Source organism: Triturus cristatus, chromosome 7 (assembly GCF_964204655.1).
Source record: "Triturus cristatus chromosome 7, aTriCri1.1, whole genome shotgun sequence".
Classification (NCBI taxonomy): domain Eukaryota; kingdom Metazoa; phylum Chordata; class Amphibia; order Caudata; family Salamandridae; genus Triturus; species Triturus cristatus.
Genome location: NC_140590.1, coordinates 1,250,223,627 through 1,250,367,655, shown reverse-complemented (window position 1 = coordinate 1,250,367,655; position 144,029 = coordinate 1,250,223,627). Strand labels below are relative to the sequence as shown.

The following is a 144,029-nucleotide window of genomic DNA, read 5'->3' as shown; positions in this document are numbered from 1 at the left end:
GAAAAAAGGGGGGTCCCAAAACGCGTTTTCCCCATGCATTTTCCCATAGGACCTTTAGTCGAAGGTACAGCCCGAACGGCTGAACAGAATTGCTTGAAAATTGGCAAAGAGGTAGTCCTCAGGTCAGGCATGTGCCTTTTGGTTAAATGGTGTAAATCCGATCAGTAGTTCCTGAGAAAATCAATAGTAAAATCACATATATATCTGGGCGGAGCCTAACCACAAATCTCATTGTGAGATCTGATTGGCTGTCAGCACTTCATCCAAGAAGTGTTGGCAGCCATCTTGGGACCAATATACATGATAGCACCTCATTAAAAAGCATTGCAGTTAATACAAGGTTTTAAGACTTTAGTTACAATATAAATCATTTGTTGATGGTACCATCCTCATTTTAGTAATTGTGGTGTGTTCTAAGGTGATTTTACCATGTGAAAAAGCCTTCTGCTGTGATATCATGAATCATGTTTGAGAGAAAACTATTTTCTCATGCTTTTCCCACAGAGGTTTGGAAGGTGATCTATAAGCTAACTGAGAGCATATTTTCTGTAAATTCACATTATCTTTCTTAGTAATGTGAGAATGAAGTCTGATATTCTCAGTAAAACATGTACATCCAACAAGGGCAGAGACTGTCAGTTGATTCCTTTGTGTTCTACTGCAGCTTCCAAGAGTGTTCTAAAGAACAACTAGAGCGCTTACAGTCCTACTTATGACAAACGTATGGCACACCTGAAGCCATCTTGGTTGGAATAAAGTGGTAATTCTTAAAACATTGAATTTAAAAAGGAACAAAATGAGGGGGTTCATTTTGCCATAGAAAGTATGATTAGTGCTGTAGAAAGAAAAATTAGGGCACATTTTGAGTGACTTCTCAAATCCTCTTCTATTTCATTAAAAAATTCTGACATGCAGACTGAAACATGCACTTTCAATACCAGCAGCAGACTTCCCTGGTGAGCAGTAGCTTTACTACAGTGATCTAATAAGCAACTAGAGTGCGAACATTCTGAATTTATGGCAAATTTGTGACACATCTGAATGCCTTCTTGATGGAATCAAAGTAAAAAATTGAAAGTATTTCCTACTGAGGAGACTGTAGTAAATGAGGAAATTAGGAAACATCATAACAAATAAGTCTCCCAAAATGGCCACCAGAGACAAAAGAGCCCAAATGTAGCCCAAATATCACCCAGATGTAGCCCAAGTATAGCCCAATGACAGAATGTCCCAGAGTGTTCTAACGAACAACCAGAGCGCTAACAGTCTTACTTATGACAAAAGTATGGCACACCTGAATCCATCTTGAATGGAATAAAGTGGTAACACTTAAAACATTTATTTACAAAGGAACACAATGAGGGGATTCATTTTGCCATAGAAATTATGATTAGTGCTGCAGAAAGAAAAATTAGGGCACATTTTGGCTTCTCAAATCCTCTTCTATGTCATAAAAAAATTCTGACATGCGGACTGAAACATGCACTTTGAATACCAGCAGCAGACTTCCCTGGTGAGCAGTAGCTTTACTACAGTGATCTAATGAGCAACTAGAGTGCTAACATTCAGAATTTATGGCAAATGTGTGACACATCTGAATGCCTTCTTGATGGAACCAAGTAAAAAACTGAAAGTATTTCCTACTGAGGAGACTGCAGTAAATGAGGAAATTAGGAAACTTCATAACAAATAAATCTCCCAAGATGGCCACCAGAGACAAAAGAGCCCAAATGTAGCCCAAATATCACCCAGATGCAGCCCAAGTATAGCCCAATGACAGAATGTCCCAGAGTGTTCTAACGAACAACTAGAGCGCTAACAGTCTTACTTATGACAAAAGTATGGCACACCTGAAGCCATCTTGATAATAAAGTGGTAACACTTAAAACATTTAATTTACAAAGGAACAAAATGAGGGGGTTCATTTTGCCATAGAAATTATGATTAGTTCTGCAGAAAGAAAAATTAGGGCACATTTTGACTTCTCAAATCCTCTTCTATTTCATAAACAAATTCTGACATGCAGACTGAAACATGCACTTTGAATACAAGCAGCAGACTTCCCTGGTGAGCAGTAGTTTTACTACAGTGATCTAATGAGCAACTAGAGTGCTAACATTCAGAATGTATGGCAAATGTGTGACACATCTGAATGCCTTCTTGATGGAACCAAAATAAAAAACTGAAAGTATTCCCACTGAGGAGACTGCAGTAAATGAGGATATTAGGAAACTTCATAACAAATAAATCTCCCAAGATGGCCACCAGAGACAAAAGAGCCCAAATGTAGCCCAAATATCACCCAGATGTAGCCCAAGTATAGCCTAATGACAGAATGTCCCAGAGTGTTCTTAAGAACAACTAGAGCGCTTACTGTCTTACTTATGACAAAAGTATGGCACACCTGAAGCCATCTTGATTGGAATAAACTGGTAACACTTAAAACATTTAATTTAAAAAGGAACACAATGAGGGGGTTCATTTTGCCATAGAAATTATGATTAGTGCTGAAGAAAGAAAAATTAGGGCACATTTTGAGTGACTTCTCAAATCCACTTCTATTTCATTAAAAAATTCTGATATGCAGACTGAAACATGCACTTTTAATACCAGCAGCAGACTTCAGAGGTGAGCAGTAGTTTTACTACAGTGATCTAATGAGCAACTAGAGTGCTAACATTCAGAATTTATGGCAAATGTGTGACATATCTGAATACCTTCTTGATGGAATCAAAGTAAAAAACTGAAAGCATTTCCTACTGATGAGACTGCAGTAAATGAGGAAATTAGGAAACTTCATAACAAATAAATCTCCCAAGATGGCCACCAGACACACAAGAGCCTAAATGCAGCACAAATATCACCCAGATGTAGCCCACATGTAGCCCAATGACAGAAGTGTGCAAAACACTTATTTTTTGTTTATTTGCAGTTTTATATAGTGCGACTTGTCAGGTATTGGAATGCTTTACATGAGCATTGGTTACATCACACAAGATCAAATTCATTTTGCTTGTAGATATGGGGAGATTAAGTGATTTTACCACAATCACAGAATGTTGAGCTGAAGCAGAAACTCCAACCTGGTTCACCAGTTGCAAAGTCTGCAGCTCTGGAAGTAACACCACATCCTCTCGCCAAGGTGCAACATTTAATCAAGTGGTCAACTGGATAAAAAAACATAAAGATTACAAATAATTTAAAAGTTCTTTGTCGCTATTTGAAAACTCAGAAAATATGTCCTCATTTGAGTTTTTTAGAGCACTAACCATAATTGTGATGCAAATAAGACCCTCTCATATATGTAATTTCTTAAGGAAATACTCTAGGTATTACAGTTTTGATTACATCAAGATGACGTCAGGCGTTCAACACTTTTGTAATAAATATACAATGTTAGCAATCTAGTTGTTCATTGGGATACTGTTGAGAGGCAGAGGCCAGGGGCACAGACTCTGAAAATTGAAGGCAGGTAGGAGAGTGCAGAGGCAACAATTTGACTACACTGGGCAGGCAGGAAGGGCAGTGGCAGCACAACAAACTATGGAGGGCAGTGGAAAGGGGGGCAGGGGCAACAAACCAACAATACAGGACTGGCAAGAGAGGCTGTGGCAATATAATAGACCATTGTGGGCAGAAGGAAGAGGCAGTGGTAGTACAACCATACATGCCAACAGACCCGTTTCAGCCAGGAAACGTCCAATGTTTTTAAGCTCAAATGGGCTTTATTTGATCTGTCTCCTGTCTACAATCTCCTCTTTTTCAATGTAACTCAAAGGGGAAAATCAATACCCCAGATTCTTTTCAAAATCTCCCTCTTACCAAGTTCAAAATGTTTGCAAGTATGGTACATTGAATCATGGTAGGCAGGAGAAATTGGGGTAGGGACATGGACTCGGATAACAGAGGACAGGAGGGACATGGAGAGGTGCACCAAACTGACCCTACAGGGCAGGCATCAGGGTTTGCAGCAGCACAATACACCACACAGCGCATGCGGGACGGGAGTGCAGCACAACAATCCATAGAAAGCAATAGGGAGGGGACAGGACCATGCACATGGACAACAGAGAACAGATGGGAAAGAGGCAATGGTAGCTAGCTGACCATAATGGACAGACAGGAGAGAAAGCTGCAGCATAACAGACCATAAAGGGCAGGAGGGACGGATCAGGGGCATTACAATGTAACAGACAAGCCAGGAGGGAGGGAATAGGGGGTCTTCACATGGAAACAGAGGGCTGGGGGCAAGGTGGCAGCAAGATGACCATGGAGGTCAGGCAGGATGGGCACTAGAAACAAGACTCACCATGGAGAGCAACAATGAGACTATGGTGGCATACACACAGACCATGGAGGGAAGGTGGGAGGGGGTCAGGGGCAGCTAGCTGACCACACAGGGAAGGTGGGAGGGGCCATGGCAGCACAGAAGACCATGCATGGCAAGCGGGAGGGTTAGTGGCAGCACAATGGCTATGATGGGCAAGAAGGAGGGTGCAGGGGCATGCACAAAGGACCATGGAGGATAAAAGGGTTGGTCAGGACCTGGGCACAGACAAGAGAGTTCAGGGGAAGGGGCCTCACAACAGACCGCGCGGGGCAGGCAGGAGGAGCAGTTGCAGCACAACAGATCAGGGAGGGCAGAAGGGTGTGGCAGTAAAATGGACCATGGAGGACAGGAGGAAGGGGATAGGGGCATGGCATGTGGACAGGCAGGGTGGAGGTGGCAGGGACAGGTTACAGTCATCTGACAATGCTAGGCAGGTGGGAGGGGAGTGGCAGCTCAACAGAACACTCAGAGTAGATAGGAGTGGCAGGTCCATAGAACATAGTGGGCAAAAAGGATGGAGCAGGGGCATGCACAAAGACATCGGAGGACAGGGGGAAGGAGAATAGGGGCAGCAAGCTAAGCACAGAGGCTAAGCAGGAGGTCAATGATGGGCCATAGAATTGGGCAATGGAGGGCAGGAGGAGTGGACTGGTACATCATGCTAAATGGAGGGCAGTGGCAGCATATCAGACCATGCATGGCAGGAGGGAGGAGGCTAGTCCATGGATTCAGACAACAGAGGAAAAGGAGGAGGTGGATGCGGCAGCAAGCTAACTGTTCAGAGAAGGTGGGTATTAGGAACTTTATTGTTTTTAAAATGTGTGTCTGTGAGAACTACTTAAAATATGAACAAGTATGCAGCATAATCTCACTTTTATTCAGGAAGAAGAGGACGTTTGTGACTGTGACTCCGGGCTCACTTGGCAGAAACACCCCCTGACCCTCCACCCCCATCGCAAAATGTAATACGGTAGGTGGATGCAGTGTTATATAGAACATAGTCCTGAGAGCATGATTGAAAATGAAAACTAGATGTAGTATATGGAATAAACTATGTACCAAAAAGTGTGATATAAGATGAACCGGGGCGTGAGATATAATATGCAATACATTGTGCGCAATGACAGATTCATTGGAGAGCGCGAGATAGCACAGGCACTAACGCGTGCTATGCGATTTGCTCCTTGGAGTGTAATATGCACAGGGCAGTGTTGTGTAACATAACTAGTCTCTAAAGTTGTAATATAAAATATGTGCTGGGGAGTGTAACGTTGCATATGCACTGTGACAAAGATATGGATCCCAGATTGTAATATGTATGGCATAGCGCTGTGCTTTATAACATAAACATCGGGGAAGGCACGTTAGATGGGGCAATATAACCCGTGCGAAGGCAAGTGTGGCATGACATATTCACGGGATGGTGTTACAGTGCACATGGGCTAGAGAGTGTCATAGCATACGCACTAGCTGGTGGAATACAACACAGAGGTGTGAGGCAATCGGCGGGCACTGGTGGGTGTAACACAGCATTGGGCTCAGCCAGGAGCACGCTGTGACTCTCAAGTGAGGTTCGTCTCCTTTCCAGAGAGTAAAATAAAAAGTATTACACATCCGGCGGAGGATGTGTTTTTTATTAACCGTGAAGGAGGTTTCTTGCATAGTTTGGTCGAATTTTTGTCGAATCCCCTTTGAATGGCTTGGTGTGCGTGTATATTAAATGTGCCCGTCACTAGCTACCCATGTTTGTATAAATAAACGACAAGGGTGTCTACTTGGAGAGTACCCACCGGTGGGGGTGCCGGGATTAGGCACAGTAGGGTGTCAGACACGTCAGAGCTTCACTAGCGGTGTAAATACATTCCATGTGGATTCATTCTATGCATAGTCGCCTTTTAATGAATATCACGCAAATCGTCATGGTGATAGGTACATACGGTTTGTCCAGCATGTCCTAGGTATTTCTATAAATATATATATTTTTAAAATAATAAAAAACAAAGGCCGGCCCCGCGGGATGGGGTCCCCGGAGCCATAAGTGGCCTGAGGAGGGGGGCAATGCAGCCCCCTCTTAAAGAATTTAAATTAAAAAAAGGCCATGACCCGGGGGTTGGGGTCCCCGGGGCCGATTAAGGCCTTACGAGGGCCGAATTAATTTTTTTCAACAAAACAAATTAGGGTGCAGGCCCTGGGGGATGGGGTCCCCAGGGCCAGTAAATTAGAAAAAGAAGGTGGGCCACACAGCCCTCCTTCTTAAAAAAATAAAATAAATAAAAGACCGGCATCGCGCTGGAGGCCACGCCCCCTCCTTGCAGCACTCTGCAAACGCGCCCCCTGGCCAGTTGTAAGTTGGGGAATTAATTCCCCTTCAATACTGAGGGTCCCTGAGGGCCAACTAGCCCAACAGGTATCTCCAGTGTGCGCCAGGGAGCTGCGTTGCAGACAGGTTTTCTGAGGGCACGCCCCTTTTTACACCTCTATGCAACGCAGCTCTGTGGCGCTTACTGGAGGTACCTAGTGGGCTAGTTTGACCCTAGGGACCCTTAGAACGGCCACAGGGCGTGTTTACACAGTGGTGAAGGGAGGGGACGGGGCCTGAGTTAACGTGTGCAAACAAGCCCTGTGGCGAGTTTTAAGTTGGGGAAATAATTCCCCTTCAATCCTGAGGGCCCTTGGGGGCTAACTAGCCCTCCAGGTGCTTCCAGTAAGCGCCACTGAGCTGCGTTGCAGAGAGGTGGTCCAGGCCGTGCCACTTTTTACACCTCTCTGCAACGCAGCTCTGTGGCGCATACTGGAGGTACCTAGTGGGCTAGTTGGACCCTAGGGACCCTCAGGATTCAAATGAACTTAATCTCCCAACTAAAACCGGCTACAGGGCGTGTTTACACAGTGGTGAATGGAGGGGACGGGGGCTGAGTTAACATGTGCAAACAAGCCCTGTGGCGCGTTTTAAGTTGGGGAAATAATTCCCCTCCAATCCTGAGGGACCCTGGGGGCCAACTAGCCCACCAGGTGCTTCCAGTAAGCACCACTCCGCTGCGTTGCAGAGAGGTGGGCCACGCCGTGCCCCTTTTTACATCTCTCTGCAACGCAGCTCTGTGGCGCTTACTGGAGGTACCTAGTGGTCTTGTTGGACCCTAGGGACCCTCAGGATTCAAGGGGACTTAATCTCCCAACTTAAAACGGCCACAGGGTGTGTTTACACAGTGGGGAAGTGAGGGGACGGGGCCTGAGGTGACGTGTGCAAACACGCCCTGTGGCGTGTTTTAAGAGGTGGTTTTAATCCCCTGCCCTATTATATACTAGGGGTTACAGAGGAGGTCATGCAGATCACAGGGGGACCCCAACGCATAGTGTTCCCTAGTGTATATAGGTGTTTTCACTGTATTCTGAGTGTCTTTTAACATAGCACTGGCTCTAGGACTGGTTAGTCAGACTCAGTTACCACCAGTATCCGTCTGAAAAAGTTGAGGGTACAGGATGATTTTGCAACAAGGCTTCTTTCTGATCTTCTGTTTGTTCTTTCTGCACGTTATCCTTCTTCCTGCACTTTTCTTCGTCTTTGAGGACTTCTGTTGCTTCTTTCTGCATTTCTTTTTTTTCTTTCTGTGCGTTTTTTCTTCTTTCTTCACATGTCCTATCTCTGTAGGCATAGTTAGAAATTAGCATTTAAAAAACCTTTGAAATTCACTGAAAAAACCATAGGTTTCAGGCACGTTATAGTTAGGAATTAGCATTTAAAAAACCTTAGAAATTCACTGAAAAAACCATAGGTTTCAGGGGCGTTATAGTTAGCTGGACTTTTCACTCGTACAAAACCATTGAAATTCCCCCGTTATAGTTAGTTCAGATAACTATAACTCGCGCGCCCGCAATGCACTGCTGATGACGTCACATATTACATCACTCATGACATGGTCAGTGACATCACTCATGACATCACTGATGACATCTCAAATGACATCACTAATGACATCACTGATGACATCATCCTTGTGATAGAGTGGCAGACCTCCTCTACCCCTAATATAACCTTTGATACACACATTCAAAAATAGAAACTACAATGTTCAAAACAATGGACATACCAATACCAGTTACAACAACCTATTCAGTAATTCTAAGATCCACATACACATCCACTCATTCACCAACAGTCCTATACAGTCACTCATACATGTACTCACTCATCATATGTACTCACACACCTATACATCCTGTTACACAACGCCACTCATCCATAGAGTTACTCACACACATAGTCACTCATGCTAATAAAGAATCAAACATCCATTTACTTGCATATACAGTTATACACACACCACAACACTTACTTCTACAGAAACTTACACATACTTAGTCTTTTAAACAATCACTTATAGAAACACATACTTATTCATACAGGAACTCTTTCAATCTCTCACTCTCACATATACTTACTTATATACACCAATAGTCACATATACTAGTTTAAAACATATGTAGTTACTCATAAAGACAATATTGAGACAGTCTATCACTCACTAACACACCCATGCACACACTCATCCACCCATACAGTCCTGCACACATGCTGTCTTCAACACATACAAACAGTGAGTCACTCATTCATGCACCTATGCACTACGTAATACCCCCCACCGAACCATACAGACACTCAGACACTCATACTGATACTCAAAAAACCAACTAATAACCTATATAGACACTCATGTAGCTACTCACCACCCCATGCAGCCACTTATACACAAAGTGAGAGACTGATACAGATGTTTACACATTTAAACATTACTCACTAAGCCATGTATTCACTAAGATACACTTAGGTGGCATTTACGGTCCGGTAAAAAAATTCCCCGTATGACTCGTATCCGGTCTTTTTACCGTACGAATCGTACAAGTGCCGTACAAACTGCCAATTACGATTCGCATGGGAAAAAGTCCATACGAATCGCATTGGGAATTATTCCCCACACGTCCTCGGGTCGGAAAATGTGTCCGACACGTCCACGGACGATTTACAGTACAAATGTGAAAAGTGAAGTCCGACCGCGGAATTACGATCCATCCCGTGCGTCCGATGTTACAACCGTATGGAAAATACACCGTCCGCACCGAACACCCATAGCAACCATGGAGACATGTGCCCGCATACGTGCCAACCCCCCCAGCCCCCGTACGTATGCGCCGAACCCCCCCAGCCCCCGTACGTATGCGCTGACCCCCCCAGCCCCCGTACGTACGCGCTGACCCCCCCAGCCCCCGTACGTACGCGCCGACCCCCCCCAGCCCCCGTACGTTTGAGTCGTACCCCCCATGTATGTACACCCGTGTACGTGTCGTACCCCCCGTGTATGTACACCCGTGTACATGTCGGCGCGTACGTACGGGGGCTGGGGGGGTACGGCGCATACCGGGCCACCTACTCTGGTCGTTTCGCACCGTACTTCACTTTTCCGGCACTTTTTGGGTGCCATAAAAATATTGCCGTCCGGACTGCTGTCGGTTCGAATCGTACTTCCTGGGTCATGAAACGCTGCCTGAAAGCGTCCCGACGTCACGTCGCAGCATTCCCAGATCACATTCGTACGTATATTTTCGTCTGTCGGTGTTTTTTACGATTCGTACGGAAATGGTGTTTCCGTGCGAATCGTAATTCCATGTTTGTAACGTTTTACAACCGGGTACGAGTCAGACGGAGAAAACGCTCCGACCGACGGTTCGTACCCGGTTTTTACCGGATCGTAATCGGCACCACTATCAGTCAGTTATACAATCAATTTTTCAAAAACAAATCATCCATTTAGACACTTATATGTCCATTTAGTCTTCCATCGACCTTGAGATGTACATATATAAAACAAAGGTAATTTTCAGAAAAACACACATTCACTGGAAGATGTCATCAGTGATGTCATCAGTGATGTCATTAGTGATGTCACTGACCATGTCATGAGTGATGTAATATGTGACGTCATCAGCAGTGCATTGCGGGCGCGCGAGTTATAGTTAGCTGAACTAACTATAACGGGGGAATTTCAATGGTTTTGTACGAGTGATAAGTCCAGCTAACTATAACGCCCCTGAAACCTATGGTTTTTTCAGTGAATTTCTAAGGTTTTTTAAATGCTAATTCCTAACTATAATGTGCCTGAAACCTATGGTTTTTTCAGTGAATATATATATATATATATATTATCTACTGGCGGTCGCCAGTAGATAGTTATAGTTAGGACCGTGTTTCCATAGGAAATCTCAAAATTCTATTTTGAATAACTTTGGCGCCGGTTGACGAATCCTCGCGAAAGTTTTAAAACTAATGGGGCGCTCCGCTCAGCTTCTACCCTGAAAGTCTCGGGGTGATTCGTCAAGCTGGGGCCGAGAAAACAGGGGGGTCCCAAAATGCGTTTTCCCCATTCATTTTCCCATAGGACCTTTAGTCGAAGGTACAGCCCGAACGGCCGAACAGAATTACTTGAAATTTGGCAGAGAGGTAGTCCTCAGGTCAAGGAAGTGCCTTTTGCATATATGGAGTCAATCTGTTCAGTAGTTCCTAATAAAATTGCAGTTAAAAGCACATACATATCTATAAGCGCACACCGTGCGCGCACCCTAACGTGCGCGAGCGTAATTCTGATTGGTGGTTACATGTCAGTCAACGTTCGAATCGGTCGAAATCAGGAAGTGTCGGCCGCCATTTTGTTTGTTTTGGGTGCGAGAGTGAAAAAGAGAGGTGGCGAACGTGAAAAGGGGGCAGGGTAGAGAGTTCCTGACCCCCTATCCTTTGTCATGGGGTCCCTAAAGGACCCTGAAGGGTGAAAAAAACAATTTTTTTTTTTTCAAAAAATCACAGGGTGCGCGCACGGTGCGCACACGGTAAAAAACCCTTAAAACCCTTAAAAATAAAAAAAAAACATATAAGAACGTGAAAAGGGGGCAGGGTAGAGAGTTTCTGACCCCATAGCCTTTGTCAGGGGGTCCCTGAAGGACCCCGAAGGGTGAAAAAACATTTCAATTTTTTCAAAAAAAACTCACATAACTTAGCATTTAAAAAAAACGTACAAATTCACTTAAAAAACCATAGGTTTCACACACGTTATAGTTAGGAATTAGCATTTAAAAAACCTTGCAAATTCACTTAAAAAACCATAGGTTTCACACATGTTATAGTTAGGTGGACATTTCACTCGAAAAAAACCAATGAAATTCCCCCGTTATAGTTATTTCAGATAATTATAACTCGCGCGACCGCAACTCTATCACAAGGATGATGTCATCAGTGATGTCATGAGTGATGCCACTGATTATGTCATGAGTGATGTCATATGTGAAGTCATGAGCAGTGGATTGCGGTCGCGCGAGTTATAGTTATCTGAAAAAACTATAACGGGGGAATTTCATTGGTTTTTTTCGAGTGAAATGTCCACCTAACTACAACATGTGTGAAACCTATGGTTTTTTAAGTGAAGATATATATATATATATATATATATATATACATATATATATTTATATATATATATATATATATCGCACTGACACTTTTGCTCCCAGTACACTCTAATTCAAGCTTATTTGTTTGGCTCTTTGTTATCAAAGGCAAGTAATAGCATCCCTGATGCATATTATGAGGGAATCCTGCTTAGGTGAAAAAACAACCTAGGTTCACATGTTCACACTGTTGGAACAGTTTGTACAATGTGTGGTTTATACAGATCCCACACATTGTCCAAACAAATTTACTGAAGTGCTGTCACCACCCAGCTTCATACTAGAGAAATTGAGGTACCCAAAGGATAAGCAACATGGTAGTATGAGCAAAGGCAATGGACATACGTTTGCATTTGAACGTAGGCTTTCCTCACTCTTATCTTGTGTGACTGAGCTGCCAAGTCCCTTGTTCTGAGGGGTCTGATTGAAACATAAGACCTACAGGCCTGATTTAAAGTTTGGCTAAGGGTACGCCATCACAAACGTGGCACAGTACCCTGCCTGCCAAACTGATGATCTTCCTACTCTATTTTGAATCAAGTGGACCATCATATTTCCAACAGTGCAATAGCTCACAGAAATGGGGGCATCTGTGTAGTGTATGAGATGAGTCGCTCTATTTAGAGCAGATGGTCTGATGTACTTTTTTCCATTTGGGTACTGCCAACGACATTTTGGAGGTCCTGAACAACAGCAAAAATACAAATGACCCCTATTTCCAGGTAGAAAACTAACAGAGTTTCAGGGTCATTTTTGTTTTGTTTTTGAAAAACAAACTTTTGCTTTGGAAGTTTGTTTTTGAAAAACAAAAATATTTGCAGAGCTGCCCCCTGAAATATGGTGGCTGCTGAGCTGCTTCTCTAAAGGCACAGGGGTTGCAGGCCCAGTGGAGATCTCTAAATATGGGGCAGTAGTCAGGCCATAAATTAGGGGGTCACTCCTGGCTGTCCTGATACCGCCTGGATTTAATAAGCCCTGCAGTTGCCCACTTTATTTAAATTTCTACTGTGCCAACGCTGCTGAGGATTTAGTCGACTGTTGTCCTCGACTGTGGTGAAGACTGTGAGGATAAGCTGCACACTGGATACAAACCACTAGTGAAACAGTTCATTCTCACTCTTAGTTACCACTGGAGGTTGCATAGACCCTAGATTGCATCATTTGGCTTCCAAATGAGGGGCCCTGTAGAAATCATCTACCAGGTCATATCAAAATCATTTTTCAATCTGACTGGCTTCCTTCCCCAACCTTAGCCAGGGAGACTAAAGCATTGCTAATCATCGGGCCAGCAGTGATGGCGTGGGTCTTGCTCCAAACTCCAGACACCCATGCCCTTCACTGCATGCAGCCAATATGCGCTCACACTCTTTGAGCCCAATGAGATGTGGGTGGAACTACGCCCAAGTACAGACATAAAGATACTAAGTGTAAATGCGGTTTGTGAATTCCTGAAGTTGTAAACTTAGATGTTTGGTCTAAGTTTTGACCAAATGTCTAAATTTACCTTTGTGAATCGGGTCCAAGGACTAACTCAATCCAGTCTCCTTTTACATATATCTTGTTTGCTAGCATCAGGATGAGATTTATTGCCCTACTAATAACTTTTTACCTTTAAACGTTTGCCTTTGGAATCTCCATGCTTATGATCCTCATAGGCGAGTCTTTTCTTCTACTACTGTGTTTTCCACCACAAGTAGGAAGACCTACAACATCTCTGCTCCAATGGGTTTACCATCCAAATGCACTTCTCTTAATGGAAGATTGGAGACAAGCTTCACAAATTATCCTTCTTACTTTTTGGTTGGATGAATGCAGCTGTTCTTCATGATGTGTCTTCTCGCCCTCAGTAATGCCTGGGGAAGGTCTGCTGCTCATACTCTCGCTCTTTCTATTTCCACAGTACCACTTCCCCACCAAGGATCTACTGTCAGTTCTCAAACATGGTGTCCTATCATATCTGCACCACTCCCCCAAATTGGTCTTCTGTACCATAGCATGGAACAAAGGCTTATTGGCATCTAAAGAGGACCTGGGCCACCACTTCAAAGTGCCACATCTCAAATCTTCTGGGGTTAAATGAATTACAGTGGTTTGACAGAGAGCAAGTCACAGACTAATGCTCGCACTTGAGAGTGTATAATTACTGTGAGTCATATGGGCCTAAAACACTCTGTCTTCCTTCCTTTTGTTTGTGCCTCAGTTTTGAACTCTTTAGCCCTGACAGGTCCGAGGGTGCCTCGAAGTAGAGCCTTTCTTGGCTCTTCAGAGGGACATGTCCATGCTAGAGTTCGGTTAGCTCTGTTCCTATGAACACTGTTTCTTTTGTAAAAGCTGGTATGGTCGTCACATATTCTTTAGCTCAGTGCTCTTCTATCCACTGGCCATGTCTGCAATCAAAACCCCCTTAATAAATATAAATAAAACCGATCTATCTTCATTTCCATTTGTGGGAGAAATGTTGATCCATAAGAACAGAAAATAAGAACATACAGAAGCCAAGACTACATAGAATTAAAACCTATCTCCCAAAAGCAATGTTTAGACCCGGAAACCAAGCCTTAGCCCACGTGTGGGGGCAGCAATCAATGGCGTACCTTAAGATGATCTCAGGAATATTTTAAAAAAATAGATAAATTTTTTTTATAAATAAAACAAGACCAAAACAACAGATTTTAGTAAAAGAAATAGCACTAAAAAGCACAAAGCGCCAACTGCGGATATCTGATCATGCTGGACAGAGAAAAAGTAACAAGTTGAGGCTGACCACGATGGGTCAGTTCGAACATGTGGTGAGCATGTGGTGCGATGCCCTGCGTCGTCATTGATGAGCCATCAACGAGGGCTTGTGATGTAAAGTTCGGTGTTCAATATGCATTGTGCAGTTGGGCGATGCGTCCGTTCCGAGGAGCTATGAGGCTGCAATGTAGAATCTGACATCATGGTTGAGGCTGCCGTTAATTAGGGGTGCGAGGGTTTGCACCGATCATGCATAGCACAGCAGTGGTTCTGATGAGACAGCGGGCTGCTACACAATGCTAGTCATTGCAATGTTACCAATCCATGCAGTAGCGGCCATGCATCCATTCTTCTCAGGGTTGCACCACCCAGCAGATGAGATACACCAGTTCCACTGGATCCACAGAGGCTGGTAGCGCACCTTAGGTCCACTTTCAAGGGCCTAGGACTGGGGTTGTACCACTTGGCAGGGTAAGCTCACAGATGACAGAGTCCAGGTGCTGGGTTCAAGGTGTTGGAGTCTTTTGTTCCAGTTACTCAAGTCAGAGGGCCAGCCAACTAGCCCTTAAGGTCACTTTGGGGTCCTGGGTTCAACAGATGCAAACCCAGTCCTTCTCACCCAGTCAAGAGGGCAGCAGGTCAGCACAACAGGGCAGTAGTCCTCCAGAGCAGCAGTCCAGTTGAGTGGCAGTCCTTTCAGCAGCACAAAGGTCCTTCTTCCTGGCAGAGTATCCACAGTTCCAGAAGTGTACTGAAGAGTTGGTGTCTGAGATCCAGTATTTATATCTACTTTAAAACCCCCCTCGCGACAACGTTCCCTTCACAGAACACATCATGGACATTATCTCGGCCAATGCTGATTTCCAGGGCACTCACATCTTCCTGGGAGATTTCAACCTCCACTGGAACAATGTAATTAATGTGATGATCAATAGCCTTAAATCCTTCCTACTTGACCTCAACCTAATCCAAATCTGTGACAGCCCCACTCATATCAAAGGAGCTACCTTAGATCTTGTCATTGGTAAGCCCAACTCCATCTCCTGGATTCGATCCTCCCTTGCGATTGGACAGACCACTATTGCATCACCTTCCTCATCCTGGAATCGGTAATAGCAAGTAGAACCCAGCCTAAGAACTCAGAACAGTTGAAAAGATGTCTACGGAACATCAACTCGCAAGACCTGACTGCTCTCTGTGATAATATCCTGCCCCCCCTTGAACATGTTGGATGCCCAAGATCTTACGGCCCACTATAACCACTCAATGACTAATGCACTTGACTCAGTTGCACCACTACAGCTTAAAAGAATGTCCTCTAAACTCTCCAAACCATGGTTCAATGAAATTCTTAATTCTGAATAAAGAAATTTAAGACTTGCAGCAAGGCTGTGCCGATCCCATCCCTTCCTCGAACATCTCTGCCACTTGAGATCCCTGAGAAGCATATACAATCAACCCATCAGATGCTCGAAGGCCACCTTTTTCAAAACTCAACTAGACCAAGCAAAAACATGTCCAAACAAATAGTTCGAACTCAAGTCCCAAGCTAACAGTAATCTTAACCTCTCGTTACTGGGTCAAGGGACATTGCCAAACTGTGAAGAATTCACTAATTTCTTCACGGATAAGACTATTAAGATTGAAACTGAATTACGCTTTGCCCGTGATCACCTGTTGATCAGTCCACTGATCACCCTACATCCCCTAGGTTTGGGTATCACTGACCCTACGCAGGCCTACCTCCCCAAAAACAATGCATCCTGGAGTCTGTTCCAAACCTTGGATGAATGCACTATATGCAAAATGCTGTCAACTTTGAAACCTTCCAATCACTACAACAACCCTCTGCCATCGAACCTTTTCCCTGAAGTGAGATCCTCCTTACTAACACTTTGGACTACGATTGTCAATGCATCACTTTGGCATGGTGCTATTCCAGATTGCCTAAAATCGGGTCAAGTTACCCCGATAAAAAAGAAGACCAACCCCTGATCCACGGACCTTCATTACTTTTGCCCAATCTCTAACATCCCCACCTTGGCAAAACTCCTGGAGAAATGTGTGCTCGCCCAACTCTGTAACCACATCGACCATTTCCAACTCCAGGACATATGCCAATCTGGTTTCCGCCCGGGCCATAGTACAGAGTCTGCGCTAATGCACATTGTCGATGATGCGCAAAGAATGTTGGACCATAATGAGTCGTGCCTATTGATCCTTCTTGACCTTTCGTCAGCATTGCTTTTTTCTTTCAGAACAGATCCCAAAGCTTCAAGGTGAAACAATCCTTGTCCCATCCTGCACCGGTCACACTGGGGTTTCCCCAAAGTTCAGCACTTTCTCCCACGCTCTTTAACCTGTTCATGCAGCCTCTGACAGAAATTCTGAAATCATCCAGCATTCACTATTACAGGTATGCGGAGGATACCCAACTATACCTGAAGATCGCCTGCCTCCCCTGAGGACATTCAGTCCCTCAACTCAGTCCTGCTGGAACACAAAGCTGGCTGACACGTAACCACCTGAAGCTAAATGCCCTAAAAACAGAATTCTTCCTCATCTCACCCCACAATCTCCGGTCATGGAAAAATGATTGAATCAGCTTACTGCTCTTAACTGTGTATTATATTAGACAAAAGTCTAAATATGCAGAAGCACATCTGTTCCCTCACCAAAGGAGCAAACTTCCAACTCAGCATCCTAAGGAAACTCAAACCCTTTCTCCCTGCTCATGACCTAAAGGTTGCAGTACAAGCATTAGTGATCTCAAAGCTAGACTATGGTAGCGCAATGCTTTGTGGCTTGCCCAGAGTGGAGACGGCTCCTCTTAGGGTTGCCCTCAATTCTGCTGCTAGGCTCATAACTGGCACTAAAAAATACAACCATATTTCCCTGGACTTGCGGGCCCTGAATTGGCTTCCATATGAAGCTCGGATACAGTTAAAAATTGCGTGCATGGCACACAAAGCCACCCACTTCAAGATCCCGCTGTACCTCGCTCAGAAACTGGAGCTCTCAGTGGTTCGAGAGCCTCCAGAAGCGCCAGCCTCCTATTGCTCGAACCACAAATATTCAAGAAAAAAAAGACCTATAATCGAGCCTTCTCAGGTATGGCTCAGAGGATCTGGAACTCCCTTCCCCCCGAAGTCAGGGTGAACCCTTCCACTGTCCTCTTCAAAAAAGAAGTCAAGGGGCTCCTGATGAACAAATTTCTGCCTCAGTCTGGCTTCTCCATTTGATTCTGGGACCATAGCCGTTGACTTGTGGCCCATCTGCCTGGCTCATGATAATGTCAGACACTATAAAACTGGGATGTTTCACTTTGTTGACTCTGTTTTGTTTTCTTGTACCCTTCTCGCTGCATAATCTGTAAAGTGCTCTGATACCCTTGGTGGTCATGTTCGCACTATATAAAACTTTCTAAATAAATAAAATATCTAGGGCCCTTCCTCTGGAATGTGGGAGATGCTTCTAGAGGTTTCTCTTGGAAGTCCCCATGTTTTCAGCGTTCCCTGCTCTTGCTGCAGAGGGTCAGATGCCCTTTGTGTGGAGGCAGGACACAGCCTATTTAAAAGTGTATGTAGGGCTGCGCATGGCTTCGCCCTCTCATCCTGGCAGTGATGGTCCATCCAGCCACATATAAGCTCTCTATTGTGTGTGGCTGTCTAGGAGGAATACACAAAGTCTAACTGTCAGCTATGCCCAGTCATGTGACCCAGAGACAGGCTACAGGCACTAAATGGCTAAGGCAGGAAAGTGCCAACTTTTTAAAAGTGGCATTTTCAAAATTGAAATTTATAATCCGACTTTACCATAAGAGAGGATTTTTCACAACAATTCCAAAGACACCAAACATGAACTGGTTACCTGCTCTCATTTGGAAATGACTGCTAATTGAATATAATAAGGAAATGCCAATATTATCCTATGGGAGAGGGAGGTCGTTTTTCATAACCAGGACATACAAAACTTAAAATTATATGTCTTACTTTTTAAATACCCTGACCTCTGAGCTATCCAGGGCCTATTGAGGGGTGACTTATATGTATTAAAAAGAATGGTTCAGGCCTCGCAAAAGGCTTATTTTGCCAGGTCAAGCTGGCAGGTTAAACCCACACATACAGGCTGCAATGGCAGGCCTTGGATAGGTGTTTAAGGGTTCACTGATAGAATATCGATGCTAAAAACATCATCGGTAAAAATATCGAAACAATATAGATTATAAAAATATCTACTCCCTATACTAAAACAGGTAAGTACAAAAATATTGAATCAAAAATATCAAAGTTAAAAATATAGATGTAAAAAATATCGATTTAAAAATATAAATAAAATAAAATAAGATATATTAAATATATAAAATGTTAATATTATCTATATAAAAATATAAAAATTAAACTTAATTAAAAAGTATAAACACGCAAACATAATTAATTTATACATACACATATATTTACTTAAAAATAATTAATTAACTATTACCTTTATTTAGTTTTTAAACTTTTAAATGATATAAAAATAAAATATATACATATATCAATCATTTAAAATTTAAAAACACATTCTATCATTAATTAAAACATTGAACTATTAAAACAAAATTAAAACGTAGTTTGCAATACAAAAAATACAACAGTAGGGAAAATGTTGGCTAGCAAAGGGGTAAAAAGTACTATTCCCACTCCTGTGATTGCAACAGTAGGGAAAGTGCTGGATAGCGAAGGGGTAAAAATTACTATTCACACTACAAAGAGTGCAACAGCAGGGAAAGAGTTGGATATGGAGTGGTAAAAATTACTATTCCCACTTCAGTGAGTGCAACAGTAGGGAAAGTATTGGATAGCGGAGGGGTAAAAATTACTTTTCCCACTCCAGTGATTGCAACAGTAGGAAAAGGGCTGCATAATGAAGGGGTAAAAACTACTATTCCCACTTCAAAGAGTGCAACAGTAGGGAAAGTTTTGCATAGCGGAGGTGTAAAAATTACTATTCCCACTCCAGTGAGTGCAACAGTAAGGATAGTGCTGGATAGCAGAGAGGTAAAAATTACTATTCCCACTCCAGTGAGTGCAACAGTAGGGAACGTATTGGATAGGGGAGGGGTCAAAATTACCATTCCCACTCCGGCGAGTGCAACAGTAGGGAAAGTATTGGATAGCGGAGGGGTCAAAATTACTATTCCCACTGCAGTGAGTACAACAGTAGGGAAAGTATTGGATAGCAGAGGGGTCAAAATTACTATTCCCACTCCAGTGAGTGCAACAGTATGGAAAGTGCTGGATAGCAGAGGGGTAAAAATGACTATTTCCACTCCACTGAGTGCAACTGTAGGGAAAGTGTTGGATAGCGGAGGGGTAAAATGTACTATTCCCACTCCATTGAGTGCAAAAGTAGGGTATATGTTGGATAGTAGAAGTATTAAATTTACTATTGCAACTACAGTGAGTGCAACAGTAGGGAAAATGTTGGGTAGCGGAGGGGTAAAAATTACCATACCCTCTCCAGTGAGTGCAACAGTAGGGAAAGTGTTAGATAGTATAGGGGTAAAAAGTACTATTCCCACTCCTGTTATTGCAACTATAGGGAAAGTGCTGGAAAGCGAAGGGGTAAAAATTACTATTCACACCACAAAGAGTGCAACAGTAGGTAAAGAGTTGGATAGCAGAGTGGTAAAAAATTACTATTTCCACTCCAGTGAGTGCAACAGTAGGGAAAGTGCTGGATAACGAGGGGGTAAAAATTACGATTCCCACTCCAGTGAGTGCAACAGTAGGAAAAGTATTGGATAGCAGAGAGGTAAAAATGACTATTCCTACTCCAGTGAGTACAACAGTAGGGAAAGTATTGGATAGGGAGGTGTGAAAATTACTATTCCCACTCCAGTGAGTGCAACAGTAGGGAAAGTGCTGCCTAACCCCTCCTCGGCACCCGTCATCGCCATATCCATATCTGACAGCTACAAGATCACCCGTAGAGACCGCACCAATGGAACCTGAGGAGGAATCGCCATCGTCCACAGAAACACCCTCAAAATCTCGACCAGCACCGATGACACGCTTATCACCACCAAACACCTGCACTTCCAGATCCACACCGACACCAACACCATCCTCAGAGGAACCCTCATCTACAGACCACCCAGCCCCAGGCCACAGTTCAGCAACTCCATCGCCGACTTCGACTACATACTCCTCGGAGACCTGAACTTCCACCTCGAGAACACCAATGACAGCAACTCCACCACCCTGCTCGACAACCTCACCAACCTCGGACTCAAACAGCTCGTCAAGACTCCCACCCACTCCGCTGGACACACGCTTGACCCCATCTTCTCAGCCAGCAACCACACCACCGAACTCCTCTGTGCCGACCACCGCTGTGTCCACTTCACCTTCGAGAAGCCTACCATGCACCACCACACACAACGGGCCCCCCACCGCAGCTGGAGCAAAGTCACCGAAGACCAGCTAGTCACCACCCTCATCCGAAACCCACCAACGGACACTACCGACACGACTCGGCCGCCCTCAACCTCAGGCGATGGATCGACGACTGCACCAACACTCTTCCCCGATCAAAAAACCATCAAACAGACGCACCGACAGAAAAGCCATCTGGTTCACCGCCGACCTCCAGGCACCCAAGCAGGCCTGCCGTAGGCTCGAGAAGAAGTGGCACCACGAACGGACAGCGGACTGCAACACAGCCTACAAGAGTGCCATCCACAGACACCACCAACTCATCCGAACCGCCAAAAGGACCTCCTTCAAAGAGCACATTGACAACAACGCACACAACAGCAAAGAACTTTTCAACATTGTAAAGGAACTCTCCAACCTCAGCTCCAACTCCAACGACATCCCGCCATCACAAGACCTCTGTGAATCGCAGACATCCATGACAGCTTCAGCAACCAGGCCCCCCCGGCAGACACGGACACCTCAGACTCACCACCCCCCAGCCACATGGACCCCCTGCTTTCCTGGACCCACGTCAACGACGAAGACACTATCAAAATTATGAACACCATCCACTCCGGTTCTCCATCCGACCCCTGCCCGGACCACATTTTCAACAAAGCAAGCCCCACTATCGCGCCCCATCTCTGCAAGATCATCAACAGCTCCTTTGAGACCGCCACCTTCCCGGAGAGCTGGAAGCACACCGAGATCAACGCCCTACTCAAGAAACCCAAAGCTGACCCCAAGGACCTCAAGAACTTCCAGCCCATATCCCTCCTCCAGTTCCCGGCGAAAGTCATCGAGAAGATCGTCAACAGGCAATTGACCTCCTTTCTCAAAAGGAACAACATCCTGGACCCATCCCAATCCGGATTCCGCAGCAACCACAGCACCGAAACCGCCGCCACTGACGACATCAGGGCCATGATGGACAACGGAGAAACCGCAGCCCTCATCCTCATGGACCTCTCGGCCGCCTTTGACACCGTCTGCCACCACACCCTACGCACACGCCTCCACAACGCAGGGATCCGCAACAAAGCACTGGACAGGACCACTACCTTCCTCACCGGCAGAACCCAGAGTGTCCGCCTCCCCTCATTCTGCTCTAAAGACACCAAGATCATCTGCAGCGTACCCCAAGGATCGTCCCTTAGCCCGACACTCTTCAACATCTACATGGCACCGCTCGCCAACATCGCCAGATCGCTCAACATCATCTCCTACGCCGACGACACCCAGCTTATCCTCTCCCTCACCAAGGCCCCCACCACCGCCAAATCCAACCTCCACGAAGGAATGAAGGCCATCACCGAATGGATTACAAACAGCCACCTGAAACTGAACTCGGAAAGATGGAGGTCCTCATCATCGGATCCACCCCTCCGCATGGGATGACTCATGGTGGCCAGCTGCACTGGGAGCTGCTTCGACACCCACTGACCACGCATGCAACCTAGGAGTCATCCTGGACTCCATATTGTCAATGACCCAGCAAGTGAATGCCGTCTCCTCCTCCTGCTTCAACACTCTCCGCATGCTCCGCAAGATCTACAGATGGAACCCCACCAATACCAGAAGGACAGTCACCCAGGCCCTCATCAGCAGCAGACTGGACTACTGCAACGCTCTCTACGCAGAAACCTCAGCCAAACTCCAGAAACGACTACAACGCATAAAGAACGCCTGTGCACGCCTTATCCTCAACATCCCCCGCCACAGCCACATCACAGCCCACCTGAAAGACCTGCACTGGCACCCCATTAACAAGAGGATCACCTTCAAGCTCCTTACCCATGCTCACAGAGCTCTCCACAACACCGGACCAGCAAACCTCAATGAATGTCTAACCTTCTACACCCGAGCCGCCAGCTTCGCTTCTCCGACCTCACCCTCGCCACCGTCCCCTGCATCCGCCGAGCGACCGCCGGCAGCAGATCTTTCTCTCACCTCACCGTGAAGCCCTGGAACACCCTCCCCATCCATGTACAACAGACCCAGGACCTGCTGGCATTCAGGAGACTCCTCAAGACCTGGCTGTTCGAGCAATAGCAGCAGCCCAACCCCCTGTGCCTTGAGACCCTCACGGGTAAGTAGTGCACTCTATAAATGTACTGATTGATTGATTGATAACAGAGGGGTAAAAATTACTATTCCCACACCAGTGAGTGCAACAGTAGGGAGAGTATTGGATAGCGGAGAGGTAAAAATTATGATTCCCACTCCAATGAGTGCAACAGTGGAGAAGATTTTGGATCACGGAGGGGTAAAAATTACTATTCCCACTTCAGTGAGTGCAACAGTAGGGAAAGTATTGGATAGCGGAGGTGTAAAAATTACTATTCCCACTCCAGTGAGTGCAACAGTAGGGAATGTGCTGGATAACAGAGGGGTAAAAATTACTATTCCCACTCCAGTGAGTGCAACAGTAGGGAAAGTATTGGATAGCGGAGGGGTAAATATCACTATTCCCCACTCCAGTGAGTGCAACAGTAGGGAAAGTATTGGATAGCGGAGGGGTAAGAATTACTATTCCCACTCCAATGAGTGCAACAGTGAAGAAGATTTTGGATCACGGAGGGGAAAAAATTACTATTCCCACTTCAGTGAGTGCAACAGTAGGGAAAGCATTTGAAAGCAGAAAAACAGAAATGACTAATAACATTTAAATAATTAAAAAACATTAAATAATCCTAAAAATAAATAAACAATATTTTAAAAATATATAATTAAATATATTAAACATATAAAGAGAACACATATTATAATGTTAATTACATATAACAAAAAGGTACACATATATAAACTAAATTAATAAATTCATATATAAACAATATTTATTTAAAAGGAGCAGATATTAACAAACACCAATTATTTAAAACTCAAATGTATTTATTTTATTTCCTACCCTATAAAACCACACCAATGAAAAAAGGCATCACAATTTTTATTTAAATGTATTTCCATAATTAACATAATTAATAATGAATTTAAAATATATTATTAATTAAAAAGATAATAAACATTAATTGAGTTCACATTCTTTAACACTATAATATCCACAACACACACCTAAAATGAATTACACAATTACCGTAATTAATTACTAATCATTTAATTTAAATTAATTAACAACTAATTAATAATTCAGCAATAAAAAATAAATTACTTCCCAGCCTTCATACCATTTACACCTATAAACACCACAACACACACCTAAAATTAATTACACAATTACCATAGGTAATTACCAATTATTTAATTTAAATTAATTAACAACTAATCATTAAACAATTATTATTAAATTCATTTACACATGTAACACTATAATATCACAACTAAACAAATCTTAATAAATACAAATTATTCTATGCATTTTATATAATTAAATTACTTCCCACACTATTCCCCCATAAACCCACAACCCACTTCGGAACTAAAAACGCTAAATTTAATTAAAATAAAATTGATAACTACTATAAATAATCAATTTTATATAATTAAATTACTTCCCACCGTATTTCCCTATTAACCCACAACCCACTTCGGAACTAAAAACGCAAAATTAAATGTAAAAAAAAATAATAACTACTAACATTTTAACACATATAATAAAAATACAAACAATTCTCATACAAAAAAACAAACATCACACACTTATAAAATATATACTAAAATACATTACATCAATAAAAAATCGATATTTTTAACTATATTCTTACAAACGATATTAAACACTTCAATATTTTTTAAAGCAATATTACTTACCTAAAATTAATATTCTTGACCACAAGGATATTTCTATCGATATTCCTGACCCACGATATTTTTACCATGATATTTTTGCAATTCGACAATTCTTCTTCGATATTCTCTCTCTGCTCCGTGTTTAAGGCTACCCAATGTGTGGCTCAACCACTGCTGCAGGATCACTAGTAGTATTTAATTTACAGGCCCTGGATATATATAGTACCATTTTACTAGTGACTTACAAGTAAATTATATATGCCAATAGGGTGTAAGCCAATTTGACCATGTTTAGAGGAGAGAGCACAGGCACTTTAGGACTGGTTAGCAGTGGTAAAGTGCAAAGAGTGCTAAGGCCAACAAATTGAAATGCAGCAAAGATTGGAGTTGTGTAGGCAAAAACATTTGGGGATGACCCTGCAGAAAGGGCCAAGTCTTAAAGTTACCCTACCTCTTTCAATTAGTGTCCCAGCCTTAACATATGACTGAGAATACACATGGAAAGACCAGGTGGGAAAATTAGGTAAGGAGAGATACTACATAAATTCTGAGAAACAATAGGTCATATGACCTTGCAAAACCAAGTATTTTCAACTGCAGGTAATGCATAGAGTTTTTAACGAGGATTTAAGGCACATTATGGTAATAAAATGTATAGAACGAGTCCCTGCACCCCTAAGTAAGGTACAGTTTGTCTAGCACACTTCAACAGATTGGAATATTTCATTAGTGTCCCTCTTTGGTGTTGATTCACCAAAATGCCAGGGTTAGCGGAAGTGACATCACAAACCCTTTGACCTTAATGACATCACAGGAAGTGACATCATATGTCCCTTTACTCTGATATTTCCAGAAAAGCATGTCATATGACCCAAACGTCACACTCTCTTACAATCATTGTCATTCATTCTCACTCATTCACTTGCATTAAGTCTTAAACTCACTCATATTTACTAACACTCAGGCCCAGGTATACCAAAGCTTTGCATCATGTTTTCGTCACTTTTGTGCCACAGACCCAGCGCCAAGTGTTAGGGTGGGATTTACTTTACAAAGCAAATCCTGCTTTGCACTGGATAGTATCCTAAAGTAACACAAAATTGTGTTATTTGCGGCTTTGCGATATTTTGCATCAAGGAAGTGTTCCATGGGTGGTGCCGGGGCGTTCCCATGCAACCACTCATAGGTTTTGACAGAAACTCCAATCTACAAACATTGGTTGACAGGAATTTGCAACAAAATCTTACAACTCCTTGAGACAGGAGTTACAGAGAGAAATGTTGTAATTTCTCATAGTTTTTCCATCTGTTTATGTGCCCTGCATTGTACAGCACACATACAAAGTGGTAAAAGCCTTAAAGCATACTTTTCGTACTAGATGGGACCCATCCAGTATAAAACCTAAGTTTTAGAGAACATGCACACCCTTGTACCATGGTGCAAGTGTGTGTACGATTAGTGCATGGCTGTCAAAAGTGCACCCACTCACAGAGAGAGAAAAATGCACCATATCATATTAGATATGGTGCACTTTTTCTCCCTCCCTCTGACACAAGGCAGCAAAGCAACTTTGGTGCAGCGTTGTCTTGCATCAAACAACAGTAAATATGGACCTCAATCTCACACAATTTCACACACTACCTGTCACTGACTCTCATTCACTTTCACTCACACACATAATTACACACAGACGCACACACACACATGCTCTCACACATAAACACACTCACCCACAAGCACACACACAATGTACATGTAAGGCCATTTTACTTGCAAAAGCTGCCACAAAAGGTCCCGTTCCAGCTAAGTGGGCTCAATTTTTTTATTAAACTAATAGTGAAAAATATATTATTCACTATTAGTGTAATGAAAACTTGGCAGAAAATATCGAATGCGGAGCTGCGGCTGTGTTCTTGGCTCTGATTTTGCCACCTATGAGGGCAGGGGTCGCAAAGGCAGTGCCAGAGGTTGCAAAGGGCAAGCCAAGGGTAGCAGCTGGGACCACTGATGACCCCTAAATGACGTCCATGCACTGAATTCATCTCTTTCCTTACACTGGAGTGACAGACCTCAACACATGTATCCCCCAAAACAAGCATTGTTTACCTCCAGACAGCTATATCTCCCCATGTGATTTCTAATGATTCCCATGTCTCTCAATGTTTCTCTGAAAAGTCTTAATGGCTTCCAAAATATCATCAGGTGCTTTGTACGGTTGCCATGAAAGCACCATTTTCAAGTAGCTGTGCGATGTAAACTCTATACAGAACTCCAATGGACATCTCCAATGTCTTATTGGTTGACCAGCGACCCAGTTCTCTTGAGATCAGCTCGACTGATGCATGCAATTTTCAATGTATGCCGGTTGTGGCAGGTGGTAAACACCAGCACTAATTTTTGTGGCCTGGGACTTTTCATCACCACTTTTACTCAGAGCAAGAGAAAGAAAGGCATAAAAGGGAGAAAGAAGAGGAAAGAGAAAGATAGGAAAAAATAGAATGAAAAAACCAGCAGGGATGCGATAAAAAGATAATACAGGGGTGGTGGAAGAAAGATTCGGGAGGCGGAATCGAAGTTAGGCAGGTTTGGTAATCAGACATTCTGCTGTGCGGGCGGCAGACTCCTAAGAAAAACATATGGACCCGCATTTCGGGCCTCATGTAGGAAGCCCAATACCGGTCGGTAACGGCCGATTTTCGGTAAATATACCGTTACCGACCGGTATTTGGGCTTTTGTGATGTAGGGGGCTCATTTCATGATTCGGTATTTACCGAATCGGTAAAATGACCGAATCGGTAAAATTACCGAATCGGTAATTTTACCGATTCGGTAAATACCGAATCATGAAATGAGATGTAGGGGGAGTGTGTCGTGGGTGTGGGGATTCGTTATTTACCACCAACTAAAGGTTGGTGGTAAATGACGAATAGGTGAAAAAAAGCATTTTTGTGCACGTTTAAGTGTGCAATGTGGCAGACATACATGCCCTCAGGGCATGTATGTGTGCCACATGTGCACACATGCAGGAATCAGGGGTGCAACAGGGTGTCAATGTGACACCCTGCCACCCTTGAATGTGCTCCCCCCATTACCGAATCGGTATTTACCGATTCAGTAATGAGGCATACCATCCCATTGAGAAATCAATGGGAAGGTATGCCTCATTACCGAATCGGTAAATACCGATTCGGTAATTACCAAATTTTTCCAAATCGGCAATATATACCGACTTTTTACCTACATTGCATTTACCACTTCATAAATACCGATTCGGTATTTATGAAGTGGTAAATGTAATTTACCTACACGAGGCCCTTCATGTTTAAAAAGAAATAAAACCATGAAGAAAAGTCAGCCGAGAAGAAGCTCGAAGCAACTGTTCATTTTTATTGAGAACTTGAAGATGCAGCATGCGAATAAACAGTAATTGATAACACATATCAACACCAGAAAAAAAGCAAAGCCATTTATAAAAAAAATGATATGATTAGAGGGTGCATAAGAAGCGTTTACAATGTTTGCCCTCTGCTAAGGTTACAACGTTCCCTGGTTTTCATTTATCAGTTCTACGATTTTTCCTCAGCACAACAAGATATTTTCACATTAACTGAAACCATCTCAGCCAAGCAAGGCCCTTGGAGTGCAAGTCATACTAGTTGCATATTTGTGGCATAAGTACATGTTGGAAAATGTATGCAAGATTTTTCTCTGCACATTTACATTTAACTGAGCCTTTCTATACAGTGTGACATTTCGGCGGCAAAGAACATGTAGCCTCTAATTATGAGTACATATTACCCCAAATAAAATCTAATACCCCAGGGATCGCTATTTGTTGGGTGTATTAATGATTACACATTGGTTCCTCCTCCAGGGAAATAAAACACTACACAATGTATTGCAGACTAAATCAACACCTGTAATGAGTTCTGCCATACAAAATGGGCCATATCAAGCAGGTTTGTGTGCATTCCTTACCAAAATTTGCATGTCCCAGGTTTGGAAGGCCCCTTTTCACCCACTAAATTTCTGCACATTTATCTGACTAAATTTAACAAAAAGTAACACCATACACCCCTAGATATGATCCAATGGGCCACATAGAATTTCTAGAAAATTGAAATTGCTATTCTACCGAGAACAATGCCTCACCGCGCATTAACCAAAGCTATATTGCAGTAATACGGTAATTATTTTGTTTTTAACACTAAAATGTCTACCACTGGGAACAGAATTCCACGTGGGATAAAAATTTCAGGCGGCCCTTTGGATTCTGAAGACAGACGCCTCCCGATACAAACTCTATCTCTACAGGGCCGGACTGGCCGTAGAGGGCACCGGGCATTTCCCTGAAGGTTTAGTGATCACACCTAACAAAGGTTCAACTTTTCACGCTTGTTACAGTTTTAGCTGCTTTTAAGGCCCACCCAGTTGTGGCCGTATTTTAGGTGGTAACTATTTATCATTATCCCTGGACAATGCTTTATATAGTAGCTGGCACTAGTGATGTTATTCCTTGCTCGAAAGTGTTCACTACAGGAATTCCGGCTGAGCTGAAACTGCATAATAAAGCATTGTGGACCCTGTGGTATTTTAATTAACTATCAGCGGTCGAAGTTCATTAAAAAAAGTATGAGAACTGTGATGCTGCATGCAATCGGGGTGAGCCAGTGAGCGCGGGGGCGGGGTCAAATGTGTAGCTAAAAAAAAACCTAAGGCCCAGATTCTGAACACTGTCACGCAACGCAGAGCAGCCTCCTGGTTCTGCTGCTTGCCAAAGAAGGCCTTGGTCTTCTCTTTCTTTACTATAAGGCAAGGTCTGTTTAGCCTCAGAGCGTCCCCTAGGGGGGAGACAACTCGCTGCACTTGGAACCACCTAAGCCTGGATAACACTCGATCTTGTATTCATAGCGAATGTGCCCACCTTTTCTGATGTAGCATATTCGTGAGACAAATCCATAGGTCGCACTGTCTAGTTTTATTTTACATGATCCAGTGTTGCGGGACCAGAACCAGTCCTGGTCATACACGGTCAGCTCCATATCCAGTGAACTAAAGAGGCTAACCGTACCAAAGTGCATTCTGAAATGCCATCGGGGGTTGTTATTGTTGTCAATTGTTGGGGTACGTTGGTAGCTAGATTTACCCGTTACCGATACGACAACATAGGCATCAGAATGACCAGTCCAAAGCCAAGTACTGTCTCCACGGAGACCATTCCCCTCTCTAACATACACGGTTAGCTCTGCCACGCCTTTTTTCGATGGACAGCACTCGCTGTTCATGAAGCTGCTGCTTGGACAGCTGCAGGTGCACTGGCTGCCGCGTCGTGTGGCACGACTTCCTCGAAGACACCTGGGGCATTTATTCTTAGTTTGTTTTTCTAGAATGTACTCTGAGATGGCTGCTTTGAGGTTTTCCCTGACTGGACCTGGGGAGCACATCACCAGGTGTAGGGGCGACAGGGTGTATTCTACAACATCTGGGTTCCCTTTCAGACTTGTGATCCAGCTCTGAATACTTCGCTTCCGGCTGCCGCCATTTTTATTTGGAAACAAGAGGTCCGCGTCCTTATCCCTACTACCACCAATCACTTCAGAAAACCTCTCCTGGAACATCTCTGAAAATGTGTTCCTGTGAAACCGACGCCTGGCCATAGACTCGCAGCGTGACACACTGCTGCTTGCTCCAAATGAAATCTTGCTCACACTGGCCTCAGCGTTCAGGCAGTCTTTGACGTCACTTTTCGTGACTCCACTTAAAGTCACCTCACACGTCTTGATTGCAGTCACATCCTTGATTCTTCCACCCAAGGTCACCTGCGTGATGTAATGAGTCCCGTAGACGTATATAAGCTGACGGAAGGCAGCCTTTGTATAAGAGTTGTACCTGCTCGGCAGAGATTTCAGCGTGTTTTTAAATTCATCTGTGACCTCAGGGCAACGTTTTATCCGGTAGCTAGAACAAACAGAGAAATGTTTTAATATAAGCAGCGATTTTGATGTGTTGCACAATTCAAAGTCCTTCCTGATCAGAGCATATGAACCAACCCATTGAATATAAAGCCTTTCAGAACTACTTTCACCACCAGCTGGGGGCGAGTAATAAACTATATATGGTCCTGAACTGATCTTACTCCAAGACTTGGGAAAATGTTTTTGTTTTTATGGAAGGCAACCATGAAACACAGTTTTTTCCTGAATTAATAGTATCTCCAGCATTTCACAATGCCACGTGCATTTCACAATGCCACGAACCCTGTGAGTGGAATATTAGCAACTGGGCTAGTGGGGCAACCAATGCTTATGTTGTGTCAGTGGCTGCTCGTGGTGCACACCAGAGCTCAGTTAAGGGCTGAGGCTTATTTTATACCATCATGCTTCGATCCAGAGTAAGAGAAAGAAAGGCAGACAAAAGGAGAGAAAGCAATGTATGGTGTGGGATTGGAAAAACTCCCTCCCTCCTGGAAAAGGCCAACTTCTAAACATTGTAATGTACATCTCAACTGCAATCGTCCTCATGTGAAATTAATCCAATTACTCTGGGCTTGGCTTTTTGCTCTGTCCTACAGATGCACAGGCCGCCCATCTTCCCTTCCTTCCATCACCCGTACTCTCAACTCACCTGTAATATGTGCAAAACACTTCTTGGCTTATAAAGCTGTACCTCGCCAAAGACGACTTCTGCTCTGCAAATTTAGACAAGCTAGAATGGGAGCCTGCTACTTCAGTTGATAGACTGCCAATCGAGAGTCCAAATGTCCAGTCATTGGTAATGGCTTCCTTTTGTGATTGTTTTAGGGAAGAGCTAGACTCATGAAGTTTGGATGTCGCTTTCATGCTGCGCCTGCTGATGATGCGCCAGTCAACAACTTGCTTGGGTATCTTCTGGTATATGTTGCCTTGCATTTTGTTCCTGCACATTTGACAACCTTCGCTTCTGTCTCCCGTGTCCTCCATTTTAATAACATAGGATCGCTTCCTTTTCATTTCGGTGACGTCAACCCCTTCTCCACCTAGGTTGTGCCCAGGAACAAAGGGAGCTGCTTTACATTCCCCAGTATTTCCACGACGGCAGCCGGCCTCCACTCCAGAAAACTTAGGAGATGTCAGGCAGAGCGTCCAGCAACACAGCAGCAATCCAAAATGGCTTCTCATGGTGAGAAGAGTGCAAGCGGTGCCCCTCTGGGAGGAGCTTCGAGCTTCAGCAGAGTGCTCCGTATGTCTCCTGTTGGTGCACATAGAAATGTACCATTAGAAGTCACGGCTACATTAGAAAAGACATCTATACTTATAAGCATCAAGACACATGTACAAGATTCACTAAAATTCTAAAAAGAATGAGGCAGTCAGTAGGTCTGGCTTGCAATTTGAGTACTGTCTAAAACATTAAACATAATGATGTAGCAGAAAACAAAGCAAAAATTAAATGTATTGTAATGGCAGCACTCTTTGGGAAGTGGAATATTACACCAAACAGCGTGAGATATAGAACGTAGAAAAAACAGGATATTACTTTTGAGTGCCGGGATACTTGTATACCATATTGCTTCACATAGTGACTGTTCGCAGGATCTGTGTATTTGTGGACCTAAGGTAGTAAGGTGCATTTGTTTTCCTGAGGGGCCCCACAAACAAATTGCTCTTTTGTCTTTGATGAACTAGGTAGACTAAGAAAAATATCTCGATTGCCCATTCTGATCATATATTGTTTTCTGAGGTGCGATCCGCTATACATTACTACCACTCTTGTCTTTCTTGCCAATTTATGTGGAGGTCGGCACTCAGTTCTTCAGATTAAGGGAACTAAATAGGAGGGTTTGAATATATTTCCCCAAATACTAGACATTACCGTTAGAGGTAATGGATACTTTTGTTGATGAAAGAAATGCTCTGCTCCAAGAACTTTCCAAGAACTTTTCACTGGCCCTACAGAGAGGGTTCCTAAGAACAGTCAAACTGTGGAACAAGAAGGTCTTAAACAAAAATTCATCCAGCAGGTCCCGCGTGGCCTGCAGATTATAATTTTTCCCACATTTGAAGATCTGGACCCGGATTTACTTAAAGAATGGGAGGAGTAAATCTTCTCATCCTCCTATAACATGATGGATATACTAATAAGACACGCAGACAGAAAGAGGGAAATTCTATTACGAGAAATAGAAAAATTGGAGTTAGAAATCAAGTCTAAACTTAGAGGAAGCGACAGCAAAGAATTATAAGATTTTGAAAGATGTATTGAGTGCACATCAACTCTACATCAAGGAGAAGAAAATGAGGAAACTAAAAAGAGACGAAAACGACTACACAAGTGGTAAAGTTTTCACTTTTGCTAAAAAGTTTGATGATGCTCAATTAAAACAGACAGTGCCCACTAAGACAATCAGTACACCGACAGTTATGCCGACGACCAGTGAGTCGGATGTTTCCAGCATACACAGTGAAATCGCTATTGAGGATGACATAGAATCACCAGTTGCAGGTCAGTCCTCTATAGCCAACTCCTCCTCTTTTTTAGAGGAAATGGCACACTTTCGAAAGGGCAATCGGACCAACTATGGCCACTCAAAATACAAGAAAACCAGGAGGGGGCGGTCAAAACACAAATGTAAGGGCAGGGGCCACCACTCGATCAGTATCACGGAATGTGAGGAACTGAGTCCGTCTCATGAGCCAGGCAAAAAATCTCACACTACTGCTGTTATGTTAAATGTTTCTATTGTGAATGTGTCTGATCTTGTTCTTTCTAAGAATTACATTAATGTACTTAGTAAGGGGTTACGTTTTTGCCCCACAAAATTACCGGACTTCATGAATATACATGTTGATTTATTCAGAATTGTACGTCAACTGAAACTGAAAAAATTCTTTGATAATCAATCTGTACCTTTGTATTCAAGAAATCCTGTTTCTATGCCCTGTAACAAGACAATAAAGAAAATACAGGATATACATCTGCTGTTATCCCTAGATGATTGCTCCAGTACACCTCCTTCCATGACAGATATTCTCACAGATCTAGATATTATGCCAGATCCCAACTTAGACAGTGGCCTTAAACGCAAATCTGTGTTCACTCCAACATTACAATCTGACAATCTAGTGGACACATTTTATAGAGCGGTAACATCGGATCTATATGAATTAGAGGATAGGTACAATACAAATCATGGCTATATACATTTTAACCTAACTAAGGAGGAAAATAAGGCATTGAAAAATCTGGCAGCGCAACCAGATGTGATATTCAAAGAAGCAGAGAAGGGGGGAAATATAGTCATCATGCGAGATATTAACTATATCAAAGAAATAGAGAGACAACTAAATGGAGATCAATCGTACATTATACTAAAGAGCAACCCCCTAAAGGAAATCACATCATTGATACATACCAGACTCATAGGGTGGAGAGATCATGGTCAAATCTCAGAAACGGAGTTTAGGTACCTTTACAATCCTTCACCTAGGTCACCCTGACTATATGTTACCAAAAGTACATAAACCAAGTATTTTTCCACAGGGCCGGCCAATAGTGTCTGGTATTGGCTCACCCACGGAGCACATCTCAGAGTACATAGACATGTTTTTACAACCTCTAGTACACAATCTTCCCTCTTACATAAGGGATACGGGGGGATCTTCTGAGTAAATTAGAGGATGTAGAATGGACCAGCGATCTCTCATTTGTTACAATGGATGTCTGCTCATTGTACACCTGCATACCTTTGGAAAAGGGCCTGCAAGCTGTAGCAGAATGTTTTTCTCATAGAGAAGCCACATTTTATGAACATACCCAGATGTTATTAGATCTTACACGTTTGATTTTAGAAAACAATGTTTTCTTACACCAGGATACCTGGTATAGACAAGCCATAGGGGTGGCCATCGGATCATAATTTTCTCCGTCCTATGCCAACCTATATATGTTTTTTTTTTTAACAGCAACATCTGTGGAAAATGTCAAACACTAAACTTACGGAACATATAGTGTATTGGGGTCACTACATCGATGACATTTTCATCATTTGGTCGGGTAGCGACCGATGTCTCCAAGAATTGTTGGAACATCTAAACAACAACACGTACAATCTAAGATTCACTCATAAGATCAGCAAATTGGAAATAGAATTTCTGGATGTAGTCTTATACATAACAGAAAATAAGATTGTTTCGAGACTATTCAGGAAACCCACTGCTTGCAACTCTGTATTGCATGCAAGCATTGCTCATCCGAAGTCCCAAATAAATTCAATCCCGTTGGGGGAGATGACGAGACTCAAAAGGAACTGTAATGAGGATTCAGTCTTCCTTATGGAACTGCAGAGATTGGAGTCAAGATTTCAAAACAGAGGCTACTCACAAGTAACATTAGATCGTGCCAAAATGGCTTACTAAAATCAGGAAACAAATGCGGACAAAAGAATAAGGATCGCAAGATTGCTGTGGTGACAGATTTTAACACACATAGTCACCAAATCTATAATATCCTTCAGAAACATAGGCACATCCTAAACTTAGACAAGTCAGTAGAGAAATATATTGCCAATAAACCCACTGTGTCTCATAGAAGGGGCACGACCTTGAAAGAACTCCTATGTCCCAGCTACCTGCCCCCCAGGAAACAAGGGGCCACTTGGCTACCGCCCAAACCAGTGGGCTTTTTCAAATGTACTAATTGTAACATCTGCCAGTTCGCAGCAAATAAGACCTTTGATTTTCAATATAACATGGCCGTCAGGCACCGTATCAAACAATTTATAAATTGTAACACCAACTATGTGGTGTATTGTATCATTTGTCGCTGTGGACTTATTTATGTGGGGAGCACCATACGATCCTTAAGAGAGAGAATACAGGAACATATTAGGGCAGTACGCAATAACAACTGCAGCTCCCCATTTGCGGTGCACTTGAACCAAAGTCATACCTTGGATGATATCAGAAGAATTAGTTTTCATGGTATCGCACACACATTGAGTGGCCCGAGGGGGGGGACAGAACACTGATGTTGAGAAGAACAGAGACACAATGGATCATCAAACTGCGGTCTGTGGAGAAGGGGCTTAATTTTGATAAAGAACTGCATGTATTTCTAGTGGAATGAGAATCATAAATCTCTGTATAATTTCAGAACATAAGGAGTTTCATGAAGTCTGAATACCGTTTTATTGGGGGTCTGATTTAACACTGCTGTAAAAACCAATAAGAAGTTACATTTTCAATTTATGCTGTTACTGATATTTGACCAATGAAATGTATTCATATATAAAGTCATCTAAAAATAACTGTTGAAGATGGGTATATGATGTTTTGACTTAAAATTGTCACATGTTTTTTTTTCTTTCTTTATCTTTCAGTCATATTTTACATCTTTTTGACTAACAATTGGTGGGGTGACTTGCTTCCTGATGCAATTTGTTCTTTAGAAATATTTTTTTGCAGCACTGTGGTGTGTCTTCTGGGCTTTTGCATTACATTTTTATTTCGCTCCTGATGAAAGAAGGGCGTAATAGGTGCATTCTTTTGGGCAAATAGGTGGAGACTGTCTTGCAAGTATAGTGATCATATGTTCACAAATTCTTTTTTTACATATCAACGAGTGAAATTACTAAGCAGATTTGCTCTGTATATACTTTTTTAATTAGACCATAAGTTGAGTTAAACATAAACTCCATTTAAATATGGCCGCCGTAGATAGCCCATCACACACATACAACATTGAATGGGAGAATTGAAATGGTGAAGGGGACTAACAGTCTCCGTTTGAATTCACTTTCGGGTATTCGTGAGTTAGCGTTTTGCTTAAATAGAGGATGGCAACCCACATGTCGTTTCTCATCGGACGCGAACTGCAGAGCCTACGCCGCTGGATTCCTGCATGGAGTAAGGGGTGAGTTACATGAACATCCTAGCGGCGCACCTTTATTATGTTCGAATTGGGTAACATTGCCGCATTTCGAACTTACTAATTGTCGGATCGCGTAAATGTCAATTTTCAATACGCGGTGTATGAGTTGGATTGTATTAATGTGTGTTTTCTCATACTGCCTACAGCCCGACGGGGGCTTTGAATAAGTATCGGCTCTTCATTAAATAGTTTATAATGATTAAAACGTCCAAGGCATGCATTAAGATACTTGCTGGTAGTGGCCTATACATTTTTATACCTTTTTTCTCGTAATGCTTACCAGCCAATAGGAAGCTATTTTAGCTTATTAGCATTTTGCTAACTGACGGGGGCCTTGAAACTAAGTGGTTTTTCCCTAAATTTGACATAGGGGAGAAATGGATATTATTTAACACAGGCACACATTGGATGACCTGTTGTGAGCGGTTTTCATTTCATTTCACTTGCTTTTCTGTATTGCTTGGGAGGTTAGCCGCTTCTTACAACAAATCACTGTCCTTTACAATTTTTATCTACAGGGGCCTACTATAGCCTGTCGGGATTTCAAATATGGCAGTTTCATTAAAGATTGTTTAAAGTAAGTAGAATTTAAAACTGGGGAGGATGGTAGACGCGGCCGTACTCGATATGCTTTTCTATATGATTGTTTGAATAGTATCTTTTAAAATTTCGCAGGGCCACGTATACCTTTGCAAGTTGAATTATGGAATGAAGAGATTATAATAAGGGGCAGACACATTATGAATCCTGCTCTTTGGGCTCTGCTACAGTACGCTACATATTAAAAAACAGACATAAAAACAGGTATATTAATTCCGTGGGGAAAGAATGTCACGATTTTGCATAGCTATGGGATGGGCAGGGAGATCTAAATTGCACTCTCCCTCTTTCTCGTCCAACAGTGATCCATGTTACATGCTTTTGGAAGTACCTGTGTGGGTAGATTTCTAATATCCTAACTCGTGTAATAGGCGGACATCGCTATTAAATTAGGAAGTGCGTATACATAGTACGCTGATGGAAAACAAATAATTCTAAGAATATGGATCTACATGATTCCTAAAGATATACTGTGAGTACTGTGATTATCTTTTTACAGAATATCGGTCGCTTTTGCACCATGCTGAGTAAATCACCTTGGAACAATAAGAACGTTATAGTTACAGGAGAATAAAAATACTTTTTGAAAGGTTAATGATTTGGGATTTTTTTACGCACTAGGGATTAGTCATCATCTGATGGTCACCTTAAATTTATTGCACGGTGAGATAGTGGGTCTTTGTTTCTTCTCTTTAATAATTCTCTTATCTTGATATGGTCAGCACATTTTGGTGTTTCAGGATAAATAAACTCTCCTCCTTTCTTTCTGACTTTGGAAAACTTTTTTCTTTTTTATTCTTCTTGTTCTTGTTTCACATACTTTTATTTTAAAGGACTCTTAAATAAGCCCTTTGGTTGCAGTTATCTCTTGTAAATGGGGCTATCTCAATATAATAATGTGAACATTATACATGAGATCATGTTATTGTTTTCACAGCCTTGAGGAAGTCACTTGGTGTGACAAAACACGTGTCAGCTGTTGTGCATTCGGATCAAGACTGTAAAGCTGCAAATACCCTTTACAAATCGTCTCCTAAATGTTATGTTTGTCTAGGGACAATGGGTCTTTATGGTCTTGTTGGAAAACAGTGATGTTTTACACAATGTCTTCTTAAATTAAAAAGAAATATTTTTTGTATAAATCCATCTCTGTTTATTTGCCAGTGACATATTAACACAAATTGAATGCAGTTTGCTAATAACGGTTGCACATAGAAAAAACAGGATATACTTTTGAGTGCCAGGATACTTGTATACCAACAGCGTGAGATATGATGGAGGTGCTAGTGCTTAAATTGGGAAACAGCAAGTGAAGTCGCCAAAGTTTTGCTCAGAAGCCCGCGGCTGGCACTACAGAATGTTGGGGATGTCAAAAATGAAGGCAACATAGTCCAGATTCACCCCCATGCCTCTTTCATCCACCACTGGGCACTCCCTCCCATACATCTCAATTTTGCGGGCTCTTTTGCATCCCTTATTTCCAGTGGCGGCTCACATAGGGCGTGCTACGAGGCAGAGAGGGGTAGGGCCAGGGTGGGGGTGTAGTAAACTCAGACATACGACGGAATGGAGGAAAGTAACGTATGTCCAAGCTTACTAACCCGCCTCACCTCACCGCCACACAGCATGCCCAATGCGAGCCGCCACTGCTTCTTTCTGCTTTTAGCACTGTTTTTCTGTTTTTCACTTCCTTGTTCTTTCCCCTCTTGTGTTTTTTTCTCTTTCGCTCTCGGTTAAAAATAAGAGCTGGTTGCAAAAAATTAATGCCAGTGAGCTAGGGCAGCACGGCCGATGCTGCCGGTGACCTGGGGAGTGGGGGCATATTTAGAAATAACACAGGTTTAAAACACACCTACTGCAGAGTTCCTTGTGTGCCCAACAGTTTTCAGGTATCAATAAAAATGTCAAGATAAATCTGGTGATTAATGTTCTTGCTGGAGAGAGATTGGAGTTTTGACTAGTGACAGTTTCCTTTCATGATACAGTAGTGCAGAAGGTTAATATGTCTGCGGCAAAAGAACGTGTACCAGGCAAATCACCAAACTGTCTTTTATGTGGATCACTCAGGAGGTTACTGTTTTTGTCTCAGACATCATTTTGTTACTTCTATTTTATAAGTTACAACCCGAATATAGCACAGTGAGCTTTGGACTTTCATCAAAGAGCTGCATGCAAACTGCATGGTATAGATTAGAATGTTATCTTTGTTCTGCAGTATTTCATTAACCTAATGCTGCTAAAATGGGTTCATTTAGGTAGAAATACATTCTTATTGGTAAAGCCAATCACTACAGTATAATTTAAATTCTGAGTTTGTGCTTCTCCATGACCAAACACTTAAAATATACTGCATAGTAGCATCAGTGACTTGTGACTCCTACGCCTTATAATCCTATTTGTCTTATGTAACATTTTCATAGACCGATTTACACATGTATGATTCATTGTGCTGTAAAATGGGTGTGTGATGTAAAGTGCTCTGTAAAGCAAAGTAACTGCATGTTAGAGAGGGGCTATATAGAGATGAGGGGCAGTGGTGGAGTGTGGTATTGAGGGAATTTGTGGAGAAAGAGGTTTCTTGTGGGGGTTCCAACAAAGATTGTCACACTTGGCAGCGCTAGCGATAAAGCTGACCCTGCCGGTGAGCACCACGTGGTGCTGCTGCCTCAGATTAAGCACCGAGAGGAGCCAAAGGCCACACTATGGTATTCAGACAAAATACTGAGTAAAAAATATTGAGATGCTCAAATATTGAATTTTTAATATTGTGTTCCACAAATATCGTGATGCAGGACTATCACTGACAAGAATATCGATCTTCTAAGGTAAGTAATATCGATGTAAAAAATATCTATGTTGTCAATATTGTTTACAAAAGTATCTATGTTTTTTTAAGCAGATTTTATTGATCCATTTTCAAAAACATCAGAGCAGTTCAACAATGTTCAACATACCATACATTCTGTACTCGTTTGAAGGCCTATTTAGCAATTACTCATCCAAGTACTTCATAGTCATAGCTCATTTTGGATCCATACACCTTGTTTCCCTGCCTTCCCCCCCGCCTTCCCCCCTGCAAGTCGCTAATGTGATCATTGTATCTTGGGTGTAGAGATGCAGCTATGTCCAGTTTGGGCGCATTCCCAGTACGTCGTCCCGCTAATATAATGTGTATGGATGTGGGATATACTTGACATGATAATCATCTGGGAAAAATTGGTTCTGGCTGTGCTCCTATGTCAGGGACCGGGTTCTACAGATTTGCACCCTCTTTGTCCTCCATGACCCCCTTGACAAAAGTATCTATGTTGTTAATATCAATGTTAAAAATATCTGTGTTGTTAATATCATTTACAAAAATATTGTTGTTAATGTCATTTTTTTATTATTTTCATGTATTGAGTATATGTTTTAATTGTATGTGTTATAAATTGTCTTTATAATTACTGTTAATGTTTTTTTTGTAATATAGTTTTACATTTTTTAGTTGCTTTTTAATTTAATTTAATTATTTATTGTAATTTTTAGTGTCGTAGCGGTTTGTGGGTTTTGTAGGGGATAGGGCGGGAAGTAATTTAATTACAATTCATTTATAATAAAGGTTTAATTATCATTAATTATTTAATAGATAATTAAATATGTAAATTGTGCAATTAATACTTTTTTTATTAAGTTTCTTGTGTGGGTTGTGGAGTTTGTGGGGGTATAGGGTGGGAACTAAATTAATTATACATAATGAATAAATATGTTTTTAAATATTATTAACTATTTAATTGATAATTAGGTAAATTGTGTAATTAATTCATTTTGTAAGTTATGTTTTAGGTGCAAGTTGTGGATTTTGCAGGGATACAGGCTGAGGAATAAATTAATTTTATTTAATAAATGATTAATGTTTAATTATTTTTAATTGACAATTAATTTTGTAAAATGTGTAATTAATTAATGTTTTAAGTTATATTTTAGGTACGGGCTGCAGGGTTTGTAGGGGTATAGGGTGGGAAGTAAATTCATTTAAATTAATTAATAATTAATTATTTAATTGATAATTCATTATGTAAATAAAGTAATTATTATTTTTTTAAGTTATGTTTGAGGTGTGAGTTGTAGGGTTTATAGGGGTACAGGGTGGGAAGTAAATTAATTAATAGTTAATTAAAGTTGTTAATTATTTAACTGATAATTAAATATGTGAACTATGTCATTAAGGTCTTTTTAAATTATATGGCAGGTGTGGCCTGTCATTTTTTTAGGGTGACAGGGTGGGAAGTTAATTAAGAAATAATGTATGGCTAATGAATTATTACTTTATGATTAATTATTTAATTGATATTTATGTTAATTGTGAACTTATCATATTTGTTAAGTTATATGTTAGGTGTGTGATGTTTAGTGTGTAGAGAAGTTATTTAAGTAACCATAAATACAAGAATATAAAATGTGTTTTATTTTTTATGATTTAAAATGTTAATTGGGTAATACTTTTTTAATACTATTAAATGTAATTTGTTGTTTGTTATGTTTGTGGGAATAGTGTGTTTTTTTAGTTATATTAATAATATTTGTGTTAACTGATAGTAATATGTAAGTTATTTGTTTTCATTTTTGATAACATTAAAACGTTTAATTTTCACATTTAAGAATTTTATGTCTTAGGGTATTTAATAGAGCTGTTAAAAAATGTTATTTGTTTGAAATGAAGTACTCTCTCTGTACTGTACCAGTGAATGGAATGTGAATGTTATCCCTTCTAAGTCTAACGCTTTCCTACTGTTGCACCAACTGAAGTGGGAATAGTACATTTTACTTCTCCAGAGTACAATTCTTTCTCTATTGTTGCACATAATGGAGTGGAAATAGTACATTATACCATTCCTGAGTCCAATACTTTCCCTACTGTTGCATTGACTGCAGGTGGAATATTGAATTGTTCCCTTACTGAGACCAGCACTTTCCCTACTGCTGCACAGACTAGAGTGGGAATAGTGTATGTCAACCCTCCTGAGTCTAACACGTTCCCTACTGTTGCACTGACTGGTGTGGGAATAGTTTATTTAACCTTCCCTGAGTCCAACACTTTCACTACTGAGGTAGCTACTGGAGTGGGATTTGTAAATTGAATCCCTCCTGAGTCCAACACTTTCTCTACTGTTTCACCCATTGGAGTGGAATAGTAAATTTAACCCTTCTGGAGTCCAACACTTTCCCTACTGTTGCACACACTGGAGTGGGAATAACACATTTTAACCCCCCTGAGTCCAACACTGTCCCTTCTGTTTTACCTACTGCAGTGGGGATAGTATATTTTAACCCTCCAGAATCCAACACTTTCCCTACTGTTTCACCTGCTGTAGTGGAATAGTAAAGTTAACCCCTCCTTAGTCCAACCCTTTCCCTACTGTTGCACACATTGGAGTGGGAATAGTAAATTATACCAGTGGCGGCTCGCAGAGGGAGTGTTGTGGGGCGGGGCGGGCGGGGTAGGGGCAAAGTGGGGGGGCAGTGGACTCCGACATAGGGCGGAACGGAGTTAAGTAAATAAATAAATAAAACAATTGACCTTGTGCGCGCTGCATCACCGAGTTGGCGATGCAGCACGCGCAAGGTCTTTCTTAACAATGTGCATAAGGGCATCGGGTCACACAACACTAAGGTGCCGATTAGGATCCTGGAAAAAATTTCCCCGTACTACTCGTATCCGGTCTTTTTACCGTATGAATCGTACAAGTGCCGTACAAACTGCCAAGTACGATTCGCATGGGAAAAAGTCCATACGAATCGCATTGGGAATAATTCCCCACACGTCCTCGGGTCGGAAAATGTGTCCGACACGTCCCCGGACGATTTACCATACAAATGTGAAAAGTGAAGTCCGACCACGCAAGTACGATCCATCCCGTGCGTCCGATGTCACAACCGTATGGAAAATGCACCGTACGGACAGAACTCCCATAGCAACCATGGAGACATGTGCCCGCATACGCGCCGAACACCCCCCAGCCCCCGTGTACGTACGAGTTGAACCCCCGTGTATGTACACCCGTGTACGTACGAGTCGAACCCCCGTGTATGTACACCCGTGTACGTACGAGTCGTACCCCCACCCGTGTATGTACACCCATGTACGTACGAGTCGTACCCCCCGTGTATGTACACCCGTGTACGTACGAGTCAAACCCCCCGTGTATGTACACCCGTGTACGTACGAGTCATACCCCCACCCGTGTATGTACGGTGCGTACCCCCAGCGCACATACACGGGTGGGGGTTCGACTCGTATGTACACGGGTGTACATACACGGGTGGGGGTTCGACTCGTACATACACGGGTGTACATGCACGGGGGGTTCGGTGCATACTCACGGGGGCTGGGGGCGGGGTACGGCGCGTACCGGGCCCCCTAATCTGGTCATTTCGCGGCGTACTTCACTTTTCCGGCACTTTTTGGGTGCCGTAAAAATATTGCGTCCGAACTGCTGTCGGTTCGATTCGTACTTCCTGGGTCGTGAAACGCTGCCTGAAAGCGTCCCGATGTCACGTCGGAGCATTCCCGGATCACATTCGTATGTATATTTTCGTCGGTCGGTGTTTTGTACGACTCGTACGGAAATGGTGTTTCCGTGCGAATCGTACTTCCATGTTTGTAATGTTTTTGTCCCGGGTACCTGTCGGACGGAGAAAACGCTCCGACCGACGGTTCGTACCCGGTTTTTCCAGGATCCTAATCGGCACCTAAATGAGAGTATGCATTCCGACCTACGGTCGGAATGCATACTCTCATTGTAAAGAATAGAAGTGTGACCGAACAGTGTTCGGTCGCATCCTAATTGACCGCCAACATGAGGTCGTTCGGTCCCAGTACCGAAACAACATCAGGTGGACTAAAGTCTGCCCGACATCATAATTAGGCCCGCTGTTGTTATATTTGTATATTTAAAAATAATTAGAAAATTAAAATATAGATTATAGTTTTTAGTTTTTTGAAGTAGTTTTATATTATATATGTGTATATAAATATACAAACATTCATATATATATGTGTGTGTTTGTTTAAAATTGTTTGCATTTATATATATGTTTAAATATTACTTAAACATATTTAAATTACATTATATTAATGCTATCTGTTAAAATATTTAATATATAGACCTTCATTACGATGTCGGGCAGACTTTTGTCCTCCCGACACCATTTCAGTGAGGGAACCGCCTGACGATTGGCTGGCGGTTCGGCATACCGAATTAGGATGCAACCACACATGGTGCAGTCTCAAACTTCCATTTTACAAATGGGAGCTTATGCGGCAGTCAGAAACCACCCACAGCACAAGCTCCCATTGTAAAATGGAAGTTTTTGCACATCTCTTTAAAAACATTTTTTAGACATGATATTTCAGTATCGCTGCGGGATGGAGACCGCCCAACATGTAGCCGGTGGTCCCACTCGCCATAGGATTGACATAGTAAACTCGCCATAGGATTGCCGTGTAGGTGAACAGAAAGAAACATGCCTCTTTCTATTGCAGCTTGTGCTGCGGCCTAGAAAAGGGCAGCAGCACAAGTCGCAGTAGAAAAAGGGATGTTTTTAAACACCATGCATGTATGCTTGGGGGGCACCACATGTGCCCACCTGGCCAGATAGCGAAGGCCGATGAGGGCCGGGGGTCCTGCTAGGGGCCCCCAAAGTACCTTTCTGACAGCCTTTCCCTGGAGGTGAGACCACCATGAAAAGGCTGTGGGAAATGGGCATCGTAAACTCTTTGACGATGCGTGTGCAGGCACCACCTTCATTGTAGGGATTACTGCCTGACTGCGGCCCTGACAGGCTCCTTGAACCTATCGGAGGTGGCGGTCTTTTCCCCTGTCTGATTCCCTCCAACAGCCAGTATCTTAATCCGGCAGTCGGAACATTGCCATGGATGTCAGCGGACCGCCACCGACGATCTGTCAGTGGCGGTCCACTCAACATCATAATGAGGGCCTATATATGTATTTTAAAGACAGTAGGCTTTGCAGACAGTTGTGCATTGAAGGTAGACCTCGAAACAAATTGTTTTTGAATTATATATGTTTGTATTTTGAAGTCTAGTCTTCACACAGTGTAATGAACAAAACTGAAAACTAGAGAGACTGGCCAGGGTCTGACTGGTTTATAGGACAGTCTGGCATTACTAGAACAGCTGGTCTGATAAGTCAGTGTGTGGGCCTGTTTTCTGTTTATGGACATGTTTTATGATCTGGTGAGCTGTTTTTTGTAATTGATTTCCCTGGTTTTACCACAAACATTGTCTGTAGCAAGCACACATGCATGCAGTCTCCCATACCTTTCAATACACCTAAATACTGTATATCCATACAAGTTCAAAACTGCTGGAATATGCAAATATGGGCCACTTTTCTAGGTATCTGATTTGTTATTGGGGACCACATTCTATTGGTGCTCAGGAGCTATTTTCTGCCCTAGTCCCACCCCTAGACTGGCAAAATGAAGAGAAAATACTGTGCTAAGAGTTCCAGTAAGATCAAGCCACCATTACCATGTAGTAAGTGTGTTTCCCTGCACATTAACTGCAACTACCAGTCACGCAGAAGCCTTCCCATCAACATGCTGTGTTAGTATGATTATTATACATTTGTCCCCGCTAGAAATTTCAGTGACCAAGTACAAATGGCTTCTCAGTGAATCTAGCTTGTAGCATATTGCTTTACTGATAGGTGTTAGATGCAGAGGAGAAGGTTCCAATTGATTTCAGTTGGACCTTTGAACTGGTTATTAGTTTTATTCAACCATTAGAACTATTCTTGCTTGATCCATTTGGTGCTGTAACCAAAAATCCACATTACTCAACTAGAATGAATAATAAACATTTGAAAATGGAAATTCCCAGCAGGATTGTGCAGCTTTATGGGACAGCACAGCAGTTTCTGCAACAAAAATCAGTTACAGTTGTCGTGAACAGTAAAGCATGATGTCGCTCATTAGCAGCAGAGGACATAAGCAAGCAGTTAGATGCGCCTCGCCATGGGGGGTTTGGATAAATCTCTGCTATTCAACTAGGAGAAGATTGACTGGTTTGCGGCACTCCATCTGCCAAGCTTGACAATAGAAGTGCAGCAGACTGTGTGAAAACAAACATTGGGTATTCAAATGTGGGCATTTTCATTCTACCCCCAATCTTTTGTGTCCAGTTTGTTTCCAAGAGGCAAGGTTGAGGACAGGTTGGCATGCACGCGCCCGCAACCTACACTTTCACAGCACCCAGCACCTCTGCAGGAGTGCACAGCAGATTACAGCACGGAGAGAAAGCCTTCCCCAGCTGCTGATTTAAAAAGAATGCAGCAGTGTGGAAGGAAGTTTTCTCTTCAAGTGCGCGGCAAAAGAGGGAATCCAGTTGAAACGAGATCCGGCTGGGATCCCATCAGCATCCTGATGGGACCCCTCAGGGTGGTAATGTGACGAGGCAGCTCTTTAAGTAAATATGCTAATGCATCTAACACCTTTACAAGCCCTTTTGCTTGAAAGGACTTGACGAGGTGTTCAGTTCAGTGCACTAACATGTCAACAGGCTGCAGGGGAGACACAGTTTCACTGGTCTATGCGGTTATCAGGCTAGTCTTACAGGTGGATGTTTTGGGCTGTTTGTGACCTGTTTTATGGGTTGGTGGCCTGGTTTTTACTGTTGATTTGCCTGATATTATCACAAGCACTGCCTGCAGTAAACACAAATGCATGGACTATCCCTTAACTTGTATAACACAAACAGTATGTCTTTACACATTCAAAACTGCCCTTAACTTGCAAATGTGGTACACTTTTTTAGCTGTCTCATTCACTGATGGAGACCACTTGCTGCCCCTTCCAAACATAAAGGCACATGCATGGCTACAGTAACAAGCATTGGCAAAGCCAATAGGTTTCATCAATGCAAGATCTATTGGTTTTGCCACTGTTTTATTAGATATGCTGCACAGCGGCACAGGCTTAAAGTAAAGAAAAACAAAAGTGCAATTGTTTTCCTCTTTAAGCCATATTGCATACCAATCCGTGCTGATATGCAGTATAGTTAAAAAAAGCATTGACAAATCCAAATAGCTCTTGGGTATGCAAGTGCTATTTGGCTTTGTTCAATGCTTTTGTGGCTGGCAGGTGGTTGGGGGAGGGCATAACAGAGGGAAACATAAAAATAGGGGTTTTTGGGGGGGAGGTCTCCCCTAAATAAGAAAAATAAATACATTTAATGTAAAATTATATATCAATTAATAAATGTATATATACATTATATATATGTATGTGTATATACATATATATATTCACTTAAAAAACCATAGGTTTCACACATGTTATAGTTAGCTGGACATTTCACTCGTAAAAAAACAATGAAATTCCCACGTTATAGTTAGTTCAGGTAACTATAACTCACGCAACCGCAATCCACTGCTGATGACGTCAGATATTACATCACTGTATTTAGACACTTATTTACACATTTATTCTTCCATTAACCTTTAGCTATACATATGTTACAAATATTTATTTTACAGAAAGACACATATGTCATCAGTGATGTAATATCTGATGTCATCAGCAGTGGATTGCGGTCGCGTGAGTTATAGTTACCCGAACTAACTATAACGGGGGAATTTCATTGTTTTTTTACGAGTGAAATGTCCAGCTAACTATAACATGTGTGAAACCTATGGTTTTTTAAGTGAATTTGCAAGGTTTTTTAAATGCTAATTCCTAACTATAACGTGTGTGAAACCTATGGTTTTTTCAGTGAATTTCAAAGGTTTATTAAATGCTAATTCCTAACTATAATGTGTGTGATACCCATGGTTTTTTAGTGAATTTCAATCAAAGGTTTTTTAAATGCTAATTTATGTATGTATTTTGTTATTTAATTTTTTTTTTATGGGATTTTCACCGTGCGCGCACCGTGCGCGCACCTCGCGATTTTTTGGTAAAAAAAATAAATAAATCTCACCCTTTGGGGTCCTTCAGGGACCTCCTGACAAAGGCTAGGGAGTCAGAAACTCTGTACCCTGCCCCCTTTTCTCGTTCTTATATGTTTTTTTTTTCTAAGGGTTTCTCACCGTGCGCGCACCCCGCGATTTTTTGAAAAAAATAAAAATGTTTTTTTCACCCTTGGGGGTCCTTCTTTGACCCCCTGACAAAGGCTAGGGGGTCAGGAACTCTCTTCCCTGCCCCCTTTTCACGTTTTCCACCTTTTTTCCACCTTTCCTTTTCAGTGCGACAGACAAAATGGCGGCCGACACTTCCTGATTTCGACCGATTCGAATGTTACTGACATCTAACAACCAATCAGAATTTCGCTCGCGCACGACACCGTGCGCGCACTGTGTGCGCACGGTGCGCGCTTATAGATATGTATGTACTTTTAAATGCAATTTTCTCAGGAAATACTGAACAGATTGACATCAGACCTGCAAAAGGCACTTCCCTGACCTGAGGACTACCTGTCTGCCAAATTTCAAGTAATTCTGTTCAGCCGTTAGGGCTGTACCTTCGACTAAAGGTCCCTATGGAAAAATGCATGGGGAAAACGCGTTTTGGGGCCCCCCTTTTTTCTCGGCTCCCGCTTGACGAATCACCCCGAGACTTTCAGGGTAGGAGCTGAACGGAGCGCCCCATTAGTTTGGAAAATTTGGCGAGGATTCGTCAACCGGCGCCAAAGTTATTCAAAATAGAATTTTGAGATTTCCTATGGAAACACGATCCTAACTATAACTATCTACTGGCGACCGCCAGTAGATAATATATATATATATATATATATATATATATATATATATATATATATATATTCCGTCACAAGTTTGCCTGGAATGAGATAGCCCACACAAGGATTCAAGTTCAGCAGCTTTAATTTGGTTGAGGATGCAGCGTGATAAAACAGCAAGGTGATTCTCAGTGATATCGTCCAGCCCTACGCGTTTCATGCTCTCGCACTTCCTCAGGGGCACTGGCTTCGCTGAGAGTGCCGGTTTCACGGTGATTTTATCAGGCATCCGTTTAAGAACTTCCTGCACCCCGCCCAGGTGGGCGTGGCCATCACAGTGGCCTCCTGGTACTTGTGGTGCCTTCAATTTTGCTGCAGTGAGTCACCATGTCGCACTCTTGTGTAAAACAATTATTCCCAAGTGGGTTGAGATGCTCACCCCGCTGTTGTCACACCTTCGTTTTTATCCTCAATCGGCATCCTTGTCCATAGGTCGCCCTGACACTTAAGCAAGGCGGCAGACTGCAGAAACAGCTGGGCTCCTCTCGCGGTTCAGGCGGTACCGCTACAATTCCGTCACAAGTTTGCCTGGAATGAGATAGCCCACACAAGGATTCAAGTTCAGCAGCTTTAATTTGGTTGAGGATGCAGCGTGATAAAACAGCAAGGTGATTCTCAGTGATATCGTCCAGCCCTACGCGTTTCATGCTCTCGCACTTCCTCAGGGGCACTGGCTTCGCTGAGAGTGCCGGTTTCACGGTGATTTTATCAGGCATCCGTTTAAGAACTTCCTGCACCCCGCCCAGGTGGGCGTGGCCATCACAGTGGCCTCCTGGTACTTGTGGTGCCTTCAATTTTGCTGCAGTGAGTCACCATGTCGCACTCTTGTGTAAAACAATTATTCCCAAGTGGGTTGAGATGCTCACCCCGCTGTTGTCACACCTTCGTTTTTATCCTCAATCGGCATCCTTGTCCATAGGTCGCCCTGACACTTAAGCAAGGCGGCAGACTGCAGAAACAGCTGGGCTCCTCTCGCGGTTCAGGCGGTACCGCTACAATTCCGTCACAAGTTTGCCTGGAATGAGATAGCCCACACAAGGATTCAAGTTCAGCAGCTTTAATTTGGTTGAGGATGCAGCATGATAAAACAGCAAGGTGATTCTCAGTGATATCGTCCAGCCCTACGCGTTTCATGCTCTCGCACTTCCTCAGGGGCACTGGCTTCGCTGAGAGTGCCGGTTTCACGGTGATTTTATCAGGCATCCGTTTAAGAACTTCCTGCACCCCGCCCAGGTGGGCGTGGCCATCACAGTGGCCTCCTGGTACTTGTGGTGCCTTCAATTTTGCTGCAGTGAGTCACCATGTCGCACTCTTGTGTAAAACAATTATTCCCAAGTGGGTTGAGATGCTCACCCCGCTGTTGTCACACCTTCGTTTTTATCCTCAATCGGCATCCTTGTCCATAGGTCGCCCTGACACTTAAGCAAGGCGGCAGACTGCAGAAACAGCTGGGCTCCTCTCGCGGTTCAGGCGGTACCGCTACAATTCCGTCACAAGTTTGCCTGGAATGAGATAGCCCACACAAGGATTCAAGTTCAGCAGCTTTAATTTGGTTGAGGATGCAGCGTGATAAAACAGCAAGGTGATTCTCAGTGATATCGTCCAGCCCTACGCGTTTCATGCTCTCGCACTTCCTCAGGGGCACTGGCTTCGCTGAGAGTGCCGGTTTCACGGTGATTTTATCAGGCATCCGTTTAAGAACTTCCTGCACCCCGCCCAGGTGGGCGTGGCCATCACAGTGGCCTCCTGGTACTTGTGGTGCCTTCAATTTTGCTGCAGTGAGTCACCATGTCGCACTCTTGTGTAAAACAATTATTCCCAAGTGGGTTGAGATGCTCACCCCGCTGTTGTCACACCTTCGTTTTTATCCTCAATCGGCATCCTTGTCCATAGGTCGCCCTGACACTTAAGCAAGGCGGCAGACTGCAGAAACAGCTGGGCTCCTCTCGCGGTTCAGGCGGTACCGCTACAATTCCGTCACAAGTTTGCCTGGAATGAGATAGCCCACACAAGGATTCAAGTTCAGCAGCTTTAATTTGGTTGAGGATGCAGCGTGATAAAACAGCAAGGTGATTCTCAGTGATATCGTCCAGCCCTACGCGTTTCATGCTCTCGCACTTCCTCAGGGGCACTGGCTTCGCTGAGAGTGCCGGTTTCACGGTGATTTTATCAGGCATCCATTTAAGAACTTCCTGCACCCCGCCCAGGTGGGCGTGGCCATCACAGTGGCCTCCTGGTACTTGTGGTGCCTTCAATTTTGCTGCAGTGAGTCACCATGTCGCACTCTTGGGTAAAACAATTATTCCCAAGTGGGTTGAGATGCTCACCCCGCTGTTGTCACACCTTCGTTTTTATCCTCAATCGGCATCCTTGTCCATAGGTCGCCCTGACACTTAAGCAAGGCGGCAGACTGCAGAAACAGCTGGGCTCCTCTCGCGGTTCAGGCGGTACCGCTACAATTCCGTCACAAGTTTGCCTGGAATGAGATAGCCCACACAAGGATTCAAGTTCAGCAGCTTTAATTTGGTTGAGGATGCAGCGTGATAAAACAGCAAGGGGATTCTCAGTGATATCGTCCAGCCCTACGCGTTTCATGCTCTCGCACTTCCTCAGGGGCACTGGCTTCGCTGAGAGTGCCGGTTTCACGGTGATTTTATCAGGCATCCGTTTAAGAACTTCCTGCACCCCGCCCAGGTGGGCGTGGCCATCACAGTGGCCTCCTGGTACTTGTGGTGCCTTCAATTTTGCTGCAGTGAGTCACCATGTCGCACTCTTGTGTAAAACAATTATTCCCAAGTGGGTTGAGATGCTCACCCCGCTGTTGTCACACCTTCGTTTTTATCCTCAATCGGCATCCTTGTCCATAGGTCGCCCTGACACTTAAGCAAGGCGGCAGACTGCAGAAACAGCTGGGCTCCTCTCGCGGTTCAGGCGGTACCGCTACAATTCCGTCACAAGTTTGCCTGGAATGAGATAGCCCACACAAGGAAGTGCTACCAGGCACGAAACGCGTCGGGCTGGACTCTTTGAAAACCTTGGCGAAGTACCAGGTCGTTTCTAATGCTGTCCTTTATTAAAGATGTTCGCTGAATCAACATACTTGTTTGGGCTCCCTCAGTGCAGGCAACTCGTTGTTTGGATGTTATGCGGCACCGCCTGAGCCGCGAGGAGAGCCCTGCTTCACTTTGGTGTTGACCTGCTGCGGCGCCACCTGACGCGGCAGCCTAAGGAGCAAGTATCAGCTAATGGAGGTGTAAGCAGGCATTGGTTACGGCTGAAGCACTGTCTGCAATCCACTTGGATAATACTGCATTTAATTACAAGGAAGACACGACAACTCACTAGAGGAAAATCAGCAGCACTACGACAACCATCATGCCACGCGGGTGGCCACACCCACTGGGGCGGTGTGTCAGGATATTTATAGATGTGCTGTTTGAAACTGCCGTTGTTCTTACCTGCAAGCCCAGAGCCCATGAGGAAGTGCTACCAGGCACGAAACGCGTCGGGCTGGACTCTTTGAAAACTTTGGCGAAGTACCAGGTCGTTTCTAATGCTGTCCTTTATTAAAGATGTTCGCTGAATCAACTTACTTGTTTGGGCTCCCTCAGTGCAGGCAACTCGTTGTTTGGATGTTATGCGGCACCGCCTGAGCCGCGAGGAGAGCCCTGCTTCACTTTGGTGTTGACCTGCTGCGGCGCCACCTGACGCGGCAGCCTAAGGAGCAAGTATCAGCTAATGGAGGTGTAAGCAGGCATTGGTTACGGCTGAAGCACTGTCTGCAATCCACTTGGATAATACTGCATTTAATTACAAGGAAGACACGACAACTCACTAGAGGAAAATCAGCAGCACTACGACAACCATCAGGCCACGCGGGTGGCCACACCCACTGGGGCGGTGTGTCAGGATATTTATAGATGTGCTGTTTGAAACTGCCGTTGTTCTTACCTGCAAGCCCAGAGCCCATGAGGAAGTGCTACCAGGCACGAAACGCGTCGGGCTGGACTCTTTGAAAACTTTGGCGAAGTACCAGGTCGTTTCTAATGCTGTCCTTTATTAAAGATGTTCGCTGAATCAACATACTTGTTTGGGCTCCCTCAGTGCAGGCAACTCGTTGTTTGGATGTTATGTGGCACCGCCTGAGCCGCGAGGAGAGCCCTGCTTCACTTTGGTGTTGACCTGCTGCGGCGCCACCTGACGCGGCAGCCTAAGGAGCAAGTATCAGCTAATGGAGGTGTAAGCAGGCATTGGTTACGGCTGAAGCACTGTCTGCAATCCACTTGGATAATACTGCATTTAATTACAAGGAAGACACGACAACTCACAAGAGGAAAATCAGCAGCACTACGACAACCATCAGGCCACGCGGGTGGCCACACCCACTGGGGCGGTGTGTCAGGATATTTATAGATGTGCTGTTTGAAACTGCCGTTGTTCTTACCTGCAAGCCCAGAGCCCATGAGGAAGTGCTACCAGGCACGAAACGCGTCGGGCTGGACTCTTTGAAAACTTTGGCAAAGTACCAGGTCGTTTCTAATGCTATCCTTTATTAAAGATGTTCGCTGAATCAACATACTTGTTTGGGCTCCCTCAGTGCAGGCAACTCGTTGTTTGGATGTTATGCGGCACCGCCTGAGCCGCGAGGAGAGCCCTGCTTCACTTTGGTGTTGACCTGCTGCGGCGCCACCTGACGCGGCAGCCTAAGGAGCAAGTATCAGCTAATGGAGGTGTAAGCAGGCATTGGTTACGGCTGAAGCACTGTCTGCAATCCACTTGGATAATACTGCATTTAATTACAAGGAAGACACGACAACTCACTAGAGGAAAATCAGCAGCACTACGACAACCATCAGGCCACGCGGGTGGCCACACCCACTGGGGCGGTGTGTCAGGATATTTATAGATGTGCTGTTTGAAACTGCCGTTGTTCTTACCTGCAAGCCCAGAGCCCATGAGGAAGTGCTAACAGGCACGAAACGCGTCGGGCTGGACTCTTTGAAAACTTTGGCGAAGTACCAGGTCGTTTCTAATGCTGTCCTTTATTAAAGATGTTCGCTGAATCAACATACTTGTTTGGGCTCCCTCAGTGCAGGCAACTCGTTGTTTGGATGTTATGCGGCACCGCCTGAGCCGCGAGGAGAGCCCTGCTTCACTTTGGTGTTGACCTGCTGCGGCGCCACCTGACGCGGCGCCACCTGACGCGGCAGCCTAAGGAGCAAGTATCAGCTAATGGAGGTGTAAGCAGGCATTGGTTACGGCTGAAGCACTGTCTGCAATCCACTTGGATAATACTGCATTTAATTACAAGGAAGACACGACAACTCACTAGAGGAAAATCAGCAGCACTACGACAACCATCAGGCCACGCGGGTGGCCACACCCACTGGGGCGGTGTGTCAGGATATTTATAGATGTGCTGTTTGAAACTGCCGTTGTTCTTACCTGCAAGCCCAGAGCCCATGAGGAAGTGCTACCAGGCACGAAACGCGTCGGGCTGGACTCTTTGAAAACTTTGGCGAAGTACCAGGTCGTTTCTAATGCTGTCCTTTATTAAAGATGTTCGCTGAATCAACATACTTGTTTGGGCTCCCTCAGTGCAGGCAACTCGTTGTTTGGATGTTATGCGGCACCGCCTAAGCCGCGAGGAGAGCCCTGCTTCACTTTGGTGTTGACCTGCTGCGGCGCCACCTGACGCGGCAGCCTAAGGAGCAAGTATCAGCTAATGGAGGTGTAAGCAGGCATTGGTTACGGCTGAAGCACTGTCTGCAATCCACTTGGATAATACTGCATTTAATTACAAGGAAGACACGACAACTCACTAGAGGAAAATCAGCAGCACTACGACAACCATCAGGCCACGCGGGTGGCCACACCCACTGGGGCGGTGTGTCAGGATATTTATAGATGTGCTGTTTGAAACTGCCGTTGTTCTTACCTGCAAGCCCAGAGCCCATGAGGAAGTGCTACCAGGCACGAAACGCGTCGGGCTGGACTCTTTGAAAACTTTGGCGAAGTACCAGGTCGTGTCTAATGCTGTCCTTTATTAAAGATGTTCGCTGAATCAACATACTTGTTTGGGCTCCCTCAGTGCAGGCAACTCGTTGTTTGGATATATATATATATATATATATATCCCAAAAATTGCCCAGCAATTGAGGCCGCACAATACTGCGAAGAAGGAGACATCCTTATATTTGGGAAACAGGCAGCTTCCGATTCCGTAATACATCCTGTGGCCTGACGCGTTTCAATGGACTTTCACCATCTCTTCAGAGGCCTCGTGAACAGGAAACAGTTACGTGCATGACTCGCCGCCCCTCGCATTCTTAAGTACACAGTACCTTAATTGGCCTCCGGTGTGCCGATATTGTTGCATTCTGGGCAGCGTAGTCTATTTAAGCACCATTTATCCCCTCCAGTGGGTTACATGCCCACGATCGCTTGCAGGATAAATGTTTTTAAAGCCCTCCATTAGGCTTCCCGAATCGGACTATGCCTGTTTAAAATTACAAATCGCAGTACTGTTTACAGGGGGAAGACGTCCCCTGTCCGCATCCACAAACTTCTTAGGATGGTGCGATCCCTCTGCAGCCTGGAACCGCGCATAAATGCATCCCAAAAATTGCCCAGCAATTGAGGCCGCACAATACTGCGAAGAAGGAAACATCCTTATATATGGGAAACAGGCAGCTTCCGATTCCGTAATACATCCTGTGGCCTGAGGCGTTTCGATGAACTTTCACTATCTCTTCAGAGGCCTCGTGAGCAGGAAAAAGTTACGTGCATGACTCACCGCCCCTCGCATTCTTAAGTACACAGTACCTAATTGGCCTCCGGTGTGCCGATATTGTTGCATTCTGGGCAGCGTAGTCTATTTAAGCACCATTTATCCCCCTCCAGTGGGTTACATGCCACTTCTCTAGGTCGGGCGGGTCAGGACATTTCCATGCCGCCGCTATGTCACGCTTGGCTACAATCACGGCTGTGTTAAAAAAATATCTTTTCATTTCTGGACCCATCCAGCCCATCCCTGATCCCCAATAGTGAATGACGTGGGTCATGGGGAACCCCCCATCACAGGACCTTCGTGAGCTCCTCCTCAATGGCCCGCCAAAATCGCTCCAGGCAGGGGCATGACCAGACCACATGGAAAAAATTGGCCGGGGCATGGCGGCACCTCACGCAGGATGCGTCCGGGCGAAAGCCCGCTCGGTGGAGGCACAAAGGAGAGAGGTAAACCACGTGCAGATAGCATAGTTGGATCAGCCTAAGTTTGGCGGACGCAGTGACCATCTTGGGTGCCACGAGAGCATTGCACCAATCCACCTCATTTAGGGGGCGCACCCATTCTACCCATTGGTCTCTCAACTTGTCCAGTGAGGTGGCAGTGTTGTTGACTAAAGTGCGATATATGCGGGAGATGCCCCCTTTGCCTAGGTCACCCAACATGGTCTGCGCCTCGGGAGGGCTGTATTCCGGGAGCCTAGTGTCATCAGTGACGTGCGTGTGGAGGGCGTGCCGCAATTGTAAATATTTATAGAATGGGTGTAGGGAGTAGCGGGCCCGAAGTTCCTGAAATGAGAGCATATGGCCGTTAGCCCACACATCCCCCAGTTGTAAGATGTAAGGTCCCATGATTTAAACCCCTGCAGCCCACTAACCTCTTGGAGCCAAGCCCCCTGCCAGAGGGTCAGCTTACGCATCCAGCAAGTGTGGCATAGTGAGGCCCGCCAGGCCAATAACACGGAACACATCACATCAGGTAAGTGAGATGGAATGGGCCCCTGTACACCATCGATTGGACTTTGGGTAGACCCAGCTCACTCAGCTCGAGCCGATAGGCAGCGTCAGACCAGCCCCCATTGAACCAGTCATGGACCACCAGGAGACGCGCAGCCAAGAAATAAAGATACAAATGCGGCATCCCCATACCCCATCAGAGAAGGGGATCCGGCAGGCTGACAGGGCCAGGCGCACCCTCCCCCCACTCCAACAAAATTTGGTAGCAAGACTGTCTAGTTCCCGGAACCAGGTCCTGTGAAAGCAGAAGGGGGCATTCTGGAGGACGTAAAGAAATCTGGGGAGGATCATCATTTTGAACAGGGCAACCCTCTCAGGGGATTCAGAGGCAGTGTCCTCCATTTTTGAAGCTCCTCTTTGGCCCTCTTTACCAATGGGGCGACAGTGAGAGACCAGCCCAATTCGAGAAGAAGGGTGACCCATATCCCTAAGTATTTTAATGATTGGCGCCGAAGCGGTATGGTGGATTGCCAATCATAGCAGTCCCTAGTTAGGTGCAGTGGGACCAGCACTGATTTCCCTGGATTCAGCCAAAGACTGGAGGCTTGCCCAAAGTACTGCAAGATCTGGAGGCAGTGCGGTCCCGAGGAGGCGGGTTCGGCCAGAAAGAGCAAGACGCCGTCTGCATATAGAGCGATCTTGTCCGTTTCTGAATTGGGCCATTCCCATCCACGAATACAATCCTCAGCCCACACCAGGGAGCCAAGGGCTCCACCGCCAGGGCGAGTAGCAAGGGTGAGAGGGGACATCCCTGCCTTGTGCCCCTGGTAATATGGAAGGCCTCTGACAACACACCGTTGACCAACACATGTGCTTGCGGATGGGCATAAAGGACACGGACCAGAGCCCTAAAATGGGGTCTGAACCCCATCTCGGCCAACACATCCTGTAGATATGCCCAGTCCACCGAGTCGAAGGCCATTTAAAAATCTATGAGAAGGAGAGCTAGGTATGGCTTGAGTAAGTGCCGATGGGCTAGAGCCAGCTGTAGCCTCCGAAGGCAGCGTCGGGTCCCACTCGTGGGCATGAAGCCACATTGGTCTGGATGGACCAGAAGGGGAAGGTAGGGCTTCAGTAGTTGAGCCAGGATGGTGACGGACAGCTTAAATTCCATATTGAGGAGGGAGATGGGACGATAGTCCGCACAGGGAGGGAAGGGAGGCTGCGATTTCGGGAGGACCACAATGCTGGCGATATCCGTCTCGGGTGGGAAGGAACCTTTCTCCAGAGCTTCCTGAAATAGGTCGTCCAGACAGGGCACAAGAGTTTTGCGATACATTGCGTAATATTCCTGGGGAAGGACATATGGGCCCAGGGTCTTACCCAATTAGGTAAGGGAGATCGCTTCATTGATTTCCTCCCGAGAGATGGGGGGTTCAGATCTTTCTGGGCGGTCAACTCCAGCCGAGGGAGGCGTACGGTCCCTCGTTCAAGGAGATCATGGAGCGCTAGGTCGGGGGTTTGTGCTGCATATAATCGCCGATAGTAGAGGGCGAAGATGCGGGCCATCACCAGTGGGGCGCGGTGCACCGTTCCCTCCCCATTTACAACCTCCAGGATAATGCGGTTCGCCCTGGGATATGTGGCTAGCCTGTGTAGGATCGTACCTTTTTTGTCTCCCCAGCCATAAACTCTCGCCACCGACGACCTCCAGAGGAGCTTAGCAGCATCCAGGGATTGTTGTCTGATTTCGGCCCGAAGGTGAGCTAGCTGTCGGGCCTGGACGGCATCGTCGGACAGGGAAAGTGATTGCTCAAGGCGAAGCACCTGCGCCTCTCGTGAGGTGATTTCCCGCAGCTGTGCCTGACCCTTCGCGACACCCCGTATGGTAGCCTTACCTGCCTCCCACAGGGTACCCGGACAAGCTACCGATCCCTCGTTAGTAAGAAAATACTGCTTGAGCTCCATCCCCACCACCTTTTTGAATTCTTTATCTTGGAGGAACCATGCGTTCATTCTCCAAGTTTGGGGGGCTGAGGGGGCGGTAGCCCATGTGCTAAGGAGCACCGGGGAGTGATCGGAAATCCCCCTAGGAAGGATGCGGACATCTAGAATCTCAGAACAGTCAATTGATGGTACGAAGATCACGTCTATGCGCACCTGTGTGTGGTGGGCCGCGAAGGTGTGTGTGAATTGGATGGTGCGGGGTGTCATGTGTGCCAATAACGGTAGTACCCAGAGGCAGAGTATTCAACAGGGCCTCAGTATGCTTAAGTGTGGGTGCGAGCATCGAGGGGGCGGAGTAGATGGACATGAGATTGAGGGGGGAGCCAGCTAGTGAGTCGCAAATGGTCACAGATGAGCCTTGAGGGTCATGGACGAACTGGAAGAGAACAAATGGCAGAGTGTGTTTCAGGAGGATAGCCACCCCACGGGAGCCCCTGGAGAAGCCGGAGTGCCATACTCTATCATACCCGTAGCGAGCCAGGAAGGAACAACAGTTGCCCAATAGGTGTGTTTCTTGAAGTAAGAGGACGTCTATGTGAAGGCTCTGCGTGTAGCGCAGGACTGCTATACGTTTAAGCCGGTTCAGGAGACGATAAAACATGGAGGGACGCCCTAGGCGCAGTTGTATCGGTCATGGTGGGTGGAACACGGGTTATGAACTTGTGATCCTACAGGGATGTGAGAATGCGCGTGGGAACCCACAATTGTACATTTAGTCGCATGTAGTGAGGACATATCTGGCTCCTGGAGAGTAAGCGCGAGTCGATCCATGGCAACTGAAACAACAAAACAAGAAGAACAACAACATAGGGAAAAAAACAATCCCAAACCTCCCCCCTCCCCAACCCCCACCCTACACTTCAAGAACAGAAGCATCTGTTGACCCCCATTATAACAATACCAAACTACAACGCTCGGGTTGGTTGCGTGGAGGACCCCTCCATAAGGACGGATAAGCAATGGATCGGCATTAAAACAAGATAAGTGAGCTTAGAAGTCTACCAGTGTCTGAGAGCCCCACCGGGTGGAATCACACCCTAGTGGCTGATAGGAAGCAAACCTGGACCGGCAGGCCCTCAAAGAGTAGGAGTGTGGGAAAGGTCCGAATCTAGTCTGGGTGAGCCCACCCGGGCCGGCGATGAGGATGTTCCGGGTGGATCTTCGATAGATTGGTTTCTGGCGCGGGGCGGAGAGCCCGATTGGCAGGAAGAGTCTCGGAGTCCATAGGCCGCCACACTCAAGGATCTGGGTGCTGCTGCCTGAGACTGGCATCCCCTATGAGATTGCATGTGGCGTCGGCGCTGACGTCCCGGTGACCGCGGCCCCTTGGGTTGGGAGCCCGTGGGTCCTGGAGACAGATCACGCCTCTGGCGGAGGGGACGCTTCTCCGTCAACCATGTCCACGCCGCCTGGGGTGAGTTGAAACATTGCGTTTTGTTCTGGAAGATGACCCGAGGCGTGCGGGGAACTGAAGCAGATACTGAAGGCCCAGAGCACGCAGCTTCTTTTTAACGTCCGTATAAGAGCGCCGGAGTTCTTGCACCTCCCTAGTATAGTCTGGAACAACATAACAGTATGGTTTTGGAACTTGAAGGGACCTGTGGCACGTGCCACCCGCAGGATGGCATCTCGATCTTTGAAGTTAAGAACTTTCATAATGATAGGGCGAGGCGGAGCTCCAGGTGGTGGCTTAGGTAATTCTTCCCCATGTTAACACCAGGAAACAGAATTTACACATACTGTGATCTTGTTATATCTGCCTTGGAAAACATGAATAATTGTGTATCACGCAATAGAAAAGAAAACCTGACACAAGGTGAAAGAATGGCATTAGAGGAGCTTGTCATGAATAATCAAATTGAAATAAAACCTGCGGACAAGGGAGGAAACATAGTTGTGATGGACAAGTCACAATATATAAAAGAAGCCAAAAGGCAGCTAAATGTTGCCAAAAACTACAAAAAACTCAAAGCAAATCCCATAAATTAATTAACAACAACCTTGAATACAAAAATCAAAAAATGGTTTGATGAGAATCTAATAAATAAAGGTGAGGCTTAATTTTTGTATAATTAAAGCCCTATCAGCCCAACCATGTACTTTCTCCCTAAGATCCACAAACCTTAATCATCCCACCTGGAAGACTTATAATTTCGAGTTGTGGGTCATTATTTGAGAATGTCTCCTCATATGTGGGCCATTTCATTGCCCCAATTGTGACAACCTTGAATTCCTACATCAAGGATACAGGGGATATTTTGACTAAATTGACGGACACTGAATGGCAAAAAGGTTTTCTGCTTGTTACCATCAGCGTGGTTTCCTTTTATACTTGTACAAGTCATGAAGTGGGCTTGCAAGTAACCAAACATTTCCTGGGACAAAGAAATATCCAATATTTAAAAGACTCTGAACTATTGCTCAAAATGATGGAACTATGTCTGAGAAACGTCTTCATCTTTGATCGTCAATTCTACTCACAAACCTGTGGAACTGCAATGTGAGTTTCCTTCTCTCCAAGCTATGCGGATCTCACAATGGGGTGGTGGGAGCACACGGGGGGTTTTTTGGAGAAGGGAATTAACAGAACACGGAGAAGATACGTCTATGGCTTTGGTTCATAGACAACTTATTCATTAACATGGAACGGCAGTGAGCAGGAATGTATGGAATATTTCACCAAACTTAACAACAATGATCTAGGATTATCATTCACTTGAAACATCAGTGTCTCTGAAGTACAGTTTCTAAGTCTTAAGGTATATATCGAGGACAATGCAATCAAAACCACAGTACACAGGAAACCAACTGCAACAAACAGGCTATTGCATGTAACTATTTTTCAGCCGAAACTTCGAATGGGGAGTATTCCATATGGGGAATTCCTACGGATGCGCAGAAATTGTTCAGATGAAATGAATTTGAACTAAAAAAGATGGGAACAGACATTATATTCATACAAAGAGGCTTCAAAAAATGTGACATCAGGCAGGGGAGAACACATGCAATGAATACCCCTACACATGAAACTCTCAGGAAGAAAATCAAAAAATCAAATTGAGAAACTGAAGATCAAAAGATTAGTCAAATCATGATCTACAGAAAAAGATTCAATCATTCAGATCATGAACAAATATTGGGATATCATCAAAAAAGACCCAGACATTGGAGGAATTGTAGGAGACAAAGTGTATGTGTCCTTTCAGGAAAGTTTTGTCCTTAAAAGACAGACTAGTAAAAAGCCACTTTTCAAGATGCAAAAATGAATCCTGGCTTTCCAATCTTCAGAAAGTCTTCACCAAATGTGATACAGTTGTTTATTAATTCAAAATACATTAAAAAGGACTAACACTTTGCACCTAAGCTACTCTTATAGCTTTGGGTCCTTGAATAGTCTGAATGGTCACACTTGTAGGAGTGTGATGGGTAGTAGTTGTGTTGGTACTGTTGTTAGCAGCACTGGGAGAGGATATGGGTAGTGCGAGCTGCAGTCGCTACCAGATGAAAGCCCTGGCACTTATTGTTTTACAAATTAAGCACTGCAGTATTGGGACTAGTCAGCAACTTGCCATAGCCAAGCATGGCCACTGGTGGTTAAGGTCCAGTATGCTACCAAACCATTTGTGATATGCATCTAAAGATTTGTTCTCAAAATTCCAACACTGGCAATCGGCATGATCCTAACCGCAGCGAGGGCATTCATGCTACCTATTTGAGTTTATAGAGGCTTGTTGTCCTGGGGTATACTAAGCACAACACAGATGTTTATAATGCACCAACTTGTGTCTGTGATTGGGGAAACTAGCTTTATTTGCATGCAACAATATTCCCACATCTTTTTAATTCCCAGATCCCTTCCCCATATCTACCCCCCAGAGCCTTGAAATATGGTTGTAGAATGTAGTGACCCACCTGCTACTGTAGTCCTGAAATTGAATAATCTGTGTTAGAGGTGTAATCTCCTGTGGCTCAGATGAGGCTGTATGCCTGAACCTGTACTAGGTGTCCCATCTCCCTCCTTGAAATGGTCCAGTGTAATGGTCTGCCCCCCTTCATGCATGTGCTCCAGTCCCATCAACCCAGCCATGGAGAGCGCCTTCGTCACTGTAAACCCCCTGTTCAGAGGAAATATGGGTTTGTCTGCCAGCAGCAATGTGGGCGTGTATAAGTGGATAGCAACATTCTTGCTCAGACTTCCCCATGCCCAACAGCATGTGATAACCTTGCAATCCCCTCTGGGCCGAGATAAACCAATGGGATTTGCTTGCCTGAATGCACCCAGTAGCAAAGGTAATGTCCCTGGGATACAAGATAATACATTTCCAAGTACGGTGCCTCTAAGCCAACCCTCTAATATGGGAAAAGTAAACTTTCACAGCTAATTCTGGGTTATTTTTCAGCCCATGGTAAACACATCTGGGGAGGACAATCATGCATATGAATGCTATGCTATAGACATTCGAATCTATATCTAATCTGTTGTGCTAATTGCTCAAAGGCTGGGCCGTAATTCTAGCAAAAGATATTACCTACATCCCAATGTAGCAGCGCTCCCAAGTATCTAACCACATCTTCTGCCCATTTGTCTGTGTGTTCCAATACCGGTTTCTTAGTATGTAGGATAAGTCGTAATAACTCAGTTTCATCCCATTCAACAGAAATTCTCTGAACCATATTACCTCACTAATCAGCGGCAGAAGAATGACCCCAGGGTCTTTTTAGCCCAAGAGTATTTCGCCTGCATACATGGAGAGAACTGTTCGCCCATTTCCAAAGGCTGATCCCTTATGCAGAGATAAAGGGTTCTGTAAATGCTTGGCCAGTGAGACCATTGCCAAGAGGGAAACAGCATTAACCAGGCGGGACACCGCTTGCCTTAGCAACACACATGCCTTAACCACTCATATGCCTGAACCACGCATATGCGTGGTTAAGGCAGTCGGCGGTCTAGTTCCAGAGATCGGATGTGTGGGGAGGTAATTACAGGAAGGATCAGAAGGAGAGGAGGTAGAATTACAGGCTGGATCAGAGGGAGAGGGAGGACCGGTACATGGCTTGGTAAGTAGGGCTTGGCGGGGGAGGTAGTTTTCAGGGCGGAGAGGGGTAGTTTTCAGGGGGGTATTTTTCAGGGGCGGTAGTTTTAGGGCTCAGGGTTGGAAGGCAGCTTCAGTTTTCAGGACTGGAGTTCGTTTTAGGACTCAAGGCGAGGGGATGGAATTGTTTTTCAGGAGTGAGGGGATAATTTTCAGGGGGTAGCTTTCAGTGGGGGTTGTTTTAGGGCTCAGGGCGAGGAGTAAAGGGCTGTTTTCAAGACTGGGGCCCGTTTTAGGACTCAGGGCAGGGGGCTGTGGGTGGGGTCATTCGTTGGCCTGGGGACCATTTTAGGGTAGGGGGCAGGGTTTGGGGCAGTGTTTCGGGCTTGGGTGCCGTTTTAGGGGTCAGGGCAGTGGGCTGGGGTCAGGATCTATATATATAATCAGGAAGCAGATGCCACGAGTGCATTTCACCAGGGGGAAAAACGTGTTCCAATTCTTGTACTGTATGAATTAACAAAGTTTGGACCGTTATAATGCCAGCAGGAACTGGTGATGTACATCTATAAGTCAGAGCCCTCAAGAAGTCCTTGTTGGATGAAACACGTTGGCTACTGTGTTTATCATTCAATGGTGCACTATTTATAAGAAGAAAATAAATAAAGAACGGCTGAGCAAAGAAACTCTCCTCATATGCATTAATTATATGCTGAGTGCCAATGCAGCATGAACATTGCTGCTGTGAATAGAACGAAAACTTATGCAGAACTTAAAATGCTTCTTACTTGACGCAACCACAAATTGTGAGTGCTGAACCATTGATAATCAATTTGTTTTGGAAGTTGTTTTCTATTTGAAGTATAGCGGGGCTGTGCTTCAGGTTCATTGCACCATTAGAAATATTTATATTTTCATTGCTTCAACCCCTCCCTTTTCTTGCTGTATATATATACCAGTAGGTAGTTAAAGTTAGGACCTCGTTTCTATTCAAAAAGCGTTTTTTCTTTTGCCAATATCTTTGGCGTCATTTGATAAATCGTCGCAAAATTTTCAAAACTAATGGGACGCTCCGGTCAGCTCCTGTCATGAAAGTTTTGGGGTGATTTGTGAAGTGGGGGCGGATAAAAAAGGGGGGTCCAAAAACGTGTTTTTCCCATAGGAAATTTTAGACACGGCTACAGCCCGAACTGCTGAACGGAATTACACCAAAAAACGGTAGACCTTGGTTCAGAAAGCGACCTTTTCTTAAATGGTGTAAATCAGTTTAGTAGTTCCTGAGAAATTAAAAAAGAAAAATATCGATATCTGAGCACAGAGAAGGGTCCGCTAACACTCTCGGGCACGAGCTTCACTCTGATTGGCTGCCAACACTGCAAACTAGAATGTGTTGACAGCCATCTTGTGACCGTCGGCATCCAAGTGACAAGAAAACAGTGAAAAAACATTAAAAAACAAGAAAAGGGCGTAGGGTAGAAACATCCTGACCCCCTATGTTTGCTGAGGACAGACGTCGCACTGGGTTCGCGAATCCAGACGAGAAATAAAAAAATATAATAAAAAAGCACTTCTTTTTCTATAAGCTCCCGGGTGGGCCATGTCCCTGGGGTTAATCAATTTTTAATTTGTGGGGGCCCGCAGCCCCGGGGACCGCCAACACCCCAGGGTATTTGTAATAGAAAGGGGGGGGCTTGTGGACCCCCAAGCCCATGGGGACCACCACCTCTCCAGGGCTTTATTAAATAATGAAGCGGCCCTCGTGGGCCCCCCAGGCCCCGGGGACCATCACCTCCCTGGGGCTATGTAAATGAAGTGAGGGGGGCCGCGTGGCCCTCCTCATGGAGCCGTCGATGGCCCTGGGGACCGCCAACCCCCCCATGGCCGGCTCCTGTACTATCCTGGGGTGCCCACCCCCGGGACGTTGCTGTTTGCAATGACAGGGCGGGAGCCATGTGGCTCCCGCCTTGTCATTGCAAAAACTGCTTTGCTTCTTGGAAGCGAGAGCAGGAAACCGGCTCTCGCTTCCAAGAAGCAAAGCAGTATTGGTTTTGGGCAAGGGGAGCTGCATGTTAGCAGCTCCCCTTCCCCAAAAGCAATGCCAGCTCCCGCAGGAGGTGGGGAGCCATAGGGACCGTGGGGGCATTGGGGCTCCCCCCCACGGTACCCAAGGGTATTCCTTGGTGGATGGGGTCCCCAATGCAGAATTAAACAATATAGAATAGAGGGCATTTTTATTTTATTTTGCGTGCTGTGTAAAAGCGATGGGTTTGCGGCTCCAATCAAAGTTGTACAAAAAAGAATATGTATGTTTTTAATATCTAAGATTCACTGTTGGGTTACAGTGTGGTTCTAAAAAGAGCACTTGTGATTATTATGAGTTTCCTGTATCTACATGTAAGTGCGGATGCAGAGCTTTAGGTTGTTGAGAAAGACTCTGTTTCCGTCATATGAAAACATAGATTGTTGTTATATATGGAGCCCATTCTATGGTCTCTAAGATAAGCAGAAAAAGTTTTATTGGCATTTTTTCTAGCTTTCTCAATCTGTGGACAGAATTGATTTGACCTCTTCCATTTTTGTCTTTGGCATATGGTAGAGTATACAAAGACAGTTTGAGGTAAAAGCAATATCAATTGTGCAAAGGTGTCCTTCAATAGCATTTCCAGACCTACCCCAGTGAATGTGGCTAGGTCCTTGTTCGTATGGAGCCTAAAACAGGTAAGCTGCCACCATCAGATTTACAGAGAGGCTTAAAAGGAAGAGTTGTGTATTTACCTTTAGATTTAAAGGAAAATATTGAAACTATTGGTGTAGAGAAAGCGGAAACTGAACCTGTAGTTATTCTATTTAATGGTGTTCCTATGAAGAGTCGGAAAATATGGCAAGAATTAGTAGAGGTCACCAAAGTGCAAAAGGCTACCTTATGTCTCATAAATAACAATCTTTATTGCAAAAATGTGTATGTGGAAGAAGATGAAATAGTTTTCGGAGATGATAGCAAAATTTCAAGTGGCCAAATTGAAAAAGTGGACATCTCCAAAAGTGAAGAAATTTATGAACATTAGAGTGTACATCCTTTACATTCAAAGGGAGGGATTGGAAATACTATTGAATTATTCAGAATGAAGAAAGTGAAGGCAACTCCAATGAGTGTTTGGGAAAGAAGTTTGGAAGCTCGTTGTTTTCCACAGCTCTCCCTACTGGAAAAGGTGGACGATATGACGAACAACCAGTACAGATTCCAGCATCAGAATATCGTGCAACAAGATTGTACTCAGAAGATCCAAGAATTCGACAATGTATTCCATATATATTTCATCTTTTGTTTGAAAGTCACTTGTCTGGACTTTCATATGCAGTGAACCACATATTAAAAACAGGAGTTCATCTTCAACATGTTTCTGCAAAGGAATTCATGGACAAATTACAACAGAGAGATGATCATTTAGAATCTCAATTGATTAATTTGATGGTGTGTCAACGTGATACTAATGAGTATTGGTATCGTCATCATGGAGAATTTAAATGTATGTTAAGGAACTTAGGAACCCCTACATGGTTTGCTACACTAAGCTGTGCTGAATACACATAGGACAATTAACTTGAATTTCTACAAGAAGCAAATTCAAATATTAAAAACATTGAATTCAAGACAGCTGGAGAACTGTGTTCCTTGGATCTTGTAAACGTGTGCAGATATTTTAATCATAGGTTTCAAGCTATGATGTCTTTTATCAGCAATAAAAACAACCCATCTCTTGGAGAAGTTATTGATTTCTTTTGGAGAAAGGAGTACCATGCTTTTATTAATCAAGGATGCACCTAAATTTGGAACTGATTCTGATGAGACTGTTTTATCTTTCACTGACGACTATGTTACATGTGGAATTCCAAAAACAGGAGAAGAAAATACCTTAAGAGAACACATTTTACGGTTTCAAACTCATCAATGTGGGAAATATTGTCGACGGAAATACAAGTCAAAGGAAAGATTTCATACAAAATGTCGTTTTGGATTCCCACGTCCAGTAATTTCCAAAGGAAGAGTCAACAGTTTCATGTTAGCATTGAGGCATACTATAACTTGAAAATCTCCAAAGAATACTTACAATATAAAAAGAAGTGAAAATTCAAAGTATATTAATGATTATAATCCAGTAATGTTGACGATGTGGAATGCAAATGTGGATATCCAGTATGCTGCAGATAATTCGATTGCTGTTGCTTGACTATATGACGTCATACATAACAAAATCTGAAAAGACGGAGTTGAAAGAAATGCGGAAAGAAATTTCACAAGAGAAGACTCTTAGTAACAAATTGTACAGCTTTAGTTTGAATATGCTTTTCCATTGAGAGATTGGATCCTACGAATGTTCGGATCGGTTGAGAAACTACAAGTTTATATTCAAAGTCAAGAGGAATAATCTTGCTGCAACACGAAATCGAGTATTGAAAACTGTACAAGAAATTGAATACTTAGCAATGAATGAACCGGAAAGATATTGTTAAATCAAATATGTTGGATATGTACTATCCTAAAAGAAGTCAGCATCTTGCAAACATATGTTTCTATGAAATACTGCAAAATTACAGCTTTAAGAGAAATATTACAGTGAACATAAATGAAGAAAAATATGAAGTCATTGGCTGTGATGGATGTTTGGTGAAACATACCAAAGGAAATCTCATTAATCACAGGAAACTCAGTTGCGAAACTCCAGATAAAAGGGAATTTTACTATTTTACTATTTAGCACTTCTGCAACTGTTCAAGCCTTGGCGTACTGAAATGGAATTACTTGGAGATTTTCAGTGCTATGAAGATTCTTTTAATGCATCTAAAGATAGCATTGAATGCACAGTTTTTCCAAATTATTTACAAATGTTGAATGAAGAGATTCAACAAGAAGGCACTATTGCAGCTGAAATTGCTAGAGACAGTTCTCAAGATAGTCAAAGTTCTGCTCCACTGAGTCAATCTCTGAAATATAACCTCTGTAGTTACAAAATCACCTATACATTACCAATGTACAGCTTTGTTCACTGTGGTAGTACCTGTACAGCTCTGTAATCACCCAAGGAATACCCATGCACTTACAAAATTACTCAGGCACAACTGATGTATTCCTGCAATCGCATTGGCACTAGTTATCCACTCATGCAATAACTCAGGCATTATCCATGCACGGTTCCAATCATCTATCAACTACCCATGCAGTTCTGTAATCATCTAGACACTACTCATTTACTCTTTCGAATACCCAGACACTACTGATGCACTCATCTAATCCCCAATCACTAGCCATGCACTTATCCAATCACTCTGCCAATACCCAAGCACTTATAAAATCACCATGAGCTACCCTTGCATTCCTCTAACCATCCAGTCAGTACCCATGTAATCATGCCATGACCCAGACACTAACCATGTATTCAAGCAATCATCCATACATTACCTGTAAAGTCATGTACTTATCCAGGCATTCAGGATACACTTGTAAAAAGAGCCAAGCAATACCCATGCACTAAGAAGAAAATCATGCCGGCACAACACATGTACTCCTGCTATCACCCAGGCACTATTCATGCAGTTATGCAATAACCCAAGCACTACCCATGCACTGCTCCAATCACCCGTGCACTACCCTATGCAGTGCTCTAATCACCTAGACACTACTCATTTACTTCTTCAATTATGCAGGCACTTCCTATGCACTCCAGCAATCACCCTGTCACTACTCATGCACTACTCCAATCACCCAGCCAGTAGCATGTACTTATCCAATTACTCCAACAATACCAAAGCACTTTTGAGATCACCATGCAGTATCCCTCCACACCGTGAAGCATCCAGGCTGTACCCATGTACTCATGCAATGACCCAGACACTAACCATGTATTCAATCAATCATCCAGATATTACCTATAAAGTCATGTAATTACCTAGGCATTAAGCATACACTTGTAAAATCAACCAAGCAATAACCATAAACTTAGAAAATCATGCAAGAACTACACATGTACTCCTGCTATCACCCAGGCACTACTCATGCACTCATGCAATAACCCAGGTACTACCCATGCACAGCTCCAATCACCCGTGCACTACCCAATGCCCTCCTACAATCACCCTACCAGTACCATGTACTTACCAATCACTCCACCAATAGCCAAGCACTTATAAAGTCACTATGCACTATCCTTGCTTTCCTCTAATCATCCAGTCAGTACTCATGTACTCATGCAATGACCCAGGCACTAACCATGTATTCAACCAATCATCCAGACATTACCAATAAACGTGTGTAATTACCCAGGCATTAAGCATGCACTTGTAAAATCTACCAAGCAATACCCATGCACTTAGAAAATCATGTAGGCACTACACATGTACTCCTGCTATCACCCAGGCACTAGTCATTAACTTATGCAATAACCCAAGCACTGCCCATGCACTGCTACAATCACTCAGACACTACTATGTACTAATCCAATCAATCTGCCAATAGGCAAGCACTTATACATTCACCATGCAGTATCCTTGCAGTACTCTAATCATCCAGTCAGTACCCATGTACACATGCAATGCCCCAGGCACTAACTATACACTGCTACAATCACCTGTGTACTACCCATGCAATCCTCTAATCACCTACACACAACTCATTCACTCTTCCAATTACCCAAGTAGTATCCATGCATTCCACAAATCATCCTGTCACTACCCATGCACTCCTCCAATCACCCAGCCAGTACCATGTACTTATCCAATCACTCTACCAATACCCAAGCACATATAAATTCACCATGCACTATCCTTGCAGTACTATAATCATCCAGTCAGTACCCATGTCATCATGCAATGACCCAGGCACTAACCATGCAGTGCTACAACCACTTGTGCACTACCCATGCAGTCCTCTAATCACCTAGCCACAACTCATTTACTCGTTGAATTAACCAGATAGTATCCATGCAGTCCAGAAATCACCCTCTCACTACCTATGCACTCCTTTAATCACCCAGCCAGTACTATGTACTTATCCAATCCCTCCGCCAATACCCAAGCACTTATACATTCACCATGCACTATTCTTGCAGTACGTTAATCATCCAGTCAGTACCCATATACTCATGCAATGACCCAGGCATTAACCATGCACTGCTACAATCACCTGTGCACTACCCATGCGGTATCCAATCACTCCAGCAATACCCAAGCACTTATAAATTTGCCATGCACTATCCATGCAGTACTTTAAACATCCAGTCAGTACCCATGTAGTCATGCAATGGCCCAGGCACTAGCCATATACTGCTACAATCACCTGTGTACTACCCATGCAGTCCTCTAATCACGTACACACGAGTGATTCACTCTTTCAATTACCCAGGTAGTACCCATGCATTCCACAAATCACCCTGTCACTACCCATGCACTCCTCCAATCACCTAGCCAGTACCATCTACTTATCCAATCACTCCACCAATACCCAAACACTTATAAATTCACAATGCACTATCCTTGCAGTACTCTAATCATCCAATCAGTACCAATGTATTCCTGCAATTTCCCGGGCACTAACCATGCACTGCTACAATCACCTGTGCACTACCCATGCAGTCCTCCAATCACTTAGACACTACTTATTAATTGCGTCAATTACCTAGGAACCATCCATGCACTCCAGCAATCACCCTGTCACTACCCATGCACTCCTCCAATCACCCAGCCAGTACCATGTACTTATCCAATCACCCCGCTAATTTCCAAGCACTTACAAATTCACCATGTACTATACTTGCAGAACGTTAATCATCCAGTCAGTACCCATGTACTCATGCCATTTCCCAGGCACTAACAATGCACTGCTACAATCACCTGTGCACTACACATGCAGTCCTCTAATCAAATACACAGTACTCATTCTCTCCTTCGAATACCCAGGAACTACCCATGCACTCCAGCAATCACCCTGTCACTACTCATGCACTCATGGAATCACCCAGGCACTAATTATACACTACTCTATTCACCCATGCACTACCGATGCACTCCTGCAATTACCCACGCACTACCCATGCACTATGCTTTTACTCCTCCAATCATCTAGCCACTACCCATGCAGTCATGCAATCACCCAGGTACTACCCACTTCTCCAATCACTCAGGCAGTACCTATGCACTCATGCAATCACCCAGGCATTACCCATGCACTCCTTCAATCACCCAAGCACTACCCATACACTCAAGCAATTATTCAGCCAATACCCAAGCACTTATAAAATCATCCAATCACTATCCATGTACTCCCCCATTCACTCAGGCACTACTTATCCGCTCATACAATAACCCACGCATTATTCATGCACTCCTTCACCCAGATACTATCCTTGCACTTATACAATCACCCACACATTAATCAATCACTTACAAAATCACTCAGATTCCATGTAGTCCTTCAATCATTCAAGCAACAATTCATACAACACTCAGAATTTTCTTCTTTTGTTGTTTTCTTATTTTTTGTATTTTTTAAACTATTTTTTACATTCTTTTGGTGTTTTTTTATTGAAAAAGTGATAAGAAACCAGAGCCAACAACAAAAGCATGGCAAAAAATATGCAATTTAAAGTCATTGCATAAAGGAACAAAAAGAAATAATTAACATTTGTGACTCTGGATTGCAATCAGGATTGCATTCATTCACTGCTCCCTAACACATAGAGTCTTTCTGCATTTAATGCACAACTGCTCTTCTCGAGCCAAATCTGGATGAATGTTGATTGTGGCAGGTGTTGTGCCACTAGAAGAAGTACTGGGCCCATCTTGTGCTTCTTTCTTTTGTTGCCGCCTTAGTTGCTCTCGGGCAAGCCGTTTTGGGTGGATTGTTTGCAGATGCTTGAGCATCGATGATGTGCCACAAGAGTATTTCTTGTCAGATCCACGCGAAAGCACTTGCTCGCAAATTGTGCAAGTAACCTTCCTGGCATTAACTTTCTTTTCAGCAGGAGGTATAATAAAAAATGCCCACACAACACTTTCATACCTCTTCTTCCGGGGTTCTTCCAAGTCTTCCTCTTCCTCTGGTGGAAGTTGCTGTGATGGTGGTGCAGCAGCCATTTGGAGGAAAAGTAAAATAAACACCAAAAAGATGTAAAAATACACCTAAGAGAGAACAGGTCTGTCTCTATAGATGGTCCTGAAAGAATGAAACAAAAATGGGTGGGGTCCTTCAACTTCTAGTATAAAAAGCCTGTAAACCAATGAAAACTTTTCTTTTGGAGTCACATGGGATTTTTCGCAGGGCGCGTGCTGCGGCGCGCAACGTGAACGCACCCGAAGCGATTCCAGAAAAATACATTTAAAAATAATATATCTTTATTCCAGTTACAAATACATAACATTTATCATTATCTTACATCATGTCTTGGGGTAATATATACAACAAAGTTATATATACATACTTTTAAAAGTAAAAAATTTAGGATGGAGTCGCGCACCCAGCGCGACATCGCAACTCACGTATGTAAGGTTACGTTGGGCCGGCACCGTGCACCGGTCGCTTATGGTACACGCAACGTACACAACTTAACCAATATGACAGTGAATTACTTGAATTTGCGCACCGATCGGGACATGTGCACAATAGGTGCGTGAATCATTTTATAATTTTAAAAAACATTTATATTTTAATTTTAGAAAATTTTAGAAAAGAAAAAACATACATTTTACAAGAATTTTAAAAACAAAAATAACATTTCTTGCACATTATACTTAGATATTAGCATTAAAAAAACTTTTAAATTTAGTAAATAAAACATAGGTTTCAGGAACATTATATTTAGAAACTTAGCATTAAAAAACTTTTGAAATTCACTAAAAAAAGCGTAGGTTTCAGGGACGTTATAGTTAGAAATTAGCATTTTAAAAACACACGCCTAATTACGTAGTGAACTGTAGTATCTGACTGTGCTGGTAGTCTCTTTTCAAGAGCCAGGCCAAGGTTTTACTTGGTCTCTCCCCCTCGCCGTAACATCTGAATCAGGCATATTTGTCCATAAATGCCACCTCCCTGTCCACTAGGTCTCAATACTTCTGTAACGGAGAATGCTTCTCTCTCAGGAACTGTAGGTGGGGCATCACTTTCACCTCTCTTTCTAATTTTTTTAAGGTCCCCCTCCAGGCTTTAGAGTTGTTTGCATATAGCTGCGAGAATACTGGAGTGTTTACCAATCTTTATGCTCCTAATGTAGTCCCTAAACATAGCTGGTCTTATTTATGAGAGACATGTGCTGCCAGACCGTCACTTTTTCTTATGCTCCAGAGGCAGAAACCTCTCAACCATATCCATGAGGCCACGCAAAGCCACTTTGCATGGCTTTGAATGGCCTCATAGATATGGATTAGGCAAGGCAGTGCAAGTCATTGCGATGCCTTACTCGATGCCAGGGAGGAGCTCCATGGGCGTTGCGGTGGGTTTTCCCACACAACACCCATTGGTTTTGACACTGCCCTTGATTTACTTAATCACGCACACCTGAGGAAACCCCAAAACCTTACTCCTACCCAGAGAAGGCGTACCAAGGAGAAATATTTGTATTTCTCCTATTGTTTTCCTCTTTCCATGTGGCACACGTAGATAAACAAAAACGCCTCTCATGATTGTTTTTGTGCCAGAAGGTGCCCCTTTGTGCACAAACACAATCCTGCATGCAACGCAGACACCCTTGTACCATGGTACAAGGGTGCCTGTGTTGGCGCTAGTCTGCCAATTGTGCTCCGGCTCAGGGGAGAGGAAATAAATACACCATATTGGATAAATCGGGTGCATTCCTGCCCTTTCACAATGGCGTAGGGCAGCTCTGTAAGAAGACTTGCAGTGCTGCCCTACGCCAATTCCCCATAAATAAACCCATGTATTCCCCTGGTACCCACTGACCTCTCATTCAGCTGAAAATATTAATCTATAGTCCTCCAAAGTTCATCTTTAAAGACATGTTACAGGCGACCCTTCAGGGGAACCTGCAATCTGGAAACTGTGCTGCAGGAGGCACACAGACTGAATAAGGGAGAGAGATCCGAGGGACCCGGAAACCAGTATTCAACATCTTCCACCCACAAATTTGCTGCTCATGTCTCAAGCCAGTTATCTCTATGGGACAACGATTTGTAAAAGCAAGACGAGAAGGAGTACTCCACACCTATAGGGTGGCACCATCTGCACACATCCACCAGGCCAAATATAAACACTATTTCCTTCAAGATCATTGTGGGTTGTAATGCATTTGGATCAGCCCCAATGGACCTATCAAGGGCAGGGTGGAGCACTAAATTGAAATCTGCACCCCAAATCAAAAACACCACTTCCGAATTTCTTAACAGGATGTCTATCCTTCGAAAGAAGTCAGGATCACCGATATTGGGTGTGTGCACGCTAATTAGTAACGCTTTCTTATTGTGAAGTAGTCTCATCAGTATGATGTAAGACCCCTCTCGATCTATACATTGGTGAAGCAAGTGGAAGTCAACAAGTCTGTTTTTCAAAATGCAAATCCCCTGTGGAATAGGATCTATATGAGGAGAAATGTATGTGCGGACCCTATTGCTTAGCTAGTGTGGGGGCATTAGGGGGGAGAGATGAGTTTCCTGAAATGAAAGGTCTATTCTATGTTTGTGCTCCATGAGCCTTCTGACTTTCTGTGTGCTATTCGATCCCAGAACATTCCAGGCTGCTAATTTCAATTGTTTAGTATCTAGCACTGGCATTCAATCACATTATGCACCATCTTGTCTAACACTACTTCATTTATGCGTCCACCAACTACACCATGGGATTGCACTCTGCACTGCAAAAGAAAAGATGGCAGAACAACGTACCCCGTTCCCTCCCACATCGGAAGCCCCAACTTCCAGTGCCATGGATCCCACCCTCCATGAACCACTTAAGTAGTGAAAAACATTTTGGATATTCTCGCCCCAGGGCATGGTGTAACTGCAGCCAACCCCACATATGTGCCAGCATACCACATTTCTGGGCGCTGAAGGAGGAGGAGGGATGTATGACTTAACAACTACCTCCAAAATCATGAGTGCCTGAACCACGAAGGCTAAACATCAGCCAAACCAAAACCACTAAATATTTTACCATGATTTACCGAACCATGAAAACTATGCACTCATCATATAAAACTACTCTTTAGTAACCCGAACCTCCCACCCCCTAAAAACTAACACGAACCCCTCCCACCCCCTAAAAGCGAACTCAATCCCCTCCCATCCCCTAAAAAGTACCACAGACCCTCCCAATCCCTAAAAACTAACTCAAACCCCCACCCCCTAAAAACTAACTCGAACCCCTCCCATCCCCTAAAGACTAACACAAACCTTAACAGCACCTAAAAACTAACTTGATCCTCCCCACCCCCTGAAAACTAACGTGAACCCCTCCAACCTCCTAAAAACTAACCCGAATCCCCCACCCCCCAAAACTTACCAAAAAAAACACCACCAAAAAACTAACCCGAACCCCCCTTCACCCACCAACCACTCTTACCTGTTCCTGTCTGACGCTCCTCTGAACTCCGCCCTGCACGAACACTAGCCCGTCTTAGCCTAAACCACGTACATGCATGGTTCAGTCTTAGTCGTTGTACGTGCAAGTCATTGTTCTGCTTGCGTGACTCCAGAACTCGTTGTTCCGGAGTCATTGTTGAGGAGTTTTCCTGGGGAGGAGCAAACCATGCCCATGGGGTGCCTGATCCACAAAGTAAACAACTATTGATAAAGCATCAGCCTAATGTCAGAGAGCATCTCCGGCTGTGGTCGACCGGCTGCTCTGGACGCCAGATTCTTATTTATGAGTTGTATTACTTCAGGTTTGTTCTGGGCCAGATCCTAGAGTCCTGAGTGTCCGTTTTTTCTTTTTTCTTTTTACTTTCTGTGTTGGACTTTAATCATTGTCATTACAGAGTATATTGCAGTAAGTTTACATTGCCTTTGTGATTTTACTAGGCACCTCTTACATTACGTTGTAAGTGATAACGCCTCATGTTCCATAACAGGCAGTGTATAATTTTTCAAATATGTGCATGCAGCATCATACGTTTCCTGTTTCTAAATGCAATTATTTTCACTGTATATCAATATCTCCTGGGCATTCTTAGCATGAGTTTATGAAGAGAAAGTATCAGAATTCTTTAAATTAATTATTGACAAATGTTCTCAGTTTCAGTCTCATGCGTATGCAGTGTGGTGTTAATGGGTGTGGTGTGTGCTTCAGTCGGCTGCATGCGGTCCTGAGTACCAGTTGATATCCAGTAACATGAGGTACCCTACATGGCTTGACCCTTGTGCTTGGGGTTGGTCGAAGTGAATTTGGTCACAGTGGTCTCAATGGCGTGCTTTGTTTTGAACTGAATTATTGTTCAAGTTTTGGGGCCCTCAGATGTGAAGTAATGGGTCTTGTTACCCAGCTCGACACGCAGTTTTGCGGGGTACAGCATTGCATATTTTATACCTCTAGTATACACGTCAGGGCAAGGAATTTCCACCTGGCTTCCCACTCTGTGAGTGTAAGGTCTGGGCAGATTGAAATATTCCAACCTTAGTATTGTTGAGGACCTTGCTCCTGGGTGATTCTAAATATCACATCCCAGTCAGAGAAGTTTAGTATCTGTGCAATGAGGATTCTCAGTAGAGACCCAGATGGCAGCCTAGGACTCAGAGATTTGTGCTTTGCTATGACAGTATTGGAAAAAGACTCCTTGGCAAAAAGTGATGTTGAAAGTGTCTCAATAAATACAATCTGGCATTTTTTCATATTGGTAGACTCCGCGATCCCCATTATTCTGAAGTTGTAGAGGTGGGAGTGGACCTCAAGGTCTTCATTTTTCACACCGATAACATTGATCAGTTTTTTCATCTTGAGCATTTTCTCTGGGGAGGATGGTGCATAACCCTTGAGGTCAGAATCTGCCATTTGGTAGGATTTTGCCGCTGTCTGTCTGTTCCATTAGCCTTCACAGGGCAGAGGAACCTCTGATCAAAACCTTACTATGAGGAAGGCTCCCTTTCTGAAATTCAGATCGGATATTACATCTGACTTTTAGCAGTACCAGTTGAAGATGTGGGTGGAGCTAATAGTGTAAGTGGGTGGAGCCAGTGGAGGAAGTGGGCGGAGCCATAAAAAAGTAGATGTGGCCTCCGACAAACATTTGAGCACCTGCACTTCATATTTTACAAATTAAGCTTTGAGATCCAGCAATACAGTATTTGTTCTCCCACCTGGCAGAAGGCACTGTGAACCCTCTCCCCATTTACCTGGTCAGGAAAGGCAGGTAGATACCCCATGGTTTTACATTGTTTCAACATTAGCTCACCTTGCATAGGGTCAGATTTTCAATTTTTGCAGGGCGCAGCGTCCAATGACAGCAGCAGGAGGGAGCAGTGTCACAGACGAACTTGGGGAACCAAAAAAGACCAGGATGGGAATTGATGATGAGATCTCCCAAAAACTGTGGATAGCAGTGACCAGAAGCAATGATTGACCCACAGAGTGAAACACGCATTACTGCCTGTACCCAGCCTTTTTGTACTGATGTTGGATTTTTAAGTCCAACACCTTTCCTATTGTAGCATACACTGGAGTTGGAATAGCAATTTATACTATTCCAAAGTCCAGTGACTACATAAGGCAAGTCGTTGGCTAAACCCACATGGTAATGTTACAGGCGGATTAGTGACCTCTTTGCAACGACATACGGAGTAAATGCATGTGGGGTTCCATCATACAGCCATACTGAGGGAGCAGTCCTTTGGAAGGTCACAGATGGGAACTGGGCGCACTGAGCAGTTGTACTGGGAAACAGATGTAAGGCATACAAAGAAGCAGTAAATAGTGTTATGGAGCAACTGGGGTGCAGAGGGTAGGGGCTCCTGGAGGAAGGTGGAGGTTGGGGCTTTGGCACGGATGCTTTGGAGACACAGATGCCAAGCACAGCATAAGGTCACTTAGAGGTATAATTATGGTAAGAGCCATTCATTGTTTGGCAATAGTTCACAGAAGCCTCAAGCAGCAAGTCCAATAGGGCAGCAGAATACCATTACAAATTCTGCATTCAAAATATTTACAATGTCCATATTAAGATAATTGTCTTACAGCATGGTTGTATGATGGAACCCCGCATGCATTTACCCGGCATGCCTTCACAACACAATCACTACCCCAACTGCGACATTACCACACATTACTTTATACATAAGTCGTTACAACAACTTGCTTTTGGTGGGGCTCTGGACTTTGGAATAGTATAAATTACTGTTCCAACTCCAGTCTATGGAACAATAGGGCAGGTGTTGACATTAAAAGTCCTACAACGCTCCTCCTGCAGCAAGTAATTGTAACGACTTTTGTGGTAAAATAATGAGTGATAAAGTTAAAGTCTGGGTAGTGACCGCATTGTAAAGGCAGGTTATTCTAAAAACTCTGGTGTTCAGGATGTTTCCTTACAGCATAAATTCAAGAAGCATGCTTCAATGTATACCTCGGGCCCAGAAGGTGGAAAGAACTTCATTTTTTTAACGTATTTTCTAATTCTAGCTACCCTGATTACTTATCTAGAAAGACCTTTTTCTTTTTAAGTAATAGCTCAGACTGGACCATGAGATATTCTATATATAATAAGGTTTACAAGTTTGTAACTCCCACCACCCTTTAAGTTCAAGCTTTACCTGTTTACCATCCCAAACTTGGGGTCAAATTTGCTAACTGGAGTAACTTGGTTATCCCATTTGATTGCTCTAGAAACTGAGGACTGTGACTTATAGAGCGAATGGCAGAACCCATTAAAAATTCAAATTCAACAGTGTGTGTTGGGTAGAAGACAAATATTCTGGGGCTGTAGAACCCTGACCATTTAGGAAGATCCAGGGAAAAGACCTCGCACTATCATTCAGATGTAGCACAGTCTGGTTCACAGACAGCTGAAACATATCCCTAAACCAACAATCTTTAGTGTCTCGTCGTGGGGCCGCTCCCCAATCACGCTGCAAGCAATACTGTGCCTGTGTGCTCTCTGGGGATGCTGCTGTGTGAGACTGGTAACAGGTTCCTTTATTTTTAAAACTGGCTGCTCCTGCAAGGGCTCAAGCACAACTTGTTATAGGAAATCAGCCAACAACCGTATAGATCCACTGTAAAAAAGAACAGTTTATGTATGATGACTTTTGTTCTCACTTTCTAGCCTACATTAAACATGCCCAATGTTCAATCCCAACAAAGCACAGGAGGTTTCATTGTCCAAGGTGTGATATGCTAGTGAGGATCAGGGAATAAATATTTATACTCTTATATTTATGGGGACTGCAAGAAGTATAGGAGTAGAGGTGTGTGAGGTGTGTACTTTACATTTACATATTTACGTGAAATTGTAAACAATTCCACTTAAATATTCAAAATGTAAAACTAGCATTTGGGTCTTTATTTTACTGTGAAAGTAGTCCTCCTGTCCATTTTGTGGTAGAGCTTTGAGACCTGTTGTATTTAGTTTGTGAGCTTCAGCCAGCCCATACGTTTTTCACGCACAATCATCACTCTTTAACTCTTTATCCCTATTTGTCCATAGCACGTATACGCCATGCCTCTTCCTGTGTTAAACCCTCCCCAATAGCACCAGCGAATTACTACTCTCCATACACAGTGACCATTTTAGGTAAGGATTTTGGGACTGCTTTTTTTATTTGGTTAACAGTGCTTTTCACAGGTACTACTGCTTACATTTGCCTCGAGAACTTGGTGCTGCAATCACATTTCCTGATTGTGGAAGTGCTTGCCTGGGTACTTACACTTCAGGAGTGATCCGGTGCTATTTGTCACTCACACAGCAGCTGTCTGCGTGTTTTACAGCCATCAGCTTTGCATGCGTAGGTGCCCAGCTGAGAGTCAGCCTCCAGACCCTGCTTTGGACTGAACCGTGGGTTTTTCATGGGCACTGTACCCACAGCCCCGGCAGCGGAATCCTATTACGTGGAGGGTGTCTGTCTGATGTGTGTGTGTGCAGTGTGGTGTGTCTGCTATGTGGGTGGGTGTCTGCTGTGTGTATGCCTGTCTGCTGTGAACAGCACACGCTTTCAGTTTTGGGAAACCGGTCTGATGAATCCCCCTGCTTTGCTGCAGTGGATTTATGGCCATGCTCAAAGTCCTCGGGGTGAATGCCCCCACGGACTGCTGCTGCCCCATCTGTTCTCAATGTATTTTGGCCTGAAGGGACTGTGCTTTACCCTGGAAGATGCTCCTCTGTAGGAGCATTGATGAGCCTGCCCTTTAGAGGAAACACTGGGCACATGTAAATACCGGTGCAGTCACCTGACCCCGGCCTGATAACTGAGGCCGCACAGCGCTATCAGCCCTGCCCTGGCAAAGGAGAGATCCCCGTCCTCAGTGTGCAGGGTACCCTGCTCTGAGACAAGGAACCTTTGTCCACCTCTGCCATGACCTACAGCACTGTCTGACCCTTACTGTATCTAGAGATGTCCTGAACTGTTCTCTGCCCTGCTGTAGGGACAAGAAACATCCACTGCGGTCTACACTGGTGTGTTGAAAGGGAAGCTCTGCTGTAGCTAGAGCAGTGTGAAAGACAACCTCCCTCCTTCTTGGGCCGGGCCTCTTTTTGTGGATGGCGTGACCTAACCAAACCTGTGTACTCACTAAATTTGCCACAAAATGTAACTGGATGTGAGTATGTTTGTCTTTGTAAATTTCTCCTGCAGTAGAGGCCATTTTAGAGCCCAGATAACAAATCTTGTTTCATTATCACAGGCTATTGCCCTTGATTTCACATCATCAGCTTGAGTTAAACATGTACATTATAATATTGAACGTAGAGCTCCGTAATCAACCTGTGCATTTCCTGACTAACATAGTTTTTAATTCGCTGGCAGGTATGCACAATTCTTCACTGTTTGGTAATGTGCAAATTACTGTTTGCATACACAATTTAAAATTTGCGTTTTGGTTCCAAAACATCTGCTCCTTAGAATTCAGACATGTAATCTACATAAGTGTACATTTATTGTATATATGCATTGTACATACGCTTAAATTCATATATCAATATAGCACCTATTGTATCTCTGCTCAGACCACGAAATGATTATTCCTTTTAGTGAGTGGATAAAGGGAGTGTGAAATTACTTCATTTGATTTTACTCTGTGCCTATGTATTGCTTATGCTTTTAAACCCAGCACTGTTTATTTGTGCCCTGGCCTTTTGGGGGTGCTTTTGGTGATGGTAAAATTTGCTGTCCACATTTTCAGTAATTTGCATGCTTTGCCCGTACATAACGTCATTCCCGTCTCAACTCATCACTGTTTCTTCTCCACCTCTCACCAGCCCTCCCATACCTCTTTCTTCTCCCTCTTCTCACCTGTCCCTTCTCTTTTTTTTTTTTACTTATCCCCAATTCCTTTCTTTGTCCTCTTCCCTTGTACCCCCTCCCGTCCCTGTTTCTCCTCACTCCCATCTAGGGTGACCAACTGTCTGTAAATTTCATGGACTGTCCATCATTTGATGTCTGTCCGGTGTCCGTCATCATTCCTCTTACGGATGCCTTTTGTCCGTAATTTTGGGATTGCAGCAAGCTGCTATGCTGTTCCCCTGTGACAATTAGCCAGGTAGCACTTCTCTTTTGAACTCTAGGGGCTGCAGCAGCCCAGCCCCGACCTTACTCAGTCTGTGGACAGGCCCATTGTCATTCTGACTGTGGATGATTATCACATAAAGAATGACAATGGACCAAGAGTGTATTGCAGCACTCACTAAATGGTAGTGGTGGTGGTGGGGGGGGGGGTGGGGAGGGAAGGGTGGTACTGGTGGTGGGGGGGGGGCAGTGGAGGGAAGGGGAGCAGCGACAGATAGAAGCGGTTCATCATCCTTCCTAACTTTAATCTGTGGTCGCCGGTCATCACAAGACAGGATAAGAACCTAATAAACAAAACAAGAATAATCACAGTGATGCAGCCGAGGGGAGGGTCCAAAGGATGCCGAAGATGTCAAAAGCGGCAACAGAAAGATAAATTATTAAAATGGTAAATCAAAAAGATGTATGACACAAATGGAGTGAGGAAATGAAGGAAGAAACTGAGTATGAGATTTCAGACAGATTTGACAATAAAGGAAGGACAAGAGGATGATCAAATGAAAAAAGGACCAAAAAAATGAATGGGAATATGGAATAGAAAAACTATACGAACGTGTTGGGCCCGGACTTTCCAGATTTAAATTCATCCAATTGGAAAGTTGGGCTAGATCCCAAAGGCGTATAGACCCCTATCTAGGAAAGGCCAGCATTCTAGAGCAACGGTTAGTGGATCTCCCATCGGGAGGAAAAGAAATAGCCATGGAATAAAAAAATATGAAAAGAAAATGAAATATGAATTTAAAGAATAGAGAGAAAAGAATTATATAAAATAGATTATTATCAAATGGAATACCACAAAAAGACCTGCACAGTCGTCTCAACCTCATATAAACTTTTTTTGACTTGAACTTATTTTGGTGATCAATTTACTTACTCATATACTATTGCGCCACCTCCCCTGATTTGGCTGGAAAACGTACCCTTTGTCCCAAATTTTTGTCCTGAATTTTGACCTTCTATCCTGAATTTTTGTGCTGAATTTTCACAACCACAATCCTGAATTTGCACCCATGCCAATTGGTCACCCTACTCCCATCCCTGTTTGCTCTCCTCCTCTATTGTTGATTCCTCCCTCCTTCTTTTTCTCCCTTCCCGTCCCTGTTCGCCACAACCACCCGATCGCCAAAGCCAAAAGCTCGCCCATTGGCGAGATCTATTGGCTGTGCCAATGCTTGTTGGAGTTGAGGATGCATGTCTTGCTAAAAATAGTAGTGTAAAAAAACATAAGCAGAGTAAACAACAGTAACTCGTGTTCTGCCATTTCTGTTGTTTCTGTGTGCTCATGGTAACTTTTTACAGTGGGCAGCACATAATTACATGACGCGGAGTAATAATGTAATTTGAGAATTTCACTTAACAAGAGCAATGTCAAATTAACAAAGTTACTCGAGATGATCCCAGAGTGATGCACATTTGCAGGAGGCATGTAGGGCTGCATTTTTTCTTAGACTGTAATGTTACATTTCGCTGCACATTTTCCATTGCAGAATACCAGCTGTCATTCTCATGCTGTCTTTGCTTTCAGCCAAAAACATGACTTAAAGTCAACATTGCTACCTGTGTAACAAGCCTTTATAAAGGATACAAAATGTTAATTAAAGCTTTCAGAACTAGATGTAAATTTCCAGCACCTGCTGCTTGAATGTGGTGGCCTATCTCTATTAGTTGCACATAAAGTGCATGCCATCTTCACACACCTATGCTTGCATGTCTCCAAAAAGTCATGAACTACTGAGATACCACGGACAAGTGTTCCACAGGTTTTATGGAGAGTGAATAGAAAATCCCAGTTAATCTGAACGAGATGTTCACCAACATTATCAGCAGAGATGTTTCCCCACAACACTCTACTTAAAAAACCTTTCCCAGTTAGCCCATGCAAAGGTAGTCTAAGTTTCCCTCAAGTGATTCCAGGATGCTGCCTGTCTCGCTACTGGCACCTCTTTTGAGGAAGAAGCTGCAAAGGAAGGTCTCTGGACATCACACAGTGTTCGGACAAGGCTTAGGTTTGACATCACTGTGCAACAATAGAAAGAGAAAAAGTGACTGGGAAAAAATATAATATTACCGGTCTATGCTGCCAGAACCTGAACGCTGCCGCCATCTTCAAAGGGAGAATAAGGTGAGTTGATCAAAGTTGCAGAGGCTTACTTTCAGGAATTCTAAAAGCAGGGGTGGTAAATTCCACTAGAATATCATTTGTGCTAGACAAAGCCTGAATAAAACCTGCCAGGCTCTCTTCAATCTAAAAAAAAACCATTGGCTAAAAGCCAACATACTTTTTGGGTATGAAAGAAGCACACATTACCATAGTAGTCTTTGGCACTGAAGGAAACTACTTTGTGCATGGATGTGCTCCTTGTGAATGGGAAGCTTGTCATAACTCACAGTGAAGGCTGAAGTGGGCTGACACATTGCCCCATGATGTATGCTGGAGTGGGTGGATGTAAAATGTGAACGACGCACCAACGAACTAATGGAGGAAGCCTGGCGGACAACCCCTTTAATTAATTATGTCGTACACATACTTTTTGTAAAATCAAAAGGTCTTGTGTAGCACCAGATCTAAAATGTCCAATAAAGATAGATAGATAGAATTGCATAGAAAGATGGATAGTAACATAGATCAAGATGGTTGTACAGATAACTAAATAGGGGGTATTACAGACATAGAGAAGGTTGCATAGAGAAGGTTGCCTAGATATATAGATAGATAGATAGATAGATAGATAGATAGATAGATAGATAGATAGATAGATAGATAGATAGATAGATAGATAGATAGATAGATAGATAGATAGATAGATAGATAGATAGATAGATAGATAGATAGATAGATAGATAGATAGATAGATAGATAGATAGATTCAACTATAGAGTTTCAATGATAGGTAGATAGACAGAGAGACAGGCAGGCAGGATGGCAGGCAGGCTGGAAAGCATTCAGGCAGGGAGAGAGAGAGAGAGAGAGAGAGAGAGAGATTTGCTTCTGAAATGCAACCGTGCATACAAAATGGATGCGAGGACGCATTCTATGCTAAAATATAACGCTAAATGCCAGATTTACATTTCTCAGAATGCCCTCTGGAATTTTGCCTAATTATGCAAAAGAAAATGACATTAACTTCGCTTTTTCCTGTTTTAACCTTGGAGTCACCTAAACAACCAACCACCAGTGTTGCTTTTACCTTCGATGTGTTTCTCTCGCTGGTGCTTCTGTCCGTTTGTCCTTGACTCTTCAGTTCTTCAAGCGAAGCCGTACTCTGCACTTTGTAAGGTACTATGAGTGAACTAAGCAGGGGTAGATGAGCATGCCCCCGCAGTCTGAAAATGAAGTGTCACTGTGTGCAGCGCCTCTCGGCTTAAAAGTACTGCCTCAAATAGAACATAACACGTCGACCGCATGTTAAGGACGTGCAGATGAGGGGGAGGCCATAGGACACACATTTACTTCTCTGTTGCTACACCAGGCCCTCTGCTGAGATCTCTCTGTACATTCGTGAGTGCACACACACCAGAATGCAAAGAACAGTTGCCCCATTACTTAGGCTATTATTGTTGAAACACATTTACATGTGACCGTAAATAGTGAAAAGGGTGTGTGCAGTGTGCACCTATTTGCCCAGATTACTACCTCGGGTTTACGGTTTTAGTTGGTGAATTACGTACAGGTAGATCCTAGTGGAAGTCTTTGCACAAAACCAGGAATGAACCCTGTTCGCACGCATCTTTAATGGACCGGAAGTACTAATACAGACGCAAATACAATTTCTTCTAATTGTTAGTTACACTTGCGCCTCAGCCTAGGGTCTTTCCTGCTACGGTACAGATATCTTTTCTTTTTTTTTCTTTTGTCTGGTTCATTATATTTCTTTTTGTGCACCAAAAGCTGCCTGATGCGGCACCTTTGAGGCGCTATGCATAATGTTTAAAATGCTGAAAAGTACAGAGATTCAGGAAGATAACGGTGTCTCAAGCTACCAAGTCACCTCTAGAGGAAAACCAAGCTGTGGCACAGTAGAAATATTTTTCTCCCTTCTGAATCTTAGAAAAATTGCCCAGTGTTTTTCCTTTTTGGGCAATTAAAGGACCTTGAGAGATCTTCCACAAGTAGGGCACCGGAGAAAATTAATATGGCTACAACTTCCATCGAGAATGTTTGGAGAGTAGGTGGAAGACACAGTGAGAAGATCAAACCTTGACGTGTCCAGTGATCAATTGGGTGAAGTGCGCGTGCGCAACAGCTTTTCCCTGATAACCAAGGAGAAAGGTAGTTTCTGCATTTAGCTGCTTAAACAGCCGTGGTTATTTGACCGACGCGCAGGGGGAGCGGGCATCATGACAAAAACAAGGGCAGATGTCCAGCAGAATGTTTCTTGCAGGTGGATCTAGCATCACTAGTGCATCTGTGCGACCCTCGCAATGGGTGCAACCGGGCGCCCTCCCTGTCCTCCAGCAGCATTATATGGTCCAGTGGAAGCCCTAGCCTGCTCCCTGCCATGGGGTAACTAAACAAAGAGCAGAGTGGTGAGAAGAAAGCAAGAGTGGGATTGGTCTGAGAGAGGAGCAAGGAATTGTGGGACAAATGACCAATGCAAGGGTGAGGCCAGCAGGTGTTTTGGATATTGGGATAGGGGAGCAGCAGCGGTCCGGTGTTAAGTCCTAATGGTTAAGGTACTTTGACTATGGATGAGAAGGTTGTGTGCTTAAAGGAAGAATCATTCATAAGGAACGTAAGTATTTTTTATGGTTTGCGTCCTCGTCCATGATGGCTAACACCAGATCGCTGAGGGGCAGATGGTCTAGGGCACTGTCATAAGTCCATGACCTGATCTCCCTACGCGACCTGGTTAAACTTTGAACACCTAACCATTGAGTCCTGTCAGAAAACAAGAATCCCACTGGGGGTAGAGAGGAAGTAATGGAACTGGTGGTGTAACAAAGTCTAAGAGACATATATATTTTTAATAATAATCTAGGCTCTGCGTTGTTTTAAATCATAGTAATTCTGCATTTTGCTTGCTGCCTCAGCGGTTTTGAGGAGGCTAATACAATATATTACCTTGGCTTATGGATAACTCAGGGTAAACTTTGTAGGGGATTCGTGAATACATTCATATTTGACGACTTCTGCTCACTTTCCTTATAATTCCTGTACTATTGATAATGTTTGTGTGCGTTCTTTTGATTTTTCTGCTGTATGATTTATAAAGCTCCCAATTACCACATGCGACTTCTGGGTGCCGACAATAATTCTTGGTTCTTGCAAAGTCAGACACAGTGGTGTCTTGCTGGGGACCAAACGGAGTTATTATTAAAATAAATAAATCCAGTACTTGTATAGCGCACGAATCACCCCCGAAGGGGTATCTCGGCGCTGGGGGCCATTGGGAAGATTAAGCAAGCTATTGCCCAGAGTCGCATGGTGCTGGGCAGATCCCTGCCACCGGAGCCAGGGATCGAACCGTGATCCCCAGCGTCCAGCATCAGTCGCCCTGGCTGCGGCGCCACACCTCTTATTATATTCAATTAATGAACACAATTTATGGAAGAAGACAGCTTTTCAGTTGTGTATTTTTAAACCGAGAATAGAACACCAGAAAGCTTCAAACAGGATAGAATTTCAGAGTTATAGAGAAAAATATTGGAATAAACTCTGGGCCTCATTTAATTCCTGGCCGTTGTGCTGTCCTCCGCCAGGGTGATGGAGTAAATGGCACTATCGCCCTGACGGAGGTTCCGACGGTCAAATTTAGAAATGTCCGCCAGCCCTACAGACATTTCTAGCATTGGCAGGGACCGCTGTCATTTTGGTTTTTGTCAATGCATTGTAATTTTGCTGTATGACGCCATCAGCAGAATGGAGCCATACAGCAAACATGAAAAGTTTTTCATTTTCGAAAAGAAAAACCTAATGTGAGATTTTCTTTTTGGAAAAAAAAAATCCCCCCTCCCCTTGAGAGTTTCTTCTCCTGGTGAGTACTGTTCAGTGCCCCTTACTGCCAGGTTTTTCCTGCCCGATGGGCCTTGAAAAACGGCTGCATGTCCGCCCATCTAATTTAGGTGGGAGAACATATAGCCAAACCTCTGATGCTCCCCTACTTTGTGGGACCGGCTGAGAAGTTTCACCACCGCAGAAACAGAGTAATGTCCGCCATCATAAAACTATGGTCCATCCACATTTAAATTGGGTGGTCGGACCATAGTCTTGGCAGGAAGGGAACTCCATTGTCAAGATCTATATCCGGCCCTTTATTAGCAAAGCTAGTCTTACTGGATTTCCTAAAAAAGATTAAAGCAAGGGACGCTGATATGTACTAGAGGAACAAGAGTGTGTGTACAGTTGGTAGAGAATTTGAGATTTTTATTGAAATGAAATCTAGTACGTTTTAATAAGGATTTTTAGATGAATTTACTGCTACACAAGGTGGCAGTGGGGGCAGGGGTTCTATGTTTTGACCTAGCGTCTAACCTGTCAGTCACAGTCTGCATTCGGTTAAACTTTTGAAGTTGATAACTGGTAGAAGTTTATATATTCAATTGCAGTAATCAAGGCTGGGGTTGTTCCACCAGTTATGGTGTCTCTAAGAGTGATGCATGCTCTCATTGCTCTGAGATTTCGCATTGGCACAAGATTTCCCTGTTGAATCAAAAAGAGGAGCTACAGAGGGAAGACGTGCCAGAACACCCTCCAATCAAATACAGTTTCAACAAATGAGAACTGGCACCGTGTAGCATAGTCTTGTATACTCTGGAATGGGTGGAAGAAAGAATGCTTTATCAAAAACCTCCAGTGCCCATTAACTCATATGGTATAACCCCATATAGTGTGCTACCAACATTTAAAATTGCAGAAACAACAGAAAAGATAGAAACAAGGAAGTGTGGGGTCAGTCCACAGGTTAAATAAACAACTTTGCTCACTCTACACACACCCTCAATGTCAAAAAGAAAGTAGGTAGAAAAATGTGTAAAGGAAGAGAAAGTATCTCACATGCGCACCACCAGAGGAGCTACTGGTTGGTTCTCACCAGCTTGCCCACGTTTATTTCATCATTGATAGCTTTCTCATAAGAAAAAAGGAGTGTCCAGTGCAAGAAAATATAAACACACAACAGAAGAGGTGATTTGTGAAAACACAAAAGAATGTGCCAACGAAGACAAAGGAGGGGTTAGACTCACAAATACACTTTTATTCTTGTTAGGAGTCTATCCCACTGTTTAAAAACACAGCATGTTGAATACCTTGTTAATGACGGCCAACATGTTTCATTGCCAATTGATTTGTGGCAAATTCATCAGGGCAAAAGAGGTCAAAGATCACCTCCCTGGACACATAAAAATAAAAAGGACTGACACACACAAAGAGACAACATACAGCTTAATTAGTTCAACGGATCAGGCTGCTCGAAGAATCCCAGCATACTAAAGCTTTTAATAACATGAGCAAATCTAATTGGGATGCAGTGAAATCTTTGCAGGATAACACGGCTCTGACTATTAAATCTGCTGACAAGGGGGGCGCTGTGGTCCTTATGAATACCTGCGACTATTAGGCTGAGGTTCTGAGGTTGCTTAGTGACAGGAGGAACTATCGACCTCTTGTACGTGATCCCACGGCCGAATTGCTACAAATGATTACTACTATTGTGCCACAGGCACGTGAGAAGAAGTGGATCACCGTTAAGGAGGTGGATTTTCTTGTTAAGGTTAACCCCAGAATACCGCCCTTTTATGTTCTGCCGAAGATCCATAAGGCCCAGCGTCCCCCTCCGGGACGTCCAATAGTATCCGGGATTTCATCGGTACTCGAGCCCCTATCACAATTTGCTGATTTTTTCTTGAGGGAATCTGTAATTAACCAGCGGTCCTATGTTCAGGATACGACTGATATCCTGAACATTATAAATGAGATGGATTTTGACCCTTCCCAGCAGTTACTCGTGACTATTGACATCGAGTCCTTGTATACTAGCATACCCCAGGACGCGACGCTGGTGGCAGCAGCTCGCGCTCTTGGGGGCCCAGGAGTGGTTCTACGACACCCCCCAGTCTTTTGTCATGCAATGCGTGGAGTTGGCCTTGACTCGTAACTATTTTCGTTCCAAAGATGACCTGTATTTACAAACTTCGGGTACATCTATGGGCGCAACCTTTGCGCCGAGCCTGGCCTGCATCTATGTCGGCCAATTTGAGGAACATCATTTGGACCAGCTCTCTAATCCCTTCCAGGGGCATATTCGCCTCTGGAGGAGATATATAGATGATGTGCTATGTATCTGGTCCGGCACGCACCAACTACTCGATGAATTTTTGGAGTGGTTAAATTCGCTTTACACCTGCTTGAAATTCACCTGGCAGATAAGTAGGGAGACTGCTACGTACCTTGATCTTGACATCACTGTGATTAATGACAAACTCAGCACTAGTGTCCATCATAAGCCCACTGATAAAAATTCCCTGTTGCACTATCAGTCCTTCCATCCAAGGGCTCTGAGGGATAATCTTCCGGTGGGCCAATTTCTGAGATACCGCAGGAATTGCTCTTCCACTTCTGACTACCTGCGTCAATCGGAGGTTTTGAGTGAGAAATTGGCTCAACGTTCCTACCCAAAGAGAATTATCACCAGAGCATGTAAGAGGGCCCATAATACACCTAGGGAAGATCTGCTTGAGAGAAGTCAAAAGGAACTAAAAGAGAGCCTACCTGTAGTCTTGACTTTTGACCCTCTGTCTAGTAAGATCAGGCAGATAATAAAGAAACACTGGTCACTGCTGTCAACCAGCAACTTTCAGATGCCACAGCCCAGATTTGCGTTTAAAAGGACGCAGAACTTGAAGGACAGATTAGTGCATACGAGACCTGTGCATGACAAAAAGAGTGTGACTCTTCCCCCAGGACACCATCCCTGTGGTGGATGTTCGGTGTGTGAACTGACAGAGAAAACAACTGAAATTACACTAGGTAGTGGGAGAACCTGGTTCCTTCGTCAGTTCACTAACTGTAACACATGTCATGTAATATACAGACTCACATGTCCGTGTGGGCTACACTATATTGGTTTAACATCAAGGAAGGTCAAGGTGCGCATACAAGAGCATTTAAGCACGATTAGGGCAGGCAAGCTCACTACACGTCTGGTACAACATTACAATGAACACCAACACAACTTTAAATCATTAAAGTGGGTTGTTTTGGAGAAGGTTTCCGGTGATGCTGGCGATGTGGAGAAGAGATTGGCAGTTAAGGAGGCTCGCTGGATTTACTCAGAGAAGGGGTACACTGCTGGTCTGAATGACCAAATTGAGTGGAATAAAATCAGTAAATAGGCCTCCGACCGATTGTCGAGTATAACATCAAGAGAACATCATTTAATTGCCCTTGCACGTTTTGTTGACTTGTATTTCCATTCATTACAGACCATGCCCCAGTTTTTAATTAAATGGAGCAGGTTTAATTTAACGAGCATATGATATTGGCTTTGGGATGAAAGACTACCTGGGACAGGAGGGGCGCTTCCTGTCCTTTGGTTTTCGCGGAGGTGGTGATGTCTATTTTGAGGCAGTCCACCGTCTTATAAAACATCCATATATCACTGCAGAGTTTGCCAAGCTTCTGATTTTGAGCTAAAATGGAAAGATGGGGGGTTTATGGACTATGAGTGTTCGAAATAGGGTCCATCTGCATTACTCATCATGATAAAACAAAGTGCTAAGATGGCCGCCACACTCCCCGTAAAGCTTACCCTCTAGATTGGAACAGCTAAAGTCTCGCGAGGCGCGAGTTCGGAGTGTTTGTAAGCGGATGCGGGTGGGCGGTAACTCGATGCCGGGTTGAGTTACCGCCCGTGTGTAAAGGTATACGGTAAGCGGAGGGGCTTGAGACACACTGTGAGGCTCTTATTTAATTATCGAATGCTTTACAGTTGCGAAATTCCGTAAATCCGTGGGTCATTGTGTGTGTGCCGTGAGTTATTAATATCGGGTTAAGACTCGGCTTAGATTGTAAACAGCACCGGCAGCCCTGCAGGTCATTGAAAATGAAAATACGCCTGTGTAACTCGTTATCATTGCGAGTTTGATCTGCCCCCTTTTTAGATGAATTCGGTAGATGGGCGGACTTGAATTGTGTAGACGCTTGATTTTGGAAGAATGTGATGGGAAGGCTTACAATGTTCAAACGTGCAGGCATATACAAGTGCTGCTGTACGGTGACCCATAGATGAGGAGAACCAGGAGTGATCATATGAGACAGGTGACTAATCATAAGGGCTACAAGGTGCACAGTTTTTTTGTGACCTGCACTTGTGCTATCCTGTGTGCATTTTGGTTATGGAACATTTGGAATATCTTTGTTTTTTAAGATGACTAGTGGTGGCGTGGACACCACGGACCAATCCCCGACACTTTGATATTCTTTTCACAGATACAGGCATCAGCAACGGTCCTGCTTCTGTGAACAGGGAGGCGAAAGCAAACAGGTGATAAGCCCCTGTGACTGGTTGGTGGCTGGTATGTGGGCCCATAACTCCAACTAGGTAATATACCTAAGATCAGAGTCATGACATTTTTTCCGTGATTAATTGTGAATATACATATGAGCTTCTAGTGAGGACATCCCGTTGAACTAATTAAGCTGTATGTTGTCTCTTTGTGTGTGTCAGTCCTTTTTATTTTTATGTGTGCAGGGAGGTGATCTTTGACCTCTTTTGCCCTGATGAATTTGCCACAAATCAATTGGCAATGAAACATGTTGGCCGTCATTAACAAGGTATTCAACATGCTGTGTTTTTAAACAGTGGGATAGACTCCTAACAAGAATAAAAGTGTATTTGTGAGTCTAACCCCTCCTTTGTCTTCGTTGGCACATTCTTTTGTGTTTTCACAAATCACCTCTTCTGTTGTGTGTTTATATTTTCTTGCACTGGACACTCCTTTTTACTTATGAGAAAGCTATCAATGATGAAATAAACGTGGGCAAGCTGGTGAGAACCAACCAGTAGCTCCTCTGGTAGTGCGCACGTGAGATACTTTCTCTTCCTTTACACATTTTTCTACCTACTTTCTTTTTGACATTGAGGGTGTGTGTAGAGTGAGCAAAGTTGTTTATTTAACCTGTGGACTGACCCCACACTTCCTTGTTTCTATCTTTTCTGTTGTTTCTGCAATTTTAAATGTTGGTAGCACACTGGATGGGGTTATACCATATGAGTTAATGGGCACTGGAGGTTTTTGATAAAGCATTCTTTCTTCCACCCATTCCAGAGTATACAAGACTATGCTACACGGTGCCAGTTCTTTTTTGTTGAAACAAGATTTCCCTGAGCAAATGTTATGTTTGAGTCAGTTTGGGCAAAATGCATCTGCATGTAAAAATTAATATTGTTATTGCAGAGATGTAGCCTTTTGAGTGATCATTTTGTCATATTTGGTTTCAATTACTACTTTAGTTACTGAAGCGGCTAATGGTAGTGTTCAGATACGAACATGAATGTGCCTGGTAGTTGACAAAAATATCAAGGTTTGAGGTAATGGCCCTTTACCTCAGAGGCTTATGACCCTCTAGAAGAAGCTAATTTCTAGATAAGGACATCTAACTTTATTGGGGAAGGTCATTTGAAGGTAACTAAGGGCCAATGGAAGATCTCAGTGGGGGCTTCTTGTGGTCGAATGTTAACTTGTGAGTACTGTAGGAGCACTGACTGGTGGTATTTCTGGACTCGCAGAGGGTCTCAGAGGTCGGCTATAGGCTGATTTGCAGTTGGGTGAGATATAGCTTTGGAGCTCTTAGAGTTGACTGAGGTTTATTAAAGACTGACTAAAGGTCTTTCAGAACCCCATGAGGTTCTGTTAGTCAGTGGCATAACTTGAGGGTGCCCCCTGTAAAGTACATGGTTGGGGCCCCCACATGCTTTAGACCCAGTCATGATGTCTTAGGCCAGAAGCATGCTGCTCGTACACAGTGCCTGGAGCTCTGGGCCCCCCGGACCGGGTTATTCGTTACGCCATTTCCGTTAGAGCTGTTTGAGGTTATGTGTGGGGCAACTAAGAACCCCAAAGAATCAGCAGACAACCTGTGATGGCAAGGTGAACTGGACCTTTCTGACAGATGGCTGAAGGTGACTGAGTGCAGTCCAAGGATTTCCCTTCCTCACACACCTCTCAGCATACACGGCTGAGGCCAGTAGCTCTGCCGAATGGTTGGTTTCCCTTGCAGTGTCTATTCTGCCATGTTGTTCCTTTATTGTGTGTGAGATAGGCCCGCCTTGATTTGGCTACCTCTGCTCTACACTGTTTGGACGCACTTTACATTTAATGTTTCAAGGATAGGGGTCGAAACATTGACACTGAATGTTATGTTTGTTCTTCTATGTTGGAATTTAGCCCTAAAACCCCTTAATTTTGTGCTATTTCTGCAGTTGTTAATTTTCATTGTTGAACATTTTAAAAGACTACATAACGTGGGGCAAGTCTGAACATTTTAGTTTTCTGAAGATGGGCTCAGCATAAAAACAGTTCAAAGACATTAAATATACTTATAAGCTACCATACAGAAAAAGACACATTGCTATTCTTGCTGATATACTCGTATTTATTTGTTGGGATTGTCTTCCCTTGAAATTCTTTTTGATTTTTTTTTTAATCTACGGGCGTAATTCACAAATGTAACTTACATTTTTGAGTTAGTTTACTACTTTTCGGTATTCACAAACTGCACCTTTCGAGTGACTTGGGTGAACCGCTGTAATCAGGAAGATAGTGAAGACCCCCGAGGTGTTGGACGAAAGCAGCGGTGAAGAACAGGATTCCGTCACGGGAACACCAACGAACGTCAGAGACATCCAGAAGGAAATCAGGTAAGCGAAGAGAGGCAGGACGGGAGACGCGCGTTGACTAGAACGTAAATGGCTCCTCCGTCCTGCTCAGCCTCTTTTGTTCCTGGCCTGCTCCACCACACACGCAAATGAGAGCGGGGCAAGCCAAACAGTATCAGTCTCAATCTAAAGTGTGTAAGATGCTCTAGTCTTGTATAAGAAAGCTACCCCTGTTGTTGTTTAGATATCTCACTTCTGAGGCCACTGTTCACAGTCAAATCAGATTTGACTGGTCAAAGTGGTACTTGTATGGACCCTATACTGAGGCCTGCATCTCTGTGGCATCTCTGTGGCATCTCTGTGTGCATCTCTGCATCACCAAAGGAGATGAGCACCACACAGGAAATGTGGGATGGGGGAGTTTTCCTTTTCCAATATGACTATGGGTTCCTTAATCCAAGCGATTTATGTGCTATTTACTGAAGGAAACGTAGACTACAAACATATGACTGTATTAGACCACAGCAATGTAGTACTTGTTCAATTAATTATAGCTGTGTGAGACAGGCTACCTTATATGTACCCTAAAACTATGAGTATTATGTGTTGATAGTCACAATTTGGGGTTCTTATGTAATGATATCTTTCTTTATGTTAATATTTTTGGTATCAACATTCATTTTGAGGATTGACAGAAGATTGTCAATTATTGATCAGTGTGAGGTCTTTGCACAAGTACAGATGGGTAGTAACTGGGGACTAGCATATAATTTGGGTTCTCAAGCGGAGAGATGGAATGAATGTGTACCGATTACAAAGCTTTTTTTCCATTCAAGCTCAAGCGCTCAACTTTTTCAGATGGATACTGGTGGTAACTCAGTCTGACTAACCGGTCCTAGAGCCAGTGCTATGTTAAAAGACACTCAGAATACAGTGAAAACACCTACATACACTAGGGAGCACTATGTGTTGGGGTCCCCCTGTGATTAGCATGACCTCCTCTGTAAGCCCCTAGTATATAATAGGGCAGGGGATTAAAACTACCTCTTAAAACGTGCCACAGGGCGTGTTTGCACACTTCACCTCAGGCCCTGTCCCCTCTCTTCCCCACTGTGTAAACACGCCCTGTGGCCGTTTTAGGTTGGGAGATTAAGTCCCCTTGAATCCTGAGGGTCCCTAGGGTCCAACTAGACCACTAGGTACCTCCAGTAAGCGCCACAGAGCTGCGTTGCATAGAGATGTAAAAAGGGGTACAGCCTAGACCACCTCTCTGCAATGCAGAGCAGTGGCGCTTACTGGAAGCACCTGGTGGGCTAGTTGAACCCCAGGGTACCTCAGGATTGAAAGGGAATTATTTCCCCAACTTAAAACGCACCACAGGGCGTGTTTGCACACGTCACCTCAGGCCCCGTTCCCTCACTTCACCACTGTGTAAACGCGCCCTGTAGCCGTTCTAGGTTGAGAGATTAAGTCCCCTTTAATCCTAAGGGTCCCTAGGGCTAAACTAGCCCACTAGGTACCTCCAGTAAGCTCCACAGAGCTGCGTTGCACAGAGGTGTAAAAAGGGGCGTGGCCTCAGAACACTTGTCTGCAACGCAGCTCCCTGGCGCATACTGGAGATACCTGTTGGGCTAGTTGGCCCTCAGGGACCCTCAGTATTGAAGGGGAATTAATTCCCCAACTTACAACTGGCCAGGGGGCGCGTTTGCAGAGTGCTGCAAGGAGGGGGCATGGCCTCCGGCACGATGCCGGTCTTTTATTTATTTTATTTTTTTAAGAAGGAGGGCTGTGTGGCCCCCCTTCTTTTTCTAATGTATTGGCCCTGGGGACCCCATCCCCCAGGGCCTGCACCCTCATTTTTTTTGTTGAAAAAATAAATTTGGAAGGGGGCCATGTGGCCCCCCTCCCAAGGCCTTAATCGGCCCAGGGGACCCCAACCCCCGGGTCATGGCCTTTTTTTTTATTATTCTTTAGGAGGGGGCTGCGTTGCCCCCCTCCTCAGGCCACTTATGGCCCCGGGGACCCCATCCCCCGGGGCCGGCTTTTGTTTTTTATTATTTAAAAAATATATATATATTTATAGAAACACCTAGGACATGCTGGACAAACCGTATGTATCTATCACCATGACGATTTGCGTGATATTCATTAAAAGGCAACTATGTATACAATGAATCCACGTGGAATGTATTTACACCGCTAGTGAAGCTCTGACGTGTCTGACGCCCTACCGTGCCTAATCCCTGCACCCCCGCCGGTGGGTACTCTCCAAGTAGACACCCTTGTCGTTTATTTATGCAAACATGGGTAGCAATTGACGGGCACATTTAATACACACGCACACCAAGCCATTCAAAGGGGATTCGACAAAAATTCGACCAAACTATGCAAGAAACCCCCCTCACGGTTAATAAAACACACATCCACCGCCAGATGTATAATACTTTTTATTTTACTCTCTGGAAAGGAGACGGACCTCACTTGAGAGTCACAGCGTGCTCCTGGCTGTGTCCAATGCTGTGTTACACCCACCAGTGCCCGCCGAGTGCCACACACCTCTGTGTTGTATTCCACCAGCTAGTGCGTATGCTATGACACTCTCTAGCCCATGTGCACTGTAACACCACCCCGTGAATATGTCATGCCACACTTGCCTTCGCACGGGTTATATTGCCCCATCTATCGTGCCTTCCTCGATGCCTATGTTATAACGCACAGTGCTATGCCATACATATTACAATCTGGGATCCATATCTTTGTCACAGTGCATATGCAACGTTAAACTCCCCAGCACATATTTTACACAACACTGCCCTGTGCATATTACACTCCAAGGCGCATATCGCATAGCACGCGCTAGTGCCTGTGCTATCTCGCGCTCTCCAATGAATCTGTCATTGCGCACAATGTATTGCATATTATATTTCACGCCCCGGTTCATCTTATATCACACTTTTTGGTGCATAGTTTATACTATATCTAGTTTTCATTTTCAATCGTGCTCTCAGGACTATGTTCTATATAACATTGCGTCCACCTACCCTTTTCACAGGCATTACATTTTGCGATGGGGGATGGAGGGTCAGGGGGTGTTTCTGCCAAGTGAGCCCGGAGTTACAGTCACAAACGTCCTCTTCTTCCTGAATAAAAGTGAGATTATGCTGCATACTTGTTCATATTTTAAGTAGTTCGCACAGACACACATTTTAAAAACAATAAAGTTCCTAATACCCACCTTCTCTGAACAGTTAGCTTGCTGCCCCATCCACCTCCTCCCTATCCTCTGTTGTCTGAATCCATGGACTAGCCTCCTCCCTCCTGCCATGCATGGTCTGATGTGCTGCCACTGCCCTCCATTTAGCATGATGTACCAGTCCACTCCTCCTGCCCTCCATTGCCCAATTCTATGGCCCATCATTGACCTCCTGCTTAGACTCTGTGCTTAGCTTTCTGCCCCTATTCTCCTTCCCCCTGTTCTCCGATGTCTTTGTGCATGCCCCTGCTCCATCCTTTTTGCCCACCATGTTCCATGGACCTGCCACTCCTATCTACTCTGAGTGTTCTGTTGAGCTGCCACTCCCCTCCCACCTGCCTAGCACTGTCAGATGACTGTAACCTGTCCCTGCCACCTCCACCCTGCCTGTCCACATGCCATGCCCCTATCCCCTTCCTCCTGTCCTCCATGGTCCATTTTACTGCCACACCCTTCTGCCCTCCCTGGTCTGTTGTGGTGCAACTACTCCTCCTGCCTGCCCCGCACGGTCTGTTGTGAGGCCCCTTCCCCTGAACTCTCTTGTCTGTGCCCAGGTCCTGACCCTCCCTTCTATCCTCCATGGTCCTTTGTGCATGCCCCTGCACCCTCCTTCTTGCCCATCATAGCCATTGTGCTGACAATAACCCTCCCGCTTGCCATGCATGGTCTTCTGTGCTGCCATGGCCCCTCCCACCTTCCCTGTGTGGTCAGCTAGCTGCCCCTGACCCCCTCCCACCTTCCCTTCATGGTCTGTGTGTATGCCATCATAGTCTCACTGTTACTCTCCATGGTGTCTCTTGTTTCTAGTGCCCATCCTGCCAGACCTCCATAGTCATCTTGCTGCTACTGCCCTGCCCCCTTGCCCCCAGCCCTCTGTTTCCATGTGCAGACCCCTATTCCCTCCCTCCTGGCTTGTCTGTTTCATTGTAATGCCCATGATCCGTCCCTCCTGTCCTTTATGGTCTGTTATGCTGCAGCTTTCTCTCCTGTCTGTCCATTATGGTCAGCTAGCTACCATTGCCTCTTTCCCCTCTGTTCTCTGTTGCCCATGTGCATGGTCCTGTCACCTCCCTATTGCTTTCTATGGATTGTTGTGCTGCACTCCCGTCCCGCATGCCCTGTGTGGTGTATCGTGCTGCTGCAAACCCTGATGCCTGCCCTGTAGGGTCAGTTTGGTGCACCTCTCCATGTCCCTCCTGTCCTCTGTTATCCGAGTCCATGTCCCTACCCCAATTCCTCCTGCCTACCACGATCCAATGTACCATACTTGCGAACATTTTGAACTTGGTAAGAGGGAGATTTTGAAAAAAAACTGGGGCATTGATTTTCCCCTTTGAGTTACATTGAAAAAGAGGAGATTGTAGACAGGAGACAGATCAAATAAAGACAATTTGAGCTTAAAAACATTGGACGTTTCCTGGCTGAAACGGGTCAGTTGGCATGTATGGTTGTACTACCACTGCCTCTTCCTTCTGCCCACAATGGTCTATTATATTGCCACAGCCCCTCTTGCCAGTCCTGTATTGTTAGTTTGTTGCCCCTGCCCCCCTTTCCACTGCCCTCCATAGTCTGTTGTGCTGCCACATCCCTTCCTGCCTGCCCAGTGTGGTCAAATTGTTGCCTCTGCACTCTCCTACCTGCCTTCAATTTTCAGAGTCCGTGCCCCTGGCCTCTGCCTCTCAACAGTATCCCAATGAACAACTAGATTGCTAACATTCTATATTTATTACAAAAGTGTGGGACGCCTGACGTCATCTTGATGTAATCAAAACTGTAATACCTGGAGCATTTCCTTTAGAAATTACATATATGAGAGGGTCTTATTTGTATCAAAATTATGGTTAGTGCTCTAAAAAACTAAAATGAGGACATATTTTCTGAGTTTTCAAATAGCGACAAAGAACTTTTAAATTATTTGTAATCTTTATATTTTTTTATCCAGTTGACCACTTGATTAAATGTTGCACTTAGGGGAGAGGATGTGGTGTTACTTCCAGAGCTGCAGACTTTGCAACTGGGTAACCAGGTTGGAGTTTCTGCTTCAGCTCAACAATCTGTGATTCTGGTCAAATCACTTAATCTCCCCATGTCTACAACCAACATGAATTTGATCTTGTGTGATGTAACCAATGCTCATGTAAAGCACTCCAATACCTGACAAGTCTATACTATATAAAACTGCAAATACACAAAAATAAGTGTTTTGCACACTTCTGTCATTGGGCTACATGTGGGCTACATCTAGGTGCTATTTGTGCTGCATTTGGGCTCTTTTGTCTCTGGTGGCCATCTTGGGAGATTTATTTGTTATGAAGTTTCCTAATTTCCTCATTTACTGCAGTCTCCCCAGTAGGAAATGCTTTCAGTTTTTTACTTTGATTCCATCAAGAAGGTATTCAGATATGTCACACATTTGCCATGAATTTTGAAAGTTAGCACTCTAGTTGTTCATTAAATCACTGTAGTAAAGCTACTGCTCACTATGGAAGTCTGCTGCTGGTATTTAATGTGCATGTTTCAGTCTGCATATCAGAATTGTTTAATGAAATAGAAGAGGATTTGAGAAGTCACTCAAAATGTGCCCTAATTTGTCTTTCCTCAGCACCAATCATAATTTCTATGGCAAAATGAACCCCCTCATTTTGTTCCTTTGTAAATTAAATGTTTTAAGTGTTACCACTTTATTCCAATCAAGATGGCTTCAGGTGTGCCATACTTTTGTCATAAGTACGACTGTTAGCGCTCTAGGTGTTCGTTAGAACACTCTGGGACATTCGGTCATTGCGCTATACTTGGGCTACATCTGGGTGATATTTGTGCTTCATTTGGGCTCTTTTGTCTCTGGTGGCCATTTTGGGAGACTTATTGTTATGAAGTTTCCTAATTTCCTCATTTACTACAGTCTCCTCAGTAGGAAATACTTTCATTTGTTTACTTTGATTCCATCAAGAAGGCATTCAGATGTGTCACACATTTGCCATACATTCAGAATGTTAGCACTCTAGTTGCTTATTAGATCACTGTAGTAAAGCTACTGCTCACCAGGGAAGTCTTTGTCAGAATGTTTTAATGAAATAGAAGAGGATTTGAGAAGTCATTCAAAATGTGCCCTAATTTTTCTTTCTGCAGCACTAATCATACTTTCTATGGCAAAATGAACCCCCTCATTTTGTTCCTTTTTAAATTAAATGTTTTAAGAGTTACAACTATATTCCAATCAAGATGGCTTCAGGTGTGCAATACGTTTGTCATAAGTAGGACTGTTAGCGCTCTAGTTGTTCTTTAGAACACTCTGGGAAGCTGCAGTAGAACACAGAGGAATCAACTGACAGTCTCTGCCCTTGTTGGATGTACATGTTTTACATGTTTTACTGAGAATGTCAGACTTCATTCTCACATGACTGAAAAAGATAATGTGAATTTACAGAAAATATGCTCTCAGTTTAGCTTATAGATCACCTTCCAAACCTCTGTGGGAAAAGCATGAGAAAATAGTTTTCTCTCAAACATGATTCATGACATCACAGCAGAAGGCTTTTTCACATGGTAAAATCACGTTAGAACACACCACAATTCCTAAAATGAATATGGTACCATCAACAAATGATTTATAATGTAACTAAAGTCTTAAAACCTTCTATTAACTGCAATGCTTTTTAATGAGGTGCTATCATGTATATTGGTCCCAAGATGGCTGCCAACACTTCTTGGATAAAGTACTGACAGCCAATCAGATCTCACGATGAGATGTGTGGTTAGGCTCTGCCCAGATATATCTATCTTTTTAACTCTAATTTTCTCTGGAACTACTGAACGGATTTACACCATTTAAGCAAAAGGCACGAGTCTGAACTGAGGACTGCCTCTTTGCCAAATTTGGTGTAATTCTGTTCCGCAGTTCGAGCTGTAGCTGTGTCAACAGATCCTATGGGAAAATGCATGGGGAAAACGCGTTTTGGGATTCCCCTTTTTTCTCGGCCCCCGCTATCCTTTGCTGATGATGTCAGATATTACATCACTGATGACATATGTGTCTTTCTGAAAAATAAATATTTGTAATATATGTATAGCTAAAGATTAATGGAAGAAGACATGGGTAAATAGGTGTCTAAATACAGTGATGTAATATCTGACATCATCAGCAGAGGATTGCGGTCGCGTGAGTTATAGTTGCCTGCACTAACTATAACGGGGAAATTTCATTGGTTTTTTACGAGGGAAATGTCCAGCTAACTATAACGTGTCAAACCTATGGTTTTTTAAGTGAATATATATATATATATATAAATATAATATATATATATATATAATATATATGCAATATATATATAATATATATAATATATATATATCACCTACTGGCGGTCGCCAGTAGGTAGTTATAGTTAGGACCTATTTTCCATAGGAAATCCGCAAAATTCTATTCCCAATAAGTCTGGCGCTGGTTGACGAATCCTCGTGAAATTTTCCAACCTTTTGGCCAGCTCCGCTCCGCTCCTACTCTGAAAGTTTCGTGGTGATTCGTCAAGCGAGGGCCAAGAAAAAAGGGGGGTCCCAAAATGCATTTTCCCCATGCAATTTCCGATAGGATCTGTTGTCGCAGCTACAGCCCGAACCGCTGAACGGAATGACACCAAATTTGGCAAAGAGGTAGTCCTCAGTTCAGACTCATGCCTTTTGCATAAATGGTGTGAATCCGTTCAGTAGTTCCTGAGAAAATTAGAGTTAAAAGTACATAAATATCTATGGCCGGGGAGGATCCGCGGACCCTACACGCACCGAGCGTGCACCCTCCCGATCGCACGCTGAATGCGAATTGGCTGTCGAGAGTCTCTCTACATTCGAAACCAGGAACTGTTGGCGGCCATTTTCTGCCTCGGTAGAAGCGAGGCTGAAGAAGCAAGGGGAATAAGTGTGTAAAACATATAAAGGGGGCAGAGTGGAAATACTCTGACCCTCTAGAGGTGCTTAGGGGGTCCCAGAAGGACCTCCTGGGGCCCCCCTTTTAAAAAAAGAAAAACGGCAAAATGCGCGCACGGTGCGCGCATCCTATCGCGTTGGGTGAGCGGATCCACAGATTTTTTTTAAAAAAAGACAAGAAATCATTGGTTGTATGACTACTTTGTACACTGAAAGGTAGGGTGTATATTTCTGTTTTTTAAAGGTATGATTCTTATTGGTTAACAAAAACAGATTGTAAGGAACATTATATATGATTAGCTGATATGTTGAAAAGTGAAGCACACTTCCTCTCTTGTGTAGGAACATTGTGTGCTGAACGTCTGACCTGTTTGCTCAGTGCAGTGTTCCATGACCTGTTTCTATGGTAACAGGCAGAAGGCAGATTGGGGGAAGGGTTTAAATGTATTTCAGTTGGAAAGGGTTGAAATGTTTAACCAATAGAAATGTGTGTTTGCTTTTGAGTTTATGTGTGAAGGATTGTGATTTGATGTTTACATGTATATGTGTGGAAAATGAAAGGGAAACTTTTCCATTCTTTGTTTTTGCTGAGAGGTGCACAGTGCAGAGATTCTGTAAAAGAAAATATGGTGAGTGACTGATATACTTCTTAATCTACAAAAGAACTTGAAAGATGAGTTATTTAATTGTGAGGGGATGTATGTAGACTATTTTGATTTTAATCAGACTAATGTATTTCTCCTGCTAAAGTGTAGGGAGTACTTTTTTTCTCTACAATCACATTGACAGTGTGTGTGCATGTAGAAACCATTTTGTGATAAGCATTTGTGTTTTTCATGTGTTTGCAGACAGATAACTGTGCTGTTTTTATATTTTGGTAGAATTAGAAACCAGTCATTGTTTATGAATTTGTGAAATGAGTTATGTTATGTTTTTATACTAAAATGTAGTACTTCTTCTAGATGAAGAAATGTGTTTTGGTATAGTGCAAGGGATAGTGTTGTTTGTCTAGAATCACACAGTGAGTATGTGTGCATTTGGGAACCACTGTGAGAGAAGCATTTGGTAACATCATGTATTTGCTGACAGATAACTGTTTTAACCTGTCATGTTGTGAAGTTTTAGTAGCATTAGAATCCAGTCTTTGCTTATGCGTTGATTAAATGAGTCATGCTTTGACACTAATGTGCTGTACTTAAATATGTAGATTGTGTGCAGTTCCATTAACTCTTCTAGACTAGTGAATGAGTTTTGGTAAACTCCTAGGATAGTGCTGCTTGTCAAATTAAATGACAAGCATGCACCAGGGCGCCCCACCCTACAAGCAGCGCTACAGTTAAAGTGGCAAAGTTGGTGTTTTTTCAATGGACTTGAAACGCTGCAGCGCCGCCGTTCTCCTGCGACCTAATACTCCTGTACGGGACTTCCAAGGAGTCTGGAGGCGGCAGGGTGATGGATTGTGGGAACAGCAGATATGCCTGTGACTAGGGTGTGACTGGTGGGAATAAGAGCACCACCCACATGGGGGAAGGTACTTACCGTTTCTCGAATCCCTGACACAAACACGGTGTGTCTTCAGCCTATCGTAGCGAAGCAGGCACTATTTAAATTGGATTCCAGCAGTATTTTGTTACTGGAAAGGCATCTGACGAAGGAATCAATCCGAAATGCATTATGCCACTACCAATTAAATCTGCTGCCAGAAGCGATCCTGAGTGTGTGCCCGGTTCTTCTTCCTTTGAGGGGCCTTGGTTATTGATATGTCGATGCGTGGCCACTATGCACCAGGGCGCCCCACCCTACAAGCAGCGCTACAGCGAAAGTGGCAAAGTTGGTGTTTTTCCAATGGACTTGAAACGCTGCAGCGCCGCCGTTCTCCTGCCACCTAATACTCCAGTACGGGACTTCCTAGGAGTCTGGAGGCGGCAGGGTGATGGATTGTGGGAGCAGCAGATATGCCTGTGACTAGGGTGTGACTGGTGGGAATAAGAGCACCACCCACATGGGGGAAGGTACTTACCGTTTCTCGAATCCCTGCCACGAACACCGTGTGTCTTCAGCCTATCGTAGCGAAGTAGGCACTATTTAAATTGGATTCCAGCAGTATTTTTTTACTGGAAAGGCATCTGACGAAGGAATCAATCCGAAATGCATTATGCCACTACCAATTAAATCTGCTGCCAGAAGCGATCCTGAGTGTGTGCTCAGTTCTTCTTCCTTTGAGGAGCCTTGGTTTTTGATATGTCGGTGCGTGGCCACTATACACCAGGGCGCCCCACCATACAAGCAGCGCTACAGCGAAAGTGGCAAAGTTGGTGTTTTTTCAATGGACTTGAAACGCTGCAGCGCCGCCATTCTCCTGCAACCTAATACTCAAGTACGGGACTTCCAAGGAGTCTGGAGGCGGCAGGGTGATGGATTGTGGGAACAGCAGATATGCCTGTGACTAGGGTGTGACTGGTGGGAATAAGAGCACCACCCACATGGGAGAAGGTACTTACCGTTTCTCGAATCCCTGCCACGAACACTGTGTGTCTTCAGCCTATCGTAGCGAAGCAGGCACTATTTAAATTGGATTCCAGCAGTATTTTTTTACTGGAAAGGCATCCGACGAAGGAATCAATCCGAAATGCATTATGCCACTACCAATTAAATCTGCTGCCAGAAACGATCCTGAGTGTGTGCCCGGTTCTTCTTCCTTTGAGGGGCCTTGGTTTTTGATATATATATATATATATATATATATATATATATATATATATATATATATATATATATATATATATATATATATTCAATGAAAAAACCAAAGGTTTCACACACGTTATAGTTAGGAATTAGCATTTAAAAAACCTTAGAAATTCAATGAAAAAACCAAAGGTTTCACACATGTTATAGTTAGCTGGACATTTCACTCGTAAAAAACCAATGAAATTCCCCCGTTATAGTTAGTTCAGCTAACTATAACTCGCGCGCCCGCAATGCACTGCTGATGACGTCACATATTACATCACTCATGACATGGTCACTGACATCACTCATGACATCACTGATGACATCTCAAATGACATCACTGATGACATCATGAAGTGAATGTGTGTATTTCTGAAAATTAAATATGTTTTATATATGTATATCTCAAGATCGATGGAAGAATAAATGGATATATAAGTGTCTAAATGGATGATTTGTTTTTGAAAAATGTATTGTGTAACTGACTGATTAAGTGTATCATAGTGAATACATGGCTTACTGAGTAATGTTTAAATATGTAAATATCTGTATCAGTCTCTCACTTTGTGTATAAGTGGCTGCATGGGTTGGTGAGTAGCTTCATGGGTGTCTATATAGGTTATTAGTTGTTTTTTTGAGTATCAGTCTGAGTGTCTGCATGGTTCGGTGGGGGGTATTACGTAGTGCATAGGTGCATGAATGAGTGATTCACTCTTTGTATGTGTTGAAGACAGCATGTGTGCAGGACTGTATGGGTGGATGAGTGTGTGTATGGGTGTGTTAGTGAGTGAATGACTGTCTCAATAGTGTCTTTATGAGTAACTACATATCTTTTAAACTAGTATATGTAACTATTGGTGTATATAAGTGAGTATATGTGAGAGTGAGAGATTGAAAGAGTTCCTGTATGAATAAGTATGTGTTTCTATAAGTGACTGTTTAAAAGACTAAGTATGTGTAAGTTTCCGTAGAAGTAAGTGTGGTGGTATGTGTATAACTGTATATGCAAATAAATGTATGTTTGATTCTTTATTAGCATGAGTGACTATGTGTGTGAGTAACTCTATGGATGAGTGGCATTGTGTAACAGGATGTATAGGTGTATGAGTACATATGATGAGTGAGTACATGTATGAGTGACTGAATAGGACTGTTGGTGAATGAGTGGATGTGTATGTGGATCTTAGAATTACTGAAGAGGTTGTTGTAACTGGTATTGGAATGTCCATTGTTTTGAAAAGTTTAGTCTCTATTTTTGAATGTGTGTATCAAAGGTTATATTAGGGTGAGAGGAGGTCTGCCACTCTATCACAAGGATGATGTCATCAGTGATGTCATCAGTGATGTCATTTGAGATGTCATCAGTGATGTCATGAGTGATGTCAGTGACCATGTCATGAGTGATGTAATATGTGACGTCATCAGCAGTGCATTGCGGGCGCGCGAGTTATAGTTAGCTGAACTAACTATAACGGGGGAATTTCATTGGTTTTTTACGAGTGAAATGTCCAGCTAACTATAACATGTGTGAAACCTTTGGTTTTTTTCATTGAATTTCTAAGGTTTTTTAAATGCTAATTCCTAACTATAACGTGTGTGAAACCTTTGTTTTTTTCATTGAATTTCTAAGGTTTTTTAAATGCTAATTCCTAACTATAACGTGTGTGAAACCCATGGTTTTTTCAGTGAATTTGCAAGGTTTTTTAAATGCTAATTCTTATATTTACCTTTTTTTTTTTATTTTTTGCAATGTTTTTTACATATTTTTATTTTAATTTTATATCCTTTTTTAAAGACTATGGTTAAATTTTAAAAATTCTACAATATATTTTTTATTTTTACCTTTTTTTTAAACTAAACAGGTAAGATTTAGTAGTATAACATAGTGAATCTTTTTTTCCTTTTTTTTAGTATTTTTTTAACGTGCGCGTACGGTAAGGGCACGTCTTGCTTTTATTACGTTAGATTTCTACGCTGTTTGCGTTCATTTACGCAATTTGCGTAGACGTACGTCACGCGCACGCAGCGCGTAACTCGTACGCTGCACGCGCATGTTACGCGGAAGTGAAGGGGCGTGCCTGTTTTGCGCATGCGCGCGTGCGCGTGTCTTTTTTACGCGCATGCGCACTTTTACCGTAAGCACTCCGTAAGCGCACCGTAAGCGTAATGTACGCGCACGTTGGGTCATGTGATCAAGAAACAAGACTTTTGATTGGTTTTTACTACTTTCAGTTCTAGAACTCTCCTACACCACACCCATTCCCCTCATTTCTGCTTGTGATCCCTTAGGAGAAGGAGCTGAGTTGTCTTTGTGATACGATGGCAGAACAGCAGACCTCTTCTGAGAGTGAGGCTAGCAGCACTACCTTGAGGCAGAGAAGGAGGAAACAAAAGAGCTCTTTCATATGGGAGTATTTTTCATTTCCAGAGGGCAAGAAAAAGGTAAAGGCACCCTTAGTGACTTGTAAGCTTTGTGACCGTGTACTTTCAAGAGGGAATCCCAACAAGAAGTATTCCTTCGGGAATCACACTATGTTGAGACACCTTCATGATGTACATGCTCGACATACTGAAGGTAACCCTTCAGTAAGTCAACCAAGCACATCCACAGCAGCTCAGCCTGGTCCATCATCTGCAGGGCCGAGTCTATCTTCGGCAGGTCAGCTGAGCCCTTCATCTGTGGGGGGAGCATCTCCTTTTTCTGGTCCTCTGGAAACCAACCATCGGTTTGCGAGGGTTACAATGCGGTGCGCCACTTGTTATGGTCTAATTTGTCATAGGGAGACCAGTGTTGCCCTAGTTAACAATAAAATAGACCAGCACATTTGTCCTACCGACTAATATTCCCATTCTTCCTTTCCTCTGTCCCTGCATGAACACAACGGGTCTTTTAAGAGCCAACCTTACCTTTCAACTTTTTTTTATATATTTTTTTTAACTTTTTTTTGATTTTTTTTTTTTACCGTACGCGTACGGTACACGTAATTTTTTTTTTTTTTTTTAAAAACACTAAAAATCAATTATCACATTACAAGGTCCTTGAGAGACTACAATGAAAAACTGAAAATGTGATTGTGGAGAAGTGGAAAAAAGGGACCATGAAATTTCTGACTTACCATACCCACTCAAAAAAGTATTTATTAATTAAAATTTAATTTTAATTGCTATAAAAATGGTTCAAGTTTTCGAAAATTTTCTATCTCAATCTGAAAAAAAAGAAAAAAGTATTAATATTTAATAAAACATTTTATAATACAGTACACATATTTACATATTTTCCAAAAACAATTTTTTGCCTTTTTTTTGCTGTTTTCAGAATATATTGCATTTCACTATAAATCGTGAAAGCAATTGCATTCATCACTTAACAGCGGGCAAAAAAAAATAACAATCTCAAAGATTGTTTAAAAAAAGCCCAGAATCTCTTCTCAGTTAAACATAACATTATCGAAATGCAAAATATTATTCATTAAAAATATCATCTAATAACAAAAACTATTTCTTAAAAATACCGTCTGACAATTTTCTTACAGAAGCATAATCTCGAAAATAATATATCTCAAATAAATCCACAATACATCTAGTTTCCTTTCTTTTGGGCCAAATGTTAATTTTTGAAATTATTTTTTGATTAAATTTCCAACGATAATCCAATAAAATTCCAAAATTTAAATTTTACAGATGTTACCGATTCTCTCTAAAATTTTGGTTTCCGAAAGATTAATTAGGATTTAATTAAGTCCACAATACAATTGGATACCTTTCCTTTAGGCCAAATGGTAATTTTAAAAATCTTTTTTGATTAAATTTCCAACGGTAATCCAATAAAATACAAAAATTTAAATTGTACAGATGTTACCGATTCTCTCTAAAATGTTGTTTTCCGAAACATTAATTAAGAATTATATAAGTCCACAATACAATTGGTTACCTTTCCTTTAGGCCAAATGATAATTTTTAAAATCTTTAAATTTGAAAATTCCAATAGTAATCCAATAAAATGGTAAAATTCTTTTGTACAGATCTTGCCAAGTCTCTCTAAAATTTAGGTTTCAGGAAGATTAGATAGGAATTTGCTAAATCAAAAGGCAAACGTTGCTTGAAAATCAATTGTGAATCATTACACATTGTCCAGCCTTTTTCACATTTAAGATAAACTGTGTAATGTCCAGAAGTAACAGTAGGTCCTTCATGGAAAATTATTGCAACTGTTACAAAAGTTTTTCCTGAAATTGATAATTGCTGTCCTGTAAACTTCTTTATTAAAGTATCCAATTTTGAACCATCAGCTCTACATCGTTGCATCATTAAAATTACATACTGTCCGTATTCCTTTAAAATTAACATTGAAAACATGTCAGATTTACACTCACTGCATTCCATGCTATGATTAGCATCTTTAACTAATTTAGCAAAAGTGACTGTTTTACTCTCTGGGAATGTTAAATAAATAAACCTTTCAGAATCAACATTAGAGCCACATGTATTGAAACAGTTTTCACAACTATGTTCCCATTTATAAGAGAGACCAAACATATTTTCAATGGGAACCCCTTCTTCTTCCAGTACCTGAAGAAAATACATCAAGAATTCCTGTGCGTCTTGCTGTACATTTTGAGAAAACTGTGTACATCCTGAACATACATCTAAAAGTTTTCTAATTTCAGTATCACTTTCTATTTGAGTTTTATCATTACTCAGCTTTTGAAAAAGGAGACTCAACTCAGAACAGAATCTTTTTCTCTGATTTACTATTATCTGCTCTTGCAAACTTTCCAGATAAAATGCAACATTCAGCACTACATTAGCGTAGCAGTTGACACCAGAGCTATTTTCAAAATGACATCCTACAACCTCTTCTTCATTTTCCTTTTTCTTTTTGCTTGCAATTACATCACTCCTCTTTTTTTTCCTCCTCTCTACATCCTCATTACAGATATTCTCATTTCTCCTTTTACGAGAAACTACACGTTTCTCTAACACAGGATACTGACCTAAATGAGGAGCATAGGTTCTTCTTAATCTATTGTACTCCTTTACACAATTTGCATCAGCACTAACTTTTGAATCATCAAAGTCTATCATGAATAAACCAGATAATGTTTTCACTCGTGACAAAGCTACATAAGCCATACCTTCTTTGAACACAGTTGAACCAATGTTTACAAATGCACAATCTACAGTCAATCCTTGAGACTTGTGAATAGTTACAGCATATGCGAGAGAAAACGGAAACTGTTTCCTTTGTACATATAAGTCTTTCACAAGTATAAAACGAACTGTACAACGACAAATGTCTATAACTTCTTCTATCTGATCAAATTTTATTTTTAAACATTCAATTCCATCTTTTTTCTGATAATTTATAAAACCCACAACTCTTCCCATAGCTCCATTAACTAAACCTTTTTCAACATCCAAATTTCTCCTTAAAAATACTCTACAGTTCATGCAAACATATAGATTTTTTTCTAAGCCAGCAGTTTTGGAAATGTTCTTCTCTAGTGAATCCAATTTATTTTTCAGTTTGCCTGTTAATGTGATAGTAATTCTTCCATCCTGAATTTTGTCCACTGCTTCCAATTTCCTGATATCTTCCTTTTCCAATTTCAAAAGCTCCTCATTGAATATTGAGCATTCACGTAGAGTTGGCATTAAGTAGATGACACTTTTCTTTTCTGCAATGTTCTTGTATATCTTCTCTGCAACTATTTCTTCCTTTGGAAATAAATTATGTAGCAACCGACTCTGTAATGCTTTTGTGCCAGCTTCAGTGAGTAGTCCAATTCTGATATCTTTCAGAATACTTCCATATTCTTCATCGTTTGCTTGTCTCATATTAGTAGTAAGTTCCTTGTACTCAAAGAAGGACCAAATATTTGCATTACCGATGCTTCCCAATGACTTCTTTGTGTCTTCATGTGTCACAGTATTAAACACTGGTTGTCCTTTAACTGGAGTAAGCTGTAGAAGATCCCCAAAAACTATGACATGTTTTCCACCAAATAACACGTCATAGTCTGTCCTTAGAGTTTGCTGCATTCTTAAATGCACAAAGGCAAGCATTAAGTTTGATACCATGCTCACCTCATCAATAATGAGAACTTGCATCTTCTTCAATACTCTTGAAACTTCCAAGCATGCTTCTCTAGTTAGCTTGTGGTATTGTATTTTGTTCCCATGCTCCACTGGTAACATTAGCAAACGATGTAAGGTGATTCCTTTTATGTTATATGCTGCTAACCCAGTTGGAGCAGTAACCACACAAGACAAAGTTGAATCCGTTTTTTGCTGTAGGTAGCTTCTGATGACTTTTATTAAGAAACTTTTTCCAGTTCCAGCTTGTCCGCTTACATACATCCTGATTGGATGAAATGATGTGCATGAGCACTCTTTTTTTCATGTAGTAATCCGTGATCAATTTTGTTTCTGATCTCTTCATGAATTTGTTGCTGCTCTTCATTCAGTTGTCTTTCCAAATTTGGTAAGTCTATAAATTCTTCTTGAGCTTGATTCATAGCCGTTTCCACTTCATTCATGGCTATAGCAGCTTCATTTTCAACGATTGGTTGTCCTAGGGGATCTTGACTGAGTGTTCCTGAACTTTGGCTGTCTTGAGAACTGTCTCTAGCTACTTCAGCTGCAATTGTAGTTTCCTGTTCAATTTCTTCATTTAACATTTGCACATAAGTTGTGAATGTACTGCATTGTATGCTGTCTTTGCAAGCATTAAAGGAATCTTCATAGCTTTGAAATTCTCCCAGTAGTTCATCCTCTGTACGCCATGGTTTAAACAGCTGTAAAAGAGCCAAGTAGTAAAATTCCTTTTTCTCAGTAGTGTCGCAACTCAGCCTCCTGTGATTTATCAAACTTCCTTTTGTTTGCTTCACCAAACATCCTTCCTCACCAATGACTTTATATTTTCCATTGTTGATGTCTTCTGCGGCTTTCCGTGAATAAATGTAGTTCTGCAGCACTTCATAGAGACACATGTTCTCCAGATGATGACTTCTCTTGGGATAATATGTGTCCAACATGTTTGATTTCAAAATATCTGTACTTTCTGGGTCATTCTCGGCCAAATATTCAATTTCTCCAACAGATTTCAGTACCCGATTTCTCATTGCTGCAAGGCCTAAACTTGCCCAAATTATTCTTCTTGATTTCGAGTAGAGACTTGCAGAAGATAACCTATCTGAACATTCGTAGGATCCAATTTCTCGATGCGATAACATCTTTAAACTGAAACTGTACAGCTTCTTACTGACAGTCTTCTCGTGAGAAATCTCTTCCCACATTTCCTTCAATTCAGTTTTTTCTGATTTAGTAATGTAAGACGTTACATATCGAGCAACAGCAATGGAATTGTCAGCTACATACTGTATATCCATGTTAGCATTCCACATGGATAAAATGACTGGGTTGTAGTCATTTATATTTTTTGATTCTTCTTTTCTTTTAAGGTTGTAGGTATTCTTAGGTGATTTTCTTGTAATAGTATGTCTCACAGATGACATAAAACTGTTTACTCTTCCATTTGAAAGAACAGGTCTAGGATATCCAAATCGACATTTAGTGTAGTATTTATCTTTGCTCTTGTATTTCCGTCGACAGTATTTTCCACACCGATGACTTTGGAAACGTAAAACTTGCTCCTTTAACTTTTTCTCTTCTGTGCTTTTTGGTATAGCACATGTTGCATATTCTTCAATGAAAGATAACACTGCTTCATCAGTATCTGTTCCAAACTTTGGGGCATCCTTGATCCACAACAGCATATGAATATGAGGAGCACCTCTTGCCTGGTACTCTTTTCTCCAAAAGAAATCCTCTACTTCTCCAAGAGGTGGATTTTTTTTATTGCAGATGAAGGACATCATAGCCTCAAATCTATCATTGAAATATGTGCAAACATTAACCGGATCCAATGAGCACAGTTCTCCAGCTGTCTTGTATTCGATGTTTGATTGATTGAACAGAGATTTATAATGCGCAACTTTGCCCGAAGGCGTCAAGGCACAGAAGGTGGAAAACAGCAATCAGCCAAGTGTGAGGAAGAGAAAAGATATTAAGAATAGTATTCAGAAAAGAGGAAAGTTTTAAGAGCTCGACGAAACAGAGGTAAGGAATCCTGATTCCTTAGATCAGGGGGAAGCTCGTTCCAGAGTCTGGGGGCGAGGGCAGAAAGGGACCTGCCACCCCACCTTGCTTTAGCATAGCGGGGGACAGTGAGCAGCTTCAAACTGGAGGAACGGAGGGCTCTGCCAGGAATGTAGTACGACACCAAGGACCTAATAGCCTCTGCCCCTGCGTCATGAAGAGCCCGATGGATGATGGTCAGGACTTTAAATTTTATCCTGGCAGGAATAGGGAGCCAATGAAGATGTTTCCTAATGGCAGTCCCAGAGGAGCGTCTGGGGGCGTTGACAACGAACCTTGCTGCAGCGTTTTGAACAACTTGCAGCCGATGAACCAGGTTGTTGCTCATTCCAAAATAGAGGGCATTACAATAGTCCAGGCGCGAGGATAGAAGAGCGACCGAGACTTGCTTCCGAGCATCCAGGGAGAGGTAATGAGAGAGCTTTCTCAACACCCTCAACACCCCGCAGCAAGTAGAAACAGTCCTGTTCACTTGCTTGTCTAAGGCCAAGGAGGTGTCAAATAAAACTCCCAAATTACGAGCAACAACAGAGGGTTGTGGACAGACTCCCAGAATCGGCGGCCACCAGTCGGATGTCCAGACCTCCTTGTTTCCCCCGAAGACAAGGATTTCGGTCTTCTCCCCATTCAACTTTAAGAAGTTTGAAGTCATCCAACCTGCCACGGCTCCCATACAGTTCCTAAAATTGAGAGCCGTAGAGCCGACCGATTGTGACAGGGAGACCATGATTTGGGTATCGTCGGCATAAGAAAGGACTTCCAAACCAAAAGATCTGACAAGCCTAGCAAGGGGGGCCACATGTTTAATGTTTGAATTTGCCTCTCGTAGAAAATCCAGTAAATCATCCCAAGCGTACTCAGCACAGCTTAGGGTAAGGAACCATGTTGGTGTTCCTAAATTCCGTAACATGCATTTTAATTCACCATGGCGTCGGTACCAATATTCATTTGTCCCATGCTGACAAGCCATCAGATTGATCAGTTGTGTTTCCAAATGATCATCTCGGTGCTGCACTTTCTCCATAAAATCCTTAGCAGACACATTTTGTAAATGTACTCCACTTTTTAAAATGTGATTTACTGCATAAGACAATGCAGACAAGTCGCTTTCAAATAAAAGATGGAACAAATAAGGAATACTTTGTCGAAATCTGGGATCTTCTGCATATAGTCTTGTAGTTCGATACTCAGAAGCTGGAATCTGTTCTGGACGTTCATCGTATCGTCCTCCTTTTCCTGTAGGAAACAGCTGGGGAAAACATCGAGCTTCCAAGCTCTCCTCCCATACACTCACGGGAGTTCCTTTTGCTTTCTTCATCTGAAACAGATCAATAGTGTCTCCCATAACTTCTTTTGAATGAAGAGGATGTATGCTAAAATGTTCATAAATTTCTTCTTCCTTTGACTTGTCCACTTTTTCAATTTGACCAGTTGGTGTTTCTGTGTCTTCTTGTAAATCTTCTTCTTCTTTTTCTTCTATATAAATTGATTCATACCATTTATTATTTTTTTTCAAATACAAATTTGCTCTTTGTACTTTTCGTACATCCACCAGCTCTTGCCAAATCTTCTTATTCTTTGTAGGTACACCATTAACCAGAATAACTAATGGTTCACTTTCCAAAGTACAACAACAATAACAGAGCTGTTCCTGTAAGTGAAAAGGCAAGGGAAGGAAAAGGGAAGGAATGTGTTCACGGACACTTAAAATATTGGATATTGAGGCCCTCACACAAACTAAAGGGTATCGTAATTCACGTTACCCCTTCGAATGTATTGCATCATCATCGGGCTGCTCCTGCGTCGAGTCTTACTCAACCGATTTATTAGGAAGTCTTCTCCCCTAATTAAAAAATTCTGAGGAAAAGATGTTTTTCTATCTACATCTAGAATTCAACACACCTACCCCGTTCTACCAGGACTGGGCCGCCCAGTCCTGGTAGAACGGGGTAGGTGTGTACGAGACACGGACTCGGCGTGTCAAACGCGAGGAACTCCTTGCGTTTATCTACCAGGAACTGCAGTGGACTATCCTTATGAATTGTTAGGGTAGACCGAGCTGCAGGTAACACTACATTTGTGACTGAGAATGCTCACTGTTTATTTAGATATTATGTTGAATTCTAGATGTAGATAGAAAAACATCTTTTTGGTCCTGAGGAATCGCCAGAGTACTTCTCTAATGGAGCGAGAAACATGTCGACCCGACTGAGGCAGTGTATATAACCTAGTTGATAACCCTAAGTTAATAACACTTAACCTCAGAATTTTTTAATTAGGGGAGAAGACTTCCTAATAAATCGGTTGAGTAAGTACTTCGACCCCTATTTTTAACAATCAACGCATTTCATCTACATCACTTCAGAGCCCCACACACCCATGCAACCACCGGCTTTATTGGATTAAAAAGATCTCCATAAAAGTGCTCCTTAAAAAAGAGCCCGTCGGGTATTGCACCAGCCGACTCGACGCAGGAGCAGCCCGATGATGATGCAATACATTCGAAGGGGTAACGTGAATTACGATACCCTTTAGTTTGTGTGAGGGCCTCAATATCCAATATTTTAAGTGTCCGTGAACACATTCCTTCCCTTTTCCTTCCCTTGCCTTTTCACTTACAGGAACAGCTCTGTTATTGTTGTTGTACTTTCTGAGGGCACACATAGCTGGACCTTTTTCATAAAGCGCCCTTACGCCCCCCCCTGTTCATTTTGTGGATATATCACTTTCCAAAGTATCTGCATCAATAGTTTCCATATTTCTTTTCAAATCCAAGGGCAAATACACCACTCTTCCTTTTAAACCTCTCAGTAAATCTGAAGGAGGTAATTTACCAGTTTTGGGCTCCATACGTACTATGGTCTGGAACGGATGAACACATTGAATAAGTATAGACTCATATGTTTTTAATTCAGAAAGTTCGGCAGGAATAGCATCCAATTCTAAATTATTATGTACAGCTCTGGTCGGCATTCTATTTTCTTCTAATTTGTTGTAACAGTATTTACAAATACGCTGAACTTCACCCAATTCAAAACAATTTTCAAGAAATATATATGTGGCAAAATCCTTCCACTTATAATTATCTTCATTTTCACTTTTTCTGTAGAGATCAACATACCTGGTTTGTTTTCTATAATGAGTTCTGCGGCAACAAATACAAGTAATATTTGGTCTTTCATTAGAGATTATTGCAAATTTAGTTATGTGATCATTAAATAACTTACTTACAGAGGGTTCTACATTCTCTTCCACTTCTTCCTCATTTACTGTGTCCTTTTCTGCACTGTCTTGTTCAGGACCAAAGTAACAAAACTGAATTTCATCAATAACCTTCTCTACATCTGATACCGATCCACGGAACAGAGCCCTATTCAATTCATCTAACTTTATTGCTGGACTTTTAGCAAAATACAACCGTCTCACAAACTTTCTCAGTTCAGTACGATGAACAGCCAGCATTCTAAAATGATGGAAAACACTAATACACACTTTTCTAGATAGACAAGCCAGAGAATGACCCTGCAAACCAGTATTCTCTCTCACTCTGCATGGATCTAGACTTTGAAGCACCTTAATCTTCTGTTTTACACTTTTTTTACTATATTCTCTTAGAAACTCACGAAATTTATCAATAGATTCCTGACGCAGAGTGCAAATACTACTACAATTCCAAGTGTACACTGGGGCTTTAGGATGTCTCCCCATAGCCTCATCCGCCATCACTTGTACCTCATCTCTTGGAACCATTTTCTCCTTCTCCATTATACAACAATTTTTCACTTCGTAAGCACGACCTCTGGTGTCAACTGCATGCAGCAAACTATTACTTTGAAAATAACTCTCTTCATTAAAAAAAGGTTCACTACTTGAACTATGCATCCATTCTCCTAAAAACACTTTACAAAAGTTTGTTCTTTTCACTTCTCTTTTCCTTTTGGTTTGTGATTTCAGTACATTAACCATTTTATCTAATGTACGCATCCTATTCAAAATTAAAATGAATAGTTTCCTTTTTAATTCTAATGCCTTAGCTGCAATGGCTTCAATTTCTTTTTTTCTCTTATAAAATTTAGCCTTTTGCTTATATTTCTTCACATCCTTTATCAAATTGGACATAACTCTTCTCTGAAACATTTTTCTACGTATCTCTTTAAACGCTGTTTTTCTGTTTAAATTAATCTTTATTGTTTCTGAAGGTATATTTGCATTAACTAAATGCTCAATTTTTTCCTGTTCTTTCCTATTTAAAACATTCTTTCCAGTACAGACATTTTGTACATTTTTCCTTTTTTTGAAGATGTTCTTTAAAAAATCTTTTGTCTGCTTACCAGAAGACTTTCTTTTTTTCCCAACATGAGCATCTCCAGGTAACTTAGGTCCTCCAGTTGTCTTCAAATATAGTTTTTTTTTCTGGTTTTTCCTTAGTCTTGATTTTGTAGGCATCTTAAATTTTGTTCACTGCTCTTCAGCAATACCTGAAAAAAACTAAAAAAAAATTTCTTTATTTTATTAAAATATATTACTACATTTTTTATGATCTTTTCAAATCTTAAAATACTATGTACCCCTTTCCTACAAGTGAAAATCACAATAACACCATCACAAATTAAATATCTAAAAACAATTCCTGTGTACACACAGAGTCATGATTTGATATTAGGCAGAAAACGAAATTTCTTTGCCAATTTGAAAGCACACTTCCTACTGCTTTTTTGGCAAGTGATAAGTACTTTTACAATCTGACACATTTCTAATCCACTTTTCAGATTCTCAAAAAAGCACATGTCCAAACAGCTTTTTCAGACCAGAAACATCTATAACCTGGGTGACTGACTACACTCCAGCAAGGGCAACCAGCCTTAGTGATGCTGAATGTATTTGCATTACTGACTGCAACCTCAAACCCAACTCGGTTGTGAATACTGTGCATGATTCCACAGGATAAGCAGCTGGCTGTGTGCTAAGAGTCTGCTTCTGCATAAAAAAAATAGTTCCCCCTTTACTACTTATGCAACTGTAAAATTACCAGAGCAATACGCAATAAATCTCTGCCTGTAATTCCTCTTTGCACACAGAGTCATGTTTTCATATTAGTCAGAAAACGAAATTTCTTTGCCAATTAGAAAGCACACTTACTACTCTTTTTTTTGACAAGTGATAAGTACTTTTACAGTCTGACACATTTCTAATCCACTTTTCAGATTCTCAAAAAAGCACATGTCCAAACAGCTTTTTCAGACCAGCATCATGTGTAACCTGGGTGACTGACTACACTCCAGCAAGGGCAACCAGCCTTAGTGATGCTGAATGTATTTGCATTACTGACTGCAACCTCAAACCCCACTCGGTTGTGAATACTGTGCATGATTCCACAGGATAAGCAGCTGGCTGTGTGCTAAGAGTCTGCTTCTGCATAAAAAAAATAGTTCCCCCTTTCCTACTTATGCAACTGTAAAATTACCAGAGCAATACGCAATAAATCTCTGCCTGTAATTCCTCTTTGCACACAGAGTCATGTTTTCATATTAGTCAGAAAACGAAATTTCTTTGCCAATTTGAAAGCACACTTACTACTCTTTTTTTTGGCAAGTGATAAGTAGTTTTACAATCTGACACATTTCTAATCCACTTTTCAGATTCTCAAAAAAGCACATGTCCAAACAGCTTTTTCAGACCTGCAACATCTGTAACCTGGGTGACTGACTACACTCCAGCAAGGGCAACCAGCCTTAGTGATGCTGAATGTATTTGCATTACTGACTGCAATCTCAAACCCCACTCGGTTGTGAATACTATGCATGATTCCACAGGATAAGCAGCTGGCTGTGTGCTAAGAGTCTGCTTCTGCACAAAAAAAATAGTTCCCCCTTTCCTACTAATGCAACTGTAAAATTACCAGAGCAATACGCAATAAATCTCTGCCTGTAATTCCTCTTTGCACACAGAGTCATGTTTTCATATTAGACAGAAAACGAAATTTCTTTGCCAATTTGAAAGCACACTTACTACTCTTTTTTTTGGCAAGTGATAAGTACTTTTACAATCTTTCACATTTCTAATCCACTTTTCAGATTCTCAAAAAAGCACATGTCCAAACAGCTTTTTTAGACCAGCAACATGTGTAACCTGGGTGACTGACTACACTCCAGCAAGGGCAACCAGCCTTAGTGATGCTGAATGTATTTGCATTACTCACTGCAACCTCAAACCCCACTCGGTTGTGAATACTGTGCATGATTCCACAGGATAAGCAGCTGGCTGTGTGCTAAGAGTCTGCTTCTGCACAAAAAAAATAGTTCCCCCTTTCCTACTAATGCAACTGTAAAATTACCAGAGCAATACGCAATAAATCTCTGCCTGTAATTCCTCTTTGCACACAGAGTCATGTTTTCATATTAGACAGAAAACGAAATTTCTTTGCCAATTTGAAAGCACACTTACTACTCTTTTTTTTGGCAAGTGATAAGTACTTTTACAATCTGACACATTTCTAATCCACTTTTCAGATTCTCAAAAAAGCACATGTCCAAACAGCTTTTTCAGACCAGCAACATCTGTAACCTGGGTGACTGACTACACTCCAGCAAGGGCAACCAGCCTTAGTGATGCTGAATGTATTTGCATTACTGACTGCAACCTCAAACCCCACTCGGTTGTGAATACTGTGCATGATTCCACAGGATAAGCAGCTGGCTGTGTGCTAAGAGTCTGCTTCTGCACAAAAAAAATAGTTCCCCCTTTCCTACTAATGCAACTGTAAAATTACCAGAGCAATACGCAATAAATCTCTGCCTGTAATTCCTCTTTGCACACAGAGTCATGTTTTCATATTAGACAGAAAACGAAATTTCTTTGCCAATTTGAAAGCACACTTCCTACTCTTTTTTTTGGCAAGTGATAAATACTTTTACAATCTGACACATTTCTAATCCACTTTTCAGATTCTCAAAAAAGCACATGTCCAAACAGCTTTTTCAGACCAGCAACATGTGTAACCTGGGTGACTGACTACACTCCAGCAAGGGCAACCAGCCTTAGTGATGCTGAATGTATTTGCATTACTGACTGCAACCTCAAACCCCACTCGGTTGTGAATACTGTGCATGATTACACAGGATAAGCAGCTGGCTGTGTGCTAAGAGTCTGCTTCTGCACAAAAAAAATAGTTCCCCCTTTCCTACTAATGCAACAGTAAAATTACCAGAGCAATACGCAATAAATCTCTGCCTGTAATTCCTCTTTGCACACAGAGTCATGTTTTCATATTAGTCAGAAAACAAAATTTCTTTGCCAATTTGAAAGCACACTTACTACCCTTTTTTTTGGCAAGTGATAAGTAGTTTTACAATCTGACACATTTCTAATCCACTTTTCAGATTCTCAAAAAAGCACATGTCCAAACAGCTTTTTCAGACCAGCAACATGTGTAACCTGGGTGACTGACTACACTCCAGCAAGGGCAACCAGCCTTAGTGATGCTGAATGTATTTGCATTACTGACTGCAACCTCAAACCCCACTCGGTTGTGAATACTGTGCATGATTCCACAGGATACGCAGCTGGCTGTGTGCTAAGAGTCTGCTTCTGCAGAAAAATAGCTCCCCCTTTCCATCTAATGCAAATGTAAAATCACCAGAGCAATACCAAACAGCTTTCTGAGACCAGCAACATGTGTAACCTGGGTGACTGACTACACTCCAGCAAGGGCAACCAGCCTTAGTGATGCTGAATGTATTTGCATTACTGACTGGAACCTCAAACCCTAAAAGTATTCCTTATTTATACCAGTACACCTTAATTTATGGTGAAAACATAGTCCATATTATTTTACATGTTCCTCACATTTAAATTTCTCCCAAAACACAAAATGATAAACACAACTTCAACAAAAGGAATTCCAATGCTATTATTAATTTCTTAATTTACCATATACATCCCCTCTCAAACTCTTAACTCACCTTTAAAATTAGTTAGTTGTGAAAGAAATGTGGCATTCAAACAGCAGATTATCAGAGCCAGGATCTCTGTTCTGTACACCTCTCTCCTCTCAGCAGAACCAGATAATGGCAAAGTTTCCCTATCTTTTTCCACACATATACATGTTAGGTTCAAATCTCAGTGCTTCCCCCTTTTTTTCAAATGTAATCACACATTTCTATTGGTTGAAAACCAACCCTTTTCAAAAAGTACCCTTCCCCCAACTTGACTTCAGCCTAGTACCCTTCCCCCAACTTGACTTCTGCCTGCTACCATAGCAACAGCTCTTGAAACACTGCTGTGTAGAGTTAGGTCAGAAGTTCACCACACAATGTTTCATTTCCAAAGAGCAGGAGTGCTTTACTTTTCAAACCTAACAGCAAATCCATAGTACTGTTCTTTGGTAACACATTTTTCTGTACCAATACAAAACATGCTTCTATAAATTTACACACACAGCCTAGTTTTTAGTGTAGAATGGTATGAAACAGCCAATGAGTTCATTTTATTTTAAAAAAATATGTATGCCTCCATTTCCAAACTGTCTTTCATTTCTTTTTGCCATTCTTCTGAAAGACACCTCCTGAGTGCATCCAGATCTCCTTTGAAGATGTTCACAGTGTGGATTGTAGGTCACAGCTATGTCTTCTGGAGTGAAACGTATGCAGAGAAAACAGGTATGGTGAGAGACCTTGCTTTGCCAAATGTAGACATTAAATGGAGAGGGTTAAAGTGGCACCAATTGATGCCATTGGTGAAATCCTTCATGCATATATACGCGGTCGCCAGTAGATAGTTATAGTTAGGATCGTGTTTCCATAGGATATCTCAAAATTCTATTTTGAATAACTTTGCCGCCGGTTGACGAATCCTCGCAAAATTTTCAAAACAAGTGGGGCGCTCCGTTCAGCTCCTACCCTGAAAGTCTCGGGGTGATTCATCAAGCGGGGGCCGAGAAAAAAGGGGGTCCCAAAACGCATTTTCCTCATGCATTTTTTCATAGGACCTTTAGTCGAAGGTACAGCCCGAACGGCTGAACAGAATTACTTGAAATTTGGCAGAGAGGTAGTCCTCAGGTCAGGGAAGTGCCTTTTGCAGGTCTGGTGTAAATCTGTTCAGTGTTTCCTGAGAAAATAGAATTTAAAACCATATAAATATCTATACGCGCGCACCGTGCGCGCACGGTGCCCGCACGGTGACGTGCGCAAGCGCAATTCTGATTGGTTGTTAGATGTCAGTAAACATTCGAATCGGTCGAAATCAGGAAGTGTCGGCCGCCATTTTGTCTCTCGCAGTCTGAGGCAGTGAAAAACAAAGGTGGAGAACGTGAAAAGGGGGCAGGGTGGACAGTTCCTGACCCCCTAGCCTTTGTCAGGGGGTCACTGAAGGACCGCCCAGGGTGAAAAAAACATTGTTTTATTTTTTCAAAAAAGCGCGAGGTGCGCCCACCGTACGCGCACGGCACGCACAACGCATCGTGCGCGCACGGTGCGCGAAGCGCACCCTGCGCGCACGGTGCGCACACGGTGAAAAACCTGGAAAAAAATATATTAATAAATACATAACTTAGCATTTAAAAAACCGTACAAATTCACTTAAAAAACCATAGGTTTCACACACGTTATAGTTAGGAATTAGCATTTAAAAAACCTTGCAAATTCACTTAAAAAACCATAGGTTTCACACATGTTATAGTTAGCTGGACATTTCCCTCGTAAAAAACCAATGAAATTCCCCCGTTATAGTTAGTGCAGGCAACTATAACTCACGCGACCGCAATCCTCTGCTGATGATGTCAGATATTACATCACTGATGACATATGTGTCTTTCTGAAAAATAAATATTTGTAATATATGTATAGCTAAAGATTAATGGAAGAAGACATGGGTAAATAGGTGTCTAAATACAGTGATGTAATATCTGACATCATCAGCAGAGGATTGCGGGCGCGTGAGTTATAGTTGCCTGCACTAACTATAACGGGGGAATTTCATTGGTTTTTTACGAGGGAAATGTCCAGCTAACTATAACATGTGTGAAACCTATGGTTTGTTAAGTGAATATATATATATATATATATATATATATATATATATATATATATATATATATATATATATATATATATATAATATATATACAATATATATATAATATATATAATATATATATATCACCTACTGGCAGTCGCCAGTAAGGTAGTTATAGTTAGGACCTATTTTCCATAGGAAATCCGCAACATTCTATTTCCAATAACTCTGGCGCTGGTTGACGAATCCTCGTGAAATTTTCCAACATTTTGGCCAGCTCCGCTCCGCTCCTACCCTGAAAGTTTCGTGGTGATTCGTCAAGCGGGGGCCAAGAAAAAAGGGAGGTCCCAAAATGCGTTTTCCCCATGCAATTTCCCATAGGATCTGTTGTCGCAGCTACAGCCCAAACCGCTGAACGGAATGACACCAAATTTGGCGAAGAGGTAGTCCTCAGTTCAGACTCATGCCTTTTGCATAAATGGTGTGAATCCGTTCAGTAGTTCCTGAGAAAGTTAGAGTTAAAAGTACCTAAATATCTATGGCCGGGGAGGATCCGCGGACCCTACACGCACCGAGCGCGCACCCTCCCGATCGCGCGCTGAATGCTAATTGGCTGTCGAGAGTCTCTCTACATTCGAAACCAGGAACTGTTGGCGGCCATTTTCTGCCTCGGTAGAAGCGAGGCTGAAGATGCAAGGGGAATAAGTGTGTAAAACATATAAAGGGGGCAGAGTGGAAATACTCTGACCCTCTAGAGGTGCTTAGGGGGTCCCAGAAGGACCTCCTGGGGCCCCCCTTTTTAAAAAAAAAACGGCAAAATGCGTGCACGGTGCGCGCATCCTATCGCGTTGGGTGAGCGGATCCACCGATTTTTTTTTTAAATGACAAGAAATCATTGGTTGTATGACTACTTTGTACACTGAAAGGTAGGGTGTATATTTCTGTTTTTTAAAGGTATGATTCTTATTGGTTAACAAAAACAGATTGTAAGGAACATTATATATGATTAGCTGATATTTTGAAAAGTGAAGCACACTTCCTCTCTTGTGTAGGAACATTGTGTGCTGAACTTCTGACCTGTTTGCTCAGTGCAGTGTTCCATGACCTGTTTCTATGGCAACAGGCAGAAGGCAGATTGGGGGAAGGATTTAAATGTATTTCAGTTGGAAAGGGTTGAAATGTTTAACCAATAGAAATGTGTGTTTGCTTTTGAGTTTATGTGTGAGGGATTGTGATTTGATGTTTACATGTATATGTGTGGAAAATGAAAGGGAAACTTTTCCATTCTTTGTTTTTGCTGAGAGGTGCACAGTGCAGAGATTCTGTAAAAGAAAATATGGTGAGTGACTGATATACTTCTTAATCTACAAAAGAACTTGAAAGATGAGTTATTTAATTGTGAGGGGATGTATGTAGACTATTTTGATTTTAATCAGACTAATGTATTTCTCCTGCTAAAGTGTAGGGAGTACTTTTTTTATCTACAATCACATTGACAGTGTGTGTGCATGTAGAAACCATTCTGTGATTAGCATTTGTGTTTTTCATGTGTTTGCAGACAGATAACTGTGCTGTTTTTATATTTTGGTAGAATTAGAAACCAGTTATTGTTTATGAATTTGTGAAATGAGTTATGTTATGTTTGTATACTAAAATGTAGTACTTCTTCTAGATGAAGAAATGTGTTTTGGTATAGTGCAAGGGATAGTGTTGTTTGTCTAGAATCACACAGTGAGTATGTGTGCATTTGGGAACCACTGTGAGAGAAGCATTTGGTAACATCGTGTATTTGCTGACAGATAACTGTTTTAACCTGTCATGTTGTGAAGTTTTAGTAGCATTAGAATCCAGTCTTTGCTTATGCGTTGATTAAATGAGTCATACTTTGACACTGATGTGCTGTACTTAAATATGTAGATTGTGTGCAGTTCCATTAACTCTTCTAGACTAGTGAATGAGTTTTGGTAAACTCCTAGGATAGTGCTGCTTGTCTAGAATCGCACTGTGAGTCTGTGTGCATTTGGGTAAGGATTGTGAGAGAAGCATTTGGTAACATCGTGTATTTGCTGACAGATAACTGTTTTAAAACCGGGCATGTCAAGTTTTAGTAGCATTAGAAGCCAGTCTTTGCTTATGCTTTGATTAAATGAGTCAGGCTTTGACACAAAAGTGCAGTCCTGAAATATGAAGATTATGTGCAGTTCCCTTACCACTTCCACAGTAGTGAATGATTTTTGGTAAACTCCTAGGTATAGTGGTTGTTGTCTAGAATCACACTGTGAGTCTGTGTGAATTTGGGAACCCCTGTGAGAGAAGCATTTGGTAACATCGTGCATTTTTTAGCAGATAACTCTTTTAAAACCTGTCATGTTGTCAAGTTTTAGTAGCATTAGAAGCTAGTCTTTGCTTATGCATTGATAAAATGAGTCAGGGTTTGACACTAAGGTGCAGTACCATGTACTATTCTCTTCACTGTGGCAGAACTGAAAATTTAAAAGTTTTACCCAAGCACTGTCCTAGAAGTAGTCTGATTATTTAGTCAGTTTCTAAGTACCAAATAGACTCCTTCAAATGTCTATGCAATATGCATGTAGTGTTCTAACATACTATACACTTGTCTTTTACACCTTCAATTCCCTAGTCAGTATCCATACACTTCCAGGAAACACCCTGTCACTCCATTTGCAGTCCTCTAGTGACCCATTCAGCATCATGTACTAATCCATTCACTGTGCGAAAATCCAAACACTTATAAATTCACCAAGACACTCTCTTTCCAGTACTCTAATGATTCAGTCACTGCCTAAGTATTCATGCACTGAGCCAGGCCTTAGCACATGGACTTCTTCAAACCCCTATCCACTATGCATGCAGTTCTCTAACCACCTACATACTTGTCTTTCACACCTTCAATTCCCCTGTCAGTATCCATACACTTCCAGCAAACACCCTGTCACTCTCCTAGTGACCTTATTAAGCATCATGTACTAATCCATTCACTGCGCCAAAACCCAAACCCTAATAAATTCACCCAGGCACTCTCCTTGCAGTACTCTAATCATTCAGTCAGTACCCAAGTACTCATCCAGTGACCAAGGCCTTAGCATATGGACTGCTTCAAACCCCTATCCACTATGCATGCAGTCCTCTAACCACCTTCACAATTGTCTTTCACACCTTCAATTCCCTAGTCAGTATCCGTACACTTCCAGGAGACACCCTGTCACTCCCTTTGCAGTCCTCTAGTGACCCATTCAGCATCATGTACAAATCCATTCACTGTGCGAAAACTCAAACACTTATACATTCACCAAGAAACTATCTTTGCAGTACTCTAATCATTCAGTCAGTGCCTAAGTATTCATGCACTGAGCCAGGCCTTAGCACATGCACTGCTTCAAACCCCTATCCACTATACATGCAGTCTTCTAACCACCTAGACACTTGTCTTTCACACTTTCAATTTCCTATTCAGTATCCATGCAGTCCAGCAAACAACTTTTCACTGTCTTTGCACTCCTCTAGTGACCCATTCAGTACCAAGTACTAATCCATTCCCTGTGCGAAAAGCCTAGCACTTATAAATTCACCTAGGCACTCTCCTTGCTGTACTCTAATCATTCAGTCAGTACCCAAGTAGTCATGCAGTGAGCCAGGCCTTAGCACATGGACTGCTTTAAATGCCTATGCAGTATGGATGCAGTCCTCTAATCACCTACACAGTTATGTTTCACACCTTCAATTCCCTAGTTAGTATTCATACTCTTCTAGCAAACACCCTGTCACTCACCCAGTGTGTCTCCTTATAGTACTGTAATCATTTAGTCAGCTAGCATGTAGAGTTTTAGTGAGGTAGGCTTTAGGGCATGAACTGCTTCAAAGTAGTATGCACTATGCATGTAGTGTTTTAACCATCGTTACACTTGTGGTTCAGGGCTATAGTTTCTTAGTCAGTATTTATATAAAATGTGTTTGTACAGTAATGGAATAGTATAATTTTGAAAGTTATTAATATACATTTATTTGTGATTCTTTTTTACAGATACAGAACAGGAGTTTTCTCATCTGTTTGCACTCTTCTCGTGCAAGATTGTTTGGATGAATGGTCCTTAGGTGTTTCATCATACTTGCTGTGCCGCATGGATTTTTATTTGTTAGGATCCCCTTGTAATAGAACTCTTTTGAAAATCTTGTGCATGAGAAAGGTGGTATTGGTCTTTGTTTGCCCTTCGAGAAAAGTAGAAAATTTCCACATCACTGAAGGAAAACGTTGTGGGCGTGGTGCATCCTCAAAAAATTCTTCTTTAGATTTGGTGAATATTTTATAGCGACATCATTTAAAGTTTTTGTAAGTTAAAGTTAAAAAATGTTGTTAGCTGTGTGCATTTTATACATCTGTGATTTGTATTTTGAGAATGGCATGTTGTTTTTTTTTAACAATCTTTGAGATTGGTTTTTTTTTGTCCGGTGTTAAGTGATGTGTATGATTGAAATCCCTATTTTTAGTGAAATTTAATATATTCTGAGAACAGCAAAAAAGGCAAAAAAATTACTTTGTGGGAATGATGCTGTGTTGTAAAACATTTATTATTACATGTTATAATTTTTTTTTCCTTTTCTTTCACAGATCCAAATTTTAAAATAAGCAATTTATATGAATTTATATTTGAATGAAAAACAGAAAAAAATGTATACCATTTTTTATTCCTATTACTGTAAAGGTAAGTTTAACTAAGTCTCAATATGCAGAATGAAGAGGCCTTTAAGAAGCTACAAAGTTGAAACACTTTTCTAAAAACACTCTGTTTATGTAGTTTAGAAATTTAACCATAATCAGATGTCATGTGACCTGCAAAAAAAGAGATTTGAGGGGTTCATAATATTTCCCATTTTAGCTGTTGAAGGACCGCAATCATTTCAATCATTCTTCTTTGAACATCTTTGCAGAGAAAACTCTGTGCTTACCTTATATCATTCGCAAGGAAATTTAAAAATGGAAATATGTCACTTTTTGTAACATAGTTATTGTGCAAGATACTCTTTTCATATTTACAAAGAGAGGAAAAGGCACTCTGTGCACTTTTTATACTCCATGTAAATATAACCTCATCATGCACACCACTTTGTGTTGAAAGGGTGTTCTATAAGTGTTGTTGTGCATGATTGCACTTAATACTCATAGAACAAGACACATGTCTAGATTTATCATAAATCATAAATCTCGATATGTGTGTGAATGCTGCACCATTCTAAAATTGGTGTAGGAAAGCACAACAAGGAGAATTGTTTTAATTTCTCCACATTTTTATATCTTCAATGCATACTGAAATGTTCAGCATACATAGAAGAAGAAAAATGCATTTTCTCATTGTTTTTGTGCAGGAAGGTGTGTCTTCCTGTAGAAAAACAAACAGCACATGACACAGATATCCTTGCACTATGGTGCAAGGGTGCCTGTGTAACCACATGGGTGCAGTTTAAGCAGCCGTGCAGAGAGAAGCAAAGATTTGCAACATACTTATGTACATAAGTTGCATCCCTGTGCTTCGGAAGTACTACAGCACACTGCAGTTAAAGAGGTTACTGTGTGATGCTGCAGCACTTCCGCATAGTTCTGCACTTATACATTCACCATACGCTACTAATGCATTCATTCAGTCAATTACATACTACACATACATTCATCTAAACTAACACTAACAAAGAAATTTAGCTCTTTTTTTAAACCAGGAAAGTTAGTTCTTACAAGAACTTTTTGTTTTCTTCTTTCTTCTTTTATAATTTGTTTGGGGTTTTCTGAACAATTTTTAATTTTTTGGGGTTTTTCTGCAAAAAACAAAAAACAAAACAGGAGAAACCAAACAATGAACTTCAGGGAACAATATTTTTTTTTTTTTAAACTAGCAAATGTGACTTTCTTGCCGGCGGCAGATCAGATCGATCGACTGCTCACCATAGCACAAAGTCTTATTGCACTTAGTGCAGAGCACTATTAAAAATTGAAATTGAGGACGGATGTCCAAGGTTTGGGCTGATGGATGCACTCTTGATGTGCTCGGCTGCGATGAGGTGGATGGCGCAGGAGCAGGAGTGTTTCTCATCTGTCGGCACTCTTCTTGTGCAAGATTGTTCAGATGAAGACTCATGTGCTTCATCATACTTGCCGTGCTGCAAGAATATTTCTTGTTAGGATCCCCTCTCAACAGGACTCTTTTGCAAATCTTGCACGTGACCAAGGTGGCATTGGTCTTATTCTGTCCCTCGGGAAAAGTAAAACATTTCCACACCACTGAAGAAAAACGCTTTTTGGGTGGTGCCTCCGGCACATCCTCAGAAGTATGAGGTGATGCAGGTGATGCCTGCTGCCCTGAAGCCATTTTTGGTTAAAAAAAGTTAGAGCTAAGTGTAAACTTAGTCTAAAAAATCTTCTTCTCTCCAAAGAGATGGTGCTCTAAAGAAGGACAAAGAAGAATGATTGAAATGGGTGGGGTCTTTCAATAGTTAGAAGAGGAAGTGTAATGAACCAATCAAATCTCTTTTTTTGCAGGTCACATGGGATCCGCGCACCATACGCGTACGCAGCACGCACCCAGCGCGCATCCGCGAAATTGAATAAAAAAAAATTATAGGATTAGATGTAAAAAAAATTTAGTTTTAAGACTAGTTTAGAGTTTGTCTTTAATAAATATTCCCATGAAATACATACATATGTTTTTTTAAATGTTAAATACTTCGTGGGATCTGCGCACCCACCGCGTCATAGACGCAGATGACGCATCGCAGAAGCGCGTAAATGTCGCGTTACATACATCGAACGTGTCGCGTATAGGCTGGGAGTCGCGTACCGGTCGCATTGCGATCGCGCACTAAACATGTACCCAACGCTTACCATGCACGAATGCTATCGTGTAGGTATCGAGTTTAAAAAATGGTGATAAAAAAGAATTTTTAAAAAAAGATAATTAATGAAATTGACACACTGAATTTGAAAAATATAGAAATCCAATCAAAATCATTAAACATGATATCTTCAAAGATAAGTTATAGATAGGAATTAGCATTTAAAAAACCTTTGAAATTCACTGAAAAAACCATAGGTTTCATGCACGTTAAAGTTAGGAATTGGCATTTAAAAAACCTTTGAAATTCACTGAAAAAACCAAAGGTTTCAGGGGCATTATAGTTAGGAATTGGCATTTAAAAAACCTTAGAAATTCACTAAAAAAAACATAGGTTTCAGGGGCGTTATAGTTAGATGGACATTTCCCTCGTACAAAACCCGAGAAATTCCCCTGTTATAGTTAGTTCAGCTAACTATAACTCGCGCCCCCGTAATGCACTGCTGATGACGTCACATATTACATCACTCATGACATGGTCAGTGACATCACTCATGACATCACTGATGACATCTCAAATGACATTACTGATGACGTCATCCATGTGAAAAATTAGTGCATCTTCTCACACCCTAATATAACCTTTGATACACCGACTCATAATTTCAGACCGCTATTTTGAAAACCATAGATACTCCAATACCAATAACTACATACCCACTCATTGACTCTTAGGTCTACATACATCTCCACTCACTCACCTGTACAGTCACTCATACTTACAGTCACTCCGTACAGGACTATCTTATGCATTTATACACCTATATAGACACTCACACACCGCCAATCATCCATTGAGGTACTGACACACCTAGTCAGTCATGCAAATAATTAATCACAGTCCAATTTACTCACCTATACAGTTAAACACACTCAAGTTCACTTACTCAAAAAAATACTAACAAATTCTGACGCTCTTATGCAATTACTGATACAAGAACACACTCATCCATACAGCCACTCCCGCAATCACACACTCTCACATATAGATAGTTATATACTCTTTCACACATATACAATGTGTTTCACATATGCAGTTACTGACACATGTATAACTGAGATTAACATTCAATCACTAACACACCCATACATACACTCACCCAACCATACAGTCCATAACAGTTGCACTCTTAAAACCATGCACCCACAGAAACACCCACTCACACATCTATGCACAGAGTCACACACACCCTACCCACACAAACACTCAGGCACCCATACAGATACTCAGACAACCAATCAATAACCCATATAGACACTCATATAGCTATTTAGAAAACCATTCAGCCACTTATACAGCAACACACAGACACATACAGATATTCACACAGTTTAGTCACTAGTCTGCAGTAAGATACATTTAATGACTCACTTATAGAGTCAGTTACGCACCTAGAAAATCATCCATTCACACACTTGTACACCCACTCATTCTTTAACAGGCCTTTCCCTATACATATTAAACATATTAAAACTTTACAGAAACACAGACTCACTGGATGACATCATCAGTGATGTCATCAGTGATGTCATTTGAGATGTCATCAGTGATGTCACTGACCATGTCATGAGTGATGTAATATGTGACGTCATCAGCAGTGCATTGTGGGGGCGCGAGTTATAGTTAGCTGAACTAACTATAACGGGGGAATTTCTAGGGTTTTATACGAGGGAAATGTCCAGCTAACTATAACGCCCCTGAAACCTATGTTTTTTTTGTGAAAATATATATATATATATATATATATATATATATATATATATATATATATATATATATATATATATGCTCTTCCTATGAAAACTCGGACCTTCCTATGATACACATTGACCAACTCCGCTTGTACATAGCAAATGGAATTCACATGCCTTCCGTTGTGTGAAAAACAAGCCACTCCAGTCGAGAATGGTGGAAATAAGATTTTAATTCAGCAGACAGTCCATTATCATCTGGTCATAATCATATGTAATAATGAGATGAGCTGTTGCTTCAGGCTTTTAAATATCATGCAGCTTTGGGGCGCTAGGTGGCGCACGAACAAGATGGCCACACTGCAGGGAGGCTCGGGTAGTCTGGGCCTTATAATATACATCAAACCCATCCTTTTGCCATGATCCAGGGGCAATAACGGTAGGAATCGGAGACCGTTGATGCAGTGAACTGCCTGGTGCCCTGATCCCAAGAAAATACTCCACAAGACGAGCCGCATTTGCGCCGGAGAGGGCCCGGCCATAGAGGGAGGAGGGGCTATGGTCGAGTAGCCGGCGATATGTCTGTAATTGAATCCGCGGCTTTGCCTGGTGGGAAGGCCGCACCGAATTACACATCGACGGAGCCTCTTCTACTCTGGGGGAACAGAGTTGCGTGTCCCCTGGAACATGGAAAAAATGAGACGGTGTAGTCTGCGGAGGTGAGGAGGCTATCGGGGGGGCCCCGGTGGGAGCATTCGAGGCGATGGGCCGGGCCTGCTCCCGGGTCCATTGCACCTCTGACAGGCCTTGTGAGGGGTGTGGTGTGGAATCTTCCATCTCACCTGCGCATAGCGGACCCGATCGGCTACACGCGGTCACCGAGGTGCCTAGACGCCATAGCCTGTGGCTTGCTGGGGTGAGGGAGTGCCTGGACCCCGGCCATTGATCCACGAGATCGGGGAGCGAAGCCGGTCGGATAATATTGGGCACTGAGCTACGTGGGACGGCTGGGTTGCCGGGGCCCCTCCCCCCTGTAGCGGTACAGCTACGCGGCCTGGATGAGGATCTACTCCCCCAGACATTGTGATAGCCGGTGTTGGGTCTTGCTGGAGGCCTGCCCCTGACCTTGCCGTCTGCGCCAACATGGCTGGATACATCGAGTTGCTGACCCTTCTTGGAGACTCCACTGCCCTGCGGATCATACCTAAAGCGGTGAACGGCCACACAGCGCGAAAGCTGTTGATTGCTGCCCCCTCGTCCATTGTGTAAGGTATTCCTCTGGGTGGTGGCGGATTGCACTGGGAAGTCTTGGTGAAGTGCCTCCGCCAAGGACCTCGCCGGGACACTGACACTAAGCAGAGAGCACACATTTAAGGTGATTGCACAAACGCCAAGACTTGCTGAGTAGTGGCAATTCGATAGGCGTGAGTTCCTGAGGAAGCAGCAAAGGAAATCCCCCTCTGTGTTCTACATTTTGGCAGGCCTTCCCACTCATCAACAGAACTTACGGACAGGGCGACATCTTTGAGACAAGATGGGTAAGAAAGGCGGGAAGCAGACCAAGATCCCATTTGAGGCACGACCAACGACCCGGATGCAGATGGAGAAACACTCGGAATCTGAAACCCCTGCAGATAGTCCGGAGGAGTACTGGAAGGCAATATTATTAGCTATGAAAAGTAGCCTCACATCAATAGGCGCTAAAATAGACGCCATGAATACTCCTATGGACATGATAGTACACAAAATAAAAAACAAGATCACCGAATCACAGAAACAGAAAACAGAAACTCTGACCTGGAGGATGGCGCTTCAAGTAGTAAAGAGCAACTATCTCAGATGGACCGACTACTAAAAATAATCGCAGCCAAAACTGAAGACTTAGAGGCTCGTTCCCGCCGGAACAACGTACGGGTACTAGGCCTTTCATAAACAACCAATACTGGCTGCATGGAAGACTTTATTGAAAAGTGAATCCGCAAACTGTTTGGAGCGGAAGCTTTCTCTCAACATCTGAGAGTCGAAAGAGCGCATAGATCATTGGGAGCATGACCGCCTCCTGGAGCTCTGCCATGCCTGATAATAGTCAGATTCCTGAATTATTAATTATAGAGACACGTTATTGCGCCAAAGTAGTAGAATATGAGAATGCTACTCTCTCTTTCTTTTCTGAGTTTACGCAAAACATTTAGGAGACTAGGAGAAAGTTTGTCACTGTTAAAATGAAGCTACAAAATGCAAACATCACTTTTGCCATGCTATACCCAGCGAAGCTGCTTGTCACTCACCAAGGAAAACAGTACTTTTTCACTAATGCTCAATAAGTGGAAGACTTTTAAAAAAGAAACCTAGGAGCAACATCTGCGACGACCATGGCCAGTTCCAGATCCAGATCTGCGTCTCCCCTGTCAAAGTTGGATTAAAGCTGGTACAAGGCACAAGATGCCCCACTGTAAGAGACGCAGATTATATAGATTGCAGTGTCTTGAAACATGATTAAAACCAGGCGAGCCGGCAGGAGGGAAACTCAGACTATGATACTAGGCTCACTGTATTAGCTAGACAGTACCCGCTCGTTTACTCATATTTATTACTGATTGCCCTGGATTACTGATTTTAATAATCTATTGTTGCCTAGATGTTCACCCCCCCTGCGCTGGTACACTCAGTGCAGGACTACAGTCAAGTGGGGCATCAAGGGGTGAATGAGATATGCTGGCCCCCTAGCTCTACCCTCATGGGAGATCCCCCTTAACACCCCTCAACATGTTATAGCCAAATAGGCAGGAATGTATGCCAGTGTATTAGGTATACTGTTGTGTTTTTAAGTAGGATTTTGATGAGGTGGGAATGCATGCCCGACAAGTTGGGGAAGTAGGAGTGGGTGGGGGATGGGGAGAACTGCCATACACAATACCGAATGTGTATTGATAACTGTTGTAACCCAATGCAGATTCACTGCTTAGATCTCAAGACATCATTGTGTATGGTCATGCTAATGGGTAGCTTTAATGACCACTGATCCCAAAAGGCAGAGTAAGCTCCACTACATAACATGGAACCTCTGGGGGCTAATTTCTTTAGAAAAAAAATATGTATATATCATGCGGCTTTAAACACTTTGAGAAAGGGAAATATTGAACTTTAAACCAAGCACAGATTGCTGTTATGAACAAACGAGTATACGAGAAGTGCTTTGGGTGTAAATCAAAAATAATATTCCCACTCAGTCCTACACGGAATTATTCCATATGAGGCAACAAGAGGGTACATTCTTTTGTTTATTGTTGCAAACAGAGCATTGATGAAATCGGCACTAAAATGGAGGACGTAGTGATGTTATCTTTACACTTGCAAAGTATTTTTGGCATTGAAGTCTGTGAAAGAACTGAAGGTTACTATACCTTTAAAACTGTTGCTCATAAGTCCTTCCTTACAGTTTAAAACCGCATGATATATAAAAGCCTGAAGCAACAGCTCGTCTCATTATTGCATATGATTACGACTCGATGGGGTTGAAACACGTCATGCTATGATAATGGACTGTCTGCTGAATTAAAATCTTATTTCCACCATTCTCAACTGGAGTGGCCTGATTTTGGCACAACGGAACGCGTGCAAATTCTATTTGCTATGCACAAGCAGTTATGTCGCTGACCAGGCCCGGCTCGCTTGGCTGAGGTGTCCTTCACGTAAATTTTCGTTTGGATTAAATATTAAAGGAGGTTACCCACCGGCTGTCTTTGATCTACTAAGGAGGATTTGCCAGACTTGTGGCCAATGCCCATTGAAGGCTACGCCACTGTGAGAGCGGGAGGCCTGCCTGTTGAATATCTTTTGAACATTTTGGAGAAACAGCCAGAGTTTGCGGAGGTACTTTTCCTTGCATTTCGTGAAAGGAAAATATTGAACTTTAAACCAAGCACAGATTGCTGTTATGAACTAACGAGTATACGAGAAGTGCTTTGGGTGTAAATCACAAATAATATTGCCACTCAGCCCTACACAGAATCATTCCATATGAGGTAACAAGAGGGTACATTCTTTTGTTTATTGTTGTAAACAAAGCATTGATGAAATTGGTAGTAAAAGGGAGGACATAGTGATGTTATCTTCACACTTGCAAAGTATTTTGGGCATTGATGTCCGTGAAAGAACTCAAGGTTACTATACCTTTAAAACTTGCACATAAGACCTTCCTTACTGTTTAAAGCCGTATGATATTAAAAAGCCTGAAGCAACAGCTAGTCTCATTATTGCATATGATTATGACCAGATGATAATGGACTGTCTGCTGAATTAAAATCTTATTTCCACCATTCTCAACTGGAGTGGCTTGTTTTTCGCACAACGGAAGACGTGCGAATTCCATTTGCTATGTACAAGCGGTGACATTGCTGAGCAAGCCCTGACTAACTTGGCTGAGGCATCCTTCATGTCAATTTTCGCTTTGAAAATGTATATATATATATATTCACTGACAAAATCACAGGTTTCAGGGACGTTGTAGTTAGGCTGACATTTTACTCTTACAAAAACAGAAAAATTTGGCTGTTATAGTTAGCTGTGCTAACTATAACTCGCGCCCCTGCAATGCACTGCTGATGATGTCACATATTACATCACTCATGACATGGTTAGTGACATCACTGATGAAATCTCAAATGACAACACTGATGACATCATCCACTTAATATCCGATGCACCTCCTCACACCCTAATATAACCGTTGATACACCCACTCACTGATTCATAGGTCTACACACTCATCCACTTACTAACCCATAGTTAGTTATACACACAGTCACTCATCAATACTGCCACTGATATATGCACTCATACACCCATACAGACACTCCTCACACAGTGCCACTCACCCATAGAGGTACTCACATACCTAGTCAGTCACCCAAAGTATCAATCACATTGCCATTTACTCAAATATACATTTATACACACACCCTCACTTATTCATACAGATAGTAACACATACTTACTCTCTTCTACAATCACTGACACAAGCACACACATATCCATACAGCCACTCTCACAATCACTCACTCACACATACAGTCAGTTATATACTCTAACACTCACATACACTGCCTTTCACATGCAGTTATTCACCCATATAGCACTGAAACATCTATACACTCACCAACACAGCAATACGCACACTCATTCAAACATACAGCCTCTTCCAGATATACTCATGAACCCACACACCCAAGAATTCACCCACTCACAAATCCATGCGGTGAGTCATACGTTCCCTCACCCACCCATACAGACACTCAGGCACCCATACAGGTACTCAGACAACCAATCATTAATCCATATATGCACTCATGTAGCTACTCACCAACTCATACAGCCACTTACACACCAAGTGACAGACTGATGCAGACATTCACACAGATTAGTCATTCACCCATGCATTCACTAAGACACGTTTAATCACTCATTTATACAGTCAGTCACACACCCATTAAATCATCCATTCTGACACTCATAAATACACTCATTCTTCAATACACCTTGGTGGATATCTATATATATATAAAAAATTCTTAAACGTTTTAGAAACACTCATAGGATGATGTCATCAGTGATGTCATCAGTGATGTCATTTGAAATGTTATCAGTGGTGTCACTGACCATGTCATGAGGGAAATAATATGTGATGTCCATAGCAGTGCATGCGGGGGCGCGAGTTTTGGTTAGCTCAGCTAACTATAACGGCTGAATTTCTCTGTTTTTGTACGAGTGAAATGTCCATCAACTATAACGTCCCTGAAACCTGTGTTTTTTTAACTGAATTTCTAAGGTTTTTTATATGCTAATCCCTAACCATAATGGCCCTGAAATCTGTGTTTTTTCAGTGAATATATATATAGTTAGCATTGAGTTCCTACCGAAAGATTTTCATTTGCCTATGTCTTTGGTGCCAGTTAACCCCTTCGATGCGCATGATGGAGCGGTTCCATCATGCGCATCGGTTGCACTGTGCGGATGACGGAACCGCTCCGTCATGGCCCCGCCCGAGCACAAACCCTTCAGCACAGCGCGGTAATCCGCGCCGCGCTGAAGGGGTTAATGAATCTTCATGAAATGTATCCCCAAAATTTGCCCGGTTTTTCAGGGGTGTTGTCTAGAAAGGTTTGGAGTGGTTTATCAGGCAGGGTCCAAGTAAAAAGAGGGGGTTCCAAAATGCGGTTTCCCCATGTTAATTCCCATAGGAGCTTTAGACACTTCTGCAGCCTGAACTGCTGGACAGAATTACACCAAATTTGGCAGGAAGCTGGACCTTGGTGTGCAGACATCATCTAATGACTGTGTTAGTTTACATAGTGGCATGTAAGTACCATATTATATGGAATATTCTTTTTTTAAATGTAATTTTTTTTTATCACACCCCTAACCTACAATGTTACTTTAGCCTTTGGATTCTTAAAAAAACCCAAATATATATGTATACATATATATATATATATATTGTTGTGCTTCGGCGATCGGGCTCGGAGAAATTGTAGTACAAAAAGGGGTTACCAAAAGGGACATAGCATTATGGAAAATGCGCGGCTATGATGACAAAGTAATTTCGAATGCCATCTCAAAAATTGCAAAGGTTCCTTGGGGTGAAGCTTTATTTGCGATTAGGAAGTAGTCTAATCACGATACCCCAGTTTAAAGATTAATACTACCTACAACACCAAATCAAATACTCTGAACTATTTCCTGAAACGACAATGTAATTTACTAGTCACAGATCCTGTTATAGGTTCGTGCATTGGTAGAGCTCCACTAGTAACCTACAGAAAATCCAAGTCACTGAAGGACCAGTTGGTCCATAGTTACAACAAACCGACTAATGCAACCACTTGGTTGGGTGCATCTGAAGGGTTTAAAAAATGCAATGCCTGTAAGGCTTGCAAATATAGTTCTAGCAAAGACAGCTACAGGGTGGATAGTGGAAACCCCCAAAAAATCTAAAAAATCTGAAAATTGATCACCTGTACCAGTGACTATGTAGTGTATGTCCTGGAATGCCCCTGTGGTCTTCGATATGTGGGGAGCACAACATTATTTCTCAAAACCTGGATTTTATAACATATGCGGGCGATGACAAACAGATACTGCAATTATCCAGTCGCAAGACACTACGAGGAAAAGCATCAAAGTAACAGTAAGTTACTAACATTTTGGTGTCCAGATATATCATCAAACTAAACACAAAAACACCGAATGGTTTGAATTTGGGAGAAGAGCTGGCCACACACATAAGGTATAGATAAGGGCCTATCTGCATATTTCCTCCTAGAAGTCGTTGCATGTGATGAAATACAGTTTAACTGTTTTTAGAATTCACTTATTTTAATGAGTTAGGGAAACAGGGAAGTCTGATTTAACACCATACATGTGGGTATGATGGGGAGAGGATATATAAATTTTTGGATCCCTCCCCGGTAGTCATTGGGCTTAGTGAATTGAGACTAGGCCTAATTTTTGAAGACGCCTTTCCTGGCACATTATCACATATTCCCCTGCTCTTTATTGCACTTTATTCATTTTATAGAGATTTTTTCACTACTCTTTTTGACCACATTCACTGATACACCTGTTCCCCTATACCCACTGTGTAAGAGAGGATTGATGTGTACAAACAGTGCATTTATGCAAGAACTAATGAGTCACTAGTTCCTTTGGTTCATCTATAATTAGGTTATGAATTATAATTTACCAAGGTTGTTATTTAATAACATTTATTGGATTGTGCTAACTTGAATTCTTGGGTAGACTACCCATAGTTCACATCATGTTAGGGGGGTACATTACCTGTGATTGGTAATAACAATAACGCTATGTAATTATATGAACAAATCTTGCAACAACTAGGTATTGGGGTACACCCATGACGCGTATCTGATTAGGAGCAATGTGACCATATTAATCATGTTTGTAACTGGTGCGCAATTGCGTAATGAGATGGTATCGTGTGATCTCCTTATGAAAACACATTGAAAATGTATTCTGGGTAATACAGTCGCTTCTTTCCATGAAATAATATTTTGATAACATTGCTTTGTGGATTTTATTTTTACTTGAATTTCTTTTTGGAATCATTTGTGCAAATTCCGCTATTCAGGAGTATTATTTTAGTATCCATGGCAATGTGGTATTTCCGTGATTGGTTGGTCTATGTTGGTCTATGTTTTTTCTAGGTTGACTCAGAATGCAGACAATGTACACCTAATTTCCTGAATTTAAATGTAATTGGTATTCCGAGTGATGAAATGCATAGTTTGTCTTCTGCTTTCATGCACCTTAACCCGTATTTCTATGGGAAGTTGGGCGCAGGTCATCAAACTTGAAAAAAGGCATCACTGAAACGCAGTGTTGTGGGCACAATAAAGCCCACCAGGTACCTCCAGTTAGCGCCACAGGGCTGCATTGCAGAGAGGTGTAAAAAGGGGCGTGGGCTTGGACCACCTCTCTCTGCAACACAGCTCTGTGGCACTTACTGGAGGTACCTGGTGGGCTAGTTGGCCCCCAGGGACCCTCAGGATTCAAGGGGAATTATTCCCCCAACTTAAAACCTGCCAGGGGGTGCATTTGCACAGTGGTGAAGGGAGGGGGTGGGACTGATGTGACATGTGTGTACTTATCTAATCACTCCGCCAAAACCCAATCACTTATAAATTCACTATGCACTCTCCTTGCAGTACTCTAATCATCCAGTCAGTGCCTGGGTCATTGCATGAGTACCTGGTTACTAACTCATGACAAACACAGAGGAGGTCATGCTAATCACTGGGGTACCCCAACGCATAGTGTTCCCTAGTGTATGTAGTTTTTTTCACTGTATTCTAAGTGTCTTTTAGCATAGCACTGGCTCTAGGTCTGGTTAGTCAGAGTCAGTTACCACTAGTACCCGTCAGCAAAAAGTTGCGGGCACAGGAGGACTGTCTACTCCTCTGTTGGTTCCTTCTGCACATCTCTAGCTTCTTCCTGTTCTTTTCTTCGTCTTTCTGGACTTCTGCTGCCTCTTTCTGCATTTGTTTTGCTTCTTTCTATGCTTTTTTTCTTTTTTCTTCACATGTCCTACCTTTGTAGGCATAGTTAGAAATTAGCATTTAAAAAACCTTTGAAATTCACTGAAAAAAACCATAGCTTTCAGGGACATTATAGTTAGAAATTAGCATTTAAAAAACCTTTGAAATTCACTGAAAAAAACATGGGTTTCAGGGATGTTATAATTAGAAATTAGTATTTAAAAAATCTTAGAAATTCACTTAAAAAAACACAAGTTTCAGGGACGTTATAATTAGTTGGACATTTCACTCGTACAAAACGAGAGAAATTTGGCTGTTATAGTTAGTTCAGCTAACTATAACTCGCGCCCCAGCAATGCACTGCTGATGATGTCACTATTACATCCTTCATGACATGGTCAGTGACATCACTGATCACATCTCAAATGACATAACTGATGACATTATCCACATGATAATCTGATGCACCTCCTCATAACCTAATATAACCTTTGATACACCCACTCTAAAATACAGACTACCATTTTTGAAACCATAGACACACCAATACCAGTTAGTACATACCCACTCACTAATTCCTAGTTCTACACACATATCTACTCATTCACCCATACAGTCAACCATCAATACGGCATTATCATATGCACTCACATATCTATACAGACACTCACACACCGCCACTCATCCATAGAGTTACTCAGACACCTAGTCACTCATGAAAACAATCAATCACACTCCCATTTATTCACCTATACAGTTACACACACACCACCTCACTTATTCATACAGATACTAACACATACTTACTCTTGTATACAATCACTGACCCAAGCACACACTCATCCATACAGCTACTCTCACAATCACGCACTCTCACATATAGTCATTTATATAGTCCAACACTCACATATACTGCCTTTCACATATGTAGTTACTCACACATGTACCACTGAGATATCCATTTACTCACCCACCCATACAGCCCTTCACAGATGCACTTTTGAACCCATACACCCAGTGAATCATCCACTCACACATCTATGCACAGTGTCCCCCACCCACACTGACACTCAGGCACCCATACAGATACTCAGACAACCAATCAATAACCCATTTAGATCCTCATTTAGCTACTCACCAACCCATGCAACCGCTTACACACCAACTGACAAACTAAACTGTGTGAATGTCTGTATCAGTCACTTACCCATGCATTCAGTAAGACACATTTAATCACTCACTTATACACTCAGTCACACACCCACTAAATCGTCCATCCAGACACTTATACAACTATTCATTCTTCAATACAACTTGGCATATATATAAAACATATTTAAACTTTATAGAAACACACAGTCACTGGATTATGTCATCAGTGATGCCATTTGAGATGTCATCAGTGATGTCACTTACCATGTCATCAATGATGTAATATGTGACGTCATCAGCAGTGCATTGCGGGGGCGCAAGTTTTAGTTAGCTGAACTAACTATAACGGCCACATTTCTCTGGTTTTGTACGTGTGAAATGTCCAACTAACTATAATGTCCCTGAAACCTGCGTTTTTTTCAGTGAATTTCTAAGGTTTTTTAAATGCTAATTTCTAACTATAACATCCCTGTAACATGATTTTTTAGTGAATATATTCAATATTCATTGAGGAGGAGTTTGACATGACACACTTGTGGCAGTGTTGGACTTCCTAGGGGGTGGTTTCTGACACAAACTGAGGTTCGTAAAACATGGGGAATAACTGTTGAGGAGGCTCAGATTCATGAGATTGTGTAAGAGATGGATAACTTGGTTATACACGCGCTTCTGGAGATCAGGAAATTTCACTGTGAGGACTAGGAGACAAATGGGATTTGGACTTGGGCTGGGTCTCAGTTAGAATGAATAGAACAGAGAACTGGCTTATCCACGCAAGGTGTC

General features: G+C 42.6%; 1 protein-coding gene across 1 annotated transcript; it reads right to left on the bottom strand.

Moving 5' to 3' along the window:
* Positions 1-28,136: 28,136 nt before the first annotated feature.
* On the bottom strand, positions 28,137-85,898 carry LOC146811730 (perforin-1-like). The gene is made up of 3 exons (XM_085618727.1): positions 85,747-85,898; positions 31,394-31,996; positions 28,137-30,727 (listed from the first exon to the last, which is right to left on the bottom strand). Exons 2-3 carry the CDS (start codon positions 31,924-31,926, stop codon positions 29,611-29,613), a joined length of 1,650 nt encoding a protein of 549 aa, XP_085474853.1. The 5' UTR covers positions 31,927-31,996; positions 85,747-85,898; the 3' UTR covers positions 28,137-29,610.
* Positions 85,899-144,029: the final 58,131 nt, after the last annotated feature.

Coding starts and splice junctions, on each gene's coding strand:
- LOC146811730 (XM_085618727.1), bottom strand. CDS start 31,926: ATGAGAAGCCATTTTGGATTGCTGCTGTGTTGCTGGACGCTCTGCCTG. Junction 30,728..31,393: donor GTGTTTTGCACATATTACAG/GTGAGTTGAGAG, acceptor TGTTTGTTCTAG/CTACCGGATAAAACGTTGCC.